The sequence below is a fragment of the Rattus norvegicus genome, chromosome 4, assembly GCF_021556685.1.
Source record: "Rattus norvegicus strain SHRSP/BbbUtx chromosome 4, alternate assembly SHRSP_T2T, whole genome shotgun sequence".
NCBI classification, from domain to species: domain Eukaryota; kingdom Metazoa; phylum Chordata; class Mammalia; order Rodentia; family Muridae; genus Rattus; species Rattus norvegicus.
Genome location: NC_141537.1, coordinates 30,617,625 through 30,761,803, shown reverse-complemented (window position 1 = coordinate 30,761,803; position 144,179 = coordinate 30,617,625). Strand labels below are relative to the sequence as shown.

The 144,179-nt window shown below is 41.0% G+C and overlaps 1 long non-coding RNA gene and 2 pseudogenes across 1 annotated transcript; all 3 read left to right on the top strand.

Moving 5' to 3' along the window:
• The first annotated feature begins 35,541 nt into the window (after nt 1-35,541).
• On the top strand, nt 35,542-36,707 carry Mterf1-ps2 (mitochondrial transcription termination factor 1, pseudogene 2; annotated as a pseudogene).
• Nucleotides 36,708-61,495: 24,788 nt separating this feature from the next.
• Nucleotides 61,496-62,666, top strand: Mterf1-ps1 (mitochondrial transcription termination factor 1, pseudogene 1; annotated as a pseudogene).
• Nucleotides 62,667-64,820: 2,154 nt separating this feature from the next.
• On the top strand, nt 64,821-138,731 carry LOC147994728 (uncharacterized). The gene is made up of 3 exons (XR_015686349.1): nt 64,821-65,002; nt 66,916-67,089; nt 136,624-138,731. It is a non-coding gene; the product is annotated as an uncharacterized LOC147994728 (long non-coding RNA).
• The last annotated feature ends 5,448 nt before the right edge of the window (nt 138,732-144,179 follow it).

Here is a 144,179-nt window from a genome sequence, read left to right as displayed (position 1 = left end):
AAATTTCTTGTGGCATTGAAATTCTTTTCAGTTTGTAACAAGAAGGTTCAAATATGTTTTCTATCCCGCCAGGTTCATTCCTGTTTAGTACATCTTTAACACTTCTGTAAAATGCAAAAGTGTTTTTTTTCTTTTTAATATCACCATTTGACACATTTATCGGTTCACTTTAGCTGCACCATCTTCCCCTTACAATAACACTAACCCTAATCTAGTCATGAGAAAAGCAGGAGATAAATCCTGCTCCTCCAGTTGAAGAGCACTTTCCCAGTCCTCGACCAGTTCTTTGAAAGTTGTCAAGCTCATCAAAAACAAGGAATGTTTGGAAAACTATCCCAGCCCAGGAGACATGATACTTTTTAAATCTCAACCAACTCAGTTTTTGAGATTGCATAAACAGAACAGCCATCCTATTGCACCCCCCTTATCAACAGCCAATCAGGCTACAACAGCAGGGTCAAGGTACACAGAGATAACCTAAGACATCCTGAAGAAAATAGATAACCTGGCTATCCTGCTTGTCAGGTGATTTTGCCCCATGTTTGTTTCCTACAGATTACACAGTTTTAAAAATACAGTTTTTAAAGTATTAACTTGCTGACGCATATGAAAATTCCCCCAAGTTTGCTGTAACCATAATAAATACCTTGAACCCCTAGACTAGAGCTCTCACTTCTGACCCTCCTCCACAAAGATGATGGTGAAAGTCCTTGCTCCCAAACTTGTAATAAAGTTGCTTATGTGTTTGCTTCAGAATTGGCTCCTGATGGTCTTTGGGTTCTGTTGAGTTAATCAAAATAGACTAAGTGTCACACTGATGGTTACCTGGACCAGAAAAGTACACTAAGGAAACTAAGGAAATCTGAATAACATTTGGGGTTTTAGTTTCTATTAAGGTATTAGCTACTTTTCTTTGACTGTAACAAAAACGATGACCAAAACCAACTTAAGGAAGAGAGTTTATTTTGACTTACCATTGTAGAGAGTAAGAATCCAACATGACAAGAAGACATGGGACAGGGAGGTATGGCCACAGGAGGAGAGAGCTAAGAGATCACAGTCTTTACCACCCCTGAAAAATAGGGAGAACAAATTGGAAGATTAGAATATCTCAAAGCCTGCCCTAGCGAGGTATTTTCTCCAGCAAGATCACAACTCTTAAACCTCCCTCCAACAGTGCCAGCAACTGGGAGTTAAGTGTTCAGATACCTTAGCCTATGGGGGACATTTTCCATTCGAGCCACCACAAATGCTGTGTCAACATAGCATATTAAGAGGAAGAAATGTAGCATACTCATTCACAATGTTACCAAGGGGAGAAACCATGTACAGGGCACTCGGGAATTCTCTCTTCCACTGTCACGATTTTCCTGTAAACATAAAACTACTCTAAGATAAAACTGTATTTAAAAACACATTTCCACTACCTCTCCCTAAGGGCCCTGATGTCTGTACTCAGTTCTAATATATAGCCAGACAGATTTCTCCAGAGTTACAACGTGTGGCCCCTCCTCTTCCTGCTTCCTCTCCCAGTATGACTTCTGTACGTATTTCATGTAAGCGGTTGATCTTTCAGCTCCTGTTGACTCTCCACAGGCACTGGAACGCTGCTGAACCTTGTCTTTTTAAAACAAATGCCTTGGTTCAGGTTCTGCATCATGGCCTCACCCCTTGGTGGTTCCCGAGACTTATTTTCTCCATTGGGACATCTGCAACTTCAGTTCCTGGGGCAAGCTTCTCACAGCCTAAGCCCTACGTTTCATTAAATAAAGCCCTTTGGGGCCAGAGCTGAGCTGCTAGCAGCAGTAGAGAAATGCCAAGAGGCCGACACTGAATCAGTGTGGAGGAAATCGATACCAGGGAGAACTGGGTGTACGCGTGCTAAGCCCTTAGCATCAAAGTTCTGCAGCACTAATGGCATCCAGATGCAAACCAGTGGGGACCCAAGTCTCCAAACAGACTGTTCTTTAAGACTAAGCCGTTTGGGGTTTGGGTTAGTTTTCTCTTGCTTTTGTTTAGTTGGTTCTTCACTAACCGAAAAGCAGTCCATGCTTACAGGAAAAGATTGTTGTCCTTGACATTTAACTCGCACTCAAGTTAGCTTGTATTCAGAGCCAAACAGACCTTGATCTTCATTTATTATTCAATAAGACGAATACAAGTAGCCTGGAGTTGGTTTTCAGACACAAACACAGGAAAAGCAAGGATAATCTGAGCAAGGATAATTCTGTTCTCCCTACAAGGGATGCGATGATGGAGCAAGTAGCAGGCAGAAAACCAATACAGCGTCATCCTCTCGTCACCAGGCTTAGAGCCAGCCTTTGCTCGGCTCAGAATGCAGAGGAAAATGGATCTACCTCACAAATATTTCCTGAAAGAAGGCCTTTTTACTTTGCACATTATTGATTTTAAAAGCATGTGGGAGCTAAGAGGAAGAAAGCCCACGAAATCCTCATATTGTATGGTTAGCACAACAGCTCATCCTGGAAAGAAGTGAACTTCCGGCCCCGAACTGAAGCCCCCAGAGGACCAAGCACAAGTCCTGAAAACCCAGTAAGAGGAGAGAGTGCCCAAGAAAGAATTTGTTTTACACTGAAATTAAGTTAGTTTTAAGTAAAAGGTAGAAAATATATATAATGAAAGACCGTTTTAAAATATGGAGTGTGTGTGTGTGTGTGTGTGTGTGTGTGTGTCTGTGACTTGATGTGTGTGTTATATATGTGTCTATATGTGTGCCTGTGTATCTGTATCTGCCTATCTATGTCTGTGATTCTGTGCATATGTGTGTCTGTGATTCTGTGTGTCTGTATTTCAAGCCTCCACAGGACCAAGGGCCTCCCCTTATGTTGAGTCCAGATAAGGCCATCCTCTGCTACATATGTAGCTGGAGCCATGGATCCCTCCATGTGTACTCTTTGGTTGGTGGTTTAGTCCCTGGGAGCTCTGAGTGGTCAGGCTGGTTGCTATTGTTCTCTCTGTAAGGTTGCAATCCTCTTTAGCTCCCTAACTCCTTCCTCTCGCTCTTCCATTGGGGTCCCCAGGATCAGTTTGATGGTTGGCTGTGAGTATCTGCATCTTTATTAGTCAGTTGCTGGCAGAACCTTTCAGGGGACATCCATACCAGGAGCCATCCATATCAGGTCTCCTGTCAGCAAGCATTTCTTGGCATCAGTAATAGTGTTGGGATTTTGTCTCTGCAGATTGGATAGATCCCTAGGTGGGGCTGTCTCTGGTGACCTTTCCTTCAGTCTCTTCTCCAATTTTGTCTGTGCCTTTCCTTTAGACAGAAACAATTCTGGGTTAAAAATTTGAGATGGGTGGGAGGCCCATCCCTCAACTGGGGGGCTGTGCCTATGTACTGGAGGTGGTCTTCACAGGCTCTCTCTCCCCTTTTTTTGGGTATTTTGACTAATGTCATCCCTGTTGGGTCCTAGGAACCTCTTATTTTCCTGGCATGTGGGACTTTCTTGTGGATATCCTCAGTTCCCTTTCCCCCACTACTACATATTTCTATTCAATTTCCTGACCCTCTGTACCTTTCTCCTGTCCCTTCCCAAAACATGGAACACTTTAGATTCTCTAGAAGAGAGGCAAGGTCTGCAGCTGAGTAAGTAGTACTTGCCTTTCATGCACAAGGGCCTAGGTTCAAGTCCCAGCACTACAAAAAGACAGAACAAGAATCCACAGGAGAGCTTAGAACCACAGGCTTCTAGATTCTACACCTAGAGACCCTACTTTCACTGGGGGCAAGATCTGTTCCCAATGGGTTCTTGTGTCATGTTGCTGCTGGTGCTGATCTAGGCCCAGAACTGAAGATGGCACTTTGTTAGATCCTATGAATATCATCTGCATGATTTAGGTTTAGACAGACAAAGTATGCTAAACTCTCAATAAATTCCTCAAATGCAAAGATTCTGGTTTCCAGAGTCAAGTCTGGCTTCAGGGGCATGTGACCATTGCACTTGAACAGGACCCCATATTCAGAAAGGTCCTGTATTAACAGCTCAAAGCTATAGTTACCATTTTAAAATTCTTATACTGATCCTGATGTGTAAATTAGTGAGTCAATGTGAAGATGAATCATGGGAGGTGTGAAGATTTAGCAAAGTCCTGTCTCCTACCATCTCCCTCCCTTCCTGAGATGAATTCTCAGTCCCTACGGTCTGTCCTTTGGCACCTCAGCAAACCTGAGTTCACTCTTCTACACCCCATTCCAAAACTTCTATGAGAAGCACCTAGTTCTGTTGAGGGGAAAGGTTAGACCCACATTACTTTGCCCTCCATAATAGCCAAAACACTAACACAGGAAGGGTCAAAGTTGGGCATGAGTTTCAGAACATCTCTCAGAGGGCAAGGTGGTAGTCATCCCAAGTCTGGATGAAAGCACCGTACTGCAATCTGTAAGTGACCAAGATCACAGTAGTCTGCCATCTAGAGGTGGAGATGCCAGTGTGAAAGACTCCTGGCTTTCTTCCAAATTCTAACTGTTCCAATGTTTTGGTGTACATCACTCCCTAAAGGAAAAGAACTGGAGTTGAATAGTTCTTCTGAAAGGAAATACTGTACAAATTTTGTAAAATAAGCTAATAGGAAAATTTCAAGGACTTTTCATTAATTGAAGTGATGCAAATAAAATAAATATTTGAAAGATTTGAATAATATCTTTAGTAAGCGCTTTTTTTATATTGATTCTATACCCGTTCCCACTATAACCAGTTCATTTCTATTGTGTTTGAATTGTGTACACACAAGTATACTGTGTACATGTGCTTTCACTGTTTGAAGAATTAATGAACTAGTATTTTTCAAACAATTATTGTGTAAATTAAATCATCTGGACATTTTGTTATAATGTAGATTCTGGTAAAATAGTCCTACAGTAAAATTGAAGACTGCCTTTCTAAAATGCTTCCAAGTTATGGTGATGTTATCAGCCAAGTCCAGCAGATTTTTGTATTTGAACTCTGGTCAAGGATGTGTATAATATGTGCACATAGTGGCACAAATGTGTTGTGGCTAACCAAAACAACATGGTCCAGCACTATTAATTGGCCTAAGAACCCATGGCCATATATATAAGCCATAGGCCCAAGGAGAGAACTTCTCACCATTATTCAGCTAAACAAAAGCAATATTAAACTACATCATAAATACTTAACTTTATAGCTCCAGACTATAGAAATGGGAGAACACGTTTACTTCAGATGTAGCCACTGATAGACTGCCCATGTTCCAGGGGATTGCCCTGGATACTGGCCACATTATGTGGATTTGATGAGTTATGAAAATGTGAGAACCCTGTCAGAAATAGCAGGCCAGCTCCCCAAAGCTCACAGCCAGACTGAAACCTTCCATTCTGCCCAGGACTGCCTGGGTGAAGGACAGATTAGGAAATGGCCTAAACAGGGAACCACCCTGCCTAGGGAGAGGACAGAGAGGGAAGGGACTCAAAGAAAAGACAATGCCAAGAAACACCACAAATTCCACAAGATGGGCAGGACAGGGCCAAATGAAGGAGACAACCTTTCCATTCGAGTTGACCAATAATTTTAAGTGTTGCTCAGGGTAACCAATCGCAGCCATCCAACTCAGGCAACTATTGAATTCCCCACCAAAATGTTTATAAAAAGTGTGTGCTTTGTGAGCTCGGGGTCTCCTCTTGCCTGTGTGCTGGGGGACCCCAATGTTCGTTTGAACAATAAACCTCTTGTGGATTGCAGCGATTCCGGTCTCTGTGGCCTTATTATGTGGGGGTATTTCAGCGAATTCTTACAAAGACAGTATATGAAATTGGGAGAGGAGAGTAGTAGGGAGGATGGGGAAAGATAGAAGAGAACGAGTAGGGGACATATTTGATCAAAACAAATTATATCCATGTATAACATTAAAATATTTTTTTAAAAATTCAAAACAATAATGAAATATGGTCTTTGGCTCAGCAACTCCTCAAAGTCAGAAAAACAGACTTTCCAGCCCCACCTTAGACTTGTAGGTGGGAACTGTGGTGATCCGTAGAGTAAAGCTTCTATGTCTGGATTTAACTGAAAACCTTTGTGTCTGGCTTTGAGTGAAATGTTTTGCAAAGCCTTTATTATGTTTGGATCGATCAGTTGATGGTGAGAAATGTTTTTAGAGTGTCTGAATATTGAAGAATTCCCTCTCTGGAAAATCTGCACTTGGTGCTATTTTGGTGCACTTGGAGAATTTGCAGCTGCACCAATTTTGGTGCTAAAAAACTCCTGGTAAACCTGGAGTTCTTATTTTTTTAATTATGGCTAGCCATGGTCAAATGGGACTGAGATTTGTATGGGTTGTCTGCTCTCATTGGCAGCAAGGACAAGATAACACTGGAAGTTGGAACCTTTCCCAGCCCCAATTAACTTTGTATAATGTTTGAAAAAAGCTAGCTAGGTGTCAGTCTTTTCCAAGAAAGCTAAACGCCATTGATCTTCCAGGAAATGAAGGCTTAGCACCTTGGTGAGCTTCTCCTCTCAATTGCAGCATATAAAATCAACATCAATCAATAGAGAATCTAGATTTCAACAAGGTCACTTAGATATTCATAAATACATGAAAATCTGAGACTTATTCCTCCAGAGGAGACCTCTGACTCCTTCTCTTTTTATTCATCCTGCTTTTTCAAGTCACAAATTGAAGACCTGTCATTTAGAATAACTGTTGATGGTCCCGGCATATCGTGCATAATCCAGGGTAGCAGAACTTGGCACTACATGCAAGACTCACCAGTACCTTCAACTTGAACAAACTATGGATAGTACCATGAATAATACAGCAGTAGCTAAGTGTGAGGCAAGTTTGCAGAGGGCAATGGAGTACACTTGAGTCAACTAGTCTAGTCTAATCTAATCTAGTCCATTGCGATTCCTCTGTGGGTAGCTGCAAACTACTCATAGACTTTGATAATAGGAAAATGAAATGGGAGGGTGCTACAACATCTTCGACTCAATATTAAGTGGGAGCATTCACTCTGCTTGCTTCAGGAAGCAAAGTAGCACAGCAGAGTGAGTACACAAAGACTCAAAAGATAGACCAACCAAGCCAGCTCAGTCAGTCAATGGATTCTCCAGGAAGGGAGCAAGGATTAAAAAGAAAAAGGCAAATAAACAAAACTATAACATGACTCCAGTCAGTTCTGAAGCTGAAGTGGGTTTGTTTTTCCCCAGTGTGCTTTTATCCTATTTTAATTGCATGCAAATAATAAGGTCAGTTCTAGGTTAAGCAACAAGGAATGCAATAAACACAAATAGTCAAGGAACAAACAAGACAATAAACAAAGTCCCCTGATCACTGTTTCCAGGGGTTTATCAGGATGACCAAGATACCTGAGCCTACTTCCCTGTCCTTGCCCAAAGCTAAATTCTTCTCTGAAGCCTACTTCTTTATTTTAGTCCAATATCAAATTCCTGCCTGAAGCCTACTGCTTTGGCCTCGTCCAATGTCAAATTCCTGTCAAATTTCTAGAAGCAGCCCCCAAAGCTCTCCACATCTCCCCCTTTTATATTTCATAAATAAGACTGTCTTAGGTTGTTCTGACAAGAATGCCTTCATTACCTGTTGTAGAATATACATTATCAGCATATCTGCAGCATCAAATCTCAATGGAGCAGCATTCTTTAAATTCATAATCTCAGTATGTAAAGTTTAAACATCTAAAGAGGTCTTAGAATTATGCCAAACACTCTGCAAGCATCTCTGAACTTTTCCCCAATTACAGTGACTATCACTGTAAACTTTAGAAGTAACACAAACCCATTGGTATTTAGCATGACACTCAAGATGGCTTCTTACACTTAAACTCTGAACCCCCTCTCTAATAATCTGAATAGTATCATAAAGACCGTCAACCCATTGTTCTAAATGCCTATCTAAATCCTGTTGAACATTCAGAACATTAGTAACATTTTTTTTGCTAAATGATTAACAAAAGTAGCTGTCTTAACTTCTTGTGTCAAAGCAATTGCAAAAGCAGCTATTAATGCTAGCTATTAATGTAACTAAAGCTGCCGTACTAGCAATAATCAAGCTCACAACATTCTTTCTTCTGCTTAAAGCCTGACTCACTTCTTTCAGTATTTGCAAGATTTTTTTCAGACTACCAAGGTCGTGTAATACTCACAGGCAATGAAATACAAGCTAGTTAATAGGACCACCATAACAGACATGTCAGATTGCACTAACACTAACACAATTAGAAAGTGTGCAATCAGCACAACTTACATCAAATACCATAAAAGAAACAAAAGTAATTTTAATGTGGCCAATTAAGACAAGATTAGGAGTCTTAACGAATTCACTAACACTTGTTCAAAATCCAGATCCTGTTCCAATTTTATCTATTGCTAACATATCTTTATAAAGGACTCCAGCTAACTTCCAAATATGTCTCTAAAAATGTCCAGAACCAGCCTTCCAAATGAAGACTGTTATTTCCACTATTGGATTGATTTCTAGACCAGTCTATGATTGAGTCAGATAAACTGGTGACATTAAAGGAAATAGAAAGGTCAATATAACTTCTCTATTTGATTAATTTTTCAAAGGCAGTTTCCATAGTCTCCAGTTCTCTGTTCCACGAGGTCTAAAAGCTTGAAGCAAGGGAGCTTGTCCAATGGTCAGCACCATTCTTTGTCCCAGCATCAGCATGTCTCACCAGTCACTCTGGCAGCTAGCATGCTCCTTAAGCATCCTGCAGAAAAAATACAAGCATGCCCTCTTCCCCATATTAATACCAGATAGGGATCATGCCACATGCCAATAAGTGGACCCTTTCATTTCACCTTGGTATAGGTATGCCTAATTGTAAGATGCCAAAGATCCTCAGAAAAGAGTTCCTTGGCATCCAAATTTTTAAATTTTTGAATAAAAAGAACATTATTTAAACAAATTTATGGGGTATAGGAATATAACTCCCCCTTTTTATTTTATGAAGATATTGTTTTAAAATTCCACAGTACCTTGTTCTTGAGGAGTTTAAGGAATTCCAGTAATATGGATAATATTAAATTATTGACAGAAAGTCTCAAATGTTTGACTGCAATAACAGTTCCATTATCTGTCTTTTTTGAATAAATAAACAGAAACAATTTATTTGATTGCAGATTATAATTATGGATTCCTTTAATATATGTTCTTTTTTTTAAAAAAATATTTATTTATTTATTTTTCACTCCAGATTTTATTCCCCTCCTGGTCCATCCCCCGACTGTTACACATCCCATATCTAACTTCCTCCCCCCAGTCTCAACAAGGATATCCCCACTCCACCCACCCCACAAGACCTCTACACTTCCTCGGACCTCCAGGCTCTTGATGATTAGGCACATCTTCTCTGACTGAACCCAGACCCGGGAGTCCTCTGCTGCATATGTAGGATGTTGATTTGTCTTATTGACTATGTCCTTTGCCTTACAGAAGCTTTCCAGTTTCATGAGGTCCCATTTATCAATTCTTGATCTTAAAGCATGAGCCATTGGAGTTCTGTTTAGGAAATTTCCCTCTGTGCCAATGAGTTCAAAGCTCTTTCCCACTATCTTTTCTGTTAGATTCAGTGTACCTGGTTTTATGTTGAGGTCCTTGATCCCCTTTGACTTGAGCTTTGTGCAGGGTGACAAACATAGGTCTATATTCATTTTTCTACATACAGACAACCAGTTAGACCAGCACCATTTATTGAAGATGCTTTCTGTTTTCCATTATATATTTTTGGCTTCTTTGTCAAATATCAAGTGTGCACAAGCATGTGGTTTTATTTCTGGGTCTTCAGTTCTATTTCATTGATCAACCTGTCTGTCTCTGTACCAATATCACGCAGTTTTTAATCACTATTTCTCTGTAATAGAGCTTGAGGTTAGGGATGGTGATAACCCCAGCCGTTCTTTTATTGTTAAGAATTGTTTTCGCTATTCTGTTTTTTTTTTTTTTTGCCTTTCTAGATGAATTTGAGAATTGCCCTTTCCATATCTTTGAAGAATTGTTTTGGGACTTTGATAGGGATTGCATTAAATCTGTGGCCATCTACCAAAGGCAGTCTACAGATTCAATGCAATCCCCATTATCTGTCCTAATCTGATTTAGAATATCCAACATAGAGAAACAGTGTAGCCAATGACTAATTTTATTTTTAGTTGCTTCCCCTATTAAAGTAGTCGCAAGAAGAAAGTCTAAGAAGCTATCAATTAGTCACATGTACATATTTAAATATTCCAAAATTGGAAATATGATTAACAACAATTTGCCATAATTGATTAGGTATGAATCCTTGGGGATTAACACCATTATGTAGTACAGAAAGAAACAGAGGACACTGAGGACAAGTCTTTACAATTTGATGTGCACGTTCTATAGAAATACCAAATTGGTGTCTCAAGCTATTACTATTTTGATGACGTAAAGAATTGTTTGGCCAACTGTTCCTATGTAAGGCCTATAATCTGCCGGTATACAAATCTGCTGTGGCATTGTACTCACTAAATGGTGAGGACCTGTGAGCTCTTAAATGTCCTATACAGTAAGGGACAGTATGTTCTCTTAAACTGGGGTGTATTTACATAAATAATTGAAAAATTTGAGAATTTAGCAGTATCTAAAATAGGAACAGTTTCAAGCAACTATAAAGCATGAACTATATATTGGCTATCAGTATACAAATTTGAAGCTTGATTTTTCAGCATTTCAAAGACAGCAGCTACAGCACATATTTCAATTCGTTGTGCTGAAGCGGGGGGAACTCAAGAGAATGAACATCTGATCCAACTGCATGTGCTGCCTTCCCATTAGATGAGCCATCTATAAATGCAGTAAGCACATTTCCTATAGGCTGCATGCATGAATTAACAAGAAATACAAAAGCATGCATAGAGGTAAATTGTAATAACTTGTGTTTTAGATAAGGATTATCAATTTTGTCTGAAAAATTTGCACATGCATAGGTCAAATATCAGTATCCTGTAATGATCAATTTCATTGCTGTTTGGGATAAGGGATAAATATTTCATCAGATTGTTTCCCAAAATACTTTTGTGACTCTATCCTATGATTCTATATTAACACAGCAACAGCTTCATAATAGGGTATTAAAAGTTTATTGGAGGGGTTGGGGATTTAGCTCAGTGGTAGAGCGCTTGCCTAGCAAGCGCAAGGCCCTGGGTTCGGTCCCCAGCTCCGAAAAAAAGAAAAGAAAAAAAAAACTTTATTGGAGATGAAGAAAGATGAATCCACATTACCCTAAAGTCAGACTCCTTCCCTGTCCTGGCCCAGTGTCAAATTCCTGCCCAGTTTCTAGAAGCAGCCCCCAAACCTCTCCACAGTAGACTGCCTGGGTTCAAATTGTAGCTATGCCTCCCATGAGCTGTGTGGCCTTGGGCAAATTACTTAGCTTCTCCATGCCTCTGCTGGCTGCCTTGAATCAGGTGTGATGAGAGGGCCTCCTCCATCGGGACCATCGAGTATTAAAGACATAAAGCTCTCACAGTCACGCCTCACACACGCAAGCTGTGCAGCGATGTCTCAGGACAAACCTGAAGACGTGACTGACTTAAGTTTGGCTTTCCAGACCCTTAGGACTTGCATCACTTGCTTTAGTGCATGAGTTGCAGTAGCACTAGAACATAGTCTGCCGTTGGGGAGAGAGAAAAGATCCTATCTCACGGGTCAGGATGCTCTCTGCAGTTAACCAGAGCAATTAACAACCACAAGCATATATGTACAAGACACTTGCAAGTGGGACCAGTAGCCTTGGCCCCCGAATCCTAAGGAAGAGTCCCTGAGTCTAGATTCCCATGTTACTGTTATCCACCTGCAAAAGGACGAAAATACTAACTTAAACCCTAGACTCCCACATATGCAAAGTCTCACTAGTTGAAAAGCTGATTTGTTTTGCTTCAATATACAGAGTGTCATCTATCAAAGGCTGCTGAGGCATCGTGCAAAGTGCAACCTCACACAGATGTTTAGCAGCGGAGTCTCTGGAACTGTCTGATAAGTGCGAGAAGCAGGCAGCGCATCCACTGCCACTGTACTTCAGTGGACCCCGCGAGCCCATCTAACAGAGAATCTCAGGTTCAGTCGCCCCCTTTCACCCCGTACATGAAGATACGATCAAACACATCGCAAGACAAAGTCGGCCGCACCGGCTTTTCACATGTCTGCTTGCCACAGCTGCCAGCGTCCCCTGTGCCCCATCAATTATTACTTGGTTTTGCCTGCATGGCGCTCGCAAGCTCCTCAAGGTGAGCTCCTGGGCAGCTGTGTGCATTTGAGATTTCCCTTTCTGATCCTTCCTTGGCTGTCTCTGGACCCAAACTGATTTGCAGACGAGGAAAAACTGATGAAAATTTCATGACATTTAGATTTTTAAAAGCACATGGTGGCAGCTCACTAGGTTTGCTTACCTTGGATTAAAACCTATTAACGTTCATGCGCTTTCCTCTCTGGTGAGATTCATTTCTGATGTGCGTGTGGTGACTTGCAGAGAGCTTCATTACAGCTCAGGGGCATAACTGATGCCACACAAGCCATTAAAAATGAATTTTCAAGAATACAAAAAAGAAACCTTTGTAGGCGAGGGCCAATTTGTTTCTTAGGCGACGCTCTGGGAGAGCCTTCACAAAGCGTTGAGCATTATCTCAGATTCAAGCCATGCGCTTTCTCTCCTATTTTTAAATACCAAGTAGAGATGGGAAGAGTTATTTCTTTGTGACAGTGGCTTTGGTTCCTGCCCTTATTTTCTGCCATTTTAGCTCCAGTTAAGCTGTGTGAATAGCCCTGTGTGGTGTTTTTTTTCAAGGTACAGGGAAGCAGCTGTTGTTTTCAGAGGGTAAAAATCCACAAATCTTTGTTTGGATGGTGTCTCTAAGAGAGTCTTCATAGTCTCTATGCATTATTTCTTTGTTATTCAAAACTATCAAATTCCCAGAGCTACTGGGAGGGCTGGGAAACCTATTAAATACATTGATGTAAGTGAAAATTAGTACAGTTATTTTTGGTGTTAAAGCATGTTCATTTGCTATACATCATCTTCCGAATTTTGGTGTTCTTCTTCCTAATTGATTTAAAATCGTTTTCTTTTTTATAGAATAGAATTTTTCAAGGCATGGGGAGGGACTGAAGAGGTAGTAGGGCAGAGAAAGGCAGAGAGATACAGAGAGGGGAAGTAGAGGAGTTGAACGTAGCCATGAGCACATATTGAGGGGGGAGGGGAAGGGAGGAGAGTAGGGACAGGAAGGCAAGAGCAAGAGATGAGCCAAAGAACCCGAGAGAACAAGAGCTACACATTATTTTCATTTGAATTAATCTTACTATTTTTTATTTGCCCTAGATGCAATCTAAGACAATTGCCCCTGAGAGTTTCTCAGTTTCAGCGATGCTGACATCTCGGGGCTGGATGATATCTTTAGGGTGGGAACTGTCCCGTGTGCCTTAAGAGTTTTCATAGACACTTGAGTTATACTGTTTGAGGCCAGCATCCCTTCCCCTGACCTAGTTTCCATGACCAGAAACATCTGCAGACAAAGTCGCTGCTCTGGGGTTGTATGCAGCTGCTACTATCTCTGGTTGCATTTATTTTACTGCAATTGGAGAACAGCAAGAACAATTCAGCTAGTGAGGCCGAAGAAACCAGTAGGCAGGCCAAGAGAGTATCAAAGATGTTGACTGGATTGGGAGCTAATAATGAATATCAAAAGTCAAGTCTGAGATTGTATCAGTTACTTTTGATGTCTCTGTGATAAATATCTGACTGAAACAGAGACTACATAAAAGGAATGCAGTACGTCATAGCTGGGAGGGATGGGTTGTTCATGGAGGCACAGCACATGGGAGAAATGCCTTGATTGAGGTCAACCAGGCAGTAAAGAGTGATCTTGGAACCTGGGCTGGTGTCACCTTCTAAGAACACCTTTAGTGATTTGCTTCTTCCACTCAGGTCCATTTTCATATCCCCATGACCTTTAAAACAGTACAACTTTGGAATATGAGCTTCCATTTAAGGTTCAAGTCATAATGAGGACTGAGGCCATCACCAGAAATGCTAGTGTGATGTTAGTTAAAGTAGAAAACAGCTGAGAATGAGTCCCTGATACTGGGCATGTACATCCACCTGACAGCAAAGAATGTGTTCCTAGTCAGAAAGGCACCAGAGCTGAAATAAGGTACCTTAGACAAAGCTGACCAAACAAAAGGTGACAACCAGTAGTAGAAATAATTCCTGTAGTAGGCAGTAGTGGTCTAAAGACCAAAGACAGCAGGCAAAACAATAAGTGGAAAAAACAAGGAAGGATAAATATTATTGAAGGAATGGATGAGAGAGCCTCCCTCTCTATTATGTGGCTTCTACATTTTCTGATTACTACAATTATATATGCCCTCTTTATTTGAGTTCTTTAATTAAATATTGTGTCTGGGACACCACTGGATGCATTTTTGAGTGCCTGCCACTCACTGTGCCAGGTTCTGTTCTTGGCATTGAGGATAACTGTAGTGGAGAAAATAAATCCATCTTGAATTTCCTAGAATTTCTTATCATAGGAAGACAAAAAACAAGTAAAGAAAAATTTGCACATAGAAGCTTCAGGTGATGATAAACATCATGAGGACAAACTCTGGACAGTGGAGAAAGCGCTCATCAGAGCAATGGGCCACAAACACTTCAGAAAGTGAGGAGACAGAGAAGACATCTTGGAGGAGGTCTCATCCTGAAAAACCATCATTCCTCCCCACACAACCAGAGCTGCTCAAAGGCCCTGGTCAGTCAGAGTTGTCTCCAGTTATAAACTCCTGTGGGTAAGCTCTATGACACATCTTAGGGACTTACATCCAGAAGAAGTTCTGTAAATGGCCATTAGCTAATTAAATTGCCTCACATACTCACTGTGAAGTACCATCACCAGAAAGTGGTTGGGTTGCTCTAATCATTCTCTAAGGATGGGAAAGATTTTATTGCTCATCAAAGATTTACCCAAAGGACCAGCGACCACCTGAAGACATAGTCTTTCACCTGAAATGCTCTCCACCCACAGAGACATTGTCTGTTGACATCCAACAGCTGTTGCTCGTTTTGAACACTGATCCCTGTGGTGTGCCCTTTGGGTGATTAAGCTCACACTGAACCTCTCTATAAAATATTCAAGACGATTTGGACTCTCCTATTTTTCCATTGACATTTCTACCCCACCTTTGATCTCGACTTGATTTTCCTTTCCTTTGCTTCCCCTCCACTATTTTACTTTTTATTACAACTAGACCTTTCCCATTTTTCTCTGTATACCACATAGCAACAGCCACATGGCCTCAGAGTCATAAAACTCACAGAATTTGAAGAAGAAGGTCTATGTACTGGCATTATTTTATTAGAAAATAAAAATTTTACAGGTCAAAGCTATTTTTGACAGGAAGACATCAAAATTACACTTCCTAAGGTCTATGACACACTCTTTGGTGTCAGATAGAACACTGAATTGATGTCCTTTGGATCATGGGCTTTAAACGAAAGATGCTCAAAATAGGCACATATATTTATACTTGTCGACACCATTCATTCCAAATCATAATAATAATCCTTGGAATAAATGACAAATTTAGGTCACCTTTTCCTCACAGATAAACTTATGGGTAATAAGTAGCAAGGCTAGGTAAGCTTCCCAAAGAAAGTGAAACCCACCATGGAATTAACATGGCGATGCCTCCCCCCAACCATCACTATTCCAGTGTGCTCTCAAGTACCCACTTCTGATAAGAAAATCCTCATTCCATGTTTTTCTGCCTAATCAGTGTGTTACCGTGTGAAAGCTGCAGCCATCTTGTTTCTTAGGAAAGTGAACTGTGCTCAGATTTCTGTCTTTCTACATGTTAGAGAAGTCTTCTCTACATGACAAGCCAAGGGACTGGGATATAGCAGTGACTTTGAAAATTTTGAAATGTCAAAAGTATTTGCAATAATTGAATTCTTTCCCTGAATCTTTCCTGATCTTTGTACTTCTAGGTTTTCTGAACGGCTGACATTTTCAGAACAGTTCCTATAAAGAGTTTAAAAAACAACAACTTCTTCACTGCTAGCAGATTTTTTAATTTTACATGGCATATACAAAAGTACTGTTTTTCTAAATTCAATATCTCTAGTCCTGTGACTGATGGATTCACGAAAGCCACATGCCATCAGATGGGTGTCACAGTCCTGTCCTGAGTGATTTGTTTGCCTTATCTAGATGCTCTAATACAAATGGTCACACGGGGGCAGGGAAGCAAGACCAAGGCCTGGTCATATCCCACAGAAGAGGGGCAGGAGGACCTGAGAAGCCAGAGCCTGGTCACATCCCAGTTACTTTCACTTCAATCCTAGTCACTTTGAGCTAGCAGAATTTTGTCCTGTGGTCTCTGCTTCTGGAAGAAATGGAATAAAACGATTTTTGATGCCAACTCTAATTTCCTTTCTTCTAACTCTAATTTCCCTTCCCACTCAAAAATTTTATTTTATTTGTTTCTGACAGTTGTCACTGGAAAACAGCAGACAAAGAAATAGAGAACAAATAAGCTCAGGCCTCTGCCCTACAACTCAGGACAGCCATGTTCTTTCAGCGGTCATCGGGAGAGCATTTATAGTACTGTCTGAGTCATATTACAGGACAGAATATCATATAGTGGGTATTCTATATCCACAAAAAGAGAACACATTTTTGTCTCCAGGTTCTGCACACTAGAAAATTCAGCATCTATGTCCTGGTATCTGGAAAGGGCTTTCCTACCATGTCATTCCATGATTGAAGGCAAGAAGGATGGAAGGAGAAAAGAAAAAGGAGAGAGAGAGAAACTTGTCTTTTTAGGGGAACCACACTCCCTCCATTTGACAAAGCCATTTAAAAACTAGTACAAAGACAGAAAGACAGGTGGGTAGATCAATGGAATAGAATTGAAGACTCAGAAATGAACCCACATGCCTATGATCACTTGATCTTTGACAAAGAGGCTAAAATCATCCAGTGGAAAAAAGATAGCATTTTCAACAAATGGTGCTGGTTCAACTGGATGGAGGTCAGCATGTAGAAAAATGCAAATCGACCCATTCTTTTTTTTTTAAAGATTTATTCATTTATTATATATGTACACTGTAGCTGTCTTCAGATACACCAGAAGAGGGCATCGGATCTCTTTACAGATGGTTGTGAGCCACCATGTGGTTGCTGGGAATTGAACTCAGGACCTCTGGAAGAGTAGTCGGGTGCTCTTAACCGCTGAGCCATCTCTCAAGCCCAAATCAACCCATTCTTATCACTCAATATAAAGCTTAAGTCCAAGTGGATCAAGGACTTCCACATAAAGTCAGATACACTCAAACTAATAGAAGAAAAAGTTGGGGAAGAGCCTTGAGCACATGGACACTGGGGAAAATTTCCTGAACAAAAGACCAATGGCTTATGCTCTAAGATCAAGAATCGACAAAGGGGACCTCATAAAACTGCAAAGCTGTAAAACAAAGGACACTGTCAATAGGACAAAATGGCAACCAACAGATTGGGAAAAGATTTTTACCAATCCTACATCTGATAGAGGGCTAATATCCAATGTATACAAAGAACTCAAGAAGTTAGACTTCAGAGAGCAAAATAGCCCTATTAAAAATGTGGTGCAGGGGGGCTGGGGATTTAGCTCAGTGGTAGACCACTTACCTAGGAAGCGCAAGGCCCTGGGTTCGGTCCCCAGCTCCGAAAAAAAAAAAAGAACCAAAAAAAAAAAAAATGTGGTGCAGAGCTAAACAAAGAATTCTCAGCTGAGGAATGGCTGAGAAACACCTAAAGAAATGTTCGACATCCTTAGTCATCAGGGAAATGTAAACCCAAGAAACCCTGAGATTCCACCTCACACCAGTCAGAATGGCTAAGGTCAAAAACTCAGGTGACAGCAGATGCTGGCAAGGATGTGGAGAAAGCAGAACACCCCTCCATTGTTGATGGGATTGCAAGCTTGTACAACTACTCTAGAAACCAGTCTGCAGGTTCCTCAGAAAATTGGACACTGTACTACCTGAGGACCCAGCTGTACCACTCCTGGGCATATTTCCAAATGATGCCCCAACATATAACACAGACACGTGCTCCACTACGTTCATAGCAGCCTTATTTATAATAGCCAGAAGCTGGAAAGAACCTAGATACCCTTCAACAGAGGAATGGGTACAGAAAATGTGGTACATCTACACAGTGGAGTACTACTCAGCTGTTTAAAAACAATGACTTTATGAAATTCATAGGCAAATGGATGGCACTAGAAAATATTATCCTGAGTGAGGTAATCCAATCACAGAAAAACACACATGGTATGCATTCAGTGATAATTGGATATTAGTCCAAAAGCTCAAATTACCCAAGATACAATTCACAGACCACATGAAGCTCAAAAAGGATGACCAACGTGTGGATGCTTCACTCCTTCTTAAAAAGGGGGACAAAAATATTCATAGGAGGAAATACAGAGAAAAAGTTTGGATCAGAGCCTGAAGGAATGGCCATTCAGAGCCTGCCCCACTTGGGTAACCAGCCCATATATATACAGCTACCAAACTCAGACAATATTGCTGATACCAATAAGTGCATGCTGACAGGAGCCTGATATAGCTGTCTCCTGAGAGGCTCAGCCAGAGCGTGACAAATGCAGAGGCAAATGTTTGCAGGAAACCACTGAGCTGAAAACAGGGTCCCCATTGGAGGCGTTATAGAAAGGATTAAAGGAGCTGAAGGGGCTTGCAGCCCCATAAGAACAACAATACCAAACAACCAGAGCTCCCAGGGACTAAACCACTACCCAAAGAGTACACATGGACTGACCCATGGCTCTAGCTGCATGTGTAGCAGAGGATGGCCTTGTTGGGCACCAATGGGAGGAGAAGCCTTTGGTCCTGCCAAGGCTGGACTCCCCCTCCCCCAGTGTAGGGGAATGTTAGGGCAGGGAGGTGGAAATGGGGGTAGTTGGGTGAGGGAATACCCTCAGAGAAGAAGGGGGAGGGAGGATAGGGTAGGGAATTTATGGACGGGAAACCAGGAAATGGAGTAACATTTGAAATGAAAATAAAAAATATTCCATTAAAAAAAGATATTGGAATTACTCCATTCACGAAGTGCTAGACCTTGTGACACTATCACCTTGCAAAGATCCTGCCTCTCAGCACCATTGCATTGGGTCTTACTCTCCCAATACATGGAATTTGGAGAACAGACTCATACCACAGCAATCACAAAGGAGAGGATACCAAGGTATGCAGTGCACAGCATCCACTAATTCCAGGAAGTGGTGTGGATGCCTGAAAGATACGCAAACCAAAATCTCCCTAATGTAGATAGATATTCAGCTCTTTTAATCACAGGAAAGTACTTCCACTCAGGGAGAGTTAAGTTGCAATCAAGCCATAGTGTTCTGTAGTCTCCATGATAGGTCATAGAAGCCAAGCAAGGGCTCTTCACTGGGATTCACAGTGAAGCCTGTGCAGAAATACTTCTGAGCAGTCTGCCCTGTCCGTAATACAGAAAACTGTGTTTCTGATTGTTTCCCCAAAGCTGGCGTGAACTAGCAGGGCTATTTCTCTTGTATCCTTATTTTTCTTTTCACCACACAGTTGGTGCAAAAGCATTGAATAGCCAACTCATGGTTAAATGAAACACGAACAAACTGAGTTTCAGAGATAATACATGACTCAAAACTAGTAAAAAACTAGAAAGCTGCAGATATGCATGAAAATAGAACAAAATGTTAATTATGTATATTAGATTTGAATATTTTGAAACCCAAATAAGAAGAATACACCTCGGAAGTTAGTGGGAGAGCAAAACACAAACAATACAGCTTGCAGGTTAAGGGTTTGGTTTGCAGTTAGGACAGTCAAAAATATGTTCCTGGCTGGCCTGTGTTAATTCCTTGCAATTAGTGTTTCCATTTGTAATTAAGAATAAATTCCTTTTTCATAAGTCTGATGCAAACTAGAAAGGTTTTTCAACTTACACTAAGCCCATTCCCATGATGTAATCCTTACCCTTGTCCCTTCCTTTTCATTGTGTCCTTCGAATAACATGTAACAGCCTGCTTTCTCACCCATGTGACACCTATCTCTGTATAAAAGAGACTTCAAGAGGATGATGGGCTGCTCTCTCTAATCCCTACTTAGGATGAGACAGCCAGCTGGTCAGTCCTTGTGCATCCCAAAATATAGCTTGCTTTAACTGGACAACTGTGGATTTGTTCTTTTCTCTCCAAATTCTCATGTTACTGAATTCTAAAAAAAAAAAAAAAAAAAAAAAAAAAAACATGGCTCCATTTTACTCCAGTTAACATTTTGATGCACTCAGTAGGGAAGGCATTGTATTAAGTGCTGTAGGGATTAGTAGAATTTGGGTCTGCGCTGAGACTCTGGTTTCATATAGTATGGGTGTAGTTTCTACTTGCATTCTAGCTGCATGATGTACGACTAATTATTTAAGCTCTTTGTGTATACTCTCTCTGAAAACCAGGATTGTAAAGTGTCTTATTGGGAAAATGGGTTTGCCATAGTGAAGCATTCCCCACTATTCCAACAATGGAGGGGCCGAGATGAAAAATTATTCTGTTGATAGGCATGGTAGTGTTAGAGATGACAGTGTGGAGAGAGGGCAGAACACAGTTGAACTGGGACAAAAACAGAGGATCCTAAAGTTCTGGGGACCATTCAGAAAAAAGAAAATGGAGTCGGTCAATTCAATAGTGTGAGTCATGGTCTTACTGATATGTATATGTAAAGTCTGTAAGTGCCTTCATTTTTCTTTGATGCTTTTAGATGTAAATTACTCGAGTGGAAGGCCGACCACTCTGGGCCGCTGTGCACCAGGGGCATGTGTAGTTAGCAGAGGCAGAGGAAGAGAGGACAGTTGGTGATTGGATTCTACAAGGATGAGTAAGGTACCGGGTCTACAAGGAGCTGCTGTCGAACAGTAAGGAGTCAGACGTACGTGAACTAAAGCCATTTAAATACAGATGGGATGGATTTAGAATTACAAAGATTTAACAAAACGCTCAAAATGTAGAAATGGGGATCACTATTCCTATACAGAAATGTGAAACAATTTGGTTTGGAAATCTGATACCCTTTCTTGCACCCCTCCCCTGTCCCTAGGGCATTTGCATGCAGATAAGTGTAAAGGTACACAGATGAGTACACACACACACACACACACACACACACACACACACGAAGGGGGTAGACAATAGTAAAACATGAAGGAGGATAAAATATGAAACAGGAATAGAGCAAATCATATAGAAATGAGCAATCACTAGATAATAACTGTCTGGTTCTTTGTAAAAAAAATTTCCCATCAATAGCTTAATTAATATTTCCTCTTTCAAATCATCTCAAGCTGAAACTACCACACTATAATAATGAGGAATGCATCTTTACTGATGGACTTTTAAAACATACTGTAAACAGTTTTGGACAAGGAAGATGCCATCCTTCTGAGCATTTGCTTTCCAACTCTGCTGAGACAAATTCTCTGTCAAGATTGAAATGACTCCATGGTAATTGATTAAAAGTGTTGTTCTGTAAGATCAAAACATCCCACAGGCATTTAAACTCATATGGCTGTCTAGGATCTCTAGGATTATTCTGTTTGTCTTGGCCACTTCTGTCCTGTTTTGTTGTCAGCCTAACTCCCATGGGAATACAGGACTCCTTCAGGTCTGCAGGCAGCCAATTTCCTAAGCCATTCCCCTGTTCTTTGCCACAAGTTTTTGTTGTAATAGGAAATATGACTCAAGGAGTCTCTCTAGATTTAGTTAGGCACTTTTCAGAGTAAGTAAGTTGACTGGAGTAAGATCTTTAGGACTGTGAAGTCATTATAAGGGAAGGAAATTCAGTTTGATTTTTTGTTAGTTTGCAGGATCTTAACTGCTGGAAACTCACTGGACAACTTTACAGTTTTAATCAACCAGAACTCTATGTAGAATTCTCATACGCAAACAAAACATCCACAGTCAACTTCCCTGGTAGAGACCTATGTCCCCTTGGTGACTGTACCAATTAGTTCTATGTCTACTCAACACAACGTAGTTATCAGTGTTGGGGTCCAGAAATCACCTTACCAACCACACGAACACCAATTTCACCCAGACTAGGATTGCTTTTGAGCATACACTCCAGTACTGATCAATCAGAGCCACAGTCCAGATTTGGGAAATGTAATGTGACACTGAGTTAACATCCTACATTGTTTTTAATCCTAAAATCCACATACATCTGTGCCAAGTTATTCCACCAATCAGGATTTAGGGATAGGGAATTTCCTTAGGAACATGTCATTGTACATTTATCCTGTTCTCTTTGGTTGGGATATTCAATTGTGGCAGGGGGCTTGCCTTGTCTAATATTCATGTCTGAATTTGCCCATCAGGATGTCAGTTACCCACGTACTTGTTTTCTACCAAGTAGGATGTCAATTCTCAGGTAGGTCTTGGGAACTTAAACTTGATCATTACTCAAAATGAAAGTTGTATTCCAAATGATTCCTTATATGCAGGTGTCTCTCTTAGGTTGGGGTCTATTCCAGGGGCAGTGTATACCATAAAAGCTTATACACAGGTGTAGGAAATGCTGTTGGGTGGTCGGTTCAGGTCCAGGCTTATTGTAGGTAATGATACACAACAGTTCCAAGGGCCATGATTGGTTTCCAAGGGCACAGAATATAACAGAATATGTAATCATTCTTGGAATTGGAAAGGTTCCTAGTAACAGAAGAAACATATGAGAAAGTTTCCCTACAATGGCAGGCTAGCCAGGTAACTGTTACCAGGCCCTAACATTTTACCTATGCCTTAATATTCCATCTAGGCCTTAATATTTTATCTAGGCCCTAACAGTCAGAGAGGATGGAGCCTTGATTGAGAAAATGCCTCTATAAGATCTGGCTGTAGACAAGTCCAGCATTTTCACAATAAGTGGTTGATGGGGAAGGGCCAGCCCATTATGGATGGTGCCATCCCTGGGCTGGAGTTCCTAGTTCCTACAAGAAAACAGGTTGAGCAATTTATGAAGAGCAGGCCAGTATGCAATACTTCTCCATGACCTCTGGCATCAGCTCCTGGCTCAAGTTCCCGTTTTGTCTGACTTCCTGTCAGAACTTCCTTTGGTGATGAACAGTGATGTGGAAGAATAATCCAATAAATCCCTTTCCTCCTCAAGTTATTTTGGTTAAGGGTATTTCATCACAATAGTAACCCTCAGGGCCTTGTCCTGCAAACTTTTGTCTGTACAATTTATCTAGGCCTAGAATATTTTCAGCCTCTGAGACTTACTGCTGAATAAGCTCACCCTTTCTACTTCTTTCTAAACTCTGGCTGGCTGATTCAAAGCTGCTGCTCTGGCTCAAACCCCCTCTAAGCTGACTGATTCAATCTGGCTTTCTCACTTCTGCCTGAATTGCTTTGCTTGGCTTCAAAGTAATTCTAGAAATCCATTTTGATCTTCTGGTTCCTTCTCATCCTCTAGCTTAATCTGTCTTTACCTGTGTCTAGCTTTTTCCCTCTTCAACCTGTCTCTGTAAAACTCTCCTAGTAAAACTGCCTCCTCTCTTAAGTTATCTCTCTTTCCTTGTTCCCATGAGAGTTGTGCATATCCTATTCTGTCAATTTTTTCTCTGATTCCTCACTTTGTCTGCCACTTAATTTGGCACCACTTTCAAACATGGCTGCTTCCTTCTAAGAACTAACTTTACCTTCATTGTTTGGGAGTAATGGTGCATAATAAGGGCATATTTGTATTCCAGCCAGAGGAATTTAAGATACGTGTTAAAGGCATGCCTGTTTCTAGCTAGAGTAGCCATGTTGCTGGATTAAAATCCCTCCACAGACCCTGAGTATAACTACGGGAAGATGTAAGATTTGTGTAATTGAGGAGGAAGTAGAAAGGACATTTGTTTATTGACTCCTGGGGTCTATGGATGGTGGTATTTTACCTGTGGATTCTCTTAGAGGAATGGAGGGCTAATTCCTTTCTGACTGTAATTGGGTTTGTTGAGACTCCAATATGAGTGGCAAAGTCTGGGAACTTCCAATGAAAAGCTAGTGAGGCAGGCATATACAGCACAATCGTCAATATTACTAATTATTTCATTATTATTAATCTTTGGCTATAAGATGACAGGGACAATTCTGAAGATAGCATAGATGTGGCATTTGAACTACACATTGAATCTAATTCCCAAGTGTTTTAAGTCTAAATTGAGGGAGGGATTTGTCTCGTTGTAAACTTCTTACTCACCTCCTCTCAAGTGAGGTCATTTATTTTTATTTCTTTAGTAGATTTTTATTTACATTTCATTTCATTATTTACATTTACATTTCCCAGTTTCCTGTCCATAATCCTCCTACCCCTTCCCCCTCCCCCTTCTTCTATGAGGGTGTTCCCCTACCCATCTGCCCACCACTTCCTGCCTGCCCACCCTGACATTCTGCTACACTCTGGGTTCAGGCCTCGGCAGGACCAAGGGCTTCTCCTCCCATTGGTGCCCAACAAGGCCATCCTCTGCTCCCTAGGCAGCTGGACCCATGGGTCTGTCCATGTGGACTCTTTGGATGGTGGTTTAGTCCATGGGAGCTCTGGTTGGTTGGTGTTGTTCTTGTGGGGTTGTAAGCCCCTTCAGCTCCTTCAACACTTTCTCTAACTCCTACAATGGGGACCCTGTTCTCAGTTCAATTGTTGGCTGCAAGCAATTGTCTCTGTAATTGTCATGCTCTGGCAGAGCCTCTCAGGAGTTAGGTATATCAGGCGCCTGACAGCAAGCACTTCTTGGCATCAGTAATATTGTCTGGGTTTGGTAGCTGTATGTATATGGGCTTGATCCCCAGGTGGGCAGGCTCTGGATGACCTTTCCTTGAGTTTCTGCTCCAAACTTTGTCTCTGTATTTCCTCCTATGAGTATTTTTGTTCTCTGCTTCTAACAAGGACTGAAGCATCTGCACTTTCGTCGCCCTTCTTGAGCTTCATGTGGTCTGTGGATTGGGTAATTCATGCTTTTGGGCTAATATCCACTTATCACTGAGTGCATGCCATGTGCTGATTGTGTGTGTGTGTGTGTGTGTGTGTGTGTGTGTGAGAGAGAGAGAGAGAGAGAGAGAGAGACAGACAGACAGACAGACAGACAGACAGAGAGAGACAGAGAGACAGAGAGACAGAGAGAGAGAGACAGAGAGACAGAGAGAGAGAGATTGGGTTACCTCACTCAGGATGATATTTTCTAGTTCCACCCATTTGCCTATGAATTTCATGAAGTCATTTTTTTAAATAGCTGAGTAGTATAGCATTGTGTAGATGTACCACATTTCTGTATCCATTCCTCTGTTGAGGGACATCTGGGTACTTTCCAGCTTCTGGGTATAATAAATAAGGCTGCTATGAACATAGTGGAGCATGCGTCCTTGTTATATGTTGGAGCATCATTTGGGTATATGGCCAGGAGTGGTATAGCTGGGTTCTCAGGTAGTACTATGGCCAATTTTCTGAGTAACCTCCAGACTGATTTCCAGAATGGTTGTACCAGTCTGCAATCCCACCAACAATGGAGGAGTGTCCCTCTTTCTCCACATCCTCGCCAGCATCTGCTGTCACCTGAGTTTTTGTTCTTAGCCATTCTGACTGGTGTGAGGTGGAACCTCCGGGTTGTTTTGATTTGCGTTTCCCTGATGACTAAGAATGTTGAACATTTCCTACACTTGATCTTAGCAAAAGGCCGAGAAGCGATTGAACATTTCCTTAGGTGCTTCTCAGCCTTTCGATATTCCTCACTTGAGAATTCTTTGTTTAGCTCTGTTCCCCATTTTTAATAGGGTTATTTGATTCTCTGTGGTCTAACTCTTCGAGTTCTTTCTATATATAACCCAAGAGTGGTCATTTAAAGTCACAAGCATCATCACATGTCACACCATCCTTTTAATATGGAAATGGTAAAAGATATTTGCATAGCAGCACAACTTTGATACGAAGTTGGCTTAATCATCATTTTAATAAACTAAAGGAGGATGAGAACCTAGAACGGCATCTTGGGAAAGTCTACCATACTCCTCCCAGTTCTCTTTTCCTCTTCTTTGCTCCTCATCTTTCACTACCTACCCTTCATCTTCCTGTCTCCCAAACTCTCCAAAATCTCAGCGATACCTTTTCCTCATTGACATCACGTTCATGGAGACTTAAGCCACCTCCTGGTGTTCATAAAAGAAAATCCCTGGGGCATGCTGAGGAGAGAATACTCAGACAGAAGTGAGACTACAGGAGTTATGGTCCAGAAAGCAGAGATTGTCAGTCTTGCTTTTCTGATACTGGTGAACTTGTAAGTGGCCTGGAACCTACAGGGTCAATAAATAGCTACTGGATAAATACACATAGGCTAGGAATAAACTGTGACCAGCAGTTTCACTTTCTGGGTAAACTGATTATTAATAACTTAAATTCTCAAATTGAAATCTTTATTCTTACAAATACTAAACCAAACAGAAAAATGCAAAAGTACTTGGGGGAAAAAATGGTCTAGAAAACAACCAGAGAAAGACTGAGATCAAAACCGAACCTGTTCCCTGATACAGACAAGAGTGTCAGTCCCAGCCTGCAGAAAACGTTGGCTGTGCCCTGTGGTCCCGAATGAGCTCCACAGAGGAGTCTCCGCATCCTCAGCAGTGTCTCGCCGCCCCCTGCTGGGCGCCTGCGGTCAGACTAGCTAGGATTTAAGCTCGCCGCGCAGAGTCAATGACGTTGTCCCTGCGCCCGGCCAGAGGCCGGAAGTGAGTCATTACTTCCGCCTTTCTATCCCCCCCCCCCCTTGGCGTCCAGAGGCGGAAGTAAACGGCGTGGACCGCGAGCTTTGCACGGGAAGCAAATACAAGGTTGGGTTCAGGCTGGGGTTGGGGAGCCGCTGTAGTGTTTGTAAGCGGGTTGCATGTGTCTGCCAGACAGTGCTACTGCTAAAGGCCATTGCAGAATTTCCCTGGAGGGGAGAGGCTTCGATGTGGAATTACGGTGGTTTTGAGTTTAGACTCAAGCTGTCTACTATTCATACCGCAAAGGCACTCGGCATTGTGTCAGAATTTGTAACTTTAGGGATAGCGCCCCCAACTTAGGTTGTTGTATATATACAGCATTATTAGGAAATAATGTATGTGAAACGTTTGTGATTCCCTACCCCACCCCCCCACCCCACCCCCACCCCCGCTCCCAGTCGGTGGATAAAGGTCTTTTGTTGCCCTTATGTTTTCATTCTGACTAACAGATCTTTAGTTTGCTAGAGGTTGTGCATCTCACAAAAATGATGTGGAGGTGTCTAGCCTGGATCTCTTTATTCTCTACTACACTGGCGATATTTTTGCCTTTTTCTTTTCCAGATTAGAAGTATGGTGGTTGAATCGTCTGGTCCCTGCCTTTTCAGGGAGATATCCAGAGTCTCTCTTCTTAATGACATATCCGATGCAGAAATGTACTTCTTAAAAACAAACAAACACACCGAACGAACCTCTCCCCTTAAATGCTGCATCAAAAATTAGCTGATTGTGGCACCCCAATGCAATGATTGTGTTTTCTTTAAAAGCCTGTTGTTCACTTACCAACTGCGGGACAGAGAGGGACAGAAGTCTTTCTCCTTCAACCTTACTAATAACAATCACCAGATGTTGATGGCATTCGCTAAATTTAACGTTCCTTAAGAAAACGGTTTATTTTAGAGGAAGATTGAAGGCAATTGTTTGAGATTTCCTTTTTTAAAAAATTGTCTTGGGCTAGTTAACTTGCCAGAGTTTACAAATTCAGCTCAACAAACTGTTTTTAAAAGGGCATTGTATTTATACAATTACTTGCAAATACAGCTTGGATTCAAGAAAATGACCTTTTCTGAAAGAAGAGATGATTTGATTCAGAAACGTGCATGTTGTAGCGCACCTGTGAGTGCGCTCATGCGTGAGTTTGAGTTTGATATGAAAGTAGTAAGTACTGTGGGGAGGAAGGGTCTACTGAGAAAGGAAGTGTGAGAATTATGAGGAAAAACAGTAGGACATGTTTCTAATGAAATATATATATATATGTATATATATGTATATATATATATATATATATGTATATATATATACTTGCATGCGTGTGACATGGACTTTGGGAAGATATAGATAGGTAGATAGATGTTCTATTATTTGTTATGTCAATTAAAAGTAATAAAAAGACAGCAAGGACAATGAGACCAGAATTGGTGAGGATGGTCAGCACAAGATTGCTGTGTTACTGTTTTGAGTGAAGTTGAGTTTGTGAGGAAGAGAAAAAATCCTCATGGGTGCTTATCACTAATGATATCAATCAGAGGAGGGCTATTTGGGGGACTGCATAGATGCTCAGTTCACTTTGGTATGCGTTGATTCATTTAGAAAATATTTATTTGGAGGATAAGTTATATCAAGAAAAACAAAATTTACTTGTGATAGATCTAGCAGAAATTGTAATAGTTACACACACACACACACACACACACACACACACCTGTCCTGGAGCAAACCTTTGGCTCATTTTGGTTCATCGGTATTGGAATTTCTCTTGAATATTCTGTGGCATGGTTATCATTTACCATGGTGCTAATCATCTGAAGAGAATGCACTGTCTTGGGTAGTAATCTCCAAGCTGATAGGCTTAATATATGTGCCATTAGTGACTGATTTTAGATTTATTATTCAATGATGTATACGTTATAAAATAGAAATCCTCACAGAATAAGACTAGTACAGTTGAGAGTTTATACTGTGTTCTCTCCTTACACCGTATTGGATAATTTTGCATGCTTATTTATAAAGCTTGTTATGAAACTTGGCTGATTATAATGTGGTAGTGTTCTGGCCTGTTATGCAGCAGAGGTCACTCATGAGCATCTGGAAGGGAAAAGGTTGAATTGTGCAAGCTAGAGCTTTCTTTCTTTCTTTCTTTCTTTCTTTCTTTCTTTCTTTCTTTCTTTCTCTTTTTAGTACGTATATTTTTATTAATTACTTGAGAATTTAATACAGTGTATTTTGATCAAATTCATAACCACTCCGTTAACTTCTCCTAGATGCACATCCCATTCCATAACTATTCAACTTTGTGTTCTCTCTCAGTCTCTCTCTGTTGTGGTTAGCCCTGAAGTTACTGTATTTTGATGCTAATTCCACTCCCCCAAGGACAGCTGCCTAGTCAAGGACTTTTGTAAAGTACTGGTGAGGGTCAGGTACAGGATAGAAGGGGGCCTGTTATTGGAGGAGAAGGAAGGATGGGCAGGAGAGAAATTTGAAGGAAGAGGAGGAGACTAGGGAGAGAGGAAGAGACCGGAGGGAGAGAGGAGAGAAGTCGTGGCAGGACAAGATGGCAGGTGATGTTAAGATTCTGTTCTGTGTATTTACAGGTTGTTATTAATGTTCTCAAGGGATGGATGGTACCAGGCTTTGTATGTTCAAGTGGGCGATTATATCTTACCATTGGGTCAAAGGTTGTTGTGTTGTGTGTTCTTTTATGTGAGGGTTTGAGTGTAAGAAAGTGTGCAGCTAGGATGTGTTTCCGCCAAGATAGCTAGCAGATATCTTGGGCACCGAGGGGTAGACCCAGCGGGGCAAAAGACCAACATTACCGTTTTATTTTATATATTTTTACAACAACAGATGGCGAGCCAAAGTGATTGGCAAGAATCCACTAGTAATCCTGAGAGTTGAGAGAAAGTTTTTATTTTCTAAGTAAGAGGAGGCCGGCGCCATGTTAAGTCATGTGATATCTTAAGCGAGGGAATTCAAACAAAGAAATGGGGAAGCCACCTGCGCTGGCAGTCTGTAGTTCCTCTGCTGTGTGAGAAGTAATGGCAGATCAGAGAGTTATAGATTAAAAGCTGCTTTTTAAAGAAAGTTGTTTAGAAAGTCTTTCAGGATACTCATATTCTTTTTAACGTGCACTCCACGGGAATTTTGGGTTGAAATCCTAGTTAGACAAGCTACTTCTTGATTACAGGTATTATTAAAAGGTGATTGAGTTTGCTTTTAGAAAGAAGAGAGTAAAGAGATTACCTGAATCAGGTTGGGATTTTCATCCATGGTTCAGAATTTAGATAGGGAAAAATTAGTCACTACCTCCAAGTAGAGAGTTGTGATGAAATGTCTGTAACACCAGGGAGAGTGAATGCAGGCATACATTGTAGAAGTTATTAAGGTTAAAGAAAAATCTGTGGCTCCGGGTAGAGAGCTTAACAGGGGGATATATTTTCGGTTAAATTCCCGAGTTTTAAGTTGTTTGTTGGTATTAGAATTGATAGAAGGTGTTTAAGTTTGTTTTAAGGAGAGTAAAGAGATTACCCGAATCACGTGGAGATTTTCGTCTATGGTTGGGAGCTTAGATAGGGAAAAATTAGTCACTAACTCCAAGTAGAGAGTTGTGATGAAATGTCTGTTACACCAAGGAGAGTGAATGCAGGCATATATTTTAGAAGTTATGAAGGTTAAAGAAAAATCTGTGGCTCCGGGTAGAGAGCTTAACAGATTGAGATATTTTGGGCTAAAATTCTGGTTTGATGTGTTGCTTATTGATACTGGAATTGATAAAAGTATTTGGTTTGTTTTATGAATTACACCTCTAAAGGCCATATGGCTCATTGATGCCGGCTAGCGAGGATTTGTGGTTACTTTTGATAATTACCACAGCAGGAAGCTTGGATTCTCTTAACGTAGACTCCACGGGAATTTTGGGTTAATTTCCTGATATTATAGCGTACAAAAGCCTATCAGGCTCATTGTTTAGCTTACTTCCTTTTTATTTATTTATTTATTTATTTTTGGTTCTTTTTTTCGGAGCTGGGGACTGAACCCAGGGCCTTGCGCTTCCTAGGTAAGCGCTCTACCACTGAGCTAAATCCCCAGCCCCAGCTTACTTCCTTTTTAAAAAAAATTATTCAGTCTTCATGATGAGTTTTATGATTATATCGTTACTCTGGGAGAGGGTGCAGGATACAAGCTTTTCTGGTTACAGACTAAGGAACACGGTATTTTGGGAGAAAGATTTTGTCTTTGTGCTTTTAAAAAATGTGATTAGGCTCTGGAACCATCACAGAGTCATACTGATCAGATTTGATAGAGGTAGACCGCCTGAAAAATTCATTCAGGAGAATCAAACAAAAAGATATCTCGATTCTATACTTTTGTCTTGAGAGTTGTGTTTTACAGAGCGAGCCTACTTGGATTCCTGCTCTCAAGGACTTTCAGCTGGGTCCAGTCAGGACACATCCTGCTACAGCATTTGCTTCATTCTTCATACCCCCTACCCCTAAGGATATCTCAACATCCTTGTATAGCTTGAAGAAGTTATGGAGGAGTCATCGCCCCAATTCCCTGGACTTTGGGGGACTGGAAGTGGTTATTCTAAAGTTGTTTTTATGAGAAATTTAGAAATGATTGTAATTTAACAGGGAGGAATTAGGTAGATTGAGGTATAGAGTCGTAATCTTATTTGTTAACTAAGCTAAAATCATATCTTTGTTTTGATATAGAATTTATTGGTTAAAAGAGATTAAAAGTACAAGGTTTAGAGCCAGTCCTTCTATTGATGTCATTACAAACTTATGAGTTGATTACACATGTGAGTTAAGGGCCAAATAGCAAACATAATACTGACTTTGTGAGAGAACTTTCAAGATAAAATTTAGGATATGGGGACAACAGTCCAGATTGTCTCATATAGATAGGTGGTTTTCAAAAACGTCAGAAATCCACAAAATTTGAGATTTAAAGTTATTTATGTTTTGTTGAGACATATCTGCTCCTAACAGTTACCCTTTGGTGGACTTAATGAAGATTGTGAACATCTCTACCTCCAGGTGAGGCAATACTTTGTGGCTAGGCAGCCACTAGACAAAACTGCCTGTTTCATCTGCAGACTAATACTGTCCAGAAAAGGACAAATTATGCAGAATAGTTGACTAATAAACTCTGCCAAGACTGAGTGATCAGCCCTTCAAAATCTGCATTTCAAGAGTCTGTCAGTTGATTTTGGGCCAGAAGGCTGAAGACTTGTGCTCACATGTTGCTAACAGGGGACTGTGCTAGTGGAGATTTGTCTCTACAACCTCTCAGTTCTGGAAGCCATATTAGGCTTCCTTTGTGTATAGATATTTGGTCATTCCCAGATTTCTGACGGGGTTGAAGACTTTAATAGCCTATCAGGCTGTTTAGCTCTGAATATACATATTTCATTGGATAGTTATCAGGTAGTATACAAGCTAGCCAAGATGTAGATTTTAGCCTTTCTTAAGCTGGAATGGAACGGAATGGTCTGTGTAACTGATAGAGTGATGACTGGGTGTTGAGTATATCAAATGCTTTATAAATTGTAGAACGGTAATTGTACTCAATGTATAAGTGAAGGCTTTTTAATTGGACAAAAGGGTGAACTGTTGTGGTTAGCCCTGAAGTTACTGTATTTTGATGCTAATTCCACTCCCCCAAGGACAGCTGCCTAGTCAAGGACTCAGAACTCTGGTGACTTCACCAGAACCACCTCCCCATTGAATTTGTAAAGTACTGGTGAGGGGCAGGTACAGGATAGAAGGGGGCCTGTTATTGGAGGAGAAGGAAGGATGGGCGGGAGAGAAATTTGAAGGAAGAGGAGGAGACTAGGGAGAGAGGAAGAGAGAGGAGAGAAGTCGTGGCAGGACAAGATGGCAGGTGATGTTAAGATTCTGTTCTGTGTATTTACAGGTTGTTATTAATGTTCCTAAGGGATGGATGGTACCGGGCTTTGTATGTTCAAGTGGGCAATTATATCTTACCAATTGGGTCAAAGATTGTTGTGTTGTGTGTTCTTTTATGTGAGGGTTTGAGTGTAAGAAAGTGTTCAGCTAGGATGTGTTTCTGCCAAGATAGCTAGCAGATATCTTGGGCACCGAGGTGTAGACCCAGCGGGGTAAAAGACCAACATCACCGTTTTATTTTATATATTTTTACAACATCTCTCTCTCAGCCATTAAATTTAGTTAGTGTTGCCTGTATTCATTTGATTATATGTTTGTCATAGGTATGCTTGTTCTATTGGGGGGCACACGATTGGCTAAAAAAAAAACCAAAAAACAAAAAACAACAAAAAAAAACACACTTAAAACGACCACATGGCCATTCCTGAGTTTGGTGGAGGAGAAGGGTTACTGTAGACATGAGGGAACAACCAGAGGCATCTAGAAGAATCTAGAGTGGACATGAGTGGCAGACTGAGTTGGGCCATGTGAGGAAAGAGGAGGGGACAGGAAGAGAGAGGACTCTTGAGCAGTAGCCAAGAGGCCAAAGGGCAAAAAAGGACCAAAAGGACTGCTGTTGCCATTATGGCTAGATTATATATAGCTGGGGGAAGGGCAGCCCAGTCTGTGGGCTAGAGAGTTCAGGGTAGGGGTGGGATATGCTAGCCAGGAGGACCCTGTAACAGGTTAGGGACTGAGGGATGATGGGAGAACCTGAGAGCCAGGTCAGCTCTGATATGTTTAATGAACAGCTTGCGTTCTTGGCAAACTCTTGTCCCAGGTTTAAGATCTAACAACTTTGAATTAGAAAATTAAATCCTCTTCCTCCTTTCTATCATTGAGGATCAAATTTAAGTCCTTATGCATGCTAAGGATATATGCTGTACCACTGATCTACCTCTGAATTACACTCCATCCCCTCAACTGTATCATTTTGAAGATGGAAATGAGTTTACAATTATTGCATGGCAACCAAGGAAACAGTTTGGTAAACTAAGGTAGAGATTGATGTTGTAAGCTGTTTTTCAGAGATTTGTGTAATATATAAATAATTATATATGCATATATACACACATCACATATAATCAGTGTGATCCATTTAAAGGGTATTATAAATATACAAAAGACATTAACGCTGTAAATTAAACTATCTGAAGTGAGATTTTTCAGAGCTACAGTTAGAGTTTGAGATTAAGGTAGGCAGAAGCAATCTAGTGTTTGTGGGCAGGGTCAGTTCAGACATCTGGCAAGTTGAAAGGCAAATGGTACTGAAAGTGCCATTTATTAGGAACAAACCAAATATGTCAGAAACCAAAGAAACCAGAAATGAGAAGAGATGGAGGGGAGAACTGATTCTGGGGAGTCAAAGCAGGCAGAGTGCAATAAAAAGAAGAATACAGGGGCAGTACAGTTAGGGACAGCATGGTGCTGTTCTCTGTAGTGACAGAGGGGGAGCCTTAAGTCCATAGGGATCAACAGAAACAGTGAGGCCTGGGATGCCTGCAGCACCAGGAGAGCTGGAGGGGCGGATGCTTTCTCCAGGATCCTAGCATTGTCACTGGTTATTTAACATACGCATTCACATAATATTATATGTTAACAGTATATTTATCTTACTCAGGACTTGAAAAGCTTTGGACTATCCCATGATTATGGCACCAAGAACCATCTAGAGTGTGAGAAAGGACCGCCCAGACCTGAAGGGACCCGGTCAACAGTTCTCTGCACCCAAATCCCGTGGGAGGGAGAGCTAAACCTTCAGAGGGGCAGACACACCTGGGAAGCCAGAAGAGACTACACTCTGCCCACATTTCTGACTCCAGAGGAAAACACCTAAGGCCATCTGGAACCCTGGTGCCCGGGGGCTCCTGGAAAAGGTGGTTGCCGCCCTCACGGAGAGCTCAAAAGCAGCCTCCCATGAGCAACTTGAGCCGGGGGACCACAGGTCAGACCAACTTTTCTGCTCCAAGCGGCCTGCCTGGTGGACTCAGGACACAGGCCCACAGGAACAGCTGAAGACCAGTAGACAGGAAAGACTACAGGCCCGAAAGCAGAACACTGTGTTCCCATAACTGGCTGAAAGAAAACAGGAAAACAGGTCTACAGCACTCCTGACACACAGGCCTATAGGACGGTCTACCCACTGTCAGAAATAGCAGAACAAGGTAACACCAGAGAAAACCTGATGGCGAGAGGCAAGCGCAAGAACCCAAGCAAGAGAAACCAAGACTACATGGCATCATCGGAGGTCAATTCTTCCACCAAAGCAAACACTGAATATCCAAACACACCAGAAAACCAAGATCTAATTTCAAAATCACATTTGATCATGATGCTGGAGGACTTAAAGAAAGACATAAAGAACTCCCTTAGAGAAATGGAGGAAGATATAAATAAACAAGTAGAAGCCTACAGAGAGGAATCGCAAAAATCCCTGAAAGAATTCCAGGAAATCATAATTAAACAAGCTCAAGCCAACAGAGAGGAATCACAAAAATCCCTTAAAGAAATCCAGGAAAACATAAATAAACAAGTAGAAGCCTACAGAGAGGAATCGCAAAAATCCCTGAAAGAATTCCAGGAAAACATAATTAAACAAGCTCAAGCCAACAGAGAGGAATCCCAAAAATCCCTGAAAGAATTCCAGGAAAACACAATCAAACAGGTGAAGGAATTAAAAATGGAAATAGAAGCAATAAAGAAAGCACAAAGGGAAATAACCCTGGATATAGAGTGTGAGAAAGACCTTTCTCTTTGATTTAAGAGGTGGGTGCCCCAATATTCAGCAGAAGTTTTCCTCAAGTCGATTTCATTCAGGCCCTTTAGTGTGGAATGTGACAGTAAAGACGGGGAGTCTTTGGAAAATGGGGACTTACTCATCAATGCCAGTTGATCTCGACATGGCAGAGGACAGCCTGGAGTTTTACGAATGAGCAGGAGCTGAAGATGTTCCTTCTATTCAAAGAGCAAGTGACAAAGTGATTGGTAGCATCATATCAAGATATCCACGAGCCATAACACGCACTCCTGAAAGTCTTTCAAAACGGTGGGATCTGTGGAGAGAGATTATGGCATCAGACCTTGAAATTGTAAATAGTTTGGAGTGTTCTCCTGAATCCTTCTTTCTGTCTAATAACAACCTAAACTTAGAGAATAACATAAAGTTCCTCTGCTCTGTTGGCTTGACTCATAAATGCCTCTGCCGACTGTTGACCAGTGCTCCCAGGACCTTCTCCAACAGTCTGAATTTGAATAAACAAATGGTTGAATATTTGCAGGAAACCAGCATATCCTTACGTCACAACGTTCCCACAAATTTTTGTCTGGAAGGTAATTAGTAAAAATCCTTCCGTCTTAATTCAGAGTACCAAACGTGTGAAAATTAACATTGAATTTTTACAGTCAACTTTCAACTTAGTCAGAGAGGACCTGCTGCTTCTGGTATGTGGTCCAGGAGCCAGAATCTTAGACCTTTCCAAGGACTGTACCAAAAGAAACTATACAAACATCAAAGAGGCTGCTCTCTCTCGGATGCACTGAGGAGGAGGTACAGAAGTTTGTCCTAAGCTATCTGAATATGATCTTCTTGTCAGAGAAAAAGTTCAATGATAAAATAGACTGCCTCTTAGAAGAGAAAATCAGTACTTCACAAATACTTGAAACTTCAAGGGTATTAGACTTGAGCATACATACTTTAAAAACTCGCATCAGAGAGTTGGCACATGCTGGATATGACGTGAGCACCTCAAGCATTGCTCTGCTGTCCTGGAGTCAGAGACGATATGAAGCTAAACTGAAGAGATTAAGTGGGTAGGCCAGTGCAGGCGGAGTCACCAGGAATCTGACAAGTAGAGTGCTGGTTCCAGTTTGGACTTTTCAAACAGGAGAGATTAATTTTTTAAATAAATATTTAAAAATATATGACATTTATTGTATATGTGTTTTGTGAGCATTTATAGCCCCCCCCCGTGTGTGTGTGTGTGTGTGTGTGTGTGTGTGTGTGTGCTTGCTCACATGCATGTACAATGCAGAGCACCTGTGTACGTTTAGGAGATCTTTTACGAGTTGGATCTCTTTCTGCTGAGTAGGTTCCAGGGACAAACTTAGTCATCAGGCTTGGAAGCAAAGTGTCTTCATCCGGTGAGCCTTTTGCTGGCCCAAGATATTTGCTTTTTCACCACAGATTCATGTATAATGATTCTGTGGATTCTTTGTTTTATAACTCAAAGAGCTCACAGTTAGTATGCTCAAATATAGTCCTAACTATCGCTTCTTAGTTTAAGTCAACCTAACAGTCCACAATCTGTTACATTGTGTAGGCTTTAGCTGTTCAGTAGTAGCAGTAGCAGTAGCAGTAGTTCCTGAATTCTACAGCAGAAGAGCTTATAGAAAGAGTTCACAGAATGTGCTTTTGTAGTTTCTGTTTATACTTAACAGTCAACAGATTTGGATTGGAGACACAGCATTCTCAGCATGTGGACTCTGGGTCAGATGTCCAGCACAGAAAGGTTGATGGTTTTATATGTGTTAGTTCTGTCTTTTCACATTTTCAATCCCAAGATCTTTTTTTATCTCAATATAGCTAGCTAATTATAGTTCAGTTTCAGAGTGTAATGGCAGTAAAAATAGTAAAATGTGAGTTTCCATTGTTTTACGCCTTACATTTGAATAAATAGTGTCCTCCCCTGACAGAATTACCTATGGGTTTGTCTATTCTGATTTCTTTTATACAGGGGTAACAGTATTGACAGTACAAAGATGTTAACATGTTAGTTTCCAAAAGCATGAAAATGTGGTACATTGGCACACTGGTATTAAATTTAAACGTGGTTAAGAATCTCAGCACCTGGAAGGCTGAGGCAGTAGTATTGCGAGCAGCCAGGTTCACAGTCTTGAGAATCTGTCTCAAAAAAGTTTATTTTAAATGTCTTAAGAAGGGGAGATTATCTTGAATTGTTTTGTGGGCCACCCACAATCATACAGTCATTAAAAATGGAAGCAGGAAGTATAAGAGGTGAGAGGGATGCGGTATAAGAGAGACTTGTCTGCTATTTCTGCCTTCTATGAGGAAGAGCCACAGGTAAGGGATGTAGGTGACCTCTACAAAGTGGAAAGGACACAGCAGCATTCTCCCGTTAGCCCTGGGAGACCAGTATCCAACCTCTGCCCTGTAGCACCACAAGAGAACATTCCTGTTCTCTGGAGATTGTGCCTGGGCTAGCAGAGATGGTATAGCAACAGTAGTTTTAAGGGCCTAAGATTATATAGGATGGGCAGAGTATATTATGCAACCATTGGGGTTTTAAAGACATGGTTGGGGGATGAACGGATACTGACTGTCAGGCAAGTTTAACATTTAAATAATAGGGTTTGAGTGCAATCAAAACAAATATTGACAGATGCATATTCATATCCCAGAGTTTACTTTTATTTTAAATGGAGCACTCAAGAGTACTGCTTAAACCTGTGCCCTCACCTGACTGTTAACAACCTGTACTCAAGTCACTGTGACATAAGTTAGACCAGGGCTTCAGAATCTTTCTCTACTTAAACCCTTCTTCACTTGAGAAATTTTTACATAACCCTGTATATGTATATAAAATAAGCATATAAATGAAACATTTGCTAATAGTCACAAAACTTTATCTTGAAAGAATTCTTTGTGATGCATACAAATTTCCCAATTATTGATGATTGGAAGCAAGTTTGCATACTGTGAATATACCTGATTACTTGTACACAATTAGATCTTGGCTGTTTGGAGCTGAAGAACCCAGAGCATATTCAGTGCTGTTTAGGCTCGATTGACGTGTTGATTTTCTAATTGTCAATGCTGTAAATAAAACAACAAAAGGATGTGTAAAGCCATTGTAGACGTTGCTAGAAATTCTGCCCCATTCGTAAGCTAAAATTAATTTAAGGACTTTTAAAGCCTGAAACCCAAGTCAGGAACTCAGCGTTTTTAAAAATCAAGCATTCTAAGAAAAGAGTCCCAAAGGTCCACTAATGTGATGCTTGCTGAAGAAGAACAACTGGAAAATACCAAAAGCTGTAACTGTTATATTTTCATAAGAGCAGAAAGCCTTATGGACATCGAAGCACTGCAGTTCATAACATACAGTAGTGTTCAGCTGAGGCATCATCGGCCAATGGTGATCACTGTACGATGACGTATATTGTACGACGGAACTCGACTTGCATAGTGAACACTGCGTGCCCTCAGGACCAAGTCCCTGAAGCGCAGTTGTTACTCAGGTGAGCACTGCCAGAATTCGTTATATATTTGATTTTGTATTACTTTTTTGTTGTTTCCAAAATTTACACAGTATTCATGTGCGACCCCCATGTGGGGTTGTGACCCCCGGTGGAAGAAGCTGCGGAGAAGACAGCAGGGACAGCACACCTAGGGTTTCATTTTCATAGCGAAGAGCTTTCTGCACTCACTAGGATCAGTGGCTGGAATTTACCAAGTGAGCAATGCAGGCCTGCTTTGCCCTCCCTAGTCCAGGAGGTGGACAGTTAGACTTTCCCCTTTCTGCCCGTAGAAAACACGGGCTTTCAAGAGGACCTCGATCTTGTGCTGGACCAGTGTTTCTTGAGTTAGTAAATGAAATGAGACCACATTCTTGGTTCTTTTTCTATGAACCCCTGGTTGGGGACATTCCCCTCTTTGCTTCCCTGCTGTGTCACATTACCATATGAATATTAACTCGAGTGCCTCCCACTGAATCATGCACACAGGGCTAGCTCATCCCAATTGGAACTGTATGTGTGTAGCTCGCCTCTTCCAAGGGCCTGCTATTTTGATGGAAGCCCTATGCCTACACTTCACATGCACACAGCATACACCGTTTGAGCTTATCAGCTGAGTGTCACGTGATACACTTCACTGAATTTGAAGTTCGCTTTAATGTGTGAGCCATGGGTAACAAAGTTAATTATAGAAATTATGGATCACTGATAAAGTATAGACTGATAAAAAATGAAAATTATGTCCTAATCATCCCGTGATTACTTGTGTATAGAACTTGAAGAGCTGTAGGGGGAACTGTAGACAACAGTTTGGTCATACATTTTCCAAAGGCAGATAGATACCTGCAAGTCTGGCTGATGATTCAAACTGAAGGAACTTTCCATAGTCCATAGATACGAAGACGGTTGTTTCATCTATAGGTTCTGTCACCCTCAGGCTGGAGGAAAGGAAATTAATTCTTTTCTTTAGTTTAATACCTGCTTGTTGCTTTTTAACAAATACTGTTTCTTAATTAATTAAATTTATGTATATGAGAACATGTACACTTGCTTGCCACAAGAGGGCATCAGATCACATTATAGATGGTTCTGAGTCACCATGTGTTTGCTGGAAATTGAACTCTGAATCTCTGGAAGAGCAGCCAGTACTCATAATGGCTAAGCCATCTCTCCCTCACCCAAATACCATTTCTTCACTGTACAGTTCTGAAATGATATAATTTAGGATTTTTTTTTTTACATTTTTTCATCTTGACTTTAAAATACCTGCTATGCCTTCTTAAGGTCTCAAAATACACACCATTGTCTTCCAGATATGACAAAGAAGCTATGCCCACGGAATCTCAATAAAATAGCTGCCCTAAACAAGTCCCAAGCAATGACAAGGCTTGTTGACATGCCAACATGGATGGGGGGAGTGGCCACAGGACCTCACCCCTGAAGCAAGAGCTATGGGTAGTTACTGACTGCTGACAGAGAATTAGTCTTCCCCAGGGATGAGCCCCTAATTATTGGTTATTCAATGCCAAGAGGTCAGCTCTGAAAACATACATGCAAGTAACACTAAATAGACTCGGTATGCTGTAGTAAAGGATCACTCACATACATATGTAACAATAATAATTAAAGAAAAGGAGGCCATAAATTTGAGGACTAAGCATGGGAGGAGCTACAGAGGAGTGGGAGAGGAGATAATGTCAGTATATTTTGATTAAATTAGAAATTTTAAAGATACACAGCACTGTCTTTGTGCTTATTTAGGTACAAATTCCACAATGTCCATCCTTATTTAACTTGGACATTTAAAACTAAATATGCCATATGATTATGGCATTTATTGTGTGCCTATATACAAAACTCGACATGGACTGATGTTTTCTTGAATTATGGCAGGTAATCTGATCCTTTTTTTTTTTTTTGTTTTTAAGATTTATTTATTTAATGTATATGAGCACACTGCCGCTGTCTTCAGACACGCCAGAAGAGGGCATCAGATCCCTTTACAGATGGTTGTGAATCACCATGTGGTTGCTGGGAATTGAACTCAGGACCTCTGGAAGAGCAGCCAGTGCTCTTAACCGCTGAGCCATCTCTAGCCCCAGGTAATCTGATCCTTAATTAATCTTTTACTCCTCAAAGAGGTTCTATCTAAAAAAATAAAGATTCCAGTTGTTACATATGAAGTGAGGGAATCAAATTTTGTTGTGAAAATAAATGTTATTTATAAAGTAGGCCAATTATAAAACAAATTTGATCTCTCGATTATTCTGAAGACATAAAAAGTAACAATCCATGTGCTTTTGCGTTTTTCCATGCCATTTCTAAGAGTGGCTTTGATGACTGTCATATTTAACTCTGGGTGGTTACTAAACAACCCTCCACAGGAGGATTGACACGTGAGAGTAATGGCCGAGTTGGAACTAAGAGTGAAGCATCTGCCTTGCAAAGAAAGCACCCCATGCTCAACACACGGCCTACAGAGAGCCAGAGGCTGTGATGAAGTTGTGCCGTGTCTTCCGGGCCTGCTGCGTACTCTCAGTGGGTTGACCATTGGTTTACACTCTCCCCCACAAGTGAAGGTTTGTCAGTGGACTGGAACAGAACAGTCATCGGCCTAGAAGGTTCTATCCGCTCACACTCCTGTGCTCTTTAAGCTGGAATTAGCAGCTTCTTAGGTCAATGGTGCCATGTGCTCCCCGGCTCCTTTATTTTCTTCCTAGAGTCATCCAGCAAGGAATGACTCAGTGATGGCTTCATCAACTGGGACATTTAAATTCCCTTGACACACACCCCTTTCCTTTCCCAGTGTGATGCAGATGCCCTCTGACTTACACTTGAGTTATTGCCCCAAAATGATATAGTAAGTTAAAAATGCAAATAGTTCACCTAACCTAGTGGACCCATGGCTTCACCGGATGTGAAGCCGAGTGATCACGTGGCCGACTGCGGTCTGGGGCTGCTGCTGCTGCTGGGCATTGCATGGCCCACATTGTTAGCCTGGGAAAAGATCGCGATTCAGACTTCCGGACCTGGTTCCTGCTGAATGTGTCTCACTTTTGTATCATCATACGCGTGGAAACCTAAGTCAAAGCATTGTCCTTTGCAGATCATTTGTATTTAGGGGATCACCACACTCTGACACAGCATCATAGTTGAGGGCGTTAGGAGCCTGCAAGAGTTCAAAGGTAGCTTTGATAGCTTTTTATGTGTAAAAATAACATTTTTTTCCTGAATTCAAAATAACAACATGAATACAGAAATTGGAAAAATACAGAAAAATAGACACATGAAAATCTTCATAATCTCAGTCCTGGAGAAAACACTTGTTAACATGGAGGCATATAATTCTCTGGTCCTTCGTGAAATAATGTTACATGGAGAAAATACATATAATCAATTTTCTTGCCAAATTTAACTTAAAAGGTGTTGAACATGTATGTTAAGTATCAATTCTGTACCACGGTATTCAACAGTATTCTTAGGAATTGCATTATAAAAGTTGTTTAATTGCGATGAACTCACAAATGCAGACATCATGAAGCTAAGTAATGAAGCCCTGGAAGCAAACGCTGGCTCATTCCAAACCCTGTACCTCAGTGAGCTCCTCTAGTGTTCAATTCTGAGACTGCAGCCTCACGTAGGGCTTTATACACTGCACCTCAGTGAGCTCCTCTAGTGTTAAATTCTGAAACTGCAGCCTCACTTAGGGCTTTATACACTGCATCTCAGGGAGCTTCTCTAGTGTTAAATTCTGAACTGCAGCCTCACTTAGGGCTTTAACTTTCGTTTTCAGGCGCATTTTTAGTGCTTATCTGCCATAAAAAGAAAAAATCCTGGTAGTTAAAACTAGAAAAGCAGTTAACTTCAAATCCTCTTTTATGAATTTATCTCCCTTCCATTCTTCTCCATCCTCTGACGTCACTCTTCTGTTTTCCTTTCTAAATGTTTCAATTACATGTACACATACTTGTTTACACATAGATCTGTATACATCTATTTTCCTACAAACTTTGTGATTTCATTTTCTTCCACATTGAAGAAACTTTGACTTTATATATGTTCACTATCCACTCATCCGTTGATGAACAACTAGAATATTATGTATCTGTTCTCTTTAAAGCAACAGGATCCCTTACTCACTACAGATGGGAATGAAAACTAAGAAAGCGATTATGGAAATCAGGTTGGAGATTCCTCAAGAAGTTAAAATGGGACTAATAGGCTCCAGTCAGTTCTTTCCTGGCACACCCAGAGGACTCCATGCCTATACACATACAGTCCAATGCCTATTGCTGCTTTAGTCATTACAGCAAGGAAATGGAACGAAATTAATAAATGTTTTAAATGTAGTTTTAGAAACGTGTGACGATCGTCTATCTCCACCATACACTATCATGGGCTGTTTTTAGGTAAATTTGAAACCTGAGAACATTGACCCACAGTGGTTGGTGATTAGACCTGGCCTCCCAGGAGGCCTAGCCTGGGTTCAGGAAGTCACCACACATTCTCTATTATTCTCTAGGCTTGTCTAGGGAATTCCACCTTGTTTCTACTCATCCTGGTGTAGGGAGGGAGACTGGGAGCAAGGATGAGAACAGTGAGAGTGGGGAGGGAGACAGGGTGAGGTGATGAATATGGTCACGATGCATTGTATACCTGCACAAGGCGGACAGACATGGAAAATACATAAAGGAAAGAAAATCAATACATTGTCAGTGTAATGGTGCTGGACATCGGTAATCCTCACACGTATCTAACAAACACTTTACCCACTGAGCCGCTTTCCCAGTCCGTATGTAAGATTTTCTTTTCTTTTGTTTCTTTTTTTAATTGGGTATTTGTTTTTATTTACATTTCAAATGTTATTCCCTTTCCCTGTTTCCCATCTAAAAGCTCCCTATCCCATCCCCTGACCACCTTCTTCTATGAGGGTGTTTTCCCTCCCCAACTACCATACTTCCTGCCCTGACATTCCCCTACACTGGGGAGGGGGTATCCAGCCTTGGCAGGACCAAGGGCTTCTCCTCCAATTGGTGTCCAATAAGGCCATCCTCTGCTACACACGCAGCTGGAGCCATAGGTCTGTCCATGTGTACACTGTAGGTAGTAGTTTACTCCCTGGGAGCTCTGGTTGGTTGATATTGTTGTTCTTATGGGGTTGTGAGCCTCTTCAGCTCCTTCAATCCTTTCCCTAACTCCTCCAATAGGGGCCCGGTTCTCAGATCAATTGGTGGCTGCGAGTATTAATCATACTCTGACTGAGCATCTCAAGAGACAGCTATATCAGACTCCTATCAGCATGCACTTCTTGGCTTCATCAATATTGTCCAGGTTTGGTGGCTGTATTCATATTCTGGATCCCCAGGTGGGGCAGGATCTGAATGGTCATTCCCTCAGTCTTTGCTCCAAACTTTGTTTCTGTATTTCCTCCTGTGAATATTTTTATTCCCTCTTATATGAAGGACTGAAGCGACAGGAGCAGCAGGTCCCCTGCGTCTGAGACACCGCTGGAACCTGAAGGGACGGACCAGATAAATAGTTCTCTGCACCCAAATCCCGTGGGAGGGAGAGCTAAACCTTCAGAGAGGCAGACACGCCTGGGAAACCAGAAGAGACTACACTCTGCCCACATCTCTGACTCCAGAGGAAAACACCAAATGCCATCTGGGACCCTGGTGCTCTCGGGCTCCCGGAAAGGGTGGCGCAGGTCCTCCTGGTTGCTGCCGCCGTGGAGAGCTCATAAGCAACACCCCACGAGCAAACTTGAGCCTCAGGACCACAGGTAAGACCAACTTTTCTGCTGCAAGCGACCTGCCTGGTGAACTCAAGACACAGGCCCACAGGAACAGCTGAAGACTTGTAGATAGGAAAAACTACACTCCCGAAAGCAGAACACTCTTTCCCCATAACTGGCTGAAAGAAAACAGGAAAACAGGTCTACAGCACTCCTGACACACCACAGGCTTATAGGACAGTCTAGCCACTGTCAGAAATAGCAGAACAAAGTAACACTAAAGATAATCTGATGGCGAGAGGCAAGCACAGGAACCCAAGCAACAGAAACCAAGACTACATGGCATCATCGCAGCCCAATTCTCCCACCAAAGCAAACACTGAATATCCAAACTCACCAGAAAAGCAAGATCTAGATTCAAAATCATATTTGAGCATGATGCTGGAGGACTTCAAGAAAGACGTGAAGAACTCCCTTAGCGAAACACAGGAAAACATAAATAAACAAGTAGAAGCCTACAGAGAGGAATCACAAAAATCCCTGAAAGAATTCCAGGAAAACACAATCAAACAGTTGAAGGAATTAAAAATGGAAATAGAAGCAATCAAGAAAGAACACATGGAAACAACCCTGGATATAGAAAACCAAAGGAAGAGACAAGGAACCGTAGATACAACCATCACCAACAGAATACAAGAGATGGAAGAGAGAATCTCAGGAGCAGAAGATTCCATAGAAATCATCGCCTCAACTGTCAAAGATAATGTAAAGCAGAAAAAGCTACTGTTCCAAAACATACAGGAAATCCAGGACTCAATGAGAAGATCAAACCTAAGGATAATAAGTATAGAAGAGAGTGAAGACTTCCAGCTCAAAGGACCAGTAAATATCTTCAACAAAATCATAGAACAAAACTTCCCTAACCTAAAGAAAGAGATACTCATAAGCATACAAGAAGCCTACAGAACTCCAAATAGATTGGACCAGAAAAGAAACTCCTCCCGTCACATAATAGTCAAAACACCAAACGCACAAAATAAAGAAAGAATATTAAAAGCAGTAAGGGAAAAAGGTCAAGTAACATATAAAGGCAGACCTATCAGAATCACACCAGACTTTTCACCAGAGACTATGAAAGCCAGAAGATCCTGGACAGATGTCATACAGACCCTAAGAGAACACAAATGCCAGCCCAGGTTACTGTATCTTGCAAAACTCTCAATTAACATAGATGGAGAAACCAAGATATTCCATGACAAAACCAAATTTACACAATATCTTTCTACAAATCCAGCGCTACAAAGGATAATAAATGGTAAAGCCCAACATAAGGAGGCAAGCTACACCCTAGAAAAAGCAAGAAACTAATCATCTTGGCAACAAAACAAAGAGAAGAAAAGCACACAAAGATAACCTCACATCCAAATATGAATATAATAGGAAGCAATAATCACTATTCCTTAATATCTCTCAACATCAATGGCCTCAACTCCCCAATAAAAAGACATAGATTAACAAACTGGATACTCAATGAGGACCCTGCATTCTGCTGCCTACAGGAAACACACCTCAGAGACAAAGACAGACACTACCTCAGAGTGAAAGGCTGGAAAACAATTTTCCAAGCAAATGGTCGGAAGAAGCAAGCTGGAGTAGCCATTCTAATATCAAATAAAATCAATTTTCACTAAAAGTCATCAAAAAAGATAAGGAAGGACACCTCATAATCATCAAAGGAAAAATCCACCAAGATGAACTCTCAATCCTAAATATCTATGCCCCAAATACAAGGGCACCTACATACGTAAAAGAAACCTTACTAAAGCTCAAAACACACATTGCACCTCACACAATAAGAGTAGGAGATTTCAACACCCCACTCTCATCAATGGACAGATCATGGAAACAGAAATTAAACAGAAACGTAGACAGACTAAGAGAAGTCATGAGCCAAATGGACTTAACAGATATTTATAGAATATTCTATCCTAAAGCAAAAGGATATACATTCTTCTCAGCTCCTCACGGTACTTTCTCCAAAATTGACCATATAATTGGTCAAAAAACGGGCCTCAACAGGTACAGAAAGATAGAAATAATCCCATGTGTGCTATCAGACCACGGCGGCCTATAACAATAACAATAAGGGAAGAACACCCACATATACGTGGAAGTTGAACACTGCTCTACTCAACGATAACCTGGTCAAGGAAGAACTAAAGAAAGAAATTAAAGACTTCTTAGAATTTAATGAAAATGAAGGTACAACATACCCAAACTTATGGGACACAATGGAAGCTGTGCTAAGAGGAAAACTCATAGCTCTGAGTGCCTACAGAAAGAAACGGGAAAGAGCATATGTCACCAGCTTGACAGCACACCAAAAAGCCCTAGAAAAAAAAGAAGCAAATACACCGAGGAGGAGTAGAATGCAGGAAATAGTCAAATTCAGAGCTGAAATCAACCAAGTAGAAACAAAAAGGACCATAGAAAGAATCAACAGAACCAAAAGTTGGTTCTTTGAGAAAATCAACAAGATAGATAAACCCTTAGCCAGACTAACGAGAGGATACAGAGAGTGTGTCCAAATTAACAAAATCAGAAATGAAAAGGGAGACATAACTACAGAATCAGAGGAAATTCAAAAAAATCATCAGACCTTATTACAAAAGCCTATATTCAACAAAACTTGAAAATCTGCAGGAAATGGACAATTTCCTAGACAGATACAAGGTACTGAAGTTAAATCAGAAACAGATAAACCAGTTAAACAACCCCATAACTCCTAAGGAAATAGAAGCAGTCATTAAAAGTCTCCCAACGAAAACGAGCCCAGGTCCAGACGGGTTTAGTGCAGAATTCTATCAGACCTTCAGAGAAGACTTCATACCAATACTATCCAAACTATCCCACAAAATTGAAACAGATGGAGCCCTACCGAATTCCTTCTATGAAGCCACAATTACTCTTATACCTAACCCACACAAAGACCCAACAAAGAAAGAGAACTTTAGACCAATTTCCCTTATGAATATCGACGCAAAGATACTCAATAAAATTCTGGCAAACCGAATCCAAGAGCACATCAAAACAATCATCCACCATGGTCAAGTAGGCTTCATGCCAGGCATGCAGGGATGGTTTAATATACAGAAAACTATCAACGTGATCCATTATATAAACAAACTGAAAGAACAGAACCACATGATCATTTCATTAGATGCTGAGAAAGCTTTTGACAAAATTCAACACCCCTTCATGATAAAAGTCCTGGAAAGAATAGGAATTCAAGGCCCATACATAAACGTAGTAAAAGCCATATACAGCAAACCAGTTGCTAACATTAAACTAAATGGAGAGAAACTTGAAGCAATCCCATTAAAATCAGGGACTAGACAAGGCTGCCCACTCTCTCCCTACTTATTCAATATAGTTCTTGAAGTTCTAGCCAGAGCAATCAGACAACAAAAGGAGATCAAGGGGATACAGATCGGAAAAGAAGAAGTCAAAATATCACTATTTGCAGATGATATGATAGTATATTTAAGTGATCCCAAAAGTTTCCCCAGAGAACTACTAAAGCTGATAAACAACTTCAGCAAAGTGGCTGGGTATAAAATTAACTCAAATAAATCAGTAGCCTTCCTCTACACAAAAGATAAACAAGCCGAGAAAGAATTTAGGGAAACGACACCCTTCATAATAGTCCCAAATAATATAAAGTACCTTGGTGTGACTTTAACCAAGCAAGTAAAAGATCTGTATGATAAGAACTTCGAGCCGCTGAAGAAAGAAATCGAATACCTCAGAAGATGGAAAGATCCCCCATGCTCATGGATTGGCAGGATTAATATAGTAAAAATGGCCATTTTACCAAAAGCGATCTACAGATTCAATGTAATCCCCATCAAAATACCAATCCAATTCTTCAAAGAGTTAGACAGAACAATTTGCAAATTCATCTGGAATAACAAAAAACCCAGGATAGCTAAAACTATCCTCAACAATAAAAGGAAGTCAGGGGGAATCACTATCCCTGAACTCAAGCAGTATTACAGAGCAATAGTGATAAAAACTGCATGGTATTGATACAGAGACAGACAGATAGACCAATGGAATAGAATTGAAGACCCAGAAATGAACCCACACAGCTATGGTCACTTGATTTTTGACAAAGTAGCCAAAACCATCCAATGGAAAAAAGATAGCATTTTCAGCAAATGGTGCTGGTTCAACTGGAGGACAACATGTAGAAGAGTGCAGATCGATCCATGCTTATCACCCTGTACAAAGCTTAAGTCCAAGTGGGTCAAGGACCTCCACATCAAACCAGATACACTCAAATTAATAGAAGAAAAACTGGGGCAGCATCTGGCACATATGGGCACTGGAAAAAATTTCCTGAACAAAACAGCAACGGCTTATGCTCTAAGATCAAGAATGGACAAATGGGATGTCATAAAACTGCAAAGATTCTATAAGGCAAAAGACACTGGGGTTAGGACAAAATGGCAACCAACAGACTGGGAAAAGATCTTTACCAATCCTACAACAGATAGAGGCCTTATAATCAAAATATGCAAAGAACTCAAGAAGTTAGACCGCAGGGAGACAAATAACCCTATTAAAAATGGGGAACAGAGCTAAACAAAGAATTCACAGCTGAGGAATGCCGAATGGCTGAGAAACACCTAAGGAAATGTTCAACATCTTTAGTCATAAGGGAAATGCAAATCAAAACAACCCTGAGATTTCACCGCACACCAGTGAGAATGGCTAAGATCAAATACTCAGGTGACAGCAAATGCTGGCGAGGATGTGGAGAAAGAGGAACACTCCTCCATTGTTGATGGGGTTGGAGACTGGTACAACCATTCTGGAAATCAGTCTGGAGGTTCCTCAGAAAATTGGACATTGAACTACCTGAGGACCCAGCTATACCTCTCTTGGGCATATACCCAAAGGATGCCCCAACATATAAAAAAGACACATGCTCCACTATGTTCATAGCAGCCTTATTTATAGTAGCCAGAAGCTGGAAAGAACCCAGATGCCCTTCAACAGAGGAATGGATACAGGAAATGTGGTACATCTACACAATGGAATATTACTCAGCTATCAAAAATAATGACTTCGTGAAATTCATAGGCAAATGGTTGGAACTGGACAATATCATCCTGAGTGAGGTAACCCAATCACAGAAAAACACACATGTTATGCACTCATTGATAAGTGGCAATTAGCCCAAATGCTTGAATTACCCTAGATGTACAGTACCCTAGATGAAACTCAAGACGGATGATCAAAATGTGAAAGCTTCACTCCTTCTTTAAAAGGGGAAGAAGAATACCCTTGGCAGGGAATAGAGAGGCAAAGATTAAAACAGAGGCAGGAGGAACACCCATTCAGAGCCTGCCCCACATGTGACTGATACATATACAGCCACCCAATTAGACAAGATGGATGAAGCAAAGAAGTGCAGGCCGACAGGAGCCTGGATGTAGATCTCTCCTGAGAGACACAGCCAGAATACCACAAATACAGATGCGAATGCCAGCAGCAAACCACTGAACTGAGAATAGGACCCCCGTTGAAGGAATCAGAGAAAGGACTGGAAGAGCTTGAAGGGGCTTGAGACCCCATATGAACAACAATGCCAAGCAACCAGAGCTTCCAGGGACTAAGCCACTACCCAAAGGCTATATACATGGACTGACCCTGGACTCTGATCTCATAGGTAGCAATGAATAGCCTAGTAAGAGCACCAGTGGAAGGGGAAGCCCTTGGTCCTGGCAAGACTGAACCCCCCAGTGAACGTGATTGTTGGGGGGAGGGTGGTAATGGGGGAAGGATGGGGAGGGGAACATTCATAAAGAAGGAGAGGGGGAGGGTTAGGGGGATGTTGGCCCAGAAACCGGGAAAGGGAATAACATTGGAAATGTAAATAAGAATTACTCAAGTTAATAAAAAAAAAAAAGATGACAGGGACAATTCTGAAGATAGCATAGATGTGGCATTTGAACTACACATTGAATCTAATTCCCAAGTGTTTTAAGTCTAAATTGAGGGAGGGATTTTTCTCATTGTAAACTACTTACTCACCTCCTCTCAAGTGAGGTCATTTATTTTTATTTCTTTAGTAGATTTTTATTTACATTTCATTTCATTATTTACATTTACATTTCCCAGTTTCCTGTCCATAATCCTCCTACCCCTTCCCCCTCCCCCTTCTTCTATGAGGGTGTTCCCCTACCCATCTGCCCACCACTTCCTGCCTGCCCACCCTGACATTCTGCTACACTCTGGGTTCAGGCCTTGGCAGGACCAAGGGCTTCTCCTCCCATTGGTGCCCAACAAGGCCATCCTCTGCTCCCTATGCAGCTGGAGCCATGGGTCTGTCCATGTGTACTCTTTGGATGGTGGTTTAGTCCATGGGAGCTCTGGTTGATTGGTGTTGTTCTTGTGGGGCTGTAAGCCCCTTCAGCTCCTTCAACACTTTCTCTAACTCCTACAATGGGGACCCTGTTCTCAGTTCAATTGTTGGCTGCAAGCAATTGTCTCTGTAATTGCCATGCTCTGGCAGAGCCTCTCAGAAGTCAGCTATATCAGGCGCCTGACAGCAAGCACTTCTTGGCATCAGTAATATTGTCTGGGTTTGGTAGCTGTATGTATATGGGATTGATCCCCAGGTGGGCAGGCTCTGGATGACCTTTCCTTGAGTTTCTGCTCCAAACTTTGTCTCTGTATTTCTTCCTATGAGTATTTTTGTTCTCTGCTTCTAACAAGGACTGAAGCATCTGCACTTTCGTCGCCCTTCTTGAGCTTCATGTGGTCTGTGGATTGGGTAATTCATGCTTTTGGGCTAATATCCACTTATCACTGAGTGCATGCCATGTGCTGATTGTGTGTGTGTGTGTGTGTGTGTGTGTGTGTGTGTGTGTGTGTGTGTGTGAGAGAGAGAGAGAGAGAGAGAGAGAGAGAGAGAGAGAGAGAGAGAGAGAGATTGGGTTACCTCACTCAGGATGATATTTTCTAGTTCCACCCATTTGCCTATGAATTTCATGAAGTCATTTTTTAAAATAGCTGAGTAGTATACCATTGTGTAGATGTACCACATTTCTGTATCCATTCCTCTGTTGAGAGACATCTGGGTACTTTCCAGCTTCTGGCTATAATAAATAAGGCTGCTATGAACATAGTGGAGCATGCGTCCTTGTTATATGTTGGAGCATCATTTGGGTATATGGCCAGGAGTGGTATAGCTGGGTCCGCAGGTAATACTATGTCCAATTTTTTGAGTAACCTCCAGACTGATTTCCACAATGGTTGTACCAGTCTGCAATCCCACCAACAATGGAGGAGTGTTCCTCTTTCTCCACATCCTCGCCAGCATCTGCTGTCACCTGAGTTTCTGTTCTTAGCCATTCTGACTGGTGTGAGGTGGATCCTCCGGGTTGTTTTGATTTGCATTTCCCTGATGACTAAGGATGTTGAACATTTCCTTAGGTGCTTCTCAGCCATTCGATATTCCTCACTTGAGAATTCTTTGTTTAGCTCTGTTCCCCATTTTTAATAGGGTTATTTGATTCTCTGCGGTCTAACTCCTCGAGTTCTTTGTATATATTAGCCCAAGAGTGGTCATTTAAAGTCACAAGCATCATCGCATGCCACACCATCCTTTTAATATGGAAATGGTAAAAGATATTTGCATAGCAGCACAACTTTGATACAAAGTTGGCTTAATCATCATTTTAATAAAGTAAAGGAGGATGAGAACCCAGAACGGCATCTTGGGAAAGTCTTCCATACTGCTCCCAGTTCTCTTTTCCTCTTCTTTGCTCCTCATCTTTAACTACCTACTCTTCATCTTCTTGTCTCCCAAACTCTCCAAAATCTCAGCTATACCTTTTCCTCATTGACATCACGTTCATGGGGACTTAAGCCACCTCCTGGTGTTCATAAAAGAAAATCCGTGGGGCATGCTGAGGAGAGAATACTCAGACAGAAGTGAGACTACAGGAGTTATGGTCCAGAAAGCAGAGATTGTCAGTCTTGCTTTTCTGATACTGGTGAACTTGTACGTGGCCTGGAACCTACAGGGTCAATAAATAGCTACTGGATAAATACACATAGGCTAGGAATAAACTGTGACCAGCAGTTTCACTTTCTGGGTAAACTGATTATTAATAACTTAAATTCTCAAATTGAAATCTTTATTCTTACAAATACTAAACCAAACAGAAAAATGCAAAAGTACTTGGGGGAAAAAATGGTCTAGAAAACAACCAGAGAAAGACTGAGATCAAAACCGAACCTGTTCCCTGATACAGACAAGAGTGTCAGTCCCAGCCTGCAGAAAACGTTGGCTGTGCCCTGTGGTCCCGAATGAGCTCCACAGAGGAGTCTCCGCATCCTCAGCAGTGTCTCGCCGCCCCCTGCTGGGCGCCTGCGGTCAGACTAGCTAGGATTTAAGCTCGCCGCGCAGAGTCAATGACGTTGTCCCTGCGCCCGGCCAGAGGCCGGAAGTGAGTCATTACTTCCGCCTTTCTATCCCCCCCCCCCCTTGGCGTCCAGAGGCGGAAGTAAACGGCGTGGACCGCGAGCTTTGCACGGGAAGCAAATACAAGGTTGGGTTCAGGCTGGGGTTGGGGAGCCGCTGTAGTGTTTGTAAGCGGGTTGCATGTGTCTGCCAGACAGTGCTACTGCTAAAGGCCATTGCAGAATTTCCCTGGAGGGGAGAGGCTTCGATGTGGAATTACGGTGGTTTTGAGTTTAGACTCAAGCTGTCTACTATTCATACCGCAAAGGCACTCGGCATTGTGTCAGAATTTGTAACTTTAGGGATAGCGCCCCCAACTTAGGTTGTTGTATATATACAGCATTATTAGGAAATAATGTATGTGAAACGTTTGTGATTCCCTACCCCACCTCCCGCTCCCAGTCGGTGGATAAAGGTCTTTTGTTGCCCTTATGTTTTCATTCTGACTAACAGATCTTTAGTTTGCTAGAGGTTGTGCATCTCACAAAAATGATGTGGAGGTGTCTAGCCTGGATCTCTTTATTCTCTACTACACTGGCGATATTTTTGCCTTTTTCTTTTCCAGATTAGAAGTATGGTGGTTGAATCGTCTGGTCCCTGCCTTTTCAGGGAGATATCCAAAGTCTCTCTTCTTAATGACATATCCGATGCAGAAATGTACTTCTTAAAAACAAACAAACACACCGAACGAACCTCTCCCCTTAAATGCTGCATCAAAAATTAGCTGATTGTGGCACCCCAATGCAATGATTGTGTTTTCTTTAAAAGCCTGTTGTTCACTTATCAACTGCGGGACAGAGAGGGACAGAAGTCTTTCTCCTTCAACCTTACTAATAACAATCACCAGATGTTGATGGCATTCGCTAAATTTAACGTTCCTTAAGAAAACGGTTTATTTTAGAGGAAGATTGAAGGCAATTGTTTGAGATTTCCTTTTTTAAAAAATTGTCTTGGGCTAGTTAACTTGCCAGAGTTTACAAATTCAGCTCAACAAGCTGTTTTTAAAAGGGCATTGTATTTATACAATTACTTGCAAATACAGCTTGGATTCAAGAAAATGACCTTTTCTGAAAGAAGAGATGATTTGATTCAGAAACGTGCATGTTGTAGCGCACCTGTGAGTGTGCTCATGCGTGAGTTTGAGTTTGATATGAAAGTAGTAAGTACTGTGGGGAGGAAGGGTCTACTGAGAAAGGAAGTGTGAGAATTATGAGGAAAAACAGTAGGACATGTTTCTAATGAAATATATATATATATGTATATATATATATATGTATATATATATATATATATATATATATATATATATATATACTTGCATGCGTGTGACATGGACTTTGGGAAGATATAGATAGGTGGATAGATGTTCTATTATTTATTATGTCAATTAAAAGTAATAAAAAGACAGCAAGGACAATGAGACCAGAATTGGTGAGGATGGTCAGCACAAGATTGCTGTGTTACTGTTTTGAGTGAAGTTGAGTTTGTGAGGAAGAGAAAAAATCCTCATGGGTGCTTATCACTAATGATATCAATCAGAGGAGGGCTATTTGGGGGACTGCATAGATACTCAGTTCACTTTGGTATGCGTTGATTCATTTAGAAAATATTTATTTGGAGGATAAGTTATATCAAGAAAAACAAAATTTACTTGTGATAGATCTAGCAGAAATTGTAATAGTTACATACACACACACACACACACACACACACACACACACACACACACACACACCTGTCCTGGAGCAAACCTTTGGCTCATTTTGGTTCATCGGTATTGGAATTTCTCTTGAATACTCTGTGGCATGGTTATCATTTACCATGGTGCTAATCATCTGAAGAGAATGCACTGTCTTGGGTAGTAATCTCCAAGCTGATAGGCTTAATATATGTGACATTAGTGACTGATTTTAGATTTATTATTCAATGATGTATACGTTATAAAATAGAAATCCTCACAGAATAAGACTAGTACAGTTGAGAGTTTATACTGTGTTCTCTCCTTACACCGTATTGGATAATTTTGCATGCTTATTTATAAAGCTTGTTATGAAACTTGGCTGATTATAATGTGGTAGTGTTCTGGCCTGTTATGCAGCAGAGGTCACTCATGAGCATCTGGAAGGGAAAAGGTTGAATTGTGCAAGCTAGAGCTTTCTTTCTTTCTTTCTTCCTTCCTTCCTTTCTTTCTTTCTTTCTTTCTTTCTTTCTCTTTTTAGTACGTATATTTTTATTAATTACTTGAGAATTTAATACAGTGTATTTTGATCAAATTCATAACCACTCCCTTAACTTCTCCTAGATGCACATCCCATTCCATAACTATTCAACTTTGTGTTCTCTCTCAGTCTCTCTCTGTTGTGGTTAGCCCTGAAGTTACTGTATTTTGATGCTAATTCCACTCCCCCAAGGACAGCTGCCTAGTCAAGGACTCAGAACTCAGATGACTTCACCAGAACCACCTCTCCATTGAATTTGTAAAGTACTGGTGAGGGGCAGGTACAGGATAGAAGGGGGCCTGTTATTGGAGGAGAAGGAAGGATGGGCAGGAGAGAAATTTGAAGGAAGAGGAGGAGACTAGGGAGAGAGGAAGAGACAGGAGGGAGAGAGGAGAGAGTAGTGGCAGGACAAGATGGCAGGTGATGTTAAGATTCTGTTCTGTGTATTTACAGGTTGTTATTAATGTTCTCAAGGGATGGATGGTACCAGGCTTTGTATGTTCAAGTGGGCAATTATATCTTACCAATTGGGTCAAAGATTGTTGTGTTGTGTGTTCTTTTATGTGAGGGTTTGAGTGTAAGAAAGTGTTCAGCTAGGATGTGTTTCTGCCAAGATAGCTAGCAGATATCTTGGGCACCGAGGTGTAGACCCAGCGGGGCAAAAGACCAACATTACCGTTTTATTTTATATATTTTTACAACAACAGATGGCGAGCCAAGGTGATGAGCAAGAATCCACTTGTAATCCTGAGAGTTGAGAGAAAGTTTTTATTTTCTAAGTAAGAGGAGGCCGGCGCCATGTTAAGTCATGTGATATCTTAAGCACGGGAATTCAAACAAAGAAATGGGGAAGCCACCTGAGCTGGAAGTCTGTAGGTCCTCTGCTGTGTGAGAAGTAATGGCAGATCAGAGAGTTAGAGATTAAAAGCTGCTTTTTAAAGAAAGTTGTTTAGAAAGTCTTTCAGGATACTCATATTCTTTTTAACGTGGGCTCCCCGGGAATTTTGGGTTGAAATCCTAGTTAGACAAGCTACTTCTTAATTACAGGTATTATTAAAAGGTGATTGAGTTTAATTTTAGAAAGAAGAGAGTAAAGAGATTACCTGAATCAGGTTGGGATTTTCATCCATGGTTCAGAATTTAGATAGGGAAAATTAGTCACTACCTCCAAGTAGAGAGTTGTGATGAAATGTCTGTAACACCAGGGAGAGTGAATGCAGGCATATATTGTAGAAGTTATTAAGGTTAAAGAAAAATCTGTGGCTCCGGGTAGAGAGCTTAACAGATTGAGATATTTTTTGGCTAAAGTTCTGGTTTGATGTGTTGCTTATTGATACTGGAATTGATAAAAGGTATTTGGTTTGTTTTATGAATTACACCGCTGAAGGCCATATGGCTCGTTGATGCCGGCTAGCGAGGGTTTGTGGTTACTTTTGATATTTACCACAGCAGGAAGCTCGGATTCTCTTAAAGTGGGCTCCACGGGAATTTTGGGTTAATTTCCTGATATCGTAGAGTACAAAAGCCTCTCAGGCACATTGTTTAGCTTACTTCCTTTTTAAAAAAAATTGTTCAGTCTTCATGATGAGTGTGACTTTGAGTTTTATGGTTATATTGTTACTCTGGGAGAGGGTGCAGGATACAAGCTTTTCTGGTTACAGACTAAGGAACACGGTATTTTGGGAGAAAGATTTTGTCTTTGTGCTTTTAAAAAATGTGATTAGGCTCTGGAAACATCACAGAGTCATACTGATCAGATTTGATAGAGGTAGACCGCCTGAAAAAATTTATTCAGGAGAATCAAACAAAAAGATATCTCGATTCTAAACTTTTGTCTTGAGAGTTGTGTTTTACAGAGTGTGCCTACTTGGATTCCTACTCTCAAGGACTTTCAGCTGGGTCCAGTCAGGACACATCCTGCTACAGCATTTGCTTCATTCTCCTACCCCCTACCCCTAAGGATATCTCAACACCCTTGTATAGCTTGAAGAAGTTATGGAGGAGTCATCTCCCCAATTCCCTGGACTTTGGGGGGCTGGAAGTGGTTATTCTAAAGTTGTTTTTATGAGAAATTTAGAAATGATTGTAATTTAACAGGGAGGAATTAGGTAGATTGAGTTATAGAGTCGTAATCTTATTTGTTAACTAAGCTAAAATCATATCTTTGTTTTGATATAGAATTTATTGGTTAAAAGAGATTAAAAATACAAGGTTTAGAGCCAGTCCTTCTATTGATGTCATTACAAACTTATGAGTTGATTACACATGTGAGTTAATGGCCAAATAGCAAACATATTACTGACTTTGTGAGAGAACTTTCAAGATAAAATTTAGGATATGGGGACAACAGTCCAGATTGTCTCATATAGATAGGTGGTTTTCAAAAACGTCAGAAATCCACAAAATTTGAGATTTAAAGTTATTTATCTTTTGTTGAGACATATCTGCTCCTAACAGTTACCCTTTGGTGGAGTTAATGAAGATTGTGAACATCTCTACCTCCAGGTGAGGCAATATTTTGTGGCTAGGCAGCCACTAGACAAAACTGCCTGTTTCATTTGCAGACTAATACTGTCCAGAAAAGGACAAATTATGCAGAATAGTTGACTGATAAACTCTGCCAAGACTGAGTGATCAGCCCTTCAAAATCTGCATTTCAAGAGTCTGTCAGTTGATTTTGGGCCAGAAGGCTGAAGACTTGTGCTCACATGTTGCTAACAGGGGACTGTGCTAGTGGAGATTTGTCTCTACAACCACTCAGTTCTGGAAGCTGTGTTAGGCTTCCTTTGTGTATAGATATTTGGTCATTCACAGATTTCTGACGGGGTTGAAGACTTTAATAGCCTATCAGGCTGTTTAGCTCTAAATATACATATTTCATTGGATAGTTATCCAGTAGTATACAAGCTAGCCAAGATGTAAATTTTAAGCCTTTCTTAAGCTGGAATGGAATGGAATGTTCTGTTTAACTGATGTAGTGGTGGACTGGGTGTTGAGTATATCAAATGCTTTATAAATTGTAGAATGATAATTGTACTCAATATATAAGTGAAGGCTTTTTAACTGGACAAAAAGGGTGAAATGTTGTGGTTAGCCCTGAAGTTACTGTATTTTGATGCCAGTTCCACTCCCCCAAGGACAGCTGCCTAGTCAAGGACTCAGAACTCAGATGACTTCACCAGATCCACCTCCCCATTGAATTTGTAAAGTACTGGTGAGGGGCAGGTACAGGATAGAAGGGGGCCTGTTATTGGAGGAGAAGGAAGGATGGGCAGGAGAGAAATTTGAAGGAAGAGGAGGAGACTAGGGAGAGAGGAAGAGACAGGAGGGAGAGAGGAGAGAAGTCGTGGCAGGACAAGATGGCAGGTGATGTTAAGATTCTGTTCTGTGGATTTACAGGTTGTTATTAATGTTCTCAAGGGATGGATGGTACCAGGCTTTGTATGTTCAAGTGGGCAATTATATCTTACCATTGGGTCAAAGATTGTTGTGTTGTGTGTTCTTTTATGTGAGGGTTTGAGTGTAAGAAAGTGTGCTGCTAGGATGTGTTTCCGCCAAGATAGCTAGCAGATATCTTGGGCACCGAGGTGTAGACCCAGCGGGGCAAAAGACCAACATTACCGTTTTATTTTATATATTTTTACAACAACATCTCTCTCTCAGCCATTAAATTTAGTTAGTGTTGCCTGTATTCATTTGATTATGTTTGTTGTAGGAATGCTTGTTCTACTGGGGCCACACCATTGGCTAAAAAACCAAAACAAAACAACAACAACAAAAAAAACCACTTAAAAGGACCACTTGGCCATTCCTGAGTTTGGTGGAGGAGAAGGGTTACTGTAGACACGAGGGAACAACCAGAGGCATCTAGAAGAATCTAGAGTGGACATGAGTGGCAGACTGAGTTGGGCCATGTGAGGAAAGAGGAGGGGACAGGAAGAGAGAGGACCCTTGAGCAGCAGCCAAGAGGCCAAAGGGCAAAAAGGACCAAAAGGACTGCTGTTGCCATTATGGCTAGATTATATATAGCTGGGGGAAGGGCAGCCCAGTCTCTGGGCTGGAGAGTTCAGGGTAGGGGTGGGATATGCTAGCCAGGAGGACCCTGTAACAGGTTAGGGACTGAGGGATGATGGGAGAACCTGAGAGCCAGGTCAGCTCTGATATATTTAATGAACAGCTTGTGTTCTTGGCAAACTCTTGTCCCAGGTTTAAGATCTAACAACTTTGAATTAGAAAGTTAATTCTTCTTCCTCCTTTCTGGCATTGAGGATCGAATTTAAGTCCTTATGCATGCTAAGGATATATGCTGTACCACTGATCTACCTCTGAATTACACTCCATCCCCTGAACTGTATCATTTTGCAGATGGAAATGAGTTTACAGTTACTGCATTGCAACCAAGGAAACAGTTTGGTAAACTAAGGTAGAGATTGATGTTGTAAGTTGTTTTTCAGAGATTTGTGTAATATATAAATAATTATATATGCATATATACACACATGTATAATCAATGTGATCCATTTAAAGGGTATTATAAATATACAAAAGACATTAAAGCTGTAAATTAAACTATCTGAAGTGAGATTTTCCAGGGCTACAGTTAAGAGTTTGAGATTAAGGTAGGCAGAAGCAATCTAGTGTTTGTGGGCAGGGTCAGTTCAGACATCTGGCAAGTTGAAAGGCAAAGGGTAATGAAAGTGCCATTTATTAGGAACAAACCAAATATGTCAGAAACCAATGAAACCAGAAATGAAAAGAGATGGAGGGGAGAACTGATTCTGGGGAGTCAAAGCAGGCATAGTGCAATAAAAAGAAGAATACAGGGGCAGTACAATTAGGGACAGCATGGTGCTGTTCTGCTTCTCTGTAGTGACAGAGGAGGAGCCTTAAGTCCATAGGAATCCACAGGAACAGTGAGGCCGGGGATGCCTGCACCACCAGGAGAGCTGGAGGGGCGGATGCTTTCTCCAGGATCCTAGCTTTGTCACTGGTTATTTAACATATGCATTCCCATAATAGTATATGTTAACATTATATTTGTCTTACTCAGGATTTGAAAAGCTTTGGACTATCCCATGATTATGGCACCAAGAACCATCTAGAGTGTGAGAAAGGACCGCCCAGACCTGAAGGGACCCGGTCAACAGTTCTCTGCACCCAAATCCCGTGGGAGGGAGAGCTAAACCTTCAGAGGGGCAGACACACCTGGAAAGCCAGAAGAGACTACACTCTGCCCACATTTCTGACTCCAGAGGAAAACACCTAAGGCCATCTGGAACCCTGGTGCCCGGGGGCTCCTGGAAAAGGTGGTTGCCGCCCTCACGGAGAGCTCAAAAGCAGCCTCCCATGAGCAACTTGAGCCGGGGGACCACAGGTAAGACCAACTTTTCTGCTCCAAGCGGCCTGCCTGGTGGACTCAGGACACAGGCCCACAGGAACAGCTGAAGACCAGTAGACAGGAAAGACTACAGGCCCGAAAGCAGAACACTGTGTTCCCATAACTGGCTGAAAGAAAACAGGAAAACAGGTCTACAGCACTCCTGACACACAGGCCTATAGGACGGTCTACCCACTGTCAGAAATAGCAGAACAAGGTAACACCAGAGAAAACCTGATGGCGAGAGGCAAGCGCAAGAACCCAAGCAAGAGAAACCAAGACTACATGGCATCATCGGAGGTCAATTCTTCCACCAAAGCAAACACTGAATATCCAAACACACCAGAAAACCAAGATCTAATTTCAAAATCACATTTGATCATGATGCTGGAGGACTTAAAGAAAGACATAAAGAACTCCCTTAGAGAACAAGTAGAAGCCTACAGAGAGGAATCCCAAAAATCCCTGAAAGAATTCCAGGAAAACACAATCAAACAGGTGAAGGAATTAAAAATGGAAATAGAAGCAATAAAGAAAGCACAAAGGGAAACAACCCTGGATATAGAGTGTGAGAAAGACCTTTCTCTTTGATTTAAGAGGTGGGTGCCCCAATATTCAGCAGAAGTTTTCCTCAAGTCGATTTCATTCAGGCCCTTTAGTGTGGAATGTGACAGTAAAGACGGGGAGTCTTTGGAAAATGGGGACTTACTCATCAATGCCAGTTGATCTCGACATGGCAGAGGACAGCCTGGAGTTTTACGAATGAGCAGGAGCTGAAGATGTTCCTTCTATTCAAAGAGCAAGTGACAAAGTGATTGGTAGCATCATATCAAGATATCCACGAGCCATAACACGCACTCCTGAAAGTCTTTCAAAACGGTGGGATCTGTGGAGAGAGATTATGGCATCAGACCTTGAAATTGTAAATAGTTTGGAGTGTTCTCCTGAATCCTTCTTTCTGTCTAATAACAACCTAAACTTAGAGAATAACATAAAGTTCCTCTGCTCTGTTGGCTTGACTCATAAATGCCTCTGCCGACTGTTGACCAGTGCTCCCAGGACCTTCTCCAACAGTCTGAATTTGAATAAACAAATGGTTGAATATTTGCAGGAAACCAGCATATCCTTACGTCACAACGTTCCCACAAATTTTTGTCTGGAAGGTAATTAGTAAAAATCCTTCCGTCTTAATTCAGAGTACCAAACGTGTGAAAATTAACATTGAATTTTTACAGTCAACTTTCAACTTAGTCAGAGAGGACCTGCTGCTTCTGGTATGTGGTCCAGGAGCCAGAATCTTAGACCTTTCCAAGGACTGTACCAAAAGAAACTATACAAACATCAAAGAGGCTGCTCTCTCTCGGATGCACTGAGGAGGAGGTACAGAAGTTTGTCCTAAGCTATCTGAATATGATCTTCTTGTCAGAGAAAAAGTTCAATGATAAAATAGACTGCCTCTTAGAAGAGAAAATCAGTACTTCACAAATACTTGAAACTTCAAGGGTATTAGACTTGAGCATACATACTTTAAAAACTCGCATCAGAGAGTTGGCACATGCTGGATATGACGTGAGCACCTCAAGCATTGCTCTGCTGTCCTGGAGTCAGAGACGATATGAAGCTAAACTGAAGAGATTAAGTGGGTAGGCCAGTGCAGGCGGAGTCACCAGGAATCTGACAAGTAGAGTGCTGGTTCCAGTTTGGACTTTTCAAACAGGAGAGATTAATTTTTTAAATAAATATTTAAAAATATATGACTACATTTATTGTATATGTGTTTTGTGAGCATTTATAGCCCCCCCCCCGTGTGTGTGTGTGTGTGTGTGTGTGTGTGTGTGTGTGCTTGCTCACATGCATGTACAATGCAGAGCACCTGTGTACGTTTAGGAGATCTTTTACGAGTTGGATCTCTTTCTGCTGAGTAGGTTCCAGGGACAAACTTAGTCATCAGGCTTGGAAGCAAAGTGTCTTCATCCGGTGAGCCTTTTGCTGGCCCAAGATATTTGCTTTTTCACCACAGATTCATGTATAATGATTCTGTGGATTCTTTGTTTTATAACTCAAAGAGCTCACAGTTAGTATGCTCAAATATAGTCCTAACTATCGCTTCTTAGTTTAAGTCAACCTAACAGTCCACAATCTGTTACATTGTGTAGGCTTTAGCTGTTCAGTAGTAGCAGTAGCAGTAGCAGTAGCAGTAGTTCCTGAATTCTACAGCAGAAGAGCTTATAGAAAGAGTTCACAGAATGTGCTTTTGTAGTTTCTGTTTATACTTAACAGTCAACAGATTTGGATTGGAGACACAGCATTCTCAGCATGTGGACTCTGGGTCAGATGTCCAGCACAGAAAGGTTGATGGTTTTATATGTGTTAGTTCTGTCTTTTCACATTTTCAATCCCAAGATCTTTTTTTATCTCAATATAGCTAGCTAATTATAGTTCAGTTTCAGAGTGTAATGGCAGTAAAAATAGTAAAATGTGAGTTTCCATTGTTTTACGCCTTACATTTGAATAAATAGTGTCCTCCCCTGACAGAATTACCTATGGGTTTGTCTATTCTGATTTCTTTTATTCAGGGGTAACAGTATTGACAGTACAAAGATGTTAACATGTTAGTTTCCAAAAGCATGAAAATGTGGTACATTGGCACACTGGTATTAAATTTAAACGTGGTTAAGAATCTCAGCACCTGGAAGGCTGAGGCAGTAGTATTGCGAGCAGCCAGGTTCACAGTCTTGAGAATCTGTCTCAAAAAAGTTTATTTTAAATGTCTTAAGAAGGGGAGATTATCTTGAATTGTTTTGTGGGCCACCCACAATCATACAGTCATTAAAAATGGAAGCAGGAAGTATAAGAGGTGAGAGGGATGCGGTATAAGAGAGACTTGTCTGCTATTTCTGCCTTCTATGAGGAAGAGCCACAGGTAAGGGATGTAGGTGACCTCTACAAAGTGGAAAGGACACAGCAGCATTCTCCCGTTAGCCCTGGGAGACCAGTATCCAACCTCTGCCCTGTAGCACCACAAGAGAACATTCCTGTTCTCTGGAGATTGTGCCTGGGCTAGCAGAGATGGTATAGCAACAGTAGTTTTAAGGGCCTAAGATTATATAGGATGGGCAGAGTATATTATGCAACCATTGGGGTTTTAAAGACATGGTTGGGGGATGAACGGATACTGACTGTCAGGCAAGTTTAACATTTAAATAATAGGGTTTGAGTGCAATCAAAACAAATATTGACAGATGCATATTCATATCCCAGAGTTTACTTTTATTTTAAATGGAGCACTCAAGAGTACTGCTTAAACCTGTGCCCTCACCTGACTGTTAACAACCTGTACTCAAGTCACTGTGACATAGGTTAGACCAGGGCTTCAGAATCTTTCTCTACTTAAACCCTTCTTCACTTGAGAAATTTTTACATAACCCTATATATGTATATAAAATAAGCATATAAATGAAACATTTGCTAATAGTCACAAAACTTTATCTTGAAAGAATTCTTTGTGATGCATACAAATTTCCCAATTATTGATGATTGGAAGCAAGTTTGCATACTGTGAATATACCTGATTACTTGTACACAATTAGATCTTGGCTGTTTGGAGCTGAAGAACCCAGAGCATATTCAGTGCTGTTTAGGCTCGATTGACGTGTTGATTTTCTAATTGTCAATGCTGTAAATAAAACAACAAAAGGATGTGTAAAGCCATTGTAGACGTTGCTAGAAATTCTGCCCCATTCGTAAGCTAAAATTAATTTAAGGACTTTTAAAGCCTGAAACCCAAGTCAGGAACTCAGCGTTTTTAAAAATCAAGCATTCTAAGAAAAGAGTCCCAAAGGTCCACTAATGTGATGCTTGCTGAAGAAGAACAACTGGAAAATACCAAAAGCTGTAACTGTTATATTTTCATAAGAGCAGAAAGCCTTATGGACATCGAAGCACTGCAGTTCATAACATACAGTAGTGTTCAGCTGAGGCATCATCGGCCAATGGTGATCACTGTACGATGACGTATATTGTACGACGGAACTCGACTTGCATAGTGAACACTGCGTGCCCTCAGGACCAAGTCCCTGAAGCGCAGTTGTTACTCAGGTGAGCACTGCCAGAATTCGTTATATATTTGATTTTGTATTACTTTTTTGTTGTTTCCAAAATTTACACAGTATTCATGTGCGACCCCCATGTGGGGTTGTGACCCCCGGTGGAAGAAGCTGCGGAGAAGACAGCAGGGACAGCACACCTAGGGTTTCATTTTCATAGCGAAGAGCTTTCTGCACTCACTAGGATCAGTGGCTGGAATTTACCAAGTGAGCAATGCAGGCCTGCTTTGCCCTCCCTAGTCCAGGAGGTGGACAGTTAGACTTTCCCCTTTCTGCCCGTAGAAAACACGGGCTTTCAAGAGGACCTCGATCTTGTGCTGGACCAGTGTTTCTTGAGTTAGTAAATGAAATGAGACCACATTCTTGGTTCTTTTTCTATGAACCCCTGGTTGGGGACATTCCCCTCTTTGCTTCCCTGCTGTGTCACATTACCATATGAATATTAACTCGAGTGCCTCCCACTGAATCATGCACACAGGGCTAGCTCATCCCAATTGGAACTGTATGTGTGTAGCTCGCCTCTTCCAAGGGCCTGCTATTTTGATGGAAGCCCTATGCCTACACTTCACATGCACACAGCATACACCGTTTGAGCTTATCAGCTGAGTGTCACGTGATACACTTCACTGAATTTGAAGTTCGCTTTAATGTGTGAGCCATGGGTAACAAAGTTAATTATAGAAATTATGGATCACTGATAAAGTATAGACTGATAAAAAATGAAAATTATGTCCTAATCATCCCGTGATTACTTGTGTATAGAACTTGAAGAGCTGTAGGGGGAACTGTAGACAACAGTTTGGTCATACATTTTCCAAAGGCAGATAGATACCTGCAAGTCTGGCTGATGATTCAAACTGAAGGAACTTTCCATAGTCCATAGATACGAAGACGGTTGTTTCATCTATAGGTTCTGTCACCCTCAGGCTGGAGGAAAGGAAATTAATTCTTTTCTTTAGTTTAATACCTGCTTGTTGCTTTTTAACAAATACTGTTTCTTAATTAATTAAATTTATGTATATGAGAACATGTACACTTGCTTGCCACAAGAGGGCATCAGATCACATTATAGATGGTTCTGAGTCACCATGTGTTTGCTGGAAATTGAACTCTGAATCTCTGGAAGAGCAGCCAGTACTCATAATGGCTAAGCCATCTCTCCCTCACCCAAATACCATTTCTTCACTGTACAGTTCTGAAATGATATAATTTAGGATTTTTTTTTTTACATTTTTTCATCTTGACTTTAAAATACCTGCTATGCCTTCTTAAGGTCTCAAAATACACACCATTGTCTTCCAGATATGACAAAGAAGCTATGCCCACGGAATCTCAATAAAATAGCTGCCCTAAACAAGTCCCAAGCAATGACAAGGCTTGTTGACATGCCAACATGGATGGGGGGAGTGGCCACAGGACCTCACCCCTGAAGCAAGAGCTATGGGTAGTTACTGACTGCTGACAGAGAATTAGTCTTCCCCAGGGATGAGCCCCTAATTATTGGTTATTCAATGCCAAGAGGTCAGCTCTGAAAACATACATGCAAGTAACACTAAATAGACTCGGTATGCTGTAGTAAAGGATCACTCACATACATATGTAACAATAATAATTAAAGAAAAGGAGGCCATAAATTTGAGGACTAAGCATGGGAGGAGCTACAGAGGAGTGGGAGAGGAGATAATGTCAGTATATTTTGATTAAATTAGAAATTTTAAAGATACACAGCACTGTCTTTGTGCTTATTTAGGTACAAATTCCACAATGTCCATCCTTATTTAACTTGGACATTTAAAACTAAATATGCCATATGATTATGGCATTTATTGTGTGCCTATATACAAAACTCGACATGGACTGATGTTTTCTTGAATTATCTGATCCTTTTTTTTTTTTTTTTTTAAGATTTATTTATTTAATGTATATGAGCACACTGCCGCTGTCTTCAGACACGCCAGAAGAGGGCATCAGATCCCTTTACAGATGGTTGTGAATCACCATGTGGTTGCTGGGAATTGAACTCAGGACCTCTGGAAGAGCAGCCAGTGCTCTTAACCGCTGAGCCATCTCTAGCCCCAGGTAATCTGATCCTTAATTAATCTTTTACTCCTCAAAGAGGTTCTATCTAAAAAAATAAATAAATAAAGATTCCAGTTGTTACATATGAAGTGAGGGAATCAAATTTTGTTTTGAAAATAAATGTTATTTATAAAGTAGGCCAATTATAAAACAAATTTGATCTCTCGATTATTCTGAAGACATAAAAAGTAACAATCCGTGTGATTTTGTGTTTTTCCATGCCATTTCTAACAGTGGCTTTGATGACTGTCATATTTAACTCTGGGTGGTTACTAAACAACCCTCCACAGGAGGATTGACATGTGAGAGAAAATGGCCGAGTTGGAACTAAGAGTGAAGCATCTGCCTTGCAAAGAAAGCACCTGATGCTCAACACACGGCCTACAGAGAGCCAGAGGCTGTGATGAATATGGTCATGATGCATTGTATACCTGCACAAGGCTGACAGACATGGAAAATACATAAAAGAAAGAAAATCAATACATTGTCAGTGTAATGGTGCTGGACATTGGTAATCCTCATGCTTATCGAACAAACACTGTACCCACTGAGCCATTTTTCCAGTCCATATGTAAGATTTTCTTTTCTTTTTGTTTCTTTTCTTTCTTTTTTAAAAATTGAATATTTGTTTTTATTTACATTTCTAATGTTATTCCCTTTCCCTGTTTCCCATCCAAACGCTCCCTATCCCATCCCCTGACCACCTTCTTCTATGAGGGTGTTTTCCCTCCCCAACTATCCTACTTCCTGCCCTGACATTCCCCTACACTGGGGAGGGGGTGTCCAGCCTTGACAGGACCAAGGGCTTCTCCTCCAATTGGTGTCCAACAAGGCCATCCTCTGCTACACACGCAGCTGGAGTCATAGGTCTGTCCATGTGTACACTTTAGGTAGTAGTTTACTCCCTGGGAGCTCTGGTTGATTGATATTGTTGTTCTTATGGGGTTGTGAGCCCCTTCAGCTCCTTCAATCCTTTCCCTAACTCCTCCAATAGGGGCCCTGTTCTCAGTTCAATTGTTGGCTGCGAGCATTCGCCTCTGTATTATTCATACTCTGACTAAGCATTTCAAGAGACAGCTATATCAGGCTCCTGTCAGCATACACTTCTTGGTTTTATCAATATTGTCTTGTGGTGGCTGTATTCATATGCTCTGGATCCCCAGGTGGGGCAGCATCTGAATGGTCATTCCCTCAGTCTTTGCTCCAAACTTCGTTTCTGTATTTCCTCCTATGAATATTTATATTCCCTCTTTTAAGAAGGACTGAAGCATCTGCACTTTGGTAGTCCTGCTTCTTGAGCGTCATGTGGTCTGTGGATTGTATCTTGGGTAATTTGAGCTTTTGGGCTAATATTAACTTATCTGTGAGTATATGCTATGTGTGTTTATTTGTGATTGGGTTACCTCACTCAGGATGATATTTTGTAGTTCCATCCCTTTGCCTATGGATTTCATGAAGTCATTGTTTTTGACAGCTGAGTAGTATTCCATTGTGTAGATGTACCACATTTTCTGTATCCATCCCTCTCTTGAAGGGCATCTGGGTTCTTTCCAGCTTCTGGCTAATATAAATAAGACTTCTATGAACATAGTGGAGCATGTGCCCTTCTTATATGTTGGAGCATCATTTGAGTATAAGCCAAGGAGAAATATAACTGGGTCCTCGGATAGTACTATATCCAATTTTTTGAGGCATCTCAAGACTGATTTCCAGAGTAGTTTTACCAGCTTGCATTCCCACCAACGATGGAGGAGTGTTCCTCTTTTTCCACATCCTCTCTTAGCATCTGTTGTCACCTGAGTTTTTGATCTTAGCCATTCTGACTGGTGTGAGGTGGTATCTCAGGGTTGTTTTGATTTGTATTTCCCTGATGACTAAGGATGCTGAACCATTCTTTAGGTACTTCTCAGGCATTCAATACTCCTCAGCTGAGAATTCTTTGTTTAACTCTGCACCCCATTTTTAATAGGGTTATTTGACTCTCTGGAGTCTAACTTCTTGAATTCTTTGTATATATTGGATGTTAACCCTCTATCGGATGTAGCATTGGTAAAGATCTTTTCCCAATCTGTTGGTTGCACTTTTGTCCTAACAACAGTGTCCTTTGCCTTACAGAAGCTTTGCAGTTTTATGAGGTCCCATTTGTCAATTCTTGGTCTTAGAGCATAAGCCATTGGTGTTCTGTTCAGGAAAATTTCCCCAGTGCCCGTGTGTTCAAAGATCTTCCCCACATTTTCTTCTATTAATTTGAGTGTATCTGGTTTTATATGGAGGTCCTTGATCCACACGGACTTAAGCTTTGTACAGGGTGATAAGCATGGATCCATCTGCGTTCTTCTACATGCTGACCTCCAGTTGAACCAGCACCATTTGTTGAAAATGCTATTTTTTTTTTCCCCATTGGATAGTTGTAGCTCCTTTGTTAAAGATCAAGTCAAAGTTGTGTGGGTTCATTTCTGGTTCTTTCAATTCTGTTCAATTGATCTACCTCCTTGTCTCTGTACCAATACCATACAGTTTTTACCACTATTGCTCTGTAAGACAGCTTGTGGTCAGGGATGGTAATTCTCCTAGAAGTGCTTTTATTGTTGAGGATAGTTCTCACTACCTTGGGTTTTTTTGTTATTCCAGATGAATTTGCAAATTGTTCTTTCTTTTTTCTTTTACTTGGTCTTTCTAACTCTATGAAGAATTGAGTTGTAATTTTGATGGGGATTGCATTGAATATGCAGATTGCTTTTGGCAAAATGGCCATTTTTACTATATTAATACTGCCAATCCATGAGCATGGGAGATCTTTCCATCTTCTGAGATCTTCTTCAATTTCTTTCTTCGGAGACTTGAAGTTCTTGTCATACAGATCTTTCACTTGCTTGATTAGTCACTCCAAGGTATTTTATATTATTTGGGACTATTGTGAAGGGTGTCATTTCCTTAATTTCTTTCTCAGCCTGTTTATCCTTTGAGTAGAGGAAGGTTACTGGTTTGTTTGAGTTAATTTTATACCCAGCCACTTTGCTGAAGTTGTTTATCAGCTTTAGTAGTTCTCTGGTGGAACTTTTGGGGTCACTTAAATATACTATCATATCATCTGCAAATAGTGATATTTTGACTTCTTCCTTTCCAGTTTGTATCCCTTTGACCTCCTTTTGTTGTTTAATTTCTCTGGCTAGGATATCTAGCACTATATTGAATAAATAAACAGCAGACAGCCTTGTCTAGTCCCTGATTTTAGTGGGATTACTTCAAGTTTCTGATGTTGACTACTGGTTTGCTGAATATTGTTTTTACTATGTTTAGGTATGGACCTCGAATTCCTGATCTTTCCACGACTTGTAAAATGAAAGGGTGTTGAAATGATCATGTAGTTTTTCTCTTTGAGTTTGTTTATATAGTTGATTTTGTTGATAGGTTTCTATATATTGAACCGTCCGTGTATCTGTGGGATGAAGCCTACTTGATCATGATGGAAAATCATTTTGACATGTTCTTGGATTCAGTTTGCGAGAATTTTATTGAGTATTTTTGCATTGATATTCATAAGGGAAATTGGTCTGAAGTTCTCTTTGTGTGGTTTAGGTATAAGTATAATTGTGGCTTCATAGAAGGAATTGGGTAGTGTTTCTTCTGTTCCTATTTTGTGGAATAGTTTGGACAGTATTGGTATTAGGTCTTTTATGAAGGTCTGATAGAATTCTGCACTAAACCCATTTGGTATTGGGCTTTTCTTTTCTTTTTCTTTTTTTTCTTTTTCTTTCTTTTTTCTGTGTGGTTTTTTTTTTTTTTTTTTTTTTTTTTTGGTAAGGAGGCTTTTAATAACTGCTTCTATTTTTAGGAGTTACAGGACTTTTTAGATGGTTTATCTGATCCTGATTTAACTTTGGTACCTGGTGTCTGTCTAGAAAATTGTCCATTTCATCCATATTTTCCAGTTTTGTTGAATATGGACTTTGGTAGTTGGATGTCATGATTTTTTGAATTTCCTCAGATTCTATTATGTCTCCCATTTAATTTCTGATTTTGTTAATTTGGATACATACTCTGTGTCGTCTGGTTAATTTGGCTAAGGGTTTATCTATCTTTTTTATTTTCTCAAAGAACCAACTCCTGGTTTTGTTGACTCTTTGTATTGTTCTTTTTGTTTCTACTTGGTTGATTTCAGACCTGAGTTTGATTGTTTCCCACCTTCTCCTTCTCTTGGGTGTATTTGTTTAATTTTGTTCTAGAGCTTTTAGATGTGCTGTCAAGCTGCTAGTATATGCTCTCTCCATTTTGCTTTTGGAGGCACTCAGAGCTGTGAGTTTTCCTCTTATCTCTGCTTTCACTGTGTCCCATAAGTTTGGGTATGTTGTGCCTTCATTTTCAATAAATTCTTAAAAAGTCTTTAATTTCTTTATTTCTTCCATGACCAAATTATCATTTAGTGAAGCGTTGTTCAACTTCCATGTCTATGTGAGCTTTCTGTCGTTTCTGTTGTTATTGAAGACCAGCCTTAGTCGGTGGTGATCTGATAGGATTCATGCAATTATTTCAATCTTCTTGTATCTGTGAAAGCCTATTTAGTAACTGACTATATGGTCAATTTTGGATACGGTACCACTAGGTGCTGAGAAGAAGGTATATTCTTTTGTTTTAGGATGAAATGTTCTATAAATATCTGTTAAATCCATTTGGTTCATAACTTCTGTTGTTAGTTTCACTGTGTCTCTGTTTAGTTTCTGTTTCCATGATCTGTCCATTGATGGGAGTGTGCTGTTGAAATCTCCCACTATTATTGTGTGAAGTGCAATAAGTGCTTTGAGCTATAGTAAGGTTTCTTTTATGAAGGTAGGTGCCATTGTATTTGGAGCACAGATATTCAGATTGGGTTCATCTTGGTGGATTTTTTTCCTTTGATGAATATGAAGTGTCCATCCTTATCTTTTTTGATAACTTTTGGTTGAAAGTTGATTTTATTCAATATTAGAATGGTGACCCAGCTTGTTTCTTGGGACCACTTGCTTGGATAATTGTTTTCCAGCCTTTTACTCTAAGCTATTGTCTGTCTTTGTCACTGAGTTGTGTTTCCTGTATGCAGCAAAATGCTGGGTCCTCTTTACAAAGTCTATGTCGTTATATTGTGGAATTGAGTCTGTTGATGTTAAGAGATATTAAGATATAGTGATTGTTGTTTCCTGTTATTTTTGCAATTAGAGGTGGAATTATGTTTGTCATCTCTCTTTATATGTTACTTGACCTTTTCCCCTTACTTCTTTTAATATTCTTTCTTTGTTTTATGCATTTGGTGATTTGACTATTATGTGATGGGAGGAATTTCTTTTCTGGTCCAATCTATTTGGAGTTCTGTATGCTTCTTGTATGTTTATGGGCATCTCTTTCTTTAGGTTAAGGAAGTTTTAGTCTATAATTTTGAAGATATTTACTGGCCCTTTATGTTGGGAGTCTTCACTCTCTTCTATACCTATTATCCTTAGGTGTGATCTTCTCATTGTGTCCTGGATTTCCTGGATGTTTTGGGTTAGGAGATTTTTCCATTTTATATTATCTTTGATGGTTGTATCAATGTTTTCTATGGTATCATCTGCCCCTGAGATTCTCTCTTCTATCTCTTGTATTCTGTTGGTGATGCTTGCATCTAGGACTCCTGATCTCTTCCCTAGGTTTTCTATCTCCAGGTTTGTCTCCCTTTGTGATTTCTTTATTGTTTCTATTCCCATTTTTAGGTCCTGGATGGTTTTGTTCAATTACTTCACTTGTTTAATTGTTTTCCTGTAATTCTTTAAGGGAATTTTGTTTCCTCCTTAAGGGCTTCTACTTGTTTACCTGTGTTGTCCTGTATTTCTTTAAGGGAGTTATTTATGTCCTTTTTAAACTCCTCTATCATTATCATGAGATGCGATTTTAAATCCAAATCTTGCTTTTCTGGTGTGTTTGGATATGCAGTATTTGCTTGGGTGGGAGAACTCTGATGATGCCAAATTGTCTTGGTTCCTTTTGCTTTGTTTCTTGAGCTTGCCTCTCACTATCAGGTTGGCTCTGGTGTTAGCTTGTATTGCTGTCTCTGACAGAGACTTGACCCTCTTGTAAGCCTGTGTGTCAGCACTCCTGTAGACCTGTTTTCTTTCAGCCCGATTTGGGTACAGAGATCTGTGGTACTGATTCAGCCTTGGACAAAGGCAGAAACTGGAAATGTCTTGTACCAGACTGCTCATGGGTTTGTGTGTCCTGAGGCCTCCAGGTGGGTGGCTTGGAGCAGAAGAGTTGGTCTTACCTCTGCTCTCAGGTGTGTCAGAGCTCCTGGCGACTGGCTTTCAGCTCTGTTCTCAGGTAGAAACTGGAAGGGTCCTGCCACTGACTACTCCTAGCTTCCTGTGCCCAGAAGTGGGTTCATTGTGGGCCAGGAGTGTATGAGCAGAAGTGGAGGTCTCCCCTGAGCTTTCAGGAATGTGTGCACTTCTGAGAGTTCAGCTCTCTCACCAATGGGGTTTGGGTTAAGAGATCTGTGTGACCAGTTCAGCTCCAGGCACAGACAGAAACAGGAAAAGTCCTGTCCCAGACTGCTCCTGGTTTGTATGTCCTGAGGCCTCCTCAGTGTCCTGGGTCACTAGGAGCAGAAGTGGTGATCTCACCTCTGTTCTGAGGTGCATCAGCACTCCTGGTGACTGGCTTTTGGCTTTGGGTACTATAAGATTTTCAAAATGCAATTTCTAGGTGTTTGTCAAGTACGGTGAATGGGCTGAGATTTCTAGCATATTTGCAAGATAATAAAGTAGCCCACCACTGATGTCAGGAAATATGAGGACCCTGGGTCAGAGGCTGAGAACTGAATACACAATCATAACTATAGGAGACTTAGGATTTGTATTACTTCCCTGAATCCTATGTCTTCCAGGGCAATGTGAAGAGGCCAGGTAACATTGCACACATAGTACATAGAGAACCGTAAGCTTAGGAAACCTTTTGTAATGGCCAGTAAGCTTGCTTCTACTTTGACATCCAGAGGGAAATACTACATCTTCTTAGGCTGTTCACTGAACCCTGGAAAAATAAAAGAACAAATGATAATAATTTTTAATCTTGTAAGGTGTGAACAGACTTGAGATATCCATATACAATAATTTTGACATTGGTGTTTCCACTGACTTGGCATGTGTCTGGTGATGACTTTAATACAAACAGGTCTTAAATCCATCTCATGCAAATTCATACATCTCAACAGAAACCAATGAAACAGTCTAGTTTGGGTCTCATCCATGTCGTTAACGCACCAGACAGGTCCCGTATACCGTTATTCGATCTGCCTTCAACACCAAGTAGCTTTGTTCTTCAATTTCTGTATCGAAGTTCCCATCATCACACATCAGGAGTCATTAACTCACAGTAAGATTAGGAGTTTATTTCTGTTTAGCCTATTTTTCATTGTTTGTATTCATTGTTCATGGTGCTGTGTTACATGAGGACATTTTTATCCATGTGTATACTGTATTTGCAGATTCTCCCTCCCCTCCCATAGTCCCCTTTACTCTCCTAGATGGTTTTGCTTCTATTTTCATGTCATATATACACACACAATTTTATTTTTCTGTACAAAATCTCTACGCTACTCTGGCTATATCCATCTTCTTTCAAATAACATAATTTTCTTCTTTATGGCTGAAAAATTTTGATTGTGTATCCATGATACATTCTCCTTACTCAAGCCTCTGCTGTTGAATACATAGGTTGGTCCATAATTCTTGGGTATTGGGAATGTTGCTGCAATAAACACCACTGTGCAAGCATCTTTGTAATATGTTGGTTTGGAGAATTTTAGGTAAATACCTAGGAACGGTACACCTAGGTCATGAGGTAGATTTTTAATGTTTTGGGGAACTTCCATATTAGTTCCCATAGTGATTAGACTGGTTTACGTTCCCACCTGCAGTACAGAAGGTCCCCTGCGTCCATCTCCTCACCAGCATTCATTGTCATTTTAATTCATTTATTACTTTTGCTAATGATTGACACTCTGGCTAGAGTGAGATGGAACTGAGGATGTTTGTCTATTTGTCTTTGAGACACGATCTCGTGTATCCCGGTCTGGACTTGAACATTCTCTGTATCCACAGGTGACCTTGAACTTCCTACCTTCTTGCCTCTAACCTCCCAAATGTTGGGATTATAGGCATGAGCCACAACACTTGATTTATGTGGTGTTGGGGATTGGATTCGTGCTTTGGAAATGCCAGGCATTCCTACCAACAGAGATACAACTCTTGTCCTTGCATGGAGTTTTAAATTTCCATTCCTCTGATTGTTAGTGAGGCTGGATGCTTTTTCCATATGTTTACTGGTCATTTGTATTTTATCTTATGGAGAGTGTTCATTTAATTAGCCCATTTATTACGTTGCTCAATTTTATTTAGTATTTTTTATTCTTTATAGATTCTAAATTATTGCTCTGCCAGATCTTTAGTGATACAGATTCTATTTCATCCTAGGCTGTCTCTTCATTTGACTTTTTCTTCGCTATGCAGAAGCTATTCACTTCTCTTTGAGAGCCTGACTGATCCCAGGCTTTCTCAGAGGCTGAAGAAAGGAAACAGTTCTGTGTCTTTGCCCAGGGTCAGACTTGTCAAGGCCAATCTGGGGATGGTGGCCAGGATCTGGAAGGAGTTATGGTTATGCTTCCTGAGAAGTTGGCCTTCCCTCCTGAGGAGACTGGAATTGTCAGTCCCAAGGCTGCTGCATGCTTGGTCTATGACAGTCTTTAGATGCCTGCTATTCATTCTCTCCTGCAACATTGCTTGATTAGCCTCCTGCTGACTTTATCCAATTGTGTGATAGCTTTCTGCTGACTCTGTCCTATTTTTCCCTGGAACTAGTATATAAGATGCTGTACTTGTTTTAAAATAAGCATTTTGCATAGGATGTGTTTTCCCCACACTTTTATTGATTATTTGTGAATTTCACATCATGCACCTCAACCCCACCCATTTCCAACCCCAGTCATATCTACCCTCTACCCTTGAAATCTCCCCCCAAAGAAAATAGAAAAATCAATCTCACTGTGGAAGATGCCATGTGTCACGGTGTCACACAGTATACCCTTTTGTCCAAACATTTTTATTTGCATAACTTTTTTGTCTGGTTTGAGGCCTCTGGCTTTTGCTTACCATCAATACTGGATCATCACCTGGACTCCTCTTGGATATCCTACTGTTGCCCTGTGTCATGGAAGAATTAAATTCTTCAGGACTGGCTCCTTCATGTGCCCTAGCAGCTCATAGATGGGGTAGGTATTAGAGTGGGCCAGCTCAAACTCTTAGATCTCAGCCCACCAGGGGAGGTGGTTCCACTAGGAGTCAAATGTGGTGGCTTGCGTAAGAACAGCTCCTTTAGTGTCATATATTTGAGTGCTAGGTCACTGGGGAGTGGCACTATTTGAGAAGGATTAGAGTAGGGGGTGTGGCTTCTTGGAGGAAATGTGCCACTTGAGATGGGTTTTAAGGTTTCAAAAGCTCATGCCAGACCTACTCCCCCTTCCCAACACCTCCCCCCTCCCTCCACCTGAAGACCAGGATGTAGCTCTCAGCTACTCTCCAGCATCAAGTGCACCACCATGTTGTCTACCACGATGAAAGGGACTAAATCTCTGAAACTGTTAACAAGCCCCCAATGAAATGCTTTCTTTCATAAGAATTACTTGGTCATGGTGTTTCTTCACAGTCATAGAATATTGACTAAGACCATTAAGTAGTAACTAGCACCAATGCTTCTCAGACCATTCCATAAAATAGATAGGGACAAAGTTCAATAAAAAATTGCATGAACCAATATTACCCTCATATCAAAACCAGATAAATACATACAAGAAAGGAAGACAGAGAGAGAGAGAGAGAGAGAGAGAGAGAGAGAGAGAGAGAGAGAGAGAGAGAGAGAATTATAGAGTCTATTTATGCCTCAGAAATTAAGAGCATTTTCTGGTCTTACAGAAGATCTGATTTTGATTCCAGCTCACAACTGTTTGTAATTACAACTTTCGGGGATCTGATGCTCTTATAGTCTCAGTGGACACCTGAACTCATGTGGACGGACACACACACACACACACACACACACACACACACACAGTTGCAAGTTGTTATCAATTGTTGAGTGCTTCTGGGTTAGGGATGGGGACATGCATCCACTTTTTTCAGCTCCAGTGCCCCATGTGGTTAGGCCTGTGAGGGTCCTGTGCATGCTGCCTCAGTCTCTGTGAGTTCATATGGGCATGATCATGTTGTTTCTTTAATGTCCTCCATTCCCTCTGGCTTATATACTCGTTCTACCTCATTTTCTGCATGGTTCCCTGAGTTCTAAAAAAGAGGGTTTTGCCTGTTTCTTAATATTGTGTTTTAGCTTATATTTTGTGTTGTTTAAAAATTGCTATAGAGTCAGTATGGAAATGTAGATGTGTGGTCAGAAGTCAACCTTGGGTATTGTTCTTTTTGTTTTGTTTTGTTGTTGTTTTTTGGTTGGTTGGTTTTTGTTGTTTTGTTTTGAGACAGGTCCCTGACTGAGACTGGAAACTCAGCATTTGGGTTACAATGGACATAGAGATAACAACCCCCTCCCTCCCCAGGGCTGGGGTATTATAAGCCCATGCTATTCTTCTTCTCTTTTTATGTGGCTTCTAGGAATCAAGCTCAGGTCCTCGTGCTTGGCAGTAAACACCATTCACTGAGCTAGTTCCCCAGCCTTGATTTATTTTTTAATATTCTCTTTATAACTATAAATTATTTGCAACCATAAATTCATGTAATAACTTTCTCTGAAAATGAAGCCATAATTTCTTCATCTATAAATTGGTATAATATTCTATTTCACTGACTTGTGAGAATTTGTTAAAATAATCTATATTAATCATTTATTGACCTGCTTAGAGTGGTTGTGAGCTTGTTTAGATGTTGCCTTTAAAACAGAAAAGAAGGGTGAAAAGAAAACTGGGATCATAAAACTCTCATCTCCTAGATCCGGTGTGTTCTCTGTGGGAGCCCTATATCCAATAGTCTTTTTTGTTTCTTTTTCTATTAACTTATTTATTTATTCACTAAACATCCTGATCACTGTCCCCTCCTCCTGATCCTCCTCTTACACAGTGCTTTCCCCCATTCCCCTTCCTCTTCTCTGAGAGAGTGGAGGCCCCTCCTGGGCATCCTCCCAACCCTGGCACATCAAGTCTCTGCAGGGTTGGGTACATCCTCTCTCACTGAGGCCAGACTAAGGCAGCTCAGTTAGTGGAACAGAATCCACAGACAGGCACCAGCTTTAGAGACAGCTGCACATCTATTACATATATTCAGGGGCCTTAGGTCCAGCCAGGGTATGATCTTTGATTGGTGGCTCATTCTCTGAGAGCCCCCAAGGGTCCACATTAGCTGACTCTCTTTGTCTTCCTGTGGAGTACATATCCCTTCTGGGGCTCTCAATCCTTCTCCCAACTCTTCCATAAGACTCCTTGAGCTCCATCCAGTGTTTGGCTTGGGGGAGGGGGGTGTCTCTGCATGTGTTTCAGTCACATGCTGAGTGGAGCCTCTCAGAGAACAGTTATGCAAGGCTTCTGTCTGTAAGCATAATAGAGTATCATTAATAGTGTCAGGGATTGGTACTTGTCCTTGGGATGGGTCTACAGTTGAGCCCATTATTGGCTGGCTGTTCCCTCCATCTCTGCTCCATCTTTGTTCCTGCATTTTTTTCTAGAAAGAGCACATTTTTGTTCAAAAGTTTTGTGAGTGGGTTGGTGTCTTATATCTCCACTGGGTCCTGCCAGGCTACAGAAGGTGGTCACATCGGGTTCCATATAGCAACTGTTAGAAGTCTCAGCTAAAGTCACCTCCATAGTCTTCTGGGAGTCTTCCCCATCCCAGGTTTCTGGCATGTCCTAAAGATGCCCCTCCCCTCTCCTTCCAGCTGCCGATTTCCATTCATTCTTTTGGCCCTCTGGCCCTCTCTCCTGACTCTGCCTACACCTGATCCTAAACACTCCCTCTTTCCCCTTCCCATCCCCTTTTCCACCCAATTCCCTCCCTCTATCTGCTTCCTATGATTATTTTGTTCCCTTTTCTAAGTGAGACTCAAACATGTTCGTTTGGACTTTTCTTCCTGTTTAGCTTCTTTGGGTCCATGGGCATCCTGTACTTTATGGCTAATATCCACTTATCAGTGAGTATACACCATGCATGTCCTTTTGGGTCTGGGTTACCTCTCTGAGGATGATATTTTCTAATTCCATCCATTTGCCTGCAAAATTCATGATGTCCTTATTTTTAACAGCTGAGTAGTATTCCATTCTGTAAATGAACCATATTTTCTGTATCCATTCCTTGACTGAGGGGGATCTGGGTTGCTTCTGTTTTCCGGCTATTGTGAATAAAGCTGCTAAGGACATAGTGGTGCTTGTATACTTGTGGTATGATAGAGCATCTTCTGCGTATATGCCCGGGTGTTTTATAGCTGGATCTTGAGGCAGAACTATTCCAAGTTTCCTGAGAAACCACCACATTGATTTTTAAAGTGGTTTTACAGGTTTGTATTCCCATCAGCAATGGAGAAGTGTTCCCCTTGCTCCACATCCTTGCCAACATGTGCTTTCACTTGAGTTTTGTTCTGTTAGGTGTAAGGTGAAATCTCATAGTCCTTTTGATTTATGTTTCACTGATTACTAAGGATTTTGAACATTTCTTAAAGGGCCATTTGAGATTTCCTCTGCTCAGAACTCTCTGTTTAGCTCTGCACTTCAGTTTTCTATTGGATTATTTGGTTTGTGGATGTCTAATTTCTTGAGTTCTTTATATATTTTGAATATTAGCCCTATGTCAGATGTAGGGTTGCTGAAGATCTTTTCCCATTCTGTAGGCTGCCATTTTGCCCTTTCAATGGTTCCCTTCACCTTACAGAACCTCTTCTGCTTCATGAGGTCCTATTTATCAAGAATTGATGTTAATGCCTGCTCTGTTTGTGTTCTTCTTAGGAAGCTGACTCCTATGCCAATGTCCTAAAGGTTATTCCTCACTATTCTTCTGTTAGATCTAGTATATCCAGTTTTATGTTGAGGTCTTTGATCCCCTTGGACTTGAGTTTTGTGCAGGGACTGGAATGTTCTCTGTTGAAGCCCCTCATACATCCTCAGTACCCATAGCCAATGGCCTTTACAGCAGGCTTACAAAACTATCCAAGAGCCAAGACTGGCAGTTCCTCTGAAATACCCCAGTCAGGGTCGATAATGGACATAGATCTTTGACCTTTCCACCATTCCCAGAAGAGTATGTTCTGATTCTGGGTTTCCTAGTTTCAGCCTATTGTAAACTGCCTCTACAGGACCAACTTGCAACACAGCGAGGACTATGGTGGAGATTCCTTAATCTCTGAAACAAACCTCTGCCATCTAGATTTATGTCCTAGGATTAGATATTGCTAGGGAGGAAGGCATGGGAGATGTTGGTGTTTGATGAGGGAAGCAGGTGTGGAAGACCTTCTCATAGCTAACAGGCCAAGGAAACAGTGCTATGAACGATAGATCTCACTCTTCCTCCCTCTGTAGGAAGACTGGGGGTTGAGCTGGGACATAATGATGCAGACACGAATACTTAAAAATGTCCCAGAAGCCATTGCGCAGTATCCTGGACAGGGAGATGCTGTGTCCCACATTTGAATGGGAAGCTGATCTTAGGCAAAGACCGTCACCTTTGTGAACACGATGGCGTGAGTAAGAAAGATTAACCACTTTCAGGGTACCACTCTGCCCCCTGTTTTAGAGTGTGTGTAAAAGGAGTAAAGTTATCTTCTAAACATGAGTTGTAGTACCTTGATTTCTCTAGCTGGTAGGAATATATATATGGCATATTTGCTTAATATATATTCCTGAATAGAACATATCTGCTTAATGTGACTTCCCTCTATGCTTGTAAAACAAATTCATACCTCATTCCCTCATTCGGCCCTTCAAAACCTTTTGTTTCTATCCAGGTGTGTGCTTGTGTCTCTCGGCTTAGTCTAAATTAGAAACAGAAGGCCGCGGAAGGTAAATTTAGTAGGAGAGGTCTTTTATCTCTTGGTTGCTTTTGTTAGCAGCTGCAGCACTGCTTAGGAGACTTTGGAAGAAAGGAGCAGCCTGAGGCTGCTGGTGTGTGGTGTGGTCATTGGAAGGTAGAGAAAACCCTTGGTAAAAGTGGCCGAGAGTAGTCGTGTTGAAAGGGGAACCCAAACAACCTGGGGCTGGTGGAAGACGGGGAAGCTGATGCACGGGATCCATTAATGCTAGATGTGTGCACTGGCAGCATAATCTGTCGAACTTCCTGAACCCCGTCTCATACTTTTGCTCCACAAACCCCAAGCCTTACAAGTTACCCCTTGAGTGAATCCTTGTATAAAGCTGGTGTTCACTGTGCTAGTCAGTTTTCTCTCAACATGCAGCCTGACAAAATGGTGAGAAAATCAACATGGTTTTAGTCCGCGGTTGCTTGAGCCTGTTGTTTTGAAACCACGGAAGCCCAACAGATCAAGGCAGGAGTACAGTAGAGGGGACTTGTTTGCCTCATGGCAACCGGGAAACAAACAGAAAGAGAAGTTATCAGGCATTCTAGTGTGACCCAGTTTCTTCTATTATGCCCAATTCTCGAAGTTTCTAGTACCTTCCAATAGTGCCACAGGCTGGTAACCGAGAAAGTAATATGTGGTTCTTGGTGGCACATTTCAGGCCAAACTATAACATTCTGACTCCAGGTAACAGTGGCTGGCACCAGTGGCTTGCATTTGGGGGCCCTGTCACCTAGTGCCAAGAGAGAAACTCAGAGGAATTACCAGAAAGAAATGTTCTAAGTATAAAGAGGCTAGCCTTGTCAATGAGCTCCTACGGATGCATCAGTATACAGTCTTTGATTATGGTATTATTTAGCACAAGTGCATTCTGATCCTGTTAAATTATTAACACAACCGTGTATGTGATGAGTGAAGCAGGCCTCACACCTTTTCCAAAGAATAGAATGGATGTGGGTAACATTGTTTCTATGGCAAACTGCTTAGAAAAGTCCTGCTGTGGGTTGGCAGGAAGGAACGTTTGAATGCAGTCTGCTTGTCAGCTGGATGGATCTGGTTGGGCTGAAGAAAGCCATCTGTTCCTCGGCTTTCATGGCTGCCCTTGTACAAAAAGGGCAATGCCGTCAACAGTGACAGACAAGCTACTCACTCCAGTTCCAATAAAGATAAAGATTGGCTCCTTGAAGGAGTGCCTGCCTGCTTTAAGACAGGCCACATTTAATGAAATGTGGTATTAAACAGGCCTGTTTAAATGAGGCATTCGGTCCTAAACTTCTCTGCTATCATCAGACCATCTGTGTTTACTTTTGGGTGAAAGCAGAAGTTTCACTCTCCCTCCAGATCAAAAATGGCATCACCCGGTGTGATAAGGGGCGTGAAAAGTAAAGAATAAACCAAGTGGGGGAATTATTCCTTTTTTACTGCTTGTCCGTTTCATTGGAGAATGAAACATTAGAGTCAGAGTGAACATAAAGGAAAGGTGGTGGACAGTTTGATCATGTTTTATGTAACACTTGTTTTTCTTTTACATGAACACACTATACCATCCATCACGATAAATTAATGTGTCTCGGGCCTTTAAAAACTGGGAAAAAATAATTTTAATGGTTCCAATAACAGCTCCAGATGAATGCTGGAAAACAGATACTCCAAACTGTCAAAGAGAGTATGTATTACTTGGCTCTGTTGTAACTGCAAATAAATGCCACTTTTGTACGAAGTTTCCCTGACTGCCAGTGGAAGAACTGTAACACATTTATTATGAACAAAATTGGAATGGGAGTAAGACGTGTTCCAGCAGAATGCCAGTTGGACTGAATTGAAATAAATCATTAAGACAATGAAAGGTCTTGCGTTTAACAGGAGGAATAATTTAATCAAACAGGTTTACAAAAATGGAAGGGTCTCACACACGCCGTATTTATGATACAACATGCTTATTTTAAAATGTAATTCTCTTATCATGTGGGTAGTATCAATGGACCCCAGTGTAAATGGGGACATAAAAGGGGGGAAAGCCAGATGAGCTTCAGAATGGCATAGAAGGCAACTGAAAAGTTTATAATAAAGGCTAATTCCAACTGCTGTTTACTGCAGGTAATGGACTTCAAGACTGTCGTGTTTGAAAGGGGCAAGTCACAGTTATTTATCACAGTTAATTGCTAATGTTTGTGAAGAGCACAGTGTGTTTCACAACAGGCCTGACTAATCCATGGTGACCTTTTATGATATCAAAGCTTTATCAATTAAAGGCTTCTGACCGTAACTTCAGAGGATGCCCAGTGACTGCCAGCAAAAGGGAAGATTATATTTGGCTTCTTATGCAATCATGATTTTTTTTTTTTTGGCTCTGCTCCTCTTTAAACAAAAGTCTCTCTGGGGGTACTGCTTCCAAATCCACAAAACGAAGTATATTCAGAATGCTTTTCAACTTCAAGGAGTGGTTTTTGTAAGCATCCGCAGCAATATTAGAAAAACAGTGGTTGTGTTTTTCTGATAAACTCCCTTCTTCTAGAGGTCCCTGCACTGTCTGACTGATTTCCGGTCACTTCTCCCCTCATCTTCTTTGGTTGATATGGAGGAGTCTGTGTGGCATTTGGGAAACTGTGAGTCAGACAGTGATTTGTGGATTTCCACTCACTGATCCCCAGACAAGAATCTTTTCAGTTGTTTTCCGTGCCTTTGCTGAGTTAATGCATCTTGGAGTTCTCTGCTCTCCAGTCTTCTTGGATGTTGCAGAGTTTAGCATTTTCCCAAGTATTTTGTCCTTTATTTTCCCTTAAGGCTGTTTCTCTGCCCATTCCTTCTTATATCCTCCAATTTGGCCGTTACCTGGGGCTATATCCTTAGCTTTCTTTTCCTTCTCTATATTCTTGGCACACTCAACCACTCCCTACCGTTTTTCAAGCTCCTGCCAAGCACTCTCATCATCTTTATCAAGAATGGGTAACATCAAACTCATGGCCTCCCTTTGACCTCATTCAGAATCCTAAATTACAGTTCCTCCTCCTCTTACTCTCCGCCATTATGGTCTAGGTCTACATTGGCTGCACTACTGCCAAGTTTGTTATTTGCCATAAGATCAGGATCAATTAAGTTTCTGGATCAACGGAGTCATCCTTCTGGAACATGTAGATCTTAGCTAGGCCAGCACTTGTCAACTGAGACGTAGTAGAGTCGGTTTAAATCTGTACCTCTGAGATATAGAAATAGTCTATAAGTGCTAGAGAAATTTCTAAACTATGGAGGAATTAAAATTGATGAGAGGTAGTTTTAAACTTTAGGAAGCCTAAAGTGAGTATACAGATTTAAAAAAAAAAAAAGAACATGTTTCAGCATTAAAAAAACAAAACAAACCAGTGAATCATGGCAGCACCGGACGATAACACTAGTCTGGAAGGACACTCGGGAATGATAAATTCAAGGCCAGTCAGGACACTGTCTAAACCAATGATAGAAATAAAGCAGTGTACAAGAAAAGGGGTACTATTTACACACAATGATCAAAAACACAGCGCCCATTGAGGGATAGGGCCACCCATCTACCTCAAAAATATTAATCCAGAATTGCTCCTGTCTAAAGGAAATGCAGGGACAAAGAGTGGAGCAGAGACTGAAGGAAAGGCCATCCAGAGAGTGTCCCACCTAGGAATCCATCCCATCTGCAGACACCACACCCAGACACTATTGCTGATGCCAATAAGTGCTTACTGACAGGAGCCCAGTATAGCTGTCCCCTGAGAGGCTCTGCCAGAGTGTGGCAAATACAGATGCAGATGTACACAGCCAAACATCGGACTAACCTTGGGGACCCCAATGAAGAAGTATGTAGGAATTGAAGGGGTTTGTAACCCCATAGGAAGAACAATAATATCAACTAACCAGGCCCCTCAAAGCTCCCAGGGACTAAACCACCAACCAAAGAGTACATATGGGGTGGGGTGGGGCAGGGAGGCCCATGGCTCCAGCTGTATATGTAGCAGACAACTGCCTTATGTGGCATCACCGGCAGGCTTGGTCCTGTGGAGGCTTGATGGCCCAGGGTAGGGGAATGCTCGGGCACTGAGGCAGGAGTGGGTAGGTGGGTAGGTGAGCACCCTCATAGAGGCAGGGGGAGGGAGGATGGAATAGGGGACTTGTGGAGGGGGATAACATTTGAAATGTAAATAAAGAAAATAATCAATTAAAATGGGAAGAAAGAATATATGAGACAGGGTCTTGCTGTGTAACCCAGGCTGGCTTCAAACTCTCTATCCTCTTGCTTCAACCTCCTGAGCGCTCTCTCTCTCTCTCTCTCTCTCTCTCTCTCTCTCTCTCTCTCTGTCCTCTCTCTCTCTCTCTCTCTGTGTGTGTGTGTGTGTGTGTGTGTGTGTGTGTGTGTGCGAGCACGCGCACGTGTGTGTATAAAGACTTTAAAGCAAATATGTGCAGCAACTTTGTTTCTAATAGTCCCAAACAGGAAGCAAACAGTTTGGAAAAAACAGATGTGTAAATAAAGAGATGGGCACATCACAATGGAATGCTAGACAACAATGGAAAAGCCAGAAGGGAGCCCAGATCTTCAGGACCCTGCAAATGAGAGGTGGGCTCAGTGGCTCACCTGTAAGGCAGAAACAGGAGATCTTTACAGCAGACTGCTGACTGTTGAGAGAGACTAGCCACACCAGAGAACTCTGGGTTAAACTGAGAGACTCTGCCTCAAAAACTCCTAAGGTGGAAGAGAAATTAAGGCAGGGTTCTGACATCAACTTTTGGCCTCCATGTCCACATGTTCGCACATGTGATTATAATACACACGCACATACACATTCAACTAAAAAGGGAAGAGATAAACAATTACTGCTACACGCAACGTGGACAATTTCAAAAGCATTCTATTATGTTAACAGACCTGTCAGCAAGTGACTTCCTGGGTACTATAGGATTCTGTCTCTACGGTATTTCAGAGAAAGGTAGATCAGAACTAATCTGAAATCAGAGGCATGGGAAGAAGCTTGATTGGATTGAAGCACAGCAGAGATTTGAGAGCTCATGGAAATGTCCTCTATCTTGATGCAACGAATACACTTGTCAAAATGTGTTAAGGTTTATATTTAGGTTGGAGAATCAAATTCTACCTTAGACTAGATTTTAATACATAGTCAAGAAAAAAAAATGATGTGTGGCACCTGCTTAGACTGAGAGGAGCATAGGATGCTCAGAAGCCACAACATAGATTAAAGTACAAATCAGAGGCTCCAAAGAAGATCTCCATGGAATGAAGCATTTAATCATAACCTGAATAGGAACAGATTGGATACACAGTAGAAGGGGGGATGGGGTGAGGAGTCAGTGGAATATCAAACGCTTAGCAACAAGAGAGAAGACACTCTGGAGATGTCGGCGACAGAACCAGTGTGAAGAGACATTGGGCAAGATATATGTTAAATTGGGACTTTAACCTTTCTCACCATAAAACTAAATGATGCAATTTCTGGTTTTTAAGAGTGTCATTGGTGTGTAGAGAATGTATGGAAAGAGAATTGTGTGACAGAATCTGCCATAGGTTAGGGGAGTTTCAGGAAAGCTAGAGAGGGGGAAGTATGTCTCAGAAATACTGAGGACACAGAATTTCCTGCAGGAGGAGAAAGGGAAGGATGAATAGGAGTGTTTTCTTCCTTCCTTCCTTTTTTACTTTTAAACGTAATTTATTGCTTTTTAAATAATTTCATTTAATCATTTTTTACAGTCCAGATTTTATCCCCGTCCTGATCCACCCTCTGACTGTTTCATATCCTATATCTTGTCCTCCCGATCTCCCTGCCCTGGTCTCCATGAAAATGTCCTCTTCCCTCCCACCCCCACCCTACCAGAACTTCCCACTCTCTGGGGCCTCCAGTCTCTTGAGGGTTAGGTGCATCTTCTTTGACTGAGTCCAGACCTGGCAGTCCTCTGCTGTACATGTGTTGGAGGCCTCATCTCAGCTGGTGTACGATGTCTGACCCAGTGTCTGAAAAATCTCAGGGGTCCAGGTTGTTGAGACTGCTGGTCCACCTACAGGGTTGCCCTCCCCCTGGGCTTCCTCCAGCTTTCCCCTAATTCAACCAGAGAGGTCAGCAGCTTCTGTGCATTGGTTGGATGTAAATATCTGCATCTGACTCTTTCAGCTGCTTGTTGGGTCTTTCAGAGGGCAGCCATGATAGGTCCCTTTTTGTGAGCACTCTGTAGCCTCAGTAATGGTGTCAGGCCTCAGGGCCTCCCCTTGAGCTGGATCTCAACATTTTCTAAAATGTCTCTAGCTTGATAGCAAGGAGACGATGGTGTGGGTTTCTGGATTAAGAATAAAGAAGCAGAAAGTAGTTGGGAAGCAAAATGAAGACTTCGTTTTGTATGAGGTGGATAGGGTGCACTCAGAGTGTGTCTAGAGTCAGTGGGATAAGTGGGTCTGCTCTTTAGAAGGTTGGTGTAGGAGTGAGAACAGGTTCACAGCTTCTGAATGTAGGTGGCAACTGAAACCACAGAATTATGACTGGGGAGAGAGAAGAGTGAAGAGAGAAGGGGCTGTAGAAAGAGGTAAAGTCAGAACGAAATTAAGAGAGAGCATGGCATTGTCGAATCCACTAGGAGTGGGTGATCCCCAGCATCAGATGTATTGTTTTATTGGATAATAAGATGATGTTTAATTAGTTAAGTATTAAAATTTTTAGGATAAACTCATAGAGTAAAGGATGAATTACTTTAAAAAGAAAAGAAAGCAGATGGATTGACGGTGTGTGGACAGAACAGTACACTGCATGGGAGATGGGAGAACTCAGTTTTATTCCATTTGGGTTTTTTTTTCTTCCTCCTTTGGACTTTATTCCCTCATCAGGGACCTTTAGAACATTAAACATTAAAGCGCTTTTTAAAATCCATATAAATACATTCTGGGTGGAGAAGCTTACACAAGACAGTCCTTTATTTACAGACTATGAGCAAGAACATGTTTTTTTCAATGCTGGCTCTGTGAAGAGTATACTACCTTAATCCCCTCTTTCCCTTTGGTCTCTTTCATTCCCTGAATGAGTGGGAATAAACTTAAAGAGATCAATGGAGAAGTGTTTTGATCCCTCTATTTGAGGCAAAAGTATTTGTTGACCAGGCAAGAGAATCACTCACTCAGTGGATTACAAGTTTAACTGAAGTCCTGGTTGCTTTGAAAATCCTGGTCTGTGAGGGAATGTTGGAAGAGGAGTCTCTGTTTCTCCACATGCTGTCTCCCCCTGACTGTCTCCATTTCCTTGTCCTATTTGTCTTCCCTCAGAAAAGGGAGAAGTAGAAAGCCAGGTGAGCCAGGATAGTACACTGGAATTATAAATAAAATGCAACAGAACATGTTTTAAAGAAATGAAGGGAAGGTCATGGTTATGTGAGTTCAGATATATAGCCATAGGATTCTGACTAAACCATGCTTTCAACAAGTGGCTATCTATATTGTCGTTCATATGAAGAGAAGGATGAAACTTAGCTACCATACCTCCATACCTGCCCTGGTATCATGGCTTGGACTCTGTAGGTATTTGTCAGTTGTAAGAATGACGTTAAACGTTGACTATGGATGTTGCTGGTGGGGGCTGTGGGTGTTGTTCTAGGAGGACATATCTTTACTTCCTAGTTCCTGTGCTACACTTTATCATTCTCTGATTCTGATGAGGAGTCTACTACTGGTCAGCGTATGTTGGGACCATCTGCTTTTACTCTGTTTCAGTTGATCCCCCAAATACACAGTCCCTTTGAGAGCGGCAGTCCTGACCTGGACCATTGATTAGCAGGCTGTAGCTCTTGGTGTACCTTGGCACTGCAGGACCTCATTCTGGCAGTGGCACTATGATTTCTTCCAACTCATCTGCTATTCAACCCTGTTATACTTCAGGTCATTTCCTGTAACTGTGGATCCTGTGTGGTCCAGGCCTACTAATAAAGGTTGTACTCGAATTCTCTTTCTTTGTATATCTACCAGCACTGGCTTTCCTGATCCTTGGAGCACTCTTTTTTGCTACCTGGTGATTAAGGTTTGAGTATTGGAATTAGTGTCATTACTAACCAGTGGCCTGAAACTATCTTTCCTTCAATGAGATCTTTACTCCACTCCAAAGAGGAGAGGGCCTACCCCCACGTTCTTTCAGCTGTAGTTCCATCAGACATATTGTTTCCTTGAAAATTCTTTTACATCTTTATGGTTACTCCTTTATCATAAATATTTTTATTTTAAACTTCTCCTGCTCAATGTTGTTCCTGATTATTTGTAACAGCCAGATTGATATGCTCTCTTTTCCTTACACACACACACACACACACACACACACACACACACACACCCCAGTTTAGTCTGATTATCTCTAAATACTAAACAATCAACAACCAAGAAAACAAAACCATTTCTTTCAAACCTGAACAACAGCTGCTCTGGAATGATCTTGCCTCCTTTCTATCTTCCAAACTTATTTCCCATTTTTTAGTAATTGACATAAACATTTTGTATGATACAGAAAGCTTGACCTAGACTTTTTTAGTTTTATCATTTGTTACTAAATAGACAATGACACTTCTGACCTTTCACTTCTCTGTCCAAAAGACAGAGTAACAGTAACAGTGCTACATACCTCATGGGGCTGTTAAATTAAATAACCAACGTTTAAAGTTTTGGTCTCATTTAAAATTTATTGCTGTGGATTTTATGTAGTGTTTTCTACCATTTTTTCCTATAAAAATTACTGTAAAGAATTCATCTAGTATTTCTGGATTGGCCAAAGGGGACTAAGACAATAATATATAGCTTAAAATTCTATTTTATTTTGATATTTTATTCTTTTAGTTTACTTCAGAATTGGTAAAGCAACATGTTACAAATACCTTGGATTGCTGTAAAATTTCAAAGTGCAGGAGAACAACTGTCTTTTCAATACTTGGACCCAGGGCAGCCATCTATTGCTTTATAAATATATAAATTTATACTTAGGTATGTATGATTGAATTAAACCATTATTCCTTTCTTGTCTGCACTGAGTGTACATGTACAACAAATATAAGAACCCATATTTTGTAAACTGCGGTTCACAAAATAAATGAATTATTCTCAGAAAATAACCCAGAGAGGAAAAGCTTCTGAGATGTTAAGTGAATAAGCCAACTTCCAACTCCAATCCCTTGAGAGCAGCTATTCTAACTTGACAAGAAAAAAAGTAATGTGTTGAGAGGGCCCCAAGTCTGTAATAAAAGGCGAAGGACACACCCGAATTGTAGGAAGAGGGATGTTTCTCTACTGTTCCTGGACTGAATGCATCTTCCTTGGGCAACAAGCCACACTGAGATGTTTCACTATCAGGTGACTCACCCGAAGTCCTCAGCCGCTCAGATAGAAAGCTAAGGGGGAAAGCCAATTCCAGGATCTCTTGAAACAGGAACGCAAAGGCATTTAAAATCAGTGTTAAAACTACTTCCTTAGGGAGGACGTTAAGTGTCCAACAGAAGTGAAAAACGAAAGAAAGTAGCCATTCTAGTCTTGCGTGGACTGAACTCTGTGTGTGTGTGTGTGTTTTTTACACTTCTTTATTTTTGAAATAAAATTCTCAAACAAACTAGAGGGGTCAAGGACACTACAAGAAGACCTACAGAGTATATTATAGAAAATAATTTAATCCCAATCTAGGGCTTGTACCCTGCACTGATACACACAGCACTTTGTATTTCCTAAAGACCTTTACAAATGTATCCCCCTCATGGAGCAAGCTTCAGATCAAAGCATGTTAGACTCATCTTTCCATTTTCTAGATGAGAATAAAAAAAAAGAGTACCAGAGAACTGAACTCACCATCTTGACTCCCAGAATAAATGAAAGGTGGAAGGGGGTTTTGAATCCTTGACTCTCAGTTCCTGGCTTTGCAACCTGTTATTTCTTCTCTTCACTAAGTCTCTACAAATTGGTTAAAAGAGTCCCTAATCTAAGAAACCAAGTCTAGATTCCTAAGTAAAGGATTCTCAGTGGGGAGGCTTGAGGTTTTATGAAAATTATGAGCCCTTTGGGGTGTGAGGCTTAGAGGATTGCCATGCAGAGCGCGGTGGCTCCTAGGCTTAGAGAAGAAAGTCCTGAATTTTAAGGAGCACGCATTCAAGATCACTGGGGATTACAGCTATATCACGTTATAGAAGAAATTTCAAAGTGATGCTGGTGGGATTGGCAACCGAGGAAGTGGCTCAGCTTAGCCGTTGAGATCTTTGTCCAGTTTTCAAGTAGCCAGGCAATCTTTATATGTTCAAATTCTTTTTGTCCCAGTGGAGAGCCTGGCCACTCTCCAATTTTTGACACTCTAATTTAAGTTATATATTTCTTTGCAATGTGAATCTATTTCAATATTGATGTAAGACTGCTGACTGGTGCATTATTACCAAATACCCGATAGGCACCTCAATAAATATTTATTAATGTTAATGATAAGAACGGTCCTCTTCAATATTTATGTTTGCAATATGAACTGTATGGAGACTGCAATAGGGAAAACTTTCAGATAATTACACTTTCAGTTATAGTGACTTACTTCCTGGAGTCTCAAGTTTGCTTAGAGATACGATTATGGTATCTTTTTTTTTTTTTAAATCTCAAGGTTATTGGCAAAGATTAGTCCTACCTTAGGGATGGGGTTGTATAAAAAAGAGGAGAGCTGATTTATAAAATGTCTCACAGTTCATTTAGTAAAGTAAGAAACAAAAGTTAGGGTCTTTGATTCCAAATTCCACTCAAGGAGTCTGGCTTTGGGAATTAAATCAACTGAGGCATGGATAGCTCACATATATGAAACTGTCTTGACCAAAATTTGACTTTGAAACATGACTTGTGACTCTGAGATATCTGGCAGGCAGTGGCTGGTTCCCTCCCCTTCCCCATCGAACTTGCTCTGTGATTTATTCTTATGAATCAGAGGGTAATACCTATCTATATTATTACTCTCTATTTTTCAGATTATTTGGCCAATACTTTGTTAGTTTAGTATACGACCCATAGTTTTGAAAACACCACAGTTGAAGTTTGAATACTTAGGTAAAGTACTAAGTCACTCTGGCAGTTACTTCAGAAATCAATTTGGTGGACATTTTAGAAATGGCCCATGTGTTTATTTTTGTAACTTCACATATGAATAGAGTAATTGGTTCATGTATTTTAAAAATATCAGAAATAAACATATTTTGTGTTTTTTCCTTGTTAAAAAATCTGTCATGTAAAATATATCCACGTATCAGGTATTCCTATTACTTACTTTAAACAGCGTTCCTCTGAGGGCGACGTGCAATTCACTTGTGACAGAGACATCTGAAACATTTCTTAAAATTCCAACTCATAACTTAAAATTCAAAGGCCCGAGTCTTATCACACATCTACTGAACAAAATTCTCAACACTGGGGCCAAACATCTGTGTTTTCAAAAAGCTTCTAGGTCACTGTGAGGAGATGGGGAAGTAAAACAGTCAGGAGAGATAAGGAAGGGCAGACGGGCTGGGTGTCTGAGTCAGATCTTGGAGGTGATGGGGGATCCATGATGGACAGCAAGGTAAATTAACTCTACTCGTACGAGTCACTTTTGTAAATTATTTATCTAGGCAATTAGCCCACTATCAAGGAAGATAAGTGAGGGTAAATGTTCATAGGGTTGTATTCTTATATTAGACATTTTTGAAGGGTGTCAGATACAAATAATTCATTCTTCATTATCATGATATTCACTACTGGTGTGTGTGTGTGTGTGTGTGTGTGTGTGTGTGTGTGTGCCTATAGAAATGGCCCTTATTTTCTTTTTTGTGATTTACATAAAAATTAGAGTGTGGAGAAGAAGCAAATTGTCAGCAGTGTTGACATAGTGACTGTCTCAGACACCAAATGCTTTTATGTTAAAAAAAAAACTGAAAACATGCCTGACACACCTTGGCCAAGGTCAGGATGCTCTGAAAGAGCCAGTTTGGCTAACAATTTGTACCAGGTCCAGTATATTTTTTTTCATAATGTTATCCATCTTGTGTTTAAAAGAAAAAGTTGTGGGAGTCAAGTTAATTGAAAACAGTAACTCCAAATGTGGCTCAACCGGGGGCGGATTGGACCTTTGCTAAGTGTAGATCTCCAGTGTTTTTCAGAAGATCATCCTGCTACCCTTTAAACCCGTGTTTCCCATTGCCTTGGCCCTTTTTTATGCTGTTCCTTATGTTGTGGTTATACCCAACCATAAAATATTTTTTATCGCTACCTCATAACTGTAATTTTGGTATTCCTATGGATCATAATGTAAATATCTGCATTTTTCAATGTGTGATGGCTATTCCCAGTTGTCAACTTGACTATTTCTAGAATGAACTACAATCCCGAAGTGGAGTGCACACCTGTGATCCAGATCTTGAGACTGGAAGACACAGACTTTTGATCCAGATCTTGAGGCACAGTGGCCATGAAAAATTTAGGCTCAGGCAAGGTAGTTCATGCCTTTAGTCCCAGGAGACAGAGGCAAGCAGATGTCTAAGCTCAAAGCCAGCCTAGGACAGGCCAAGTTGCAAATAAAGAACAGCATGGTGGTCCACATTTTTTTTTTTGGTGTTTTAAACGTAACTTTACTTTTTACTTATTCGCTTTACAGTCCGCTCACTGCTCCATTCCCAGTCTCCCCCTTCTACAATCCTTCCCCATCCCCCTTCTTCTCCTCTGAGCAGGTGGAGTTCCCCTCTGGATATCCCACCCTCACCTCACTTCAAGTCTCTGCAAGGCTAGGCACTTCCTCTCCCACTGAGGCCAGACAAGGCAGCCCATCTAGAAGAACATATCCACATGCAGGCAGCAGCTTTGGGGTAGCCCCTACTCCAGTTGTTCAGGACCCACATGTATCTTCTTTGGTTGATGGTTCAGACTGAGAGCCCCAAGGGTCCAGGTTAGTTGACTCTGTTGGTCTTCCTGTGGAGGTATTATCATATCACCTCAAAGGCTGCAATCCTTCCTCCTGTTCTTCCATGAAAGTCCCCAAACTCCATCCATTGTGTGGCTGTGAGTATCTGCATCTGTCTGAGTCCGCTGCTGGGTGGAACTTCTCAGAGGACAGCATGTCCCTGTCTGCAAGCATAATGGTGTCAGGGATTGGTGCTTGCACATGGGATGGGTCTCAGGTTGGATGGGTTGTTAGTTGGCCATTCCCTCGGTCTCTGCTCCATTCCTCCAGGCCTGCATTTCTTGTAGACAGGATAAATTTGGGTTGAAGGTTTTGTTGGTGTCTCTTTTGATCCACTGGGGTTCCTGCCTGGCCACAGAAAGTAGCCTCTTCAAGTTCCATATTCCCAATGTTGGGAGTCACAGTTAGGGTTACCCCCATTAATCAATTCTTAGGCAATTCTCCTATCCCAGGTGTCTGTCTCATCCTAGAGATGGTCCCCACCCCCCAACTCCAGTCAAGTTCAGATTTCCTTTCATTTTCATGGCCATCTGGCCATCTCTCCTGTCCTTCCCCACACCTGATCACGAACCCTCTCCATTCTCATCCCCATCCTTCTCCCTTCCAGTTCCTTCCGTCCATCTGTCTCATGACTATTTTATTCCCCCTTCTAAATGAGATCCAAGCATTCTTTCTTGTGCCTTTCTTCTTGTTTAGCTTCTTTGGGTCTGTGGTGTGTAGTATGAGTATTCTGTATTTGATGGCTAATATCCACTTATCAGTGAGGACATAGCATGCATGTCCTGGTACGTCTGGGTTACCTCACTCAGGACGATAGTCTCAAGATCCATCCATTTGCCTGCAAAATTCATGGTGTTTTCATTGCAGCAATCGAAACCCAAACTAAGGCAGGTAGCCATTTTTACAATATTAATTCTTCCGATATGTGAGCATGGAATGACTTTTCATTTTTAGACTCTTCACTTTCTATCTTGAATATGTAAAGTTTTCATTGTAGAGGTATTTAATTTTCTTGATTTTTTCCCAAGGTATTTTTTTAAAGATTTATTTATTCATTTATTATATATAAGTACACTGTAGCTGTCTTCAGATACACCAGAAGAGGGCATCGGATCTCTTTACAGATGGTTGTGAGCCACCATGTGGTTGCTGGGAATTGAACTCAGTACCTCTGGAAGAGCAGTCAGGTGTTCTTAACCGCTGAGCCATCTCTCCAGCCCTTCCCAAGGTATTTTTAAGGTAATAGTGAAAGGAACTATTTCCTTGATTTCTTCCTCATCAGTTTGATATTGCCATATAGGTACGCTACCGATTTTTGTGTGGTTTTATATGTATTTTTGTGTGTTAATTTTATATTCCAACACTTTGCTGTTTTATGAGTTTTCTGGTAGAGTTGTTAGGGACTCTTTTATGTAAGCAACCATGTTCATCCGCAAATAAGGATGCTTTGACTTCTTCCAAAATTTTTGGTAAGTAACCTTTAAGTACACCTTTCCCTTTTCTTTTTATGTGATTTATGTTCTTCTAATATTTTTCCTCTTTGTGTGCTCATGTGTGTGTGTGTGTGTGTGTGTGTGTGTGTGTGTGTGTGTGTGTTTGTGTGCATGTGCTCGTGCCTGTATGCCTACCTGCCCTTTTGTATGCATGTAAATGTGGAGGCCTGAAATTGATACTGAGAATGTTCTTCTATAGCTGCTTCATGGAAGCAGGGTGTGATGATTTGAATATATCTGGCCCAGGGAGTTGCCCTACTAGGAGAGGTATGGCCTTGTTGGAGTAAGTGTGTCACTACTGGATGTGGGCTTTCAGACCCTGATTCTAGCTGCCTGGAAGTCAGTATTCTGCTAGCAGCCTTCAGATGAAGATCTAGAACTCTCAGCTCCTCCTGCACCATGCCTGCCTGGATGCTGCCATGTTCCTGCCTTTATTTATTTTTTTTTCTATTTTTTTATTTTATTTTATTTTATTTATTTATTTTTTTTTTTCGGAGCTGGGGACCGAACCCAGGGCCTTGCACTTGCTAGGCAAGCACTCTACCACTGAGCTAAATCCCCAACCCCCTCTATTTTTTTTTTTATTAACTTGAGTATTTCTTATTTAAATTTCGATTGTTATTCCCTTTCCTGGTTTCCAGGCCAACATCCCCCTAGCCCCTCCCCCTCCCCTTCTATATGGGTGTTCCCCTCCCCATCCTCCCCCCATTGCCGCCCTCCCCACAAGAATCCCGTTCACTGGGGATTCAGTCTTGGCAGGACCAAGGTCTTCCCCTTCCACTGGTGCTCTTACTAGGCTATTCATTGCTACCTATGAGGTAGGAGCCCAGGGTCAGTCCATGTATAGTCTTTGGGTAGTGGCTTAGTCCCTGGAAGCTCTGGTTTGTTGGCATTGTTGTTCATATGGGGTCTCGAGACCCTTCAAGCTCTTCCAGTCCTTTCTCTGATTCCTTCAACGGGGGTCCCGTTCTCAGTTCAGTGGTTTGTTGCTGGCATTCGCCTCTGTATTTGCTGTATTCTGGCTGTGTCTCTCAGGAGAGATCTACATCCGGTTCCTGTCAGCCTGCATTTCTTTGCTTCATCCATCTTGTCTAATTGGGTGGCTGTATATGTATGGGCCACATGTGGGGCAGGCTCTGAATGGGTGTTCCTTCTGTCTCTGTTTTAATCTTTGCCTCTCTATTCCTTCCCAAGGGTATTCTCGTTCCCCTTTTAAAGAAGGAGTGAAGCATTCACATTTTGGTCATCCTTCTTGAGTTTCATGTGTTCTGTGCATCTAGGGCAATTCAAGCATTTGGGCTAATAGCCACTTATCTTTTTTTTTTTTTTTTTTTTTTTTTTTTTTTTTTTTTTTTTTTTGGAGCTGAGGACCGAACCCCTACCACTGAGCTAAATCCCCAATCCCTAATAGCCACTTCATCAATGAGTGCATACCATGTGTGTTTTTCTGTGATTGGGTTACCTCACTCAGGATGATATTTTCCAGTTCCCTCCATTTGCCTATGGATTTTTTAATCTGGGTCATAGCTTCTGCTGGAGGCCTGCATAAGGACAATAGAAGGAGGGACTCTTCTTCTTCTTCACCTGCATAGGCTTACTTGCCATCACATCTGTTGGAACCTCCTTTTTTGGGGGGTGGGAGAGGGCAGTCATTCCAAAAATCACTCTTAATATATAGAGACATTCCATAAGTTCTGTGACTCTAGAGAACCCTGTCTAAACACCGTGTTTTTAGGTTACCCCTGTGTAAGGGGTCACGAAGAGGTCACAACCCACAGGTTTATAACCTCTGCTCTAAAGCACACAGAGGGAGGGACAGAGAGAGAGAGAGACAGAGAGACAGAGACAGAGACAGAGACACAGAGAGAGAGGGAGATTATGTATGTCCATCCATCCACTGGTTCTTCACTGACATCCTGCTGCTGAGAACAACACACATGATGCTATGGAACCTTGAGACCTGAGGGGCATGGAGGCTGCATTCCAATACTCTAAAGAGGAAGAGAACAAGTCAGGTCTGGTGGCTTATGCCTACAACCCCAGTGCTTGGGATGTGGGGGAAAGGCAAAATCACACATCTTGGAGTACAAAGGGAAATGCTGTCTTTAAAAATCAAGGACTGAGGATGTAACTTCCAGGTAAAGTGTTTGCCTGGCATTCCCAGGGCTGTGGGCTCCTTCTCCAGCAAAAAGGAAATACTAGAGCCAGCTTCCACCAGAATGGATTATTCTAGATTATTCACAAATACGTGTTCTAGGAAAGAGGAACTGCTTAAATAAATAAGTTGACATATATGTTCACAATTATATATGTTCTTTTTAGTCAGATATTGATGATTGCTGTCTTTAAAGTGGTCTAGGGAAGCAGATATTGGTCAAAATGTATACACGCAAATATATATATATAAATAATATAAATATAAAATATTTATACACATGTATATGTATACATATATAACATGTATAAAGCATATGTAAACACACTCAAAACAGAAAACATATATACAAATCATATAAAATATATATAACACATATGTAATGTATATAAAACACACACACACACACATGTATGTATATAACATCTTGCTCTGTAGCCATGGATAGTCTCAAACTCCTGGTATCCCCTCCTTAGTCTCTCCAGTACTGGGATTAAGGGTATTCATCACCCCTTCTGCCTTAGTTCAAAATCATTTTTTGACTGTACTTCAGCAAGAAATAACTTTCCTCTCCTTTCCATGTTTTCTTATCATTTCTTTGTTCTCATTTTTAAAGAATTATTTTATCAATAGTTTTGTTTGTTTCATTTTGTTCTTTGAGAAGGGTTCTAGTCTATTCCCTCTCTGGTAGATCCTCTGCTTCTGAGGTGACATGTCCAGAGGAGTCCAGACCACATATTTTTTACTGGGAAAAATGCAGGCTGGGAAAGGAGAGCATTTGTAATCAAGGTCAGCTGCAGATAGTAGAGAATAGGTAGCTTGGTTGGGACTTCCTCACATGTAGATGGTTCTCACTGCAGACCTCTGTGCACACAAATGTTTACCATGCCACTTGACTATTGTCTACTTCCCTTTGCCCCAGTCAGAGCTAGCGTATTTCACAAATAAGAAGTACAGGAAGAATGTTAAACAAATAAGGTACAGATATGTCTCCTATGATATTTGAGGCACATTAAGCTAAAAATATTTGCTGAAGGTAATTGTCTATATTTTTATCTGTCTATTCTACCTATAAGGGGTTAGACAATGCAGATAGGGGAGGCTTTTTAGCTACCATTTATTTTATTTCTATTTTATGTGTCTGTTTGTCAGTCTGTATGTTTTCCGTGTACATGCCTAGTGTTTGTGGATGCCAGAATAGGGTTGGAGTTGAAGTTAAAGATGGTTGTAAGCCACTATGAGAGAGCTGGGACTTCTGGGTTCTCTGCAAGAGCAGCGAGTGCTCTTAGCTCTGAGTCGCACCTCCAGCACCTATTCATTTATTTTGCATAATGATAATAAGAAATCAGGCAGGCATTTAACCTCAGGCTTCAGGGACAGAAAACTCTGAGGCTGTGAATTTTTTTAGTGAGGCTGGAAGAAGAGAGAATTTGTAAAGGTCAGCTGTAGAGAGTAGAGAAATAGGTAGCTTGGATGGGGTTGTGCTAATGAGAGATAGCTAGATAGGTAGATAGATTAAAAAGAGAGATACATGATAAATAGGTAATAGATAATAGATAGATGGATAGACAGACAGACAGACAGAAAAAGGGACAGATAGAGCTTGTCGTGGTCCCTGACTTTAAGTGCTGGAGGAAGTATGAACTTGGGACTAGCTCAGAGATAAGTCTTGTCCCATTTCCAGTCTTCCTCTGTTTCTTGTATGTTGTTGAATGCTCAGCTCACTTCTCTGCTATGATGGACACCAACTCTCTGGAACTGTACACCAAAATAAACTCCTCATCAAGTTACTCTTGGTGATGGCATTTTCTCACAGCCACAGAAGAGTAGCCAATATAGTAGTGGTAGAGAAATGAGTGGGCACAAGAAGTACTCCTGTAGTCTTTAGTTTCTGAGACAGACACTAGAGTTGAATACACTCTCTGCCAGCCATAGCCTCTATCCACATCTCTAGAGAGCACACTCCTTTCCTTTTTTTCCCAGGAGCAATTTTTCTTAGCTTAAGAACTTTTCTGGGAACATAAAGTTGGGGAGCCTTTACTGCAAAAAGAAGGTACTTTGGTGGTAGAGAATGTGTCCTACGATTTTTTTTTTTTTTTAGAAATTATGAATGACTTTTTTTTTATAGGAACCTGGTCTTATTGATAGCCATGTTCTATGGAAAAGATTCAACAAGAAGCCTCTTAGGAGAATATTAAAACCAGATTCCCAAGATTCTTGTGGATGAAGCTTTGGATTCCACATTTTTTTTTGTTTTAAATTCCAAGAATCATATTTTGGAAAATATTTTGGTAGAGTTTATCATAACTTTACAGACAACATAATTTGGTATTGTATATCAGTACATTGCAGTACATGACAGCAATATTAGTAATAATAGAAGTATATGCACAGTGTAAGCTTGATTAGTGTCTTAGTTGCTGTACTATTGCTGAGAAGGAACACCGACACTTATGAAAGAAAGCATTTGATTGGGGGTTTGCTTGGCATGTCAAGGCTAGTCCGTGATGATGGCTGAGAGCACGGCAGCTCACGTGATGCTAGAGCAGTAGCTGAGAGCAATACTGGATTTGAAAGATGCAGTCAGAGTGAGGGAGAAGACTCTGCCTGCTGTGAGCCTTTGAAACTTCAAAGCCCATCCCCAATTACACACCTCCTTCAACCGGGTCACACCTAATCCTTCCCCAACAGCCCACCAACTGGGAGTCAAATATTCACACGTACAAGCCAATGGGGGCCCGTTCTCATTCAAATAATCACAATTAGCATTAGTAAATGGGAAGGTCTTTTTTTTTTACATACTTATTTTCAAACTAAAATTCAGTTGCAAAATTCAGTCTTTCTACTTAAAGAAGTCTTTTGGACCCCAGTCCCTTCCTACTTTAGAGTCATGACTAATAAAAATGCCATATAGTGTGGGGTTGGGGATTTAGCTCAGTGGTAGAGCCCTTGCCTAAGAAGCGCAAGGCCCTGGGTTCGGTCCCCAGCTCCGGAAAAAAAAAAAAAAGAACCAAAAAAAAAAATGCCATATAGTAGCCAACACAGCTTGTGCTTAAAGCAAGCTCATTAAAATTCTGGACTTTCATTTTCTATTTTACAAGCTTTGAAGCAGTAAATTCAGGACCTGGCAGGGATGCTCATTTTTTTCTGAAATTAACACAGCATTGCAATTAGTCAACAAGGACAGAAGACCCCTTCCCACAAGGTTGTTCTGTTATGTAGGAGTGATTCCCCAATTCTGCTATCAAGACTTTCCATAGTATTTAATGCTTGTTCACTGTTACTCAGCCGTTTAAACAGCCAGTGCTGTTTATTAAGTGCCAACTAGGATTAAAGTACTACGTTGGGACCATGTGCATCGATAGGTCTAATTAAGGTGGTTTTGTGGGATTTATGATGACGATTCCATCATGATCCCAATCGAAAGGCACTTATAGCCTACTAGAGAAACCGGGAACATCTAAGCACTGCTCTAGGTACAGGTTTGTAGAACTGAAACATCTGTTTAGAGAATGAAATAGTGGAAGATGGTAGCTGAATTCTGGCCTCCATATGCCAGTGCTGTAAGAAGAGAGAGCTGTGCCTCCATTTATCACTCTCTACCTTCCTACCCACCGTAGCTCTGCATGTTCTGGAATTAACAGACAATACTTAGGTAACTAATTGGATTCAGTTTTACATCTCTGGCTATCAACTGCAACCCAGCATTGTTACCAAAGACAGACTGAGCTTGCAAGACAGTAAAAACAAAAACAGTAACAAACTCTTACATAGATTTTTGTTAGCTTATAGTGATGTCTCCATATTAAAAATTCTAGTGAACTAATTGGACGATGATAAAAGGTGATACCACAAGTTGAGCAAGACCATGCTTGTGTTTGAATTTAGTGCTAATAAACTTATAAGAACCCACAAGTCCCTTCTATTACAGGATCATTAAATTTTGTAGTGTTTTCCAACAGAGTCATGAAAGGTTAATTTTATTGACTTAATGTCGAACCAATATTTTTACCATAAATCTTTTCAAACTTTCGGGGGGGGGGCAGATTTCATTTTAATGGTTTGAATTTATTGAATATTTTTCAGTGCTTTTCTGCTTTCTTATTCTGAGTACTGAGACAGAATAGGGAATTTAAACATGATTTATAAACCCAATAATTTATGTTACATTTATATTACTTAATAACCCTTGCAAGGGGAAATTGAAAGCATTTTTCTTAATTTTTGTATGTATATGTGTATGTATGTATGCATGTTATCATGAGTGTCATTTCACTGTGTGCAAGTGCACATACATGTGTGTGTTTCAGTGTGGAAGGTAGACTTTGAAATCTGCTCTCTTCCTTGGTTTGTCTTTACTTTACTTACTGAGACATGGGCTCTTGCTGAACCCAGGAGCTCAGCCATTTGGCTATTCTTGGTAGTGACCTTGCCATGGGGATCCCCTATCTCTACCTCAGAGGTTGGAATAACAAATGGAGTGCCATGACCTTCCAGCTTTATGTGGGTGCCGGGAATCTAACCTTAGTCCTCACACTTGCTTAGCAAGTACTTTATGCACTGAGCCATATCTCTAGCCTGCAAACTTATATTTTAATTAAAATATTTCCTTGCTCCACTATGTTCATAGCAGCCTTATTTATAATAGCCAGAAGCTGGAAAGAACCCAGATGCCCTTCAATAGAGGAATGGATACAGAAAATGTGGTACATCTACACAATGGAATATTACTCAGCTATCAAAAACAACGGCTTTATGAAATTCGTAGGCAAATGGTTGGAACTGGAAAATATCACCCTGAGTGAGGTAACCCAATCACAGAAAAACACAGATGGTATGCACTCATTGATAAGTGGCTATTAGCCCAAATGGTTGAATTACCCTAGATGCCTAGAACACATGAAACTCAAGACGGATGATCAAAATGTGAATGCTTCACTCCTCCTTTAAAAGGGGAACAAGAATACCCTTGGCAGGGAATAGGGAGGCAAAGATTAAAACAGAGACTGAAGGAACACCCATTCAGAGCCTGCCCCACAAAAAAAATATTTCCTAAGTCACTACTCAATTATAATCACTAATTGAACACCTTACAATGCATTAATGACAGTGATCTATATAACTTGACCCAAATAGATAAAAGTACTTTTGATGAATAATGGCATAACAAATATTGATTTTATTTATTGATTAAATGATAAATTAATCTAGCTACATATCTACTGTCTATCTATCTATCAATTATCTATCTATCTATCTATCTATCTATCTATCTATCTATCTATCTATCTATCTTCATCTATCTATCCTGCCCAGAGGTACTATTTAACTTAAGAAACATGGAGGGCATTTGTGGGTGCTTTTGTATCATTAGTCAGTGGGATTTGGGCATACACAACGTTCATAGTTCTGACAATTTTTGAGTGTCTCATGATTTTCTAAAAGGACAAAGGGCAAACCTTTCCTTTTGAGCTATGCACTGAAAGTGGGATACAGTAGCTTCTTTGTTTGGTGCTGGGCAGTGCCCTCAGGTGCTCCTGTCAGGCACAGCACTGGCTATTCCTCCTCAGCCTTATCAGGTCAATATCATTGTTACAAATTTCATCAACTTTTCTTTTTTGATAATAAAATATAAATTTGGATTTAATGATCATTGTTAGTGATTGAACCGGCACCCTGACATGAACTAGCCAACCAATAGGTAAGGTTTATACTCAGCACCTTTCATAAAGGTGCTCTATCCATCCATCCATCCATCCATCCATCCATCCATCCATCCATCCATCCATCCATCCATCTATACATACATCCATCTATGCATACATATATCCATTTATTCATCTATCTATCCACCCACCCATCCATCCATTCTTCCATCCATCCTTCCATCTATACATACATATATACATACATCTATCCATCATTCTATCTATACATGCATACATACATACATACATACATACATACATACATACATAATCCATCCGTTTAATGGATGTTTATTAACTACCCTCTTTGTATCAGATATCATTCTAGGTACTGGAATTTCAACAACCCTAAAACAGGGACACAGCCTCACTTATAAATGGTTTACATTCTAGTATGTAGGTATAGACAATAAACAAAATAAATAAGCAAAGCATATGGTATCCATATGAAGCCAAGTAATATGGAGAAAGGAAGTTTCATGGAAGAGGGGATCCATACTTGTACATAATGGCAAAGGACAGCCTCAATGGGAAGGTAATATTTAGACAAAGATAAAGGGCAGCAAAGGAGAGAGTCATGTCAATATATCCAGCAAAGCGTGTCTAGGAAGAGGAAGCAGAAAGTAGAAATGTTCAGGGGTGTAAGATTGCTTGGTGCTTTAAGCAGAATGACAAGGAAGACAGTAAGTTAGGAGAAACAATGGAGGGGAGATACAGGTGAGGCGGGCCGATCACACAGGTCATGGTAAGGGATGTGCTATTTCCAATGGGAAAGAAGAGCTACTGGATATGATCACACAGAGAAATAACACTAGTTAATTCAGGATTCAAAATAATCACCGTGGCAAGCTTATCAGCTAAGGGTGAAGTTAAACAGGAGGGAGATTGAAAGGAAATTATGATCCAGTTACCTCATAGGACAGAACGATGGTTTGATAAGACCATCAGACAGAATGGAGAACCCACCTAGAGCTGGTCATGACTTGAAGCGAGATTATTCAGCTACGTGGACCAGGCAGACTAAGATTTAGCTAAAGAGGGATTAGGGGGATGTTGGCCCTGGAAACTGGGAAGGAGAATAACAATCGAAATGTAAATAAGAAATACGCAAGTTAATAAAGATGGGAAAAAAACCCCAACATATCTGAAAACAATAAAGATAAGCAATATTTCTAAAAAAAAATTTCAACAAGTCGGGTGGGACAGGGGGACTGAGGGTCATGTGAGGAAGTGACTTAGGGGTGGACTATGGAAATGAGGCTAGGAAGAAGGGAAATGAGCATTGCAAAGCCAGTGGGTTCAGTGGACAGGAGGTGTTATGCTGTAGGTTTATTGGGTATGGGGCAGAGGAAGATGGTTAAAAATTGACAGTGAAATTCAGATTATAGTACAAAAAATGGTTGATTTAGAGATTCAGGCTCTCAATCTGAATTATATTATGGAAAAATTATACCATAGCAAAATCCATCTTTATAAGATTATATACGTTAGGTTAGTCAGCAACAACAGCAGCAACAAACCTAACAAACAATTCTAAATAGATAAAATTTAAAATAAAAAAATCAAACAAAATAAACAGGGACAAACTCAAGGGAATAACTTACCTCCTATTCTGTTTAAAAAAAGATACTGAATAAAATCCCTGAGAATCCCATTCATACACCCCATTGAACAAGGCACTGGCTATGCAGAAGGAAAGCATTTGTAAACAATAGCACAGACATGGTTACAATTAAACAAAAACACAAGGCTACTTGGTAAATGTTTACAACTGGGACATTCTGCTAGTTAGGAAAAATATCCAGGTTCCTTTGTTGCTTTTAAAAAAGGGACCTTTAGATTCTAAGGACATACTACTTGAAAATGGTTTAATTTTATTTAGCACTTTAAAAATACACAAGATGAAATGCCATTGTTTATAATGGACTAATGGCAGTTGCTTTAAGTGACTTAAAAACTGCATTAGATACATTGTAATGGGAATTTGAATGTGTTGGCTGCCTTTCTTATATGCCTATATTTTTCGTAAGCCTTTTAAAATATAAATAATATAAAAATGTCAATCTCTGTAGGTAGTTAAATATAAAAGATAATCAAACATGTAATTACTCTAAAGACAGAAATTAAAATAGCTTAAATACAAACTTTCTGCAGTGCTGGATTATCAAACTCAGAGCCTTGTGTAGATGAAGCAAATGCTTTATTACTGAGATACATCTCAGACCAATGCAAATATTTTTACAAGCTCACAATAAATATATGCTTGACAGTGTCCAAAATTAAAATACTTAAAAAGTTTCATGATGAAAAAAATCAAAAATTTTAACTGGTGCCACATATAATTCTGAGAGCCACCTAAGCTTGGGAAGTATTTCTCTCCCGAGATCAGAAACCAGCAGGCTCAGCCCCTAAAGTTAATTTAGCCAGCCACACGTGATTGCATATAAACCTTTACTGGAATACATATACATACATCTTTAAATACAACAAAAACATATATCACACATACTACATTTATGCTTCTATCTACATTTCTTCCTATAACAAAAAAATTTGTTCAGAAAAGACAAAATTTCAGAGTGATTATCCTATATTTCATGAATTTTTAAGTGGAGTGCCATCACATTTTTTTTCTGTGCTTCTTCTGGGGACACTACGGAGTTTAAAACATCATCTTTACTATTTATACTGCTGTGTATTTGCAACATGACTTAGGAGTTTTGAGTCAAGTCCTTGGTGGTGTCTCTTGGTAAGGACATGTGGCTTTACTTTCATTGATTCCACACTCGGATCTTTGTTTGCTATTACCCCAACTTGTTAAGTTGTAGTCCAGCCGAATGGTGCTTGTCATTCAATCCTAGGGCACCTCTGTGTTGGTGTGGAAATAGGGTGTCAACAGAGCTCCCAGCTCAGCTAGCTATAGGTAAAAACAACATCTGGTTCCAAGAGTAAACCTTTTGTACCATTAGAAGTCTGGGTGGGGGGATCCATAGAGGGTTCACAGGTGGCATTGGGTAAAAAAGGGGTCACAATGGGAGAAGGTGGTGCTCCATGGGGGCAGGGACAGGACACCACACCAATCTCAGGAGGCAATACATGGGGAGGAGGCTACTCTGGGGTTTTCTATCTGGAAGTGGGGGTTCAGGACACCATATGGTCTCTCATTAGTGTAGTGGGGTGGGAGAAACTGGGGAGACATGGGATGGGCTCTAGAATTCCTCTCTGCCATTCACTGCAGTCACAAGATAGCATGCAGGCTTCTTGGTGTGTGAAGTCAGTAGCAGGCAAGTGAACCAAGTGGGTTCTTTGTCATCAACTCTGGAATGGGTTCCTAAGAACTCTTTTTAATAGGGTGGTCATATAATAGGCAGGGATTTTTCAAGTCTAGGAATATAATGGAGGAAGGGAGACAAATTTCCAAATGTCTGTAGCATTTCTGTAGTAGATTAGTCCTTAAATGTTACAGAAGAGGCAATTGATATTTTGGGAAGACAACTTAAAAAATACCATGAGTGATAAATTTGAATCTGAACTCAAGCACAGGCTCATTTTTTCTTTTCACCACAGTGTACTTGGAGTGATTTGTGGTACAGGCTTTTCAGCAGAGGGCAAACTACATCCCTGTCTGTGGTTAAACAAACTGGTGGATTATAAGTCAGAGGTGGCATTAGACGGAAATGAGCTTTGGAAGAAAGGATGAAGGGGATACCTTTAAAGATACCTCCCATTTACATGATTCAAGGGACGAAGAAAATCCATGTGGGAGAACCAACATGGTCAGTGCCATAGTGTGTGGGACGACACCAAGGGAGCATCAAGGGGGCACAGATGCATAGTATCTTACATGACTGATGGTCTCCAGAATAGTGCTGAGAAACTCCCAGTTTAAACACGACAGTAGCTGGACCTGTGGAATTAGACATTACTCTTCCTAGAACTGATTGATGGCACAATAGAAGTTAACAATGGCTTTAAAAGTAGGCAGGACAGAGGGAACATAAAACCCCTTGGAAAATTGTCCTGGTTGTTTTTGTTTTTTTTTTTTTGTTTTTTTGGTCTCTATTCCAATAAACAGTGCTGGCTTATTTTCTGTTATTTTTTTTCCATTCAAGTTTGATTCCATGATCTGATCTGTGGTGCTTACTTAGTTCATTCTCTGACCAAATCCCCTTTCCAGATTCTCTGTTCTCATGCTGTGATTTAAAATAGCTTCCTGACCTATGTTTTTGCTCTGATCTGCTTATCCCAGACCTCCTTTATCGTACTTATGCCTGAAGGAATCTGACCAACACATCCCGCCTGCTCCTTCTCTGAAAGATTCAGATTCCTTGTCTACTAGCCCATTTCTCCTGTCCTTGGTACTGTTTGACAGGTAGCAGCAATATCAATAGGGATAGTAACAACAAAAATGAAATTTAGCCATAATATCAGGTGATATCCGTTATTGTGGTATAACAATACCACACATCTTCACACACATGGTTCTACTTTATTCTTATGTCTACAGGAACAAAAGAGTAGAAAAGAACGTGCAGATTACTAATAAGGATATTGAGGCATGAACCACTAAATAACTTATCTGAGGTCACCTACCCAATAAGTGGTGGAATGCAGATTCACCATGGGGCTGACGAGATAGCTCACTGGGTAAGAGTGCTTGCAACAAGGCCTGATGACATGAGTTCCATTCCCGGTTTTCCTGTTCAGGAGAAGTGAACTGTCTCGTGTAAGATACATGCATGTTGTCCTCTGGCCTCCACACTCACGTGTACATGACCTCATCCTATAAATAAATAGATAAATGTAGTAAAAATTATTTTATAGAAAGATTCACAAAAGATTTTTGAACCCATTTCAAACTCCATGTGGCATCTTATAAAATGCAGATGGGTGATGAAAGGTGGCTTAGTGACTTAATGTGTGCTTCTTTTTGATTGCTTGACATCCAGTTAATATATAGTATTTATATATGTATATAAATAATATAAATTAATAATATATAATTACATATTAATAATATGATTGTATATAATAGTAATATATATAATATATAGAGGAACATTGTGAAGAATATTTGACAGAACATAGAAACCAATAAATGAAAAAAGTGACATAGTAGTTGAGATTTTAAGTATGAGTGTGTGGCTTTTCTCAGTGTTATCTATCTCAGAACTATCTCAGAGGATAGTTCCAGAAAACGTATTTTGAGTCTCACTTGAAGAGATCATGGGGAAAACAAGCAAATAAGCAATGTCATAGAGAGTGTCCTGTGGTAAACCAATTAAGGGGTATGTTTTATCATTGTGTTCCTAGTTCCTCATATTGTGTCTGAAATTTTAAAAAAAAAAGACTATATGTTCATCTTTATTAGCTAAAGTGTATAGCGAATGTTTCCATGTCCCTATGATAGTGTTTGTATTCATCACATAGGAAACAATAAGGATTGGCTGGCCTGGAGAGATGGCTAATTGGTGAACCTTCCAGTGAACCTGAATTTAGTTCTCATTATCTGCATCAGGACGCTTATAACTGCCCATATCTCCAGCACCAGAGGATCTGACATCCACTTCTGGCCTCTCTGGTGGGGGGGGGGGGGAGAGAGACAGAGACAGAGAGAGACAGAGAGAGAGACAGAGAGAGAGAGACAGAGAGAGACAGAGAGAGGGGGGGAGGGAAGGAGAAAGACAGATATATAGAGAGAAATCTTAAAAAGGAAAGGCTGTAGAGTAATTGGCTTGAGGGCTAGAAAGATAATGAGAACATAGTATCTAATGAGAAAACTTCAGCAGCCAAGTCTTTGAGTTTTGTTAGGGCTTTAGAGTAGTGTCTTAGTTACTTTGCTACTGCTGTAATAATGCATCATAACCAAGGCAACTTACAAAAGGAATCATTTAATTTAGGTCTTACTTAAGTGTCAGAGGGTAAGTTCAGGACCATCCTGGCAAGGAGCATAACAGCAGGCAGGCTGCATGTTGAGACAACAACCATGACACACACACACACACACACACACACACACACACACACACACACACACAGATAGAGACAGAGACAGAGACAGAGACATAGAAAGAAAGAGACGGACAGAGACACAGAAGAGAAACAGAGAGTCAGAGGGATAGAAAGATAGGTAGATAGGTAGATAGATAGATAGATAGATAGATAGATAGATAGATAGATAGATAGATAATTGTGTAGACTTTTAAGACCTCAAAACCTACCCTTAGTAACATGCCTCTTCCAACAAGGCCACACCTTTTAGTCCTTCCCAATCAGTTCCATGAACTTTGAATCATGCATGCAACCATATGAGCTTATGGAAGTCATTCTCATTCACATCACTACAACTAGAAGGCCACAAGTAACTATTAAGTGTCATCAACATAGAAGACATAGAAGCAGGTTAGTTTTTAGAGTAACTGTTATATAGTAAAATCTTAGTGAAAGTAAGAGATAGTTGAATCAGTGAAGGAAATAAAAAGGCAATCATGAAGGCATAGAAGTAGTGCCAGAGAATTCAAGAGAGGAAATAATTAAAAAGACATTTAACTGCTTCAAGTTAGTAGAGAATGATGAGGAAAATTCATTAGTAGAAACCTCAGATGGAGTCAGCTTCCAAGAAAAACAGCTCAATAGAGTACAGGCAGAACAAATCTGCTCTCGGGTGTTAAATAAGGGATTTTGTGGCAGTTCAGTCTCCATGACAGGTGTGGTTAAACAGAACATGTTTAGTAAAGGGGGGCGGGGATGAAAAGAAAGTTGGAAAGTTAGCAGAATAAATAAATCTTACTGCTATACTTTGGAATGTAAAATACAGTTTGATAAGTTTAGTATTTAATAGCTTGAATGTTTAGTTTCCAATTCAAGATAGAGTTGAAACAGTGAAGGCAATTACATTGCATATCCAGAGAATTTATATGGCTTTTGGTTTTGAAGAGGGTCTTCCTAGATGTAGAGCCTGTTGGCTAGCACTAGGAAAGGAAAGTGGAGGTGAAGAGATCAAAGGATGGATGTGCACTGGATCAGAGATTGTTCAGTTGGGAAGCAAAATCCTCTTTGGGAGCAGGAATTGAGCTACTTTTGTGCTACTGTGACAATTTCTCAAAGACAAATTTATTTTGGTTCATCTTTTCCATCTATCGAGATAGGGAAGAGGTGGTAGGTCACCTCAGTTTATAGTGGTGGGAGCATAGGGTTGAGGCTGTTCACATAATGGTAGACCAAAGTGTAGATAAGCAGCCAGACACTGCCCAGGGATATCATACCCCAAGAATTCCCCACATCTCTGGTGACTTCCTTCTCCTAAGCCCTGTCGTCCCAAAGGTATAAAACTTCTCCAAAAAGCACTACCAGCTGGAGCCAAATGTTCAAAGCATGAACTTGTAGAAGGCATTTCCAAACCATAGCAGTCTTTTCTGGTTAGGTGAAGAACACCTGAGAAGCAACAGTTTGAGGAAAGGTTGATTTCGGCTCACAGTTTCTGAGGTATCAGTCCATGGCCACTTGACTGTATTGCTGGCCAGGTAGAACATCATGGTGACAAGAACATATGACGGGCAGCTGCTCATCTCTTAGCAACAGAGAAATGGAGCAGAGAGAAGGACCATACTGGCTGGCTTCCTCCTCCTGCTCTTGTTCTAGATGTACCTCCTAGACACTGGTGTTGGCTGCCTTTCTGTCCCACTTGCCCCTTGCCTCTATAATACTCTCTCAAGCACTTCCCAAAGTATGATTTTCTAATCTCTTATGCATTTCTCAACCTAAGCACCAGTGGACAATCAAAATTAATCACAGGAAGGGGGACTAACCTACTGCATTTACAAAAGAGGCAGCCACAGTCCAGAGAGGCAGCCACAGTCCAGAAAGGCAGCTTGGGACATTTGCGTCTTAGTGAAAAGCAACATGAAAGCTATACTTTCATTTTCTCATGTCTTCAGGCTGTAAGGAATCCCATGCTTCCATTGTTCATCTCCAGTACAATTCTGGTGTGTAGACAATGAATTATTGTCACTTTACTCAAGGGTGTTGCTGACCAGAGGATTGAACAACACACATCCTGGGAAAGTAGTTTTCTTCTCAGACTATTTCTAGGACTAATCTGGCTATTTTGCAAACAGGGATGGAGAAATGTAGATCATGGGTGTTGCCTCCCCAGGGTCATCATTAGCCAGACCAGCTGTCTGACAAGCTCACAAGCCTATGGCTATAGAAGCCAATCTCACACAGGAAAGATGAGTTATACAGATAAGCCTCTTTTCAACTCTGTCTGCTGGAATGATGCCTTGGCTCTTTGAATTAGCTCTTGCAGAAATATCAGATTGAACCATATAATCTTCTCAGCCAATAGCTTATCACAGTTTGCTTAAAATGTCCTCTCCTATGAGTCTTGTTTGGGTCTGCCAAGGCAGGGATGCATACTGGGATTCCTACACGCGAAGACTTTTGCACTAAGGATATTCAACATGTTTCACATTCTACCTGTAGAATAAACCACAGCACAGTTCCTGAGATGAAGAAGAATGTAGTTCTGACCATCTATTCACTGAAGGGCCTCAGGATGCTGAGACAAACAGCAAGCTGGGAATTTTATGGAAATGTATTTATCTATATGCAAATATTGATTTTCTTCTCCAAAAGTATTTTTCTCTTTCCCTGAAATGTGAAGCTATGCCTCATGTGACAGAGATGAATATGTATGTGGTATGTATGTATATTTTATGTATACACATGTTAGAATTCATTCCTTGTGCTTGGAAAACACAAAGGCAACAATTTCCAGAGCTGAAGAAGGGGGAGAATATTTGACTAAAACACTAAAATATTTCTTAATTTTTTTTACACAATTATCGAGCAGTTTTCCCTTGACCTTATCTTTTGTCTCCTACACTGCCATGCAGTTTTTACATTATTATTCTAGTCAGCCCCACAAAACCTGAGGCAGCCCATTTAGAAATCTCTCTTAACATATTAAACTGAATAGCAAATAGATAATTTCAATCATAACTCACAGCCAATAAAAACCTTCCAGAAACCAGCAGACTCTCAGAACCTTTGAAGCTTTTCTCTTTAACTACAGGATTCTAGAGGATATTAAAATCAAATTCAGGAAATTCTGTGGGTGGCACAGGGGAGGAAACATTTCAAGGTCTTTCAAAACCTCAAACCTAGGCGCGCCCAGCTGTACTTCAGTTATGGGTTCAAAATGTGTCTCTCCTTGTTCTAAACAGAAGGTGGAAACTACTATTGGTAACGCTTTCTTCTGGAGACATTCTGTTGTCTAAACAAAACTGTGAGAAACGCATAGGGGACCAGGGAAAAGGTGGAGGAATGATAGACTCAACAGTCATATGTTCAGAGAGTTCACAGTCTATGGAAATATCTACATGCTTATTGTAGAGAAAGATTTGGCCAAATTATCTGGAAAAAAAAAAACCAGGTTCTTCTGTTTAAAAAAAGACATCAAAAACCTCACCCCAAAAAACCTATCATTTTCCATTATCCTTTAAAATATCTAATAACTCCTTCTGCCAAGACTTAGGTTCATCTGCCTTGCTAGCCAAGTCAAACTTGTCATGAATTTACATGAATCAGCATGACACCATCCCCTGGGGTATAATCTGTAATCGTTCTTCAATGTGAAGAATATAGCTGGGTATTTACTTTTAAGAGACTATAATTTCTTTATCCTTAATTTTATATACCTTAATCATCTTTCCTCTAAACCCTTCAAAGTTCATCATATAATAAAAGTATGGGCTTGGTTCTTCTTACCTATGATTATCCTCGGATCATCTCTTTCATTTTGAATTCTGAGAAAATGTTGGAGACACTGAAACAGTATCCAATTTTTTTTTCTTCACAAAATATGAGATGGTGGAGCTCACTCACACACAACAAAATGTCAGAATTGATGTTTCTGCCGAGACACAGAAATATGACTGCTTCTGCACTCTGAGGGAGCAAGCAGTTAAGTTTCTGTGCAACTTAACTTCCCAAGGAGTAGCCAAGGACCCGGATACATTCTGAAACCACTCGCCTACCCTAAGTCCATCAAAGGGTAGGAAGTGGACATGGCTCCAGTATTTGCAGGGATTTTTGGGGGGAGGGTTATGCTAAGTCTTATCTCTTTAGGGGCGGGTAGGCAAGTATTTCCTTCTTCTTCTCAAATCAAGACAAAGAAGATTTAGCAGATGGCATGAGGAACTTGATATGTGTCCTCTGTGGTTAAGGAAACGGCTGGCTGTTATCCGATGATCACATGGAAATCCTAAGTGGTAACAGCAGTCTGCTAGCAGCCCTGACCACAGGAATGTCGAGGTGGCCATGTTGCTCACTCTCCCTTTCCAGTACCTCCTGAGCAATAGTACTGGGAATGTTTGCCACAGACCAGATGTGGGACATCCAAGGGAAAGCTTCCCTAGATGCTGAGACTCAAACTGTTATTTGGGTCTATTTTTCTCTTTCTGTTTTTCTGTTTCTTAGCATAACTTTTTTTCAGATTGGTCCACTTTTTGTAATGTCAGAATGACTGTGATCAATTCCTTGGGCAAAGCCTTCTAAATGGAGCAGACGTTCATGTGAGTAATAGCAGAGTCATGCCAGAGGAAGGTAGGGTGTGGTTGCCAGGTACACTAGCTCGTCATAATGGTCTAAATACTCAGCATCCCTCTGGTTCTCATGTCACGCATTTCAGGGTTCTAGACTTGTTTGACCTACATCTACTATTTTGAATTCATTAAACTGTCTCTATTTCACACCCCCCTCAACTGTGGTTTTATTATATCCACTATATTATTCTCCCTTTATGCATATCTGAGTCTTTGTGAAATCTTTCGGAGATAGTGTCCTCATGCAGTAGTTTTCTTCTAGGATCCAGATTTGGTTCTTATAGCATGAAGTCATTTATGTCCCTCCGCTTTGTGGCAAATGGCTTTCTTTTTAAGGTTGGGTAATATTCCATGTATATACTTATATATACACATACATCAACTATATCTCTTTTCTATGTGATATATAAAACACATAAAGTCTGATGTATATATGTAATACATCTATATCTATTAATGGACATGTACTGTGTTTTTGTACCTTACCTTTGTAAATAATGACGCAATGACCTTGAGAGTGAGCATGTCCTCATAGCTGGAAGTGACAGCTCCTGTGGTGTATACCCAAAAAAAGAGTTTATTTCTTCCTCTGCCCTTGTCAACATTTGTTAGCTCATCTTTGTTGTTCAGGGCTGGAATTTACTCCCCTACTGACTCAGTCTGCTAAATCCTGGGTTTACAGACATGTGTTACCAAGCCTGACTCTCTTCCGTTCTATAATAGCAATCTTCACAGGAGGGAGGGAACATATCATCGTGATTTTACCTCCTTATCCCATTCCCACTTTGTAAATGTTGTTGTAAATGAAATGGTTTCCTTAGTTTCTCTCTCACATAGGTTGTTATTTGTGAAGAGAAATGTTATTGGTCTTTATAGATCGGTTTCGTAACTGACTGTTTACTATGTTTCCATGTTGATTCTAACAGATTATTTTAGTGGGATTTTTTTTTGACCTCAATAATTGTAGCATTTACAAAGGACAATAATTGCACTTCCTTTTCTCTGGTTTTGGTATCTTTTATTTCTCTTTATTATCGGATTGCTTCCATTACTATTTCCAGTGGTATACAAAATAAAAATGATAACTTGACTTTCCTGCCTTGTACATCTTTGCAGAGAGATGTTCTTTGTTCTCCATTGATATAATGAACTATGAATGTTTTATAAACAGCCTCCATTAAACTGAGAAAAATATTCTTTCATACCTAAACTGCTAACACTTTTTTTTTAAATCAAGAAAGAATGATGTGATGGGAATGGTGGCACACATTTATGATTTCAGCACTGGGGAAGGTGAGGCAGGATGATCATGAGTTTGAGGCCAACCTTAGCTACACAGTGAGAATCTTCATAAATAACTAAATAAAAAGAAAAGGTGTTGAGTATTAATAATTGTGTTTTCTGCATAACTGAAATAATCATGTGTGTTTATGTTTCATTCTGACTAGCTGACTGACTAGCATATATTAAGCTGTGTGCCACAGCTGAGTCCAATTTACAAATAAAGTATACTTGAGAAATACTGCGGTGTTTAAAAAACATATGTTTTTGAAAACTTTTAGAAGAATAGTAAAGATAATGACAAAAATTTCATATAACTCTTTTAGACTTGTTATCATGGCACATTTGTTATAATAAGTAGGGTCCTAGTCATCTGTTGTAATTAAATTCTTCTACTTTAAGGATATTTCAAATGGGAAATTACAATGATTTTAGCCAAATAAACCAATGCACAAATAGTTCCAATGTCATAGAAACGTAAAGAAGAAGAGAGAAAGGAAGGCCGTGGGCACAGTCACTAATGTTCCTTCAGAAGATCAGGGACTGGACTTCCAGATTTCTACTTACAACTTTGTAATTGATGTGTAGGATGGCGTGCAAAATGACAGAATTTGCAAGCTTTCTATTTTTAAGAGATTTAGATCAGTGATTGCCTACTATTACCAAGAAAGGGTTAATGCGGGCTCCATAATACTGTTTGTAGAGTCCCATTCCAGTTTTGTTAAAGGCCTTCTTTTAAAGCACTTACTATCAAATGCTTCCTCAGCATCTAATGAAAGGATCATGTTTCTTTTTCTTTGAGTTTATGTAGTGGATCATTTTGATGGATTTCCGTATATCGAACCATCCCTGCAGCCCTGGGATGAAGTCTACTTGATCATGATGGATGATTGTGTTGATATGTTCTAGGATTGAGTTTGCAAGATGGTTATTGAGTATTTTTGCATTGCTATTCATAAGAGAAACTGGTCTGCAGTTCTCTTTGTTTGTTGGGTCTTTGTGTGGTTTAGGTATAAATGTAATTGTGGCTTCATAGAACAAATTGGGGTAGTATTCCTTCTGTTTCTATTTTGTGGAATACTTTGAAAATACTTTGGTATTACGTCTTTTTTGAAGGTCAGATAGAATTCTGCACTAAACCCATCTGGTACTGGCTTTTTTAGTTGGGAGACTTTTTAATGACTGCTTCTAATTTCTTTAGGGGTTATGGGACTGTTTATATGGTTTATCTGATCCTGTTTTAACTTTAGTACCCAGTATCTATCTAGAAAATTGTCCATTTCATTCAGATTTTCCAGTTTGATTGCGTATAGACTTTTGTAGTGGGGTGTTCAAGTCTCCCACTATTATTATGTGTGGTGCAATGCATTTTTTGAGCTTTAGTAATGTTTCTTTTATGAATGTGAGTGTCTGTATAATTGGGGCATAGATGTTCAGAATTGAGAGTTCATCTTGGTAGACTTCCCTTGGTGAGTATGAAGTGTCCTTCCATATCGTTTTTGATAACTTTTGGTTGAAAGTCAATTTTATTTGATATTAAAATGGCTACTTCAGCTTGTTTCTTGGGACCATTTGGTTGGAAATTTTTTTCCAACCTTTTACTTTGACGTAGTGTCTGTCTTTGTCACTGAGGAGCATTTTCTGTATGCAGCAAATGCTGGGTCCCGTTTACATATCCAGTCAGTTTGTCTATGTCTTTTTATTGGGGAATTGAGTCCATTGTTGTTAAGAGATATAAGGAAAAGCGATTGTTGCTTCCTATTATTTTATTGTTAGAGGTAGAATTATGTTTATGTGGCTTTCTTATTTTGGGTTTGTTGGAAGAAGATTACTTCCTTCCTTTTTCTAGGGTGTAGCTCTCCTCCTTGTGTTGGAGTTTTTCCATCTATTACACTTTGTAGGGCTGGATTTGTGGAAAGATATTGTGTAAATTTGGTTTTGTCATGGAATATCTTGGTTTCTCCATCTATGTTATTTGAGAGTTTTTCTGGATATAGTAGCCTGGGCTAGCATTTGTGTTCCCTTAGTGTCTGTATGACATCTCCCCAGGATCTTCTGGCTTTCATAGTCTCTGGTGCCAAGTGTGGTGTAATTCTAATAAGTCTGCCTTTATATGTTACTTGACCTTTTTCCTTTACTGCTTTTAAAATTCTTTCATTGTTTTGTGCATTTCTCAAAGAAAAAGAACTTCAGACCAATTTCCCTTGTGAATATGAATGTAAAAATTCTCAATAAATTCTCGCAAACTGAATCCAAGAAAAATCCAAAGGATCATTCACCATAATCAAGTAGGCTTTATCCTAGGAATGCAGGGATGGTTCAATATATGGAAACCCATCAATATAATACACTATGTAAACAAACTCAAAGGGAAAAAAGCATGATCATCTTATTAGAGGCTGAGAAAGCATTTGATAAAATCCAACACCCCTTTATGATAAAAGTCTTGGAAAAATCAGGAATTCAAGGCTTATACCTAAATATAGTAAAAGCAATATATAGCAAACAAGTAGCCAATATCAAACTAAATGGAGAGAAACTTGAAGTAATCACACTAAAATTAGGGACTAGACAAGGCTGCCCACTCTCTCCCTACCTATTCAGTGTAGTACTCTTATTTCTAGCCAGAGTGATTAGATAACAAAAGGAGGTCAAAGGGATACAAATTTGAAAGGAAGAAGTCAAAATATCACTATTTTCAGATGATAAGATAGTATACTTATGTGATCCCAAAAATTCCACCAGAGAACTCCTACAGCTGATAAACAACTTCAGCAAAGTGGTTGAATATAAAATTAACTCAAAAAAATCAATAGCCTTCCTATACTCAAAGGATAAATAGGCTGAGAAAGAAATTAGGGAAATGACACCCTTCACAATAGTCACAAACAATATAAAATTCCTTGGTGTAACTCTAACCAAGCAAGTGAAATATCTGTATGACAAGAACTTCAAGTCTCTGAAGAAAGAAATTGAAGAAGATCTCAGAAGATGGAAAGATCTTCCATTTTCATGGATTGGTAATATAGTAAAAATGGCCATTTTACCAAAAGCAATCTACAGATTCAATACAATCCCCATCAAAATTCCAACTCAATTTTTCATAGAGTTAGACAGAGCAATTTGCATATTCATTTGGAAAAGCAAAAAACCCGGATAGCAAACAAACTGTTCTTAACAATAAAAGAACTTCCAGGGGGAATCCCTATCCCTGACCTCAAGCAGTATTACAGAGTAGTAGTGATAAAAACTATAAGATATTGGTACAGAGACAGTCAGATCAATAGAAAAGAATTGAAGACCCAGAAATGGGCCTACACACCTACGGTCAGTTGATCTTTGACAAAGGAGCTAAAACCATTCAATGGAAAAAGGAGAGCATTTTCAAAAAATGGTGCTGGTTCAACTGGAGGTCAGCATGTAGAACGAAATTGATCCATCCATATTGCCTTGTACAAATCTCAAGCCCAAGTGGATCAAGGACCTCCACATGAAACTAGATACACTGAATCTAATAGAAGAGAAAGTGGAGAAAAGCCTCGAACACTTGGGCACAGGCAAAAATTTCCTGAACAGGACAGCAGTGGCTTAGGCTCTAAGATCAACAATTGACAGATGAAACCTCATAAAATTGCAAAGCTTTTGTAAGACAAAATACACTGTAAATAGGAGAAAATGGCAACTAACAGATTGGGAAAAGATCTTTACCAATTCAACATCTGATAGAGGGCTACAATATCAAATATATACAAAGAACTCAAGAAGGTAGACTCCAGAGAACCTTATAAAAGAGTGGGGCACAGAGCAAAACAAAGAATTCTCAACCGAGGAATCTCTAATGACTGAGAAACACTTAAAGAAATGTTCAACATCATTAATCATCAGGGAAATGTAAATCAAAATAACCCTGAGATTACAACCCACACTAGTCAGAATGGCTAATATAAAAAACTCAGGTGACAACAGATGTTGGTGGTGATGTAGAGAAAGAGGAATACTCCTCCATTGTTGGTGGGATTGCAAGCTGGTACAACCACTCTGGAAATCAGTCTAGCAGTTCCTCAGAAAATTGGACATTGTACTGAAAGACCCCCAAAGAGGACCTTTCCCTCAGGAGGAGTCCTAAGCGCCCAATGACCGAGCCGAGTCCACTCGGATGCAATCAGCAAGAGGATTTATTGGAAAACACAGGTACCTGCGGGCACACAGTCTCTTCGGAGGACTTGCGCGCCCAGCAGCTCCAGCATGGGGCTTTTATAGGAATTGGGGAAGCAGAAGCGGGCGTACAGAAGCAGATGCATAGTTACAGGGATTGGTGGATTCAAACGAGGCACATAGACATGTTCACATATGATTGGCTATTTCACCTGATGAGGTAATAAAGTATAGCTACACACATTGGCAGGTTTGGGGTGTCCTGGATGTCGGGGGCTGGGGGCTTATCTCTTCCTGCCAGGTGGCCTGTGAGTCAGATCCAGTACTCCTGGTCTGTTCTGCATTCCTTTCCTTATCTTTATGGCTTGCCAGTCCTGCCTAGACAGTGTTTCCTGTGCTCCTTTATCTTTATGGCCTGCTAGTCCTGGCTGTAGGGCTTAGCCCTCGGTCTGTGACCTTTTGGGGTTTATTCTTTTAATTTTGTATCTGTGGCCTTTTGGGGTTTATTCTTTTAATTTTGTATCTCCAAACCTAGAATTCGTATAATTCTCCTTTCATTCCCTTCTCCTTCTACTAAATAATTCTAATCTTAGAATTTTGATATCAAGTCTTGTATTTGGCCTCCCCAGTTGTCCTAACTGACTGGTACTGTTGTCTCAGTCACACAGGGTCCAAAAACTAAAACCAAGAAAATTATTAATAATGGCACAGCTGTAGCAGAGAGTAGGGTAGTCATCCAGGGAGACTGAGTGAACCAAGACTCAAACCAACCTTGTTAAGCGTCTCTATCTTTTTGTAGGAGTCAAGCCTATTAACTAGTTTCTTTAACATACATGGACCTATAATCAGGAGCAGAAGCAAAACTAAGAAGGGTCCCATAAGGGAAGATATCAGAGTAGTTATCCAAGGAGATCCACTAACCCAGCTCTCGAACCATTCCTGATGTGCTTCTCTGTCTTTCTGTCTTTTATCTAACCTTTCTCTAAATTTATTCATGGAGTCTTTAATCACTCCTGAATGGCAGTTCTGAATTCTCTATAAGCCTTGCATTGCAACAGCAGATGTCCTTGTGCTGCCCTTGCAGCACCTAGATAGCCTTAGCCCTAAGTAATTCTCAACTCCTTTTTTTTTGTGTCTTACTAAGTCTTTAGCATCAGGATTCCAATCTGGACACTATCTGAATCTATACACCAAGGTCATGACTGTCTTTCAGAACTTCTAAACTCATACAGGTTGTGATCCCTGAGGCACAGTCCCAAGAAGTGTTAGGAGTACTAACATATGCAATGTTACATCATTTGCAATAGAAATCAAGCCTATTTCCACACCTATCCCGATGGAACGAGGGCAAACATGAAATTCTTGTTTCTAAAGCACACTCCTCAAGTGAGCATTATAGCAACCTCCCAGTCAGTTTCTGATGTATCCACTTATCTGATGTGTAAGTCTAGGGAGCTTTTTGAAGATCTGAGTGTCCCTCTAGGTCTCAGCTCTCAGCCCCAACAGCTAGTATGTGGCTGGTGAGGGCTGAGAATTGACGGCTGTCAGGGTGGTCAGTAGCACCAGGTACAGTCCTTTCCAGCGATGCTCGAGTGTCTGGGCTCAGTGTAGCTGCTTCCGACCTGGAACTGATGAGATGTCTCAGGGGTCTCCGGGGCATAGGCTGCTGTCAGCTGTGAGCAGATTTCTTTCTGTATCACCTGTAGGTCTTTTAGCCTGGCACACAAATCATTATTACTATGGCACTATGACATGTTGGTTCAGTAACATCATCTAATACAGTCAGGGGGGCTGAGGCCCCATAAAAGATCTCAAAGGGGGTAAGGCTGAATCTGGAAGGGGTATTTCTTGCTCTGAAGAGAGCAAGAAGGAAGGAGTGCCACCCAGTCTGTGCCAGTCTCCATGGTCAATTTGGTCAGGGTCTCTTTTAGAGTTCTATTTATTTACTCTACCTGTCCTGAACTTTGAGGTCTGTAAATACAATGTAATTTCCAATCGACCTCTAAATACTTGGCCACACCCTGGCTTACCTTGGCAATGAAAGTAGGGCCGTTGTCTGACCAGATTACCTTGGGCATTCCAGACCTGGGGAAGATTTCTTCCAGTATCTTCTTGATGATTGCAGAGGCTGTCTCTCGTTTGGTGAGGAAAGCTTCTATCTATTCCTGAAAAAGTATCTACAAGCACTAGGAGATACTTGTGATTATATTTTTCTGGTTTTATCTCAATGAAGTTCACTTCGACTTTTCACTAAACTCTCTAGGTCTCTTTGCCCTGTTTGCTTGCTAAGCATTCACTTATTGTCATACCTTATACTTTCTACTGCCTCTCTGGCTAAAATCTTAAAGTCTATTACATACACTTAACTACTTGGACAAACTTTTTATCTCCTAAATGAGTCCATTTCTGTATTTGGCAAAGTGAGTCTTTTCTTTGTTCTCTGGGGAGTATAGCTTTCCCCTCAAGTGCGTCATTGTCTTTTTTTTTTTTTTTTTTCGTTTAAGCAATTTGGGCCTTTTCTTCTGTTTTACATTCTAAGTGAGGCCATCCCTTAGTCCGATCCTAGTTCTCAGTGGCTGTCTCTTGCAGGCCTTCAACCAGGATAGGCTCCTGCATAGCCATTTCCCGAGCCACTTTATCTGCTTTGTTACTGCCCAATGCCACTGAATCTCTTCCCTCCTGATATCCTGAGCAATGAATAGTACTCACAGTTGTTGGCTTCACCAGGGTATCCAAGAGATGGCAAAGGCATCTGCGGCACTGATGTACTGGGGGGTTGAGGTTCAGCCATCCTAGATGACATTGTGTTGTCCACCATGGCAGCACCCACTTATCTCTGACCTTCATGAAGAGAACTGTTCCTGTCTGTGGACAAGGTAGCCTCGGCTTTCAGCAGGGGTCAATCAGCCAGTCGCAGAGGTCTTTCCTCCACCCATGGGCTTCTGCCAGTGCTTGACACTCGTGTTGCAGTGACTCCAGATCCGGATTGGGCAGCAAGGTGACCAGATTGTCCCCAACCGGTAGAGAATCTAGTCCATGGCAGCTGACCAGTGGTCCCATCTTTTGGGACACTATTCAAAGGCAAGACACCAGCCACTCTATCACAGTTTAAGTCCTGGATTGGGTGATAATTGTTAGTGCCCAGCTGGCAGGAGTGATATGTTCCAAGTAGAACAGCGCTAAGCCATTCATCTCCCAGCATCAGGTACTGGTGCACTGAGACAGGTCTTAAGCTCCGCATACACAGTCTGTAGATATGCATACACATGGTCTCACCCAGCCATTTCAGCCCACGCAAGCCATTTTGGGGAGCAATTTTCTCATGAGCAAGGGATGGGGGCAGTCAGGGATGACTATGAACTAGTGGGTTACCCGGCCCACGCCAAGGTCCACTGTTCTTTGGGCAGTCCATAAGTATTGTTTGTTGCCAGTAGGCCCCTGTACCCAAGGTCTTTGGATACTGGCCCACTGGAGCATAGGAGCACAGAGCATTGGGTCCCTGTATCCATAAAACAACTGGGTAGGCTTCCCTCCTATCTCTGCACATAGCCAGCACTCCAGGACCGAGAGGCTCTCCAGTGTCCCCTCTTGTTCTTTCTGGGGCAGTCCCTGACCCAGTGTCTTTTTTTTTCTTTGCATTAGGCACACTGATCTTTAGCCAGGAATTCTCTCCTGTTGCCAGGTACTGTCTTCCTAGGTTCCCTAACTACTGTGGCCAGTATATGTTCCTCTCTTGTCTTTCATCTCTCTTTAGCTCTCTAGCTTCCTCTTCTTTTTGTCTCTTTTCTTCCCTAGCTTTCTGCTCTTTTTACCTTCTTTTCTCTTTCTCTTTGTTTAACGTTACTTTCTCTGTAACTTATACTAACTCTCAGCAACTTAGCTTAACCCTTCAAATTTCTGTAACTTTCTCTTCATACCCTTTCCTTATCTTAGCCAGATTGGTGGGGCATTTTCCAGCCCCTAGGAGACCCACCCTTGGAGCCTGGGGGCAGACCTGGAGCACTCCCTACCTTCAGGCGTATTGAAGTCAACAGTCAGGAGCCTTCCATCCATGTCTGGAACATTCTTTCTGGCCTCTAGCAGGATTCTGTCTTTCCTTGGTGGTAAAGAAGATCTGTAACAGTTACTAACAAGCATCTCACGTGGGATGGTGAGAAAACAAGAGGAGAGAGGTCCACTGAAGAGGACAAATAGCATTTAGTCACACAGCTAAACCGGGAGGCCTTTTTTTGGACAAAAAGGCCACTGTAAATATAAGCACAAGCTTTGTCTATGAAACAGAAAGGCGAGCAGAGAGTCAGCCTAGCTGTTACCGGCTGTCTCTCTGGGCTTAGATTTTCCCTTAAGGAGTACCTACCTCCCTTCAGTGTCAGCTTGGTGGCTTTGTCTCTCAAGAGAACTAGCCTCCAAATGACACTAGGCTTTTAGTAACAACTAATAACAAAAGGATGGAGAGATGGTTAGAACCTGGTTGCTAGATGCCAGGTGGCTGAAAAAAGAATCGTAACCAGTTCACCTGGGGCTATCAGGACCTCAGTAGCAGCCCTTTACCAAACCGTCTCACTGGGTTTAAAAGCCCATGGAAAAGAAAACATTAATCCTGACTGGCAAAACAAAGTTCTTCACAGTTGTAGATTCTTTGAAACTATTTTAGGGGCTCTTTTTGTCCCCCAACCTGGGGCATTTTAACCATAGGGGCAGGAACTGGCTGCTGTGGGGATAGGACCAAAGGCACTCTCCATGTTAATGATGATCAGCGAGAAAAGTAATTTAATGTTGGAGACTGACTCCTCCCTTGGAATAAGGACAGCATATAAGGCAGGCTTCCTTAAAGAACTTCTCTTAATGAGCGCTCTCCTTCTGTGAGTAAATGTCAGAAATTCCTTTCTTGTTTTCCTTATAGTCCTCTCCCACCTCGCTCTCAGCCTTTTTAGATAGTTCTTCCCGTAGCATTTCTAACACCGCCTGTCCCTTTTTTTATAGCCTGTTGACAGCATTTCTGATCTTTTAGGCAGCTACGCACTAAGTGCCATACCGGCTGAAACTCCGCCTTTAAGATTCCTTACTCCCAAGGAAAATTTAAATCTTTCCCAGTTCATCACAGCTGGCTGCGAGCACAAGCACAGATAAAACACTATGTTTTTGTTTTGTTTTTCTTTCCTTTTTTTAGAGCTGGGGACCGAACCCAGGGCTTTGCGCTTGCTAGGCAAGAGCTCTACCACTGAGCTAAATCCCCAACCCCCAAAACACTATGTTTTAAAAATTAACTTTGGCTATCAACCAACACACTGCCACTAGAGCGGGGTCCACAAAATTAAGTTTCTTACTCACTAAGCGTTAAGGGGACCAAGTAAAACTCTTCGACGAACAAAGCAAACAGTTTCATGATTTCAAACACAGTCATCGGTCCAAGATTTTAAACACAGTCGTCAGTCCAAATTCAAACACGAAACAAAAGTCAAAAAGACACTAAGAGACACCAACACGTCCAGAAAACCACAGTCAGGTCACAAAGAAGACAAACAATTCCAACAGTCAAACAAGTAACAAACAGACGCGCCGCGCGGCTTTGGTACCAAACTGAAACCAAGAATTCAGACGGAGTCAGTGAGGGTCTTGGATCCTCTACTCCAATAAAATTCAGACGGAGTCATCAAGGGTGCGGATCCCTCCGAAAACGGACGGAGGTGCCACGGATCCGGATCTCCCTCTCCTCCAACCACCCTTGGAACATCTTCCAGGGCTGCGGGGGAGAAGTCCGAGCTCGTCAGCTCCTTCTCTGGCCCGCCCAGATAGTCCCCAGATCTGAGCCTATTGATCGATCGTACACAGGACAAGACACAACAGACAAGACAAACGCCGGCCGGCTTACCTCCCGGTGGGTGGTCGGTGATCTCTGGGCGGAGGGTCTCCAAATCCCGGATGAGCCCCCATAATGAAAGACCCCCGGAGAGGACCTTTCCCTCAGGAGGAGTCCCAAGCGCCCAATGACCCAGCCGAGTCCACTCGGATGCAATCAGCAAGAGGATTTATTGGAAAACACAGGTACCTGCGGGCACACAGTCTCTTCGGAGGACTTGCGCGCCCAGCAGCTCCAGCATGGGGCTTTTATAGGGATTGGGGAAGCAGAAGCGGGCGTACAGAAGCAGATGCATAGTTACGGGGATTGGTGGATTCAAACGAGGCACATAGACATGTTCACATATGATTGGCTATTTCACCTGATGAGGTAATAAAGTATAGCTACACACATTGGCAGGTTTGGGGTGTCCTGGATGTCGGGGGCTGGGGGCTTATCTCTTCCTGCCAGGTGGCCTGTGAGTCAGATCCAGTACTCCTGGTCTGTTCTGCATTCCTTTCCTTATCTTTATGGCTTGCCAGTCCTGCCTAGACAGTGTTTCCTGTGCTCCTTTATCTTTATGGCCTGCTAGTCCTGGCTGTAGGGCTTAGCCCTCGGTCTGTGACCTTTTGGGGTTTATTCTTTTAATTTTGTATCTGTGGCCTTTTGGGGTTTATTCTTTTAATTTTGTATCTCCAAACCTAGAATTCGTATAATTCTCCTTTCAGTACAACTTGAGTTCCCAGCTATACCTCTCCTGGGCATATACACAAATGATGCTCCAACATACAACAAAGACAATTGCTCCACTATGTTCATAGCAGACTTATTTATAATAGCCAGAAGCTGGAAAGAATCCAGATGCCCTTCCATAGAGGAATGGATACAGAAAATGTGGTACATCTACACAATGGAGTACTACTCAATTATCAAAAACAATGACTTCATGAAATTCATAGGCAAATTGATGGAACTAGAAAATATCATCCTGAGTGAGGCAACCCAGTCACAACAAAAAACAAAAACCCATAAATGGTATGTACTCACTGATAAATGGATATTAACTCAAAATCTCAGAATACCCAAGATACAATCCACAGACCACAAGAAGCTCAAGAAGAAGGAAGACCAAAGCTTGGATACTTCAGTCCTTCCTAGAAGGGGAACCAAATACTCAAGGGAGGAAATATGGAGACAAAGTGTGAAAGAAAGGTTATCCAGAGACTGCCCCACCTGGGGATCCAATTCATATACAAACACCAAACCCAAACAATATTGCAGATGCCAAGAAGTGCATGCTGACAGGAACCTGATATATCTGTCTCCTGAGAGTCTCTGCCAGATTCTGACAAATACAGAGGTGGATGCTTACAGTCAACCATTGGACTGAGCTGGGGTCCCAATGGAGGAGCTAGAGAAAGAATTGAAGGAGATGAAGGGGTTTGTAACCCATAGGAAGAACAACACCAACCAACCAGACCCCCCAGAGATCCCAGTGACTAAACCACCAACCAAAGAGTACACATGGAGGAACCCATGACTCCAGCCACAAAGAATATAGCAGAGCATGACCTTGTTCGGCATCAGTGGAAGGAGAGGCCCAAGGTACCGTGAAGGTTTGATGCTCCTGTGTGTGTGTGTGTGTGTGTGTGTGTGTGTGTGTGTGTGTGTGTGTGTGTGTGTATGTATTCCTATTTAATTTCATATATATATATATATGTACATATATATATATATATGTAACCTACTTAGTCTATTTAGTGTTGCTTTATGTCATTTATTTAGGGTTGATTATTTTGGATCAAATAACCTCCTAGATATCTCATTGCTAGAGGAAAGGGTTTCCTCTCTTGACAGTTGATGGTTGCCTATAGTCGTTCATCTAAAGGTGAGGCCGAGTAAAATCTCCCTTAAGCGTGTTGGCATGTCAGCTGGTGCTTAGGCCACCAGATTGTTGAGATTTCATAAGTACAGCTTCTGCATGATTTCTTGAGGGCATTATCCTATTTAAGATATCCTCTCAGGCTTGTAGCATCTTTTAGTCTCTTCTTCTGTGATACTCTCTGAACCATAGATATAAAGGTTTGTTAATTGAGGTTAGGGTTCACGGAGTTTCTTATTCTCTGTATTTTCGCCAGTTGTGGATCTCTAGAACAGTCTTTGTCTGCTGCCAAAAGAACTTTCTTTGATGAGGGATGAGAACTAGACTCAACTGTGGGTACTAAGGGAAATATTTAGAATACCATTAGAAATTACATTGGTTTAGAAAATTGGTAGTAATGGATTTTATTCTAGGATCTATGACCTTTCTAGCCATTGGTAGTTTGGCTAGGTTTATAGTGCTGGGAGTCGATCGTCTATTGAGTAAGTCATTGTTTATTTTGTCAGTTGTTGGTTACTCCCAAGATAAAAGCGCCACTATTGTGCTGTTGAGGGTATCTTGCTGGGCTGGGCATTGCAGTCTTCATAGCTGGGTGAGTCTTTTGATTGCTTTTCTTCTTTGGCAGCTTGCATAGCATCTTTAGATATGGTGAGAGCTACCCCTCGGGGAGGAAATTGTATACTGAGTTGTCACAGATGCTTGTGTTTTTCCTAGAATAGCTTTTACTGGATGACTCCTTCCTCGAGCTCTGTACTCTATTCCCTCAAACCTAACGTCTGAAGTGTGTGCTGCTTTTAACATTAGGAGCTTACCTTCAGGTTCTGGAGCAACTGGAGGTAGTAGCAATAGCATATATTGTTTTGGGAGTCTTGGATCCTCTTGATCAATAAATTCAGGGGGACTTTCCCATGCCATCACAAGAAATGCCCCAAACTAGTCGCCCTTGAAAATGTGCTTTGGTGCTCACAATAACCTACTACCTTAATGATGGAAACTTAACTACAGAAATTCAGGGATTATTATCTCTGAAAAAAGAAAGCTATTTTTAGGGGGCTTCTTGTTTGTTTTAAGTGGTAAGAGATCTCAGAGGTAATCTGTGTTTCTCCGTAAAGCAAAGCTCTACGTTGTCCATTAAAGTTGATTTACATCCAGCCTTTGTCTTTTAAATTATGAAAGATATCCCTTTAACTCAGCTGAAATGACAGCGATTTGTGAATCAGCCTTGATTCCTCTTTGCCTTGCTGGCCTTTCAACTGTTTGAACTGGCTAAGCGATCTTGTATCCCGTGTTTTCACATATATGCCAGTGTTAAAAAACTTTTACTGCTTTTCAATGGGAGACTCCTTCTCATTCTTCCAATATCTTAAATGATTCTAATCAGGCTAGGTTCTCATAAACCATATTTGTATCATCAAGATGTTGGGACACCCTGATGTTTTGCGAAAGTGATTTTTTCATGTGATCCTATTTAAATAGTCTCCATCTCCATTATTTTCTATTTAAAAATCTTTGAATTCCCTTCAGAACACTCATTTTAACTTGAAATCCTATTTGGCACTTTAGTGTCTCTCTTCCCAACTGAACTCTAGACCTTCAGAGATCAATATGGTATTTATTATGCTTGCCATGGCCTTCCCATTACCTACTGCAATCTTTGGCACATAGTAGGTGATCAACAACACATAGTTTTCAATTTTTCTATACTTGTATCTGTTGTATGTGAGAATGTTTGTGGAGAATAGGAGTCTTCCTCAAGTGTCCTTAACTTAATTCTTTGTGATAGAGTCTCTTCCTGAAACTGAAGCTCACAGATTCTGATATAATGGCCGCCAAGTTCCAGGGATCCATAATCCCCACTTCCTCCGGCTCCAGTTTCAGGTGTGTTGTATGCCTGGTTTGTTTGTTTGTTTGTTTTTTCACATGGGTCTGGGGATTTGAACTCGCATCCTGATGCTTACACATCAAGCACTTTACGAGCTGAGTCATCTCACCAGTTTGAGTGAGTGAACGGGTATGCTTTTATTAGATATTTATAGATTTCTTTTTTTCTGGGAGAACTGTTTCACGATCAGATAAGTTTGGAATATGTAAGGGTAAGCAATTTTGAGTGGGTTTCTTTACTGTAGATTGCTCCTGAAGCTTTACTGTACTTTCAGATTTCCTATTGTTAACGAACTACAAATCCCTAAATAGGGGATATTGCGTCTTTCCTTCCTTGTTTTGATTGAAACTTCTATTTTGAGGGGAGTACCTCTCAGAACTGCTGCTCTGTGGCCCATAATTCAAATGCAGTCCAAGGTCCTTTTATAGATAAAGAGACTGAAGATCAGGGAGATTCGCTGGCTTTGGTAAAGTTACACAGTGGGCTTTTGTAGGAGTCATGTCATTCATGAAAGTTTAAACATCTAAGACTCTCCCACATCTTTACATGATTAACCAAACCAACACAGAGAATTGTGTATAGTATAAATTGCAGATCAAAGTTTGAAACAAATTGGACTTCCTTTGGAAATTTCCATTTTTTGATAAAAATACCACCACCACCACAACAAAACAATTTCAGACTCCACAATTTAAAAATGTACCTCCACCCACACCCAGATCAAAACAAAAATGCAGACGAGATTCAGTTTGTCCCAAATGTCTGGGACGAGAAGGAGGCAGGCAAGAATCATCCAAAGAAAGTCTGGCCCTTGTTTTATTACTTGATTGCTCTGGTTCTGTCAGAGTCTTTTCCTTTTGTCAGGACTAATTATGAGCTTTTTTTCCCCCCTGAGGCTAGACTCTGTGAATTCAGTCTGGGCACTGAAATTCTTGAACGTTAGGGATAAACGTGTGGCTTTGGAATCCTCCAGCTGAGGGTTGGAAGCCGCCCTTGAGTTTTGTGTGACCTTTACCACAGAGATCACACTAAACTTCCTGAAGCCTCTCTCTCACCTGAAGCTAGGATTACTGTTGCTGTCATTGACAGAGCTGTCGAGATGGTCAATGCTCACTAGCACTCACCTGCAAACATCTAAACGTTACCATTTTAGGGAGAAAAGAAATGTGTTAGAGATATTGGTGAGAAAGTCAAAGAAGTTTTTAAGATTTCAAGATCGATTGAGAGGCTTCTTGTTAGGGTTTACTAAAGTCACAAACCGTGCCTTCTAACTCGGTGTAGACTGTACCAAGTAAAAAGAAAACATGAAGCCTACACTTATTTCCCAACCTATTTACATCTCAATCACTTAGGGTTTTCCCTGTAGAACTGAAATAAGACAGCCTGAGTGGGTGCAGCATAAATGAACTCCCACACCACTGAACAATGAAAACATGGAAGGTTAGCATCTTGCTCTAAGAGTTTGCATGCTGTGCTTGGCAAAACAGCCACAGTTTGAAACTATTGAGGCTGGGCTCCATCTTTGTTAGGGCAGGCATATAGAGAGTAACTTCACAGTGTAGGTAGGCTTAGGTTGTTTTTTTTTTTTTTTTTTTGGTTCTTTTTTTTTTTTTTTTTTCCGGAGCTGGGGACCGAACCCAGGGCCTTGCGCTTCCTAGGCAAGCGCTCTACCATTGAGCTAAATCCCCAACCCCAGGCTTAGGTTTAAGAAATGATTTCGCTACAGATTTTGAAGGACCCGGATGTATACTGAGATCATTTCTACTTTGGCAAGTTGAAAGTTAGTCACTGACAGCCTCATACGGTCTCTGGCAGCTGATGTTTGCCTGGCTTTGTGTTGTCTTGCTCTACACACCTACTCCGTGTAGTTTTCATCCTTGTACTATGTAGTCTTCATCCAAAGACCAAGAGAACGTGATAGGGATTTCGGAACTCTTATTCATTAACTCACAGCGTTTTTCTCAACTTAGAATTCAGTGTTTATAATACACATAATACATCCAGGGGGATACAATTCCATCCTCTCCAGTATCATGCCTTTGTGGCCCTGGATTCTGATATTTTCTCAGTACCCAACAGCAATCGAGTGCTCCCAGGCTCACCTCAATTCCTTCTCTCAGGGATTGTCTGGGCCCCAACTGCTGCAAAGTTATTGCATATGTCTTGACAAGTTTTGTAATTGTTTAAGAGGACAGCTTCTGTGTTGGGCCAGAAGGAACTCCTTTCCTCTCTTTCCCTATCTTTGTTCCTCACTGTATTATCACAGAGTTTCTGCCTAAATAAAAACAAAACAAAACAACCCCCCCCCCAAAAAACCACCACAAAAAAAAAAGAAAAAGAACAAACCATCTGTACCATGGCAGTGAGAGATGTCTTCTTACTGCATGGCCTTGTCGAGTTTCTTCTGTGACTAAAGGTCAGAGGAGGGTGGTCAGAGAATCAGCTTATCACTTGGGAATGGAATAAAACAGACTCGTCAATACTTGGAGCCATGCTCAGAGCTTTGTGTTGGGTGTCGTTGAGATTTGAGATGATAAAAATAATAACGCAATTGTCTGTGTGCTTCTCATTTCTGACCACACTTCTCATCACATCTGATTTTTGACAATTCATTGGCTATTTATATTAATTGTAAACGGAAGGACTAGAGAAGATCTGTGCTCTTCTCAAGGTTTCTAAAATATCAGAAGGGCTTTGGGTCTCCTTATAAATATAGGCCGACCCTGTAGAACATTTATTTTCATATGCTACCAAAACATTAATTCTAATGAAGTAAATTAATATATTACTTCAATGCTAATGTTCTGAATTTTTATTTGAGGAGAGAAATGGTCATATGTTAGCACATTTTATAAAGACACAATACAAGATGGTCTTTTTAAAATTTAGCTTGGTATGTAAAATATGATGTCAAGTTGAAAACAATACCCCCAAAAAATAATTAGCTAGTTTTTCTTCTTGGTAGGAGGCAGGAGCCTACTGGTGATAAGATGTTCATTAGTAACTTTTGGCTATAAAGATGTTTACTGGTATCGGTGAAGAGATATTTATCTGTGCTTGCAAGCGGCATTGCCTATATCATGAATAACTATGAAGAGGACATAAAAGAAAAATCGCAAAATTCCTATTTTTCACATTTTTTTTTTACCATTTCCTGTTTTAAAATCACAATCACATTAATATGGATGCCATGGCCTTCTTTTGTTCTCCATGATCATTTCGATGTGGATGGCTTTGCCGAAGCATTGGAGAGAAGATTATGGCCAGCCTGTGAAATGCCTGGCTCTGGCCTTCTCTGGGTCCTTGAGCTCTGAGAATCCTCTACCCATTTGTAACTTCAAATAAGCTTTAAAAAGCAGATCACTTTGTTGTTTCCTCCTCATCCTTTGGAGTGCGTAACGTTATCGTGATGCTCGTCTGTGTAACAGTGTTACGCAGCCATCTGATGGAGACAGTGGCCTGGACAAATGTTTACGGTGTGGTTAGGGACTATTCTGATTTAGTAACGTGGCAGCTGCAGGCTGTCCTCCAAGATCCACGACTCTGTCACCAGCCTTGGGTAGTTGGCCAGGTTTCCATCGCTAAGTATGATTCTCCCCCCTTGTGAGTTTGGTCTTGCGTCTAATTAGTGAGCCGCTGGTTACCACCAAACTTAAGATTACTGTGCCGTAGTGGCCATTGTTGTGGTTCATACGTGGTGTCACAGCTGGGCAGGTCTGTCGGTTGTTTCCTTCCTTTGAAGCTTGTGTGGCACCTTCTGGTATCAGGAAAGCTAGGCTTTAGGAAGGAGGATCTCACCTCTGTTCCAGCTCAGGGGCCTCTGGGACCCTTTTCTACAGTACATGGTCTCTTCAGGTCTAGATACTCACTTTCTACCCCCAGGGGGCAGCCAATAGCAATGTCAGTTGTCTGTATTTGGGGGGTGGGGGAGTGTGAAGGGGTGGCATTTCTTGGACAGCCCTGATCAACAGTTCAAAAGAGGGCTTCTCATGCCCGGTGTTGGAGTTTCTGTTAGATGATCTTTGACTCTTGGTGGGAGCACTGTCAGTCCAGATAAGAGAATTTCACTTAAACTACATATGTACATTTATACACAGACCTGCATGTAGCCTAGGCTTCTCTTTTCTTTTTGTCCCATTAATTAATTTATTTATCTACTTTACATTCCAATTGCTGCCCCCTTCTCCTCCCAGTCACACAGCCCTTACTCCCTCTCTCTTCTGAGAAGGAGGAGATCCCCTGGCCAACCCACCCTGGCACATCAAGTCACTGCAGGAAGTATGTCTTCTCCCACTAAGGCAGACAAGGCAGCCCAGTTAGGAGAACAGGATCCACAGGCAGACGTCAGAGTCAGGGACAGCCTGTGCTCCAGTTGTGGGGAGTCCTGCATGAAGGCCAACCTCTGCATCTGTTACATATGTGAGGAGGGCCTACGTCCATCTCATGTATGCTCTTTGGTTGTGTTAGTCCCTGGGATCCCCTAAGGGTCCAGGTTATTCCTGTGGGGTCCCTATCCTCTTCCAGTCCCTCAATCCTTCTCCCATCTCTTCTATAAGACTCCCTGAGCTCCACCTAATGTTTGGTTGTGGGTCTCTACATCTGTTTCAGTCAGCTCCTAAGTGGAGCCTCTTAGAGGACAGTCATGCTAGGCTCCCGTCTGTAAGCGTAAGTGTCATTCACAGTGCCAGGGATTGGTTCTTCCCCTGAGGATGGGTCTTAGGTTGAGCCAGTCATTGTTTGGTCTTTCTCTCAGTCTCTGCTCCGTCTTTGTCTCTGCACATCTTGTAGGCAGGACAGATTTTGGGGCAAAGGTTTTATGGGTGGGTTGGTGCCCTTATCCCTTCACTGGGAGTTCTGCCTGACTACAGGAAGTGGCCACTTCAGGATCTATAAACCCTACTGCTTAGGAATCTCAGCTAGATTTACCCTTGTAAGTCCCTGGAGCCTCCCCCATCTCAGGTCTCTGGCATAGCCTAGAGACCCCCCACCCCCAACCCTCAGTCCTCTCCTTGGTCCTCTCTTCTGGCTCTCCTTGTACCTCATCCTCAACCTGTACCCCTCCCCATCCATTTTCCTATGCAATTCCCTCCCTCCCTCCACCTCTGACTATATCATTTCCTCTTCTGAGTGAGATTCAAGCATCCTCCCTTGGGCCCCCTTTGCTATTTAGCTTCTTTGGGTCTGTGGAGTGTAGCATAGGCATCTTGTACTTTATGGCTAACGACTACTTTTAAGTGAGTACATACCATGCATGTCCTTTTGTGTCTGGGTTACCTCACTCAGGATAGGGGTTCTTTTTTAATGGTAGATTGTTTTTTTTTTCAGTTATTTTTTTTATTTGTTTAATACTTAATAATAATTCTTTGGTTTCCGGGCAAACATCCCCCTCCCCCCTCCCCTTCCTTATGGGTGTTCCTCTCCCAACCCTCCCCCCATTGCCGCCCTCCCCCCAACAGTCTAGTTCACTGGGGGTTCAGTCTTAGCAGGACCCAGGGCTTCCCCTTCCACTGGTGCTCTTACTAGGATATTCATTGCTACCTATGAGGTCAGAGTCCAGGGTCAGTCCATGTATAGTCTTTAGGTAGTGGCTTAGTCCCTGGAAGCTCTGGTTGCTTGGCATTGTTGTACATATGAGGTCTCGAGCCCCTTCAAGCTCTTCCAGTTCTTTCTCTGATTCCTTCAACGGGGGTCCTATCCTCAGTTCAGTGGTTTGCTGCTGGCATTCGCCTCTGTATTTGCTGTATTCTGGCTGTGTCTCTCAGGAGCGATCTACATCCGGCTCCTGTCGGTCTGCACTTCTTTGCTTCATCCATCTTGTCTAATTGGATGGCTGTATATGCATGGGCCACATGTGGGGCAGGCTCTGAATGGGTGTTCCTTCTGTGTCTGTTTTAATCTTTGCCTCTCTCTTCCCTGCCAAGGGTATTCTTTTTCCTCATTTAAAGAAGGAGTGAAGCATTCACATTTTGATCATCCGTCTTGAGTTTCATGTGTTCTAGGCATCTAGGGTAATTCAAGCATTTGGGCTAATAGCCACTTATCAATGAGTGCATACCATGTATGTCTTTCTGTGATTGGGTTAGCTCACTCAGGATGATGTTTTCCAGTTCCAACCATTTGCCTACAAATTTCATAAAGCCGTTGTTTTTGATAGCTGAGTAATATTCCATTGTGTAGATGTTTAATGGTAGATTGTTAATAGCATGATTCCTTATAACTTTTTAAGGCAAGTGCTGTATTATTTGACCCTAGTGTTCTTTTTTTTTTTCGGAGCTGGGGACCGAACCCAGGGCCTTGCACTTGCTAGGCAAGCGCTCTAGACCCTAGTGCTCTTAATGAGATGGAAGTAAGCACTTAACTACTTCACGTTGAGTAAACTATTATTTATAACTAGTTGATTTTTCTCATTGTTGTTTTAAAAGTTTGCTATTGTGTTATATTGTATCTTTGTTATAAATTTATCCATAATTTTATAGTTTAAAGTATGAAACAAGCTGCCAGTGTCTTTTTGTACTTTGTGAACTTCAAGTCACCAGAAATTTACTATGTTTCTGGTCTCTTAATTTATTAATCCTATTTCTGGTTTTAAATCTTCTACAAACCTTGTTATAAAATAGTCAGGGAAGGTTATTAATGAACCCAGTGTCTTAATAAACAAAGATTTGGTGACAGAAAGAAAACTAAGTAATAATTATTTGCATGGTTGTTTTATACTCTGGAACTGAGGGACATTAAGGTTAAAGCATTTACAGATAAAAATACATGCTTCAAATTTTTCAAAACAATCTAAAGTAAAACTTCAAAAATGAAAAATAATGAAAAGACTCTTGGCTTCTTCTCCTGAGTTATGAAATTCATACCAAAATATGGGCTTCTGGGAGCCAGTTTCTGCACTTTTCCATGGCTGATATGTCTACATTTGCTATTAAAATATTGCAATTTCAATTTTACACAATTGAGCTATAAATTCTAAGTTTGGGGACAGATTTCTGATTATAGTATAAAGAATGTCTTTTTTTTTTTTAAGGAGGCAAATCCAGCGTGCCAATCACATACAGTGATTATTTCTCAAAATGAAAAAGTCCAAGGTACATTTGTAGAAATGGTTCAGTGGCCACAGTAACGAAGGAGTCCAGAGTGATTTAGCGCAGAACACTGGGCAGGCTTTACGGCATGTGCATTTTAAACAGTGCTGTGCTGTCTCCAGGGCTGTTAGAGTGTAAGCTGTGAGCAATTGAGGAAAAATCAAAGTCAGAAATCTTGGAGGGTAATATTGTTTTGGAATTGTCAAGTTAAAGATTTCAGTTTGGGTTTGTTACATCTGGAACCGAATGTCGCATGTGGCACACATCATTTAAAGTTTATTATTTTAACCTTAGACCTCTTTGTCTGAAACTGATGCTGTTTGGTGCCTTGTACTGCAGCACACGCATTTTTGTATTATTACATGTGCGTCTATGCCAACTCCGTGGTGAGCATGGTGAAACCAAGGTTCGGATGGCTATATGCTCCGCCCTTCACAGTTTTATTCTGTTGCAGGACCTATCAAGCTGAATGGACTCGTGGAGGGGCTCAAAGACAGAGGCTTGGCACCTGGTCATTGAAACCATTTCCAAAACATCTAGAAAAAAAAAACCTATCTAGTCCTACTGCTGAAAAAGACACCATTGCTGGGATCTACAGGAAAGCAAAAGAGGCTCCATTGTGCGTTCCCAGAACCACTGAACATTTTTGTGGGTAGGCTCCAAAGCCTGTGATTACAAAGCGTGAAATTCTTATTAAAATTCCCATGAAATCATCAGAATGTATATACAGCCATTTTTCAGAGTCCACTCTACAGAGCAGCCATGTTCCCACAGAATGGCCCTCCTTTAGCATCAAACAGACCTGTGCCACTTTTCTTTCTTTTTTTTTTTTTTATCGTGTCAAGCCAGGAGAGGAAGAGAGGAAGAGAGAGAGAGACAGAGGAAGAGTGGAAGAGCGGAAGGAAGAGTGAGAGCGCCACTTTTCATTGTTGGTTGCCTTATGCTACCTAGGAAATGAGAAACGATTTGCCACTCGAGTTGAGTTCACCCTTGTCATCAGAACCTCTTTGAATTGGCGTGGAGTAAATTGTCTTCTATGAACTTGGGCTGGTCCCCGTAGAAGAGAGGAGAGTGAGTGCCTGGGGAGCCATGTCCTTTTGTTTCCAAATCTAAACAAAGCTTCTTAGGTGGGGAATGTGACTGAGGTCTTTGTACAGAGCTTGAGCCTTCTAAATGAATGCAGTTTAGAATTATGTGTCTGAATGGGCTTCCGCGTCCTCCAAAGTTTCATATCATGTTGAGCAATAACAATGACGTAACACTTTACTTCTTATGAGGATCTTTACATTAATTTTTTTTAAACAAAATTTCTCTGCAGGGCAGACAGGGGATGGGATTCTTTTCCTTACTTTGAGAAAGAGGCCCAGGGAAGTTAGATGGCTAGCTCAGAGTTACACGCCTGTGGTAAACACAGGCGTCGTTCCTAATAGGCCTCTAACCCTGAGTGCTATGTATGCTCTTTCCACTGCCTGCCGAGACTCTTCTTTGTCTCATGTTTCCTTCTTACCAAAGCAAACATTTTGAGGGCTACTTTTCAAAAGCAGTTTTGGAATCTGCCTTCATTAGGGACACATCTTATAAAGGCAAGCATTTAATTGGAGCTGGCATACAGTTTCAGAGATTCAGTCCATTATCATCATGGTGAGAAGCACCTTCCAGGCAGACACGGTGCTAGAGAAGGAGCTGAGAGGTCTGCACCTTGATCCAAAAGGCAGCCAATAGGAGACTGCCTTCCGCAGGAAGCCAGGAGGGCACCTCCTCTCCATTGGTAGGGACTTGAATACTAGGTACCCTCAAATCCTGCCTGCACAGTGACACACTTCCTCCAACAAGGCCACACCTAATAGTGTCACTTCCCACATGGACTAAGCGTATTCAAACTACCACAGCATCACACGTCCAAAGGCCGTTTCTATGGGGCTGAGAGCCTAGCAACGTTCAGCTTCTCAATCAGAACCCCCAAGACCATCAAAGGTCAGTGTGGAGTGATGTCTAGACATCTGTAGTCATGTGAGTTCAACGATGTGCTTTTTCCTGCAGTGATGTATATATTCATCTTGTAGTTCTTTATATCAAGGCTTCGTTCCCCGCAAAGTTTTTAGCATTTGATAGCTTCCTATACTTACATAGTGAATTTTAGTTATTTTCACCACCACCGCCCCTCCCCGTTCTCCTTCCCCATCTTCCTTTCTCTCCCATTGGCCTTGCTCTTCTCAATGAGTCTCCTTCCTTCTTTTGTGTCTTCTTTTTGTGTGTAGCCCACCTCAGTTACTTGCCTGGGAATGGGTAGGAAGTTATTCAGTGGAGAGAGGGCAACTCATCTGTGGCCACACTACTGGAGAGCATGGCACCCCTCCCCCAACAAACATTCCTAGCTGATCGTCCGTCTGTTAGGGATGAGGCTTCAGAGGACCCATGATGAATATTTATGGGCCCAGTCTCGTGCATGTTTTTGTATGTGTCACTATGGCTGCAGTGAGTTCATGAGTACAACGTCTATGTCGTGTCCAGAACATGTACGTGACTGTTTCTGAATCTCAAATAAAAATTTCTGAAGCCCAGGTATTGTCCTATTGTCTTTGAACGTGCTTCTGCTCCTTGTACAGTGCCTTACACTGAGATGGTGCTCTGTGAATGTTCACGAAAGAACTAAAGATCACATAGTAGGAGCTACAGAGTCCGAATGCACCCCCTTTGTACTATCCCTATCAGTCTGCCCGATATAACTTTTATAACTTTCTGCATCTGTGGCAATCCTCTATTAGTGGGACCGAGAACTGACTATCTAATCCATTGTCCTTCAAATTAACCTCAATTTAAACAGTTGCACGCGCCGGGTAGTGACAGTGTTAGACGTGGAAGCTTCAAATTTCCATTTATTTGAACTTGATAATGTCTTTATATTCTGGCGGAATTTTGGTCTTTCATTATGATTATGGTTTCCAGTATGTTCCTTACAAATATATTTAGAATTGTAAATCATTTTTATTAACATGCGTTAACTGTACATACTGATGGCATATGTAAACACACGGTGTGCACTGCCCTCTGTTTCTGATGAGGAGGTTGAACAGGCAGCTTTGGGAACAGAGATGGAGTAATTTCAGATGTCTTCCTGCATGAAGGTAAGGGGCCCTTTCTGCCTCTGGGTCCTCTGAGGAGGGGCATCTATCGATCCTTAGATATTTTCTGGAATATAGGGGAGACTTGGCGTGTGAAGTTTTGAGGGTTTAGAAGTTTCTGGGTTGTGCAGTGGGGATTTCTTGAGTCTCAAGGATATATACTCCAGGCCTATAGCAAGAAAAAGGCTTGTAATTTCGTAAGAAAAGCATATCTCAAGGGAACAAAAGCAAGGCAGAGAAGTTGCATTTGATAAATAAGTGTGTTCTTCAAACACAGTCTGGGCATATCACTTACTGCGAGAATTGTCTTAGGCACTCATTGTCTTCTCATGGAAGCTGCGTACATCACCAGTGGCCATACCTAAAGCGCTTTTTTTCCTCCTCTAAAAAAGCGCTTTTTTTTTTTCCTCTAAAAAAAATAATTCTGCAGTTGTGAGCTCGGGAGATAAAAATCCTCTCTCCTCTCCCCACCAGATAGCAGGAGCAAACACAACCCAGGAAGAGAGAAATGCTGTTCATGCAGGGTGGACCCTTTGATCTCAGCGACTTCTAAGAACCTCCATTCCCCATGCTGTGGCTTCTGCTACTCCACTCAGGAAGCCAAAAGGTTAAACAGAGAGAGCTTCAGGAGTGAAATGGCAGCCAAATGGGAGAGTCTGAGTGGTCCTTGAACAGATAGCGCTGTGATTATGAGATGCTGGGCACAAGTTCTTTCTCAGACTATAAATAGTATTCTAAAAGTAGACCTTAGATCCTTTTGTTCTACCATAAGTAAACTAGACATTCAGAAAAGGAAAATGGGTGACGTATTTAGCATCAATATGGTTATCAGAACAGAAAAGCTAATTTCTACACATCCTAAATTTCAGGGTTGAAACTGGAATTCATGATGGATGGATGTCATTATAAATGAAGAGACTCCAGTGTGTCTAATGCAACTCAAAGAGCAGTGTGCAGCTGGGCACTGGTGACACACACTTTTAATCCCATACAGAGGCAGGTGGATTGCTGTGAGTTCAAGACCAGCCTGGTCGACAGAGCTAGTTCCAGGACAGGACAGGCACCGTCTGGGCTGCACACACAGAAGCCCTGTCTCAAAACCCAACCCAAACCAACCAACCGACCACCAACAAAAAAGGGTGGGTTCTTCCATGAGGAATCTGCTGGCTAAGGCTGCTCAAAACACTTGATATAAGCATCCCCTATTGTATATGGATCAGACAGTTCATGTTATATTCAGATTTATATGTAACCTTCTGTTCTTCTCACAGAGGTGGAGGGTAAGTGCTACCCGTCTCTGGTGAGAGGAAAGGAGAGCACAGAGAAGCAGCTGGCCTAGCTAAGCTCACAGAGCAAGCATCTCTTTGTCTACACTGGCATTTGCACAGGGAGCTCCAACCCAGGATGCATCCTGCTGGGCTTTCTCTCCAGCAGTCAAATGACAGCTTCAGACCCTTAGGATGTAAGACGGCCTGTTTGCATAGAATGCATAAGCAAGTACGCAAGGAAGGAAAAGATGTCTATCTGGTAAGGTTGTCAGAGGGCAGAAAGATTAATGCCGGTGGCTCTTTGTGACTCCTCAAAGAACTTGTTGTTTAGATGGGTTCTTTATTCAGAATAATTTTAGATATACAAAACTTTGCAGGTAATGCAGAATTTCCGTATACCCCTCATTTACTTTGTCTTAACTTTTTGAATGTACTCTCTTGTTTCATATGAATGGATTCTCCCTAGAGTCTTGCTTGCAATTGTTTCTCTACCATTCCTTTGTCGTTTTCCAAAAATTTACCGCCAAGATGGGATAGCTTCATATATAAGGGTTCAAAAGTTGAGCACTGGTAATCTCTATTAAATGTCACTAGGGAGTCATTGGGAAAATCGGGAAGACGGTCTGGAATAAGGTCCGGCCTTCTTAGGTAGTTCTTGGGGCAGAAGTTTCTTTGTTTTTGCAGGAACTGTGACAGTAATGCCGAGATGACAAAGGACTTTAGAAACAGCATTTTTTTTGAAAGTGCATTAAAGGATCTGTGTTTCCCAGAGGTTTCGGATCCATTTCACAGTAAAAAGAAGCAAAACCAACCAGGTCTACAAAAATTTGGCTGATGATGTTGACTTCAGAGCTTGAGCTGAGAGAACCTTCAGCCTTGCTTCCATGAAAGTAACTAGTAAAGCCAGACACGGTGGCTCACACAGTACCAGGGAGGCAGAGGCAGGCAGGTCTCTGGTCTTCAGAGCAAGTACCAGGACGGCCATGGGTACACGGAAAAATCCGGTGCTGAAAAGCAAAAACAAGGGCTGGGGATTTAGCTCAGTGGTAGAGCGCTTACCTAGGAAGTGCAAGGCCCTGGGTTCGGTCCCCAGCTCCGAAAAAAAAAGAACCCCCCCCCAAAAAAAGCAAAAACAAGGCAAAAAGAAAGTACCTAGTCCATCAGTGCAGTGCATGGAGGAGCACTGAAAGAGGACAGGCTTCCACAAAGGGCTGTGAGTGGTGGATGCTTGTTCAGTGGGATCGACAGGAATATTAGCCTGTGCTTCCATTATATCTGTTTGCGTTTTGGCACTTCTACTTTTTGACTGAGTCCTAAAAAGCTGCATTCTCCTTTTTAAGAAGATCAAGTTTTGTTAATTATTTATATTTGTATGTATGCATGTGGCTGCAGTACCCTTAGATGCCAGAAGATGGCACCCGATCCTCTGGAGCTAGAGTAACAGGAGGTTGTGAGCTGCCCTATATCCTTAATGCCACCTGAACTTGGGTTCCCTAGAGAACCAGGATAGCTCTTTACCACCACTCTAGTCTGAATTGGCAGTTATTCTTAGGGTAATTATTGCGTGTAATATTAAAAAACAATCTATTCTATCACTCAGTCTGTTCCCAGCCTGGTACGGAGCCTAAGACCGCATGCTTTCCCTTTGGACAAAGCCTGTTCCACGAAAGCTGGCTCTGCCTCTCCAGAGCTCCGAAATCACTCTGCCAAATCCGCTCAGCACTCCCAAATGCTCACTCTCGCAAACCCATGCTCCACTGTGGCTGTGGCTACCTTTTCCTGGAACTCAGTTGAATCGCTGTGAAATGGAAAACACCAGACAATCTTAGTTTAGAATCAACAGATAACACAATCTCTGGGCGCGGAATCTATTATCCTAAATTCACCATTTTTTCTACATTAGAAATCTTACAGTGATGGATCCTGGTGGATTCCGCCACTCGAACTAACAGCCCCCAGCCTACATGTTGGTTGCCTTGTTCCCGCCATCCAAAAGGAGGTTCCTTTTTCCTGGGTTCACTCTCCCTCCCCAGACCCAGAAGTCCCACCTCCTCCTCTCCCAAAGATTGGCTTCTTGTCCTCTTTATTACCTAATCAGGGGGAAATCCCGCTACAGGTAACTAAAGGAACCAAACAGAAAATGTCACTACCTGGTAACTTTTTACCTACAGGAATGACACTTTCAATTGATTCAACGCAAAACTTAGTAAACTATATTCAATTAACTCCAAAAAATTAATTTGGTAGTACATTTGATTTTTCTTGTTTATGAATGTTGATGTAAAAAAAAAACAACTAGTTTTAAGAATAACAGCGTGTAGTAGAAAAATTCAAGTGACGACGGTTATGAGAAAATCCTATAATAGCAAATAAGTAAGTGGGTCCTTTTTGGAATGCTGTGGGCAGACTTTTGCTGTAGGCCAGATGTGGCACCCTTGCATTGCAGCTGTAAGCCAGACATGGTACCCTTGCATTGCAGCTGTAAGCCAGACATGGCATCCTTATATTGTAGCTAGGAGCCAGATGTGACACCCTTGCATTATAGCTGTAAGCCAGATGTGGGCACCATTGCATTGTAGCTATGAGCCAGATGTGCCGTCCTTGCACTGTAGCTGTAAGCCAGATGTGCCATCCATGCACTGCGTGTAGCTGCTTTGTATTTTCTTCCCAGGATTAAGTTGTTTCTGTGTTTTGATTTTACAGGTAGTAGCAACCAGCATCTTTCTCCACAGATCTAAGGGAGCACACCCCAGTCATTCTCATCATTGTTCCTCATCCCATAACCTTCAGGTTTACTTTTCAACCATAAGGTGGCATCATATCACATTTTATGCTGAAGAAGCAGCCAGGCTTTTTTGCTCAGTGAAGTGATTAATGTTCTGCACATGTCATAAGTCATGGGTATAACATATTGGAATTTGAAGTTTATAAGCAAATATTCTGAGCTAGCATATCTATATAGGAGCGTAACCTTTTTTCTTATATTTGATCTTTCTATATTATGCCTGAGATGTTAACAACAGAACAAATTATTACTAGATTAACTAATACTATGCTTTACCTTGTTAAAATATGCAAGGCAGTATCTTGCATGTATAGAAGCGACTCAAAATATTCATTGCATGATTAAATTAAAATATTCCTTTAATAGGCCTTCCCCTCTGGAATTAATTTTCTCATTTGTCAAGTTGAATTTACAGCATACTTTTATTGCTATGACCCATTTCTTGCCAGGATAAGAAGCTTATTTCATGAAAAAGTTAACCTCAACAGAACACATTTAATTTCTCTACTACGCTTTAAAAATACATTACTTTCCTATATACCACTTTTCTTTACTTAATTAGAAATGTCCAGGACTTGAAAATTGCATAAACCTGCTGGCTTACTTTCTTTAGTGGCTTGATTGAAAACTCTGGCTCAGTTTTGAAAACCAGAGTAAAATTCGTTTCGTTTTTCTCTGCAGAGACATTTTGTACCTTGTAGAAAACATCGTAAATGCTCTTCTTATAAAAACCGTTCTTTCCTCAGATGAAATGATTTTGTTCTTGAAACTCTTTACAGTTTTGTGGGGAGTCTGTGCCTCTTCCTTGTACTTCCACAAGGCACGTTGTAGGCAC